Source organism: Uranotaenia lowii, chromosome 3 (assembly GCF_029784155.1).
Source record: "Uranotaenia lowii strain MFRU-FL chromosome 3, ASM2978415v1, whole genome shotgun sequence".
Classification (NCBI taxonomy): Eukaryota; Metazoa; Arthropoda; class Insecta; order Diptera; family Culicidae; genus Uranotaenia; species Uranotaenia lowii.
The window spans coordinates 215715704-215859882 of NC_073693.1; the positions used below are offsets into that span (position 1 = coordinate 215715704).

General features: G+C 37.7%; 2 protein-coding genes and 2 long non-coding RNA genes across 4 annotated transcripts; 2 read left to right on the forward strand and 2 right to left on the reverse strand.

Moving 5' to 3' along the window:
- Positions 1 to 7407: 7407 nt before the first annotated feature.
- On the reverse strand, positions 7408 to 112990 carry LOC129755658 (uncharacterized). The gene is made up of 5 exons (XM_055752272.1): positions 112963 to 112990; positions 111691 to 112025; positions 36682 to 36858; positions 19924 to 20038; positions 7408 to 8426 (listed from the first exon to the last, which is right to left on the reverse strand). Exons 2-5 carry the CDS (start codon positions 111770 to 111772, stop codon positions 8192 to 8194), a joined length of 609 nt encoding a protein of 202 aa, XP_055608247.1. The 5' UTR covers positions 111773 to 112025; positions 112963 to 112990; the 3' UTR covers positions 7408 to 8191.
- Positions 49419 to 50004, forward strand: LOC129755661 (uncharacterized). Its single transcript, XR_008739299.1, has 3 exons — positions 49419 to 49504; positions 49565 to 49690; positions 49889 to 50004. It is a non-coding gene; the product is annotated as an uncharacterized LOC129755661 (long non-coding RNA).
- Positions 55693 to 56405, forward strand: LOC129755660 (uncharacterized). Its single transcript, XR_008739298.1, has 3 exons — positions 55693 to 55782; positions 55843 to 55968; positions 56208 to 56405. It is a non-coding gene; the product is annotated as an uncharacterized LOC129755660 (long non-coding RNA).
- A 20310-nt stretch (positions 112991 to 133300) lies between the features above and the next one.
- LOC129753080 (uncharacterized) lies at positions 133301 to 139069 on the reverse strand. The gene has a single exon (XM_055748882.1). The coding sequence runs from the start codon at positions 139067 to 139069 to the stop codon at positions 133301 to 133303; it is 5769 nt and encodes a 1922-aa protein (XP_055604857.1).
- Positions 139070 to 144179: the final 5110 nt, after the last annotated feature.

Consider the following 144179-nt stretch of genomic DNA (forward strand, 5'->3'; position numbering starts at 1 on the left):
ACGGTTTAGTTAACTTTTAGTGAGTTGACTCTCGGCTTTCAGTCTCATGTTTTTGTAGTCAAAATAACTCTATTTTTACATATCCAACTTTTAGATCTTTATAGGATCTTCATCAGGAACTTAGATTTGTTACAAAATTAAGCTTACGTCTACTGAATCTAAGTGGTTCCTACCGAAAAAGTTGTAGTTCTTTTGCCCGGTTTGATGCGGCGTATCGTTTGCTGCTGTCAGCAAACGACTATTTTAAACTATTGTAAAATGTGATGGTTTTTTTTTTCGTAAGTTATAATTTTATGTTAATTGTTTATGATAAATTAAATCATCTGACATAGATGTCTTAATGATTATCTTAATACTAAGTTTACAGAAATCGTACTGTTAGTCCTTATCAATGGCGTATGATTTTTGACACCCTAGTTCACTATTCACTAACAGGTAGCGCTGATCAAATTGGTTCTTTTTGGTAAAATTTTGTATGAAAAAAAATCTACTTACATTTTTTTATTTTTTTTGGTGAGGGTGGCACACTTTTTGAAGAGTTCTAAAGATTTCCATTAACCTGTCGCATCATTTGCGCTCGGTGTTGATGCCGAATGAGGTGGTGAAAATGGTTGAAATCGCGAAAAATTTTTCGAATTTTTCCCGGTTTGTTTACTTTTTGGACGGTGGCAAAGTTGCCAGTTGTAGTATGTTTAATTTATTTTCGTAAAATTTTTGCCACAATTAATAATTCCTTAAACTATCATTTCTTTAATTCTAAATATTATTATAACTGAATAGAAACTAACAAACGCTTAGAGCTGGAAAACCGAATTTTATCTATATCTAGCATCTACATTGAAAAAATGACAAAATTTTACAACCGAACTGTGTTAAACTTATTGAATTTTCATACAGAGATACGTCGATTTCTAATTTACTAGAAATACTTTCGAAAACAAAGTTTTTCTAATATTGTAAAGAAAAATATCTCAGAAAGATTAAATATTAATCAATTCAAATTAACCAAAAATTTCAGCTTATAGACGAAATAATTGTGATTAATCATTGAAAAGATTTTATTATTTGAAATTAATTCTTATCAAATTAATTTTTTCAATATAGTTTTTGTTTGGCTTTTAAATGACACTTCAACCCAGCTTACATGAAATCGTAGTAGAAATGGTTATCCAAACTTACTTTTAAGACTTATTTGATCACCATCGCAAACATGATAGTAGTGATATTTAGTTTTTGTTGGAAAATTATAGAAATTTTGTCTCTACTTTTGTAGCTATTTGTTAAGTATAGTTTTGTTGTTCCTACGATAAACCTTGTGGGTAAGTGATTGAGAAATCTTATAGAGTTTTTGGATATATTCAGGACAGTGACAAAATCCATAATGTCACATGATTAACCTTTCCAGAACGTATCCAAGCCACACCAACCTGGACATATTGACCAAAAATCTTTGCAAAATCCGCTCATTGGAACTCAAAATTTTCATATTAAAAACCGGGCTAATCAGTCCAAATCCCAATATTTTTATAGAATTTCAGGAATTGCGAAATTTAAACATGAGAAATTATATTTTCTCGAGACACCTGAGTGGCATTGATCTTATTTATAATTTTATAAAATGGTTATAAGTTCAATTTGATTAAGCAAAAATTGTTATTCGACGCAAAAATCATATATCGTTAGTTTTATAGGAACTCGCCAAAATTGTGGATATATCCTGGGTAAAAATCGAGCTTTTTTCCTTTAAATACATACCACCCCCAAACCTCGCTTCCCTAATTTTTTTCTTTCAAAATCCGCGTAAAACCAGCCTATCCGGTATCATTACACTAGATACCATTTCTTTAGAGGAATTATCCCAAAGTAATGTAAAACGAAATGTGGCCCAAGATTTTTAAGGAATTATGAAATTTTCATCAAATTGGCATCCCTGGTAATGTTTTGAATTTTCGTCGCCACGTGGTCGAAAATTGTTGTTTACATAAACACACGCTCCAATTTTCTCACTCATTTTGATTTATTAACTAGTTCTACATTTGACTCACATAATATGTTATTGTAGGAATCATTCATGTAATTTGTAATTTATTAACGCAGTTTGTCGGTTACAATTAACTATTAGTTCAGGTTAAGGAAATCAAAAAATAGTTGGCTAGTTTTTGATTGGTTTGAATCCTGAAACTCAAATGAGTGTTTTATCAGTTCAAATAATACAATCATTCAATAGTTGTTTTTGAATACTGTTTATAACTTACACAGCAAACATCATTTTTGTTTCCTACGACTCAAAACAAATTTTCAAGTGTCTGGTATTCTGAATTCTAATATTTTGGCGCTTGAAAATGCATAAATTCATTAGTTTTTAGTCAATTAATCATTAGTAACCAGTCTTCAAAGAGTAACCCATGTGCGATGTGTAAAGAAGTTCATATACACACTTGTACAGTGCCATCAAAGTACGTGTTGAACTTTCTTATGGGTAAACATAGTTGAACTCAAGTGTAGTGTGCAAGTTGAAGTTCATGTTCAAAAATGTTTGGAACAGTTTGAAATTAATCGCAGCAGTCAAGTTTAGAAGATCAAGTAGGAAGACGGGTGGAAATTTGGTGCTGTTTTTTTTTTATTGATAACGAAAAGTGTTTAAATCCATCAAAAGTTCACCCGGGAAGAGTTTAGATAAAGAATGGTGATTATATAAAATAAAATAAATACCTGAAATTTTATCATTAGCGCTTGCTTCTATTTCTTCATCAGGGCCACGAAAATTTACAAGGGCACATCTATAACCAAGGTAACATATCAAAAACCTGCGTCCTAGGTTGCGGCGGCCTCAGTAATCTCCAGGCAAGAATCCGAAAGATGACGGACAAACGAAATGGCTGTCTTTTCACCGTCTCCGGTGATGAAACAACTATGCATTCGGACCGCTGGATTTGGAAATATTTGAAATTGGCGAACACGGTCAATGCAAACTCAAGCAGAGGAACAAATTGACATCGATATTCTGATTCGCTGCATTTAGAATGTTACCTCAAAGCGATTTTAATGTGTGTCATTTGAGTCTGAGGGAATTCAATGGCATGTAAATGGGAAAGGTTTCAACAGCTTCGCGTTCGCCAATTTTCGCGTTCACTATGTCATCGTCCTGATGATAGCGCAGGCGAGTGCGCTATTTTAGGCGAGATCTGAGTAATCCATAGCTAGCGAGAAAAGTTATCTACTTTTTACACCGATTATTCCACACATAATTAGCGAATATATAGCTGTCAAACTGGAATGAGATTTTAAATAACCATACAAATTCTAAATTATCAGAATTAGAGGATTAAGTAAAACGTGAGTGAAATCAAAATAATTGTGTTTGTTTTGTCTCCAACAGTCATCGATCCAAAGTTCGAACCATCCCCATCGTCGTCTCAAGTCATGAGAAAATCATGATAGGTATGCAGCGCACGTAACCATGACTCAAACTAACACTACTAGAATTTGATTAGATGCTATAATATTTTACCAAAGTTTCATTGTATTAAATAAATTTTACCTAAAAAACTAAGTGGAAGAAAGTTGGCAAGTTGGAGAAATGGCTGCAACTGCACAACAATTCACAAAATCCAACCATGCAACGGAAAATTTCTCAATTATTTGAATTTTTGAATAATTAAATTTATCTATTGACATCCGTGTTCTGATCCTCACACAGAACAATCTATGCCGAATATTCTGATCGAGGAGCTTGAAACTTAATGTTGGGGATGTCGAATACAAAAAGATATCAAATTCATTATTAACATTGCTTTTAATAAATGGTTACATTTGTAACTCAAAAATAAATCTGCAACGATCAGTTATTAAAAACTTATATTTCAATTCCATTCAAAATATTCGTAAACTGCATAATGTGTAAAGTTTTATAAATTTAAGTGTGTGTTTTAGATTAAGAAAAAAAAGTCAGCGTGTATAGTTTTGAGTATACTGAAGTGAGCGTGCACTGAGAGTGGCGACTCCAAGCGGTCGCTAGTTTAGGGCGCTTCCCGACAAGCCTCATTGTTTCACATTTGATCACGAAGGTTACATTCAACCAGGCGTTTAAAGTCAACAGTTGAAACATTAAAATCAAACAGCGTGTAGAAGCGTAAGAAGCTTATTTTTGCGGAACGTAAGGGGTCGTTGTTGCCATAGCGCGTACTTCTTGTTTCCAGAGAAAGCCAGTCACGATGTCGGAGAGCTCTACCTGGTGCATATATATTGCAACGAGATAATATCCAGGAACAGTCGATTTCATTGCGAAGAATCTTTGCCACGAACAGTGATTGACAGATGGTATGACGATTTGACAGCGTCTGAAGTCCAAGCAGGGCACAACGTTGTGCATACGGCGGCAGGTTCAAAAAGTTCTCCCAAGGCAGCTCACGAAGAGCATAACGGACGAATTTACGTTGAATTGCTTCAAAGTGCGCTACCCATACAGCTTCATAAGGCCACCACACCAGGTTTACAGACCTCGTAAGCAGACAGAATCTGTAAATTCTTTACTCAAACGCATGATAAATCCCAGCATTCGGTTGGCCTTTTCAAGTGTGGCACAGTAATGACGCTTGAAGGTCAGATGACTATCCAAAACTGTGCCCAGGTCCTTTATTTGATTTACACGTTCTAAAACTTCGCCTTGTATGTTATAGTCGTACATGAAAGGATTTTTCTTCCGTCCGAATGTTATGATACAGCATTAAGAAATGCTCAAACTAGTAGGTTTCTAGCGCACCAATTTACTACCGTATCGAGAAATTGCTGTAATATGTGACAATCGGATAAACTGTTTATGACCATAAAAACTTTCAAATCGTCTGCTTACAGGAGTACTCCGCATCCAACAAGCAGTAAATTTATGTCGTTGCAGAATAGTGTGAACAACAGCGGGCCTAAGTTACTACCTAGTGGTACTCCTGAAGTTGGGATGAAATCTACAGTTTCAGATGATCCAATTTTAACAGCTAGACGACGATTAGTTAGGTAGCTTCTGATCCATGCACATAGTCTTTCGGATAATCCCAAACGTTGCAACTTTTGAAGCAGAATTACGTGATTAACTGAATCAAATGCAGCAGTAATGTCCGTGTAGATTGCGTCAACTAGCTTGCCACTATCCATATTGGATATACAGAATGATGTGAACACTGTCAAGTTTGACGTTACCGAGCGTTTCGGAAAAAAATCCGTGCTGATTATCTGAGATCCAATTACGACAAGCTGAAAACATGACATCGTTGACAATTCTCTCTGAGACCTTCGAGCAGGCCGCTAGCGATGTGACACCTCGGTAATTGCGCACCTCTTGCTTATCACCTTTTTTGAAGATTGGGCTCATAAAAGAGTTTCTCCACATGGCAGGAAATTGCTCTAGTCCAATGGACTGATTGAAAATATAGGTTAGATGCTTCAATAGTAGAGGGAGGCACTTTTTGAACACGCAAGCAGGTATCCCATCCTGTCCAGCTGAAGTAGATTCCTCGCTTATAACAAACACGTCGAGGTTTAGCACATCCATGGGCAATCGTCTGATGGCTGCGTTAATTTGATCTGCGGTTGGCGATTGTATTGAGAATACACTGGAGAAGTGCTCCGAAAATAAATTACATTTTTCAACAAGTGATACGGCAGTTCTATCGTCTAAATGCAGCTGCGCAGGCAGACCAGATTCCTTTCATTTGGTATTAACAAATTTCCAAAACTTGTTCGGATTGCGGCGAAGCTCACTCTGAGTACGATCCACATAGCGACGGTAGCATAGTCGATTGTAGACCCAGTATTGCCTGGTAGCGTTGTTAAGTTGCAGTTTAATTAACGGACACCTGGAGTTAGTAAATTTTCGCAGCAATTTTTACGAAGCTGTGTGACTTACAGTCAAAAGTTCTTTTTCTGGGCTTTTGTTGATTTTTTGTAACACTTTTTACGAACAAAATACTTCCACTGTGTTCAAAATTTTATGTTGTTTTTAAACTTATAATGGCGTTCGTGGTGTACTCATAGAGTATGGTTGTTGGTATGTAATTTTTTGGTTTCTTTTTTCGTATTTTCCGAGACACTGAAAAATGTTGTGGTATGAAATGTGTATGATGTCTGTGTCTTTTTTAACATTAATAGACGAATTTGTAGTTTTATGTCACAACTTTTTCGGTAAGAATTTTTTAGATTCAATAGACGTAAACTCAATTTTATGATAAATTTCCCTGATGAAGATCCTATAAGGATCGAAACGTTGGATATGTAAAAAATTTATAATTCAGAATTTCGTATTAGGAGTACATATTTCGAAATTTTCTTACCAAATCTCGGATTCTGAACTCTCATTCGGAGTTCTGAAAATCTAAATTGGTTCGGATTTCTGATTCTTAACTTAGAATACTCCGCTCACATTGAATATTGTGTCTGTGAAAAAGTTGTTAAAACCTTTGGTTTTTCAAGTTGTTCAATGCATTTAGAATGATATGCCTTTTACGATTTTTTTAAATTTTACTTCTAGTTAAACTCAATCTTTCACACGATTACACTGCTGGCTGTAGTTTCAATAATTATTTACAGAAATTTCATTTCATTTCATTCAGTTTACTTTCTTTGACATGACCAAAAGTTGATCATGGTGTTATTCTGAGATTTTGAAATCAAATTTGAACGCTTATTTCAAATTCAGTTTTCAAACCATGAACACTAAGTGGTGTTTTTTGTTTCAATCCCGAAGTAAGAGCTAAAAATGAAAAAAAACATATAAAAAATTGAAAGTTTCCCTTTTCTAAGAGTGGGTTTTATGAAAATTAACATAGTTATGATCTTTTCAAGTTTTGTTCCTTTTTCAAACATTTCAATTCTTGCATGAAACGAAATCGACTTGACATCAGTTCTAGAGTTCATCCGAAATGGTTTAATTTCCAAAGAGGTGAAAGAAACAACATTTTTTCCCAACAAATTTCGAAAAACACCAAATTCTTTTTCAACATTTTCTTGGACATATAGGTATATAAATTCATTCCTTCAACTTGCCTGAAAATCCTAGCTTTCCTGATAGACTTCTTTTTTTAAACAATTTTGAAATTTTTTAAAATTTCGAAATGAGTCATATAAAATTTATGTTTTGAAGTTTAATTTTCTGTTCAGAAACTTCAGGACGTAAGAATAATTCCAGTTCAATTTTTTTTAAACATTTGGAGTTCATTATTTTTCTTTGTCCTCTTCATGCATATGTTAAATTTTGTTTTGTATTTTCAACATATTTTTTTTATAAATTAAAATTGTCAAGATGGTTTGAGTTTTCAACTATGAAAACCCAAATGGTTGGTCATTAAACTTAAATAAAATATACCTATCATTTTGGTAAATTATAAAAAAAATGTTTTTCATACTTTAAATACTCAAATACTGCATTCCATCCACGTTTCATCAGGGAGCAGATACAACTACTTTGTTCTATAGATCACCCGTTGTTCTTCACTTTTTACGTTATAATTTACAATGTATTGACTTATTCTTGTTTTTTTCCGTTCCTATTTTGATTTTCATCATTTACCTAGAGATTAACTGTGCTACAAATAAGACTCATTTAAGATTCCTATTACAAGTTTTGATTTCAATGTTATTTTTAACTTTAGTATGAATTTTGGTTTCGGTTTTTTTGATTCTGACGACTGCTTCTCGTAGAGCAGAACATTTTCTCTGTGTTAGTATAAATTCCTTCCAGCATTAGTGCAGTGTACCTTTGTTTTCCGGTTGGTCCGGCGATAAGAACGCCCTTCTTTTTGGGGGGAGGCGTCGCTTAGTGACTATTTAATATATTTTACATCGATCGAAGCTACAAAAGCTGATTTTATGTTTTTTTTTTCTTAAGTTGGGTGAGAGATTTGTGCCGCTATTTTGTACAAACAATGAATGTGGACAATGTTGGGAATCTTCCTCCGGATGACCCGACGCTGAATACCTGATGCCTAATTCTGTGTCTCCTGATCTTATTAATAATTCTCATTTTCCAACCGTGACATCCTGGTCGCACCGGGAAAGATAACCCTCTTTTCTACTACAAACTAGTAAGGTAGGTACCCCACTTCTATATTATAGCGATCTAACTAAACGCTACGATGGTTCACAGTTTTCATAAATTATTCGCCCGATGCGGTTGATTAGGCAGCTAGTTGTTCCCACTTTGTTAGCTTCCGGTAGTGGCGACGTCAAGCTGAAAGGATCGGTGCTGCAAGGACGCCATCGCTCGGCTGCTGCTGTTGCTGTTGGTGAGAGCTTCTGGACGTCTACGGTACAGCACGCAACCCAGAACTGCACCGAGTGCGGTGAGGTAAACCATCAAGGAGCGAACTGGATCCGGTTTGGTGCTTCCGTTGCACGCGTCGGCATCGTTGCAACTCTGCAGGCACCCATGGACGTATCTGTTCGGGATGAGAGAGAAAAAAACCCAGAGATTATAAGACGATAAAATTCATGAGATCGATTATGGTTGATGAGGTTATTAGGAGAATATTACATAGAAATGTCCTTCATAATTCAAATTCATCTCCGAAAAAATGGTTTCTTCATTGCTGTTGAGAGATGTTTTATCTTAAAAAAAAATTAAGATTTGAAAGACATTGCATCTGGATATTTTTTAAACAGAAATTCCCTGTAAACATCGAAATTTATACCACATTGCGAATAAAAGCAATGAGAGAAGAAAAAATGAATTTCCTAATATTTATAGCATATTTAGAATAAAGGGCTTTCGGTAATATGAAAGAATTAAAGGTTTCACATCTTGTCCATTAACCACACGTCCAAAGTTTACCTATTAGTCAGTGTATAGAGTATTCGCTGAGGGTCATTACTTTTATGAAAGAGTCCATCTCAATTTGAAAGACACTGTTCTATATAACAAGGATTTTGCACGTTTTTGTACGGCTTTTTACATGATTTTTCGCAATTAGCACGGGTTTCGCTATTAACACGGATGTCCTTGTCAATTGAAACCACTCAGTAATTAGAAGTAGGGGGTAGCTAAGCTCTGAAACTGGAAATTTGAATCATAAGATCTGATACCAGAGACTTGAGACTTGAGCCATGAGACATGAGACATGAGATAAAAGACATCAGATCTGTGACATGAAATATAAGACGTGAATATAAAGGCGTAGGAACCGGTACCTACCGGACCCGGTAGGAACAAGACGAGAAGGGGCGCAACGAACGAGGTGGTTAGACCAAGTGGAGCGTGATCTGGCGAACGTGGGGTGCCCGAGAAATTGGAGAACGGTTGCCATGGACCGAGTGCTCCCTCCTTACATTTCATTTCTCACCTCCGTCTTCGTTTCTCTTACATCTTAGTTCCCACTTCTCAAACCAAACAGATCATTTTTCACATCTCATTTCTAACTTCTCACTTCTCACGCCTCACGGCTCATGTCTCACGCCTGACATCTAACCTCTCACCTTCTCACCTCATCAGGTTTCACTTTTCGCGTCTCATTTTTCACACCTATCTTCTCGCTTCTCACGTCTCACTTTTCACGTGTCTCTTCTCACGTCTTATGTCTCACTTCTCACGTCAAACAGATCATTTTTCACATCTCATTTCTGATTTCTTACTTCTCACAGCTCATGGCTCATGTCTCAAGCCTAACATCTTACTTCTCACATCTCTTTTTCATTTCTCAAACTTCACTTCTCACGTCTCAATTTTCATGTCTCATTTTTCGTAACTTACGTCTCACTTTTACTTCTCACGTCTCACGTCTCACGCCTCATTTCTCATGTCTCACTTCTCGCGTCTCATTTCACACGTCTTTCGTCTCACTTTTCGTTTTCACGTCTCACTCTTCACATCTCACTTCATACGTGCTACGTCTTACTTCGCACGTCCCGCGTTTTTATCACGAGCCACTTCTGGTTTCTCAAATTTCCTTCATCACATCTCACATCGCACTTCTCTGATCTTACGACTCCATATTACGAGTTCCATGTTTCATGTCTTAACTCCGTTTTTTGTTCAAGAAAGCAGAACAGTGCAGTGGCGACTGATAATTTTGGTTTGTTTATTTTGGCGTCAACCTCGAGAAGAGTCTCGCAACTCCCGACAAATGCTTTTTTGAAAAACTCAATTTCTAGAAGACCTACACAGCAAAAAATGAGGACATTCAATTTGAATCAAATTAATATATCATTACACTGAACGCTATAATGTCATGTAAAAATACATTCTGCCAAAAACAGAGACACACAAATGTCAACAAAGTGTTAAGTCAAGTCGTGCACCAGAGTATTTTATTGAAGCAGTTTTCCCGCTAGTAAATTAATCGATTTTGTTGGTGATTGTTGTCGATTTTGCATGTGATGTAATTTTACAGATTTTTTTCGTGGGGTGAAGTCAAATCTAGGATGGAAAATGATTTATTTCTTTAAAATAATGGAATCATAACGATCATTTGTTACGTTCCTTCGTATCAAATGACACACTAGCCTCAGTGCGTGTTCCACTTACTTATGTTAATAAAATTTCAATTCACAGCTATAATTATGATTTAAAATACGTACCCATCTTAACGTATTCTTTACTATTCCAAATGTATATAATTGGCCTTTTACATTACACTGAGTGGCAAAAACTTCTTGAACTTTTTATGAATACTTTGAAATGAAAATGAGAAATTTTAATACCTTGAACGGTTCTTGTTGTGTTTCTTGTTTGAAATTGTTTGGTTTAACATGTTCATTGTTTTTCACTTTCAAGGCTGGGTTTCTTAAAAACCCTGTTTTAGATATAATTTTTGTTTTGCTGGTGCCTATGTTTTAAAAATGTTAAGAAAAAAAAACAACCTTAACCATATTCCAGGGTAGAACATAATTTTTTTTCCAATTAAGGTAATGTATATTTCCGAAAATTTAGTTCGATTTATTATGATCGGGAATTCCCAGGATTTTTTTTAATAATTTCTTGGGATTTGAGAAATCCCGAAATAGACTCTCTAGGCAAGATTGATGCTCTGTCCCGTATCCACCGGGTATACTACAGTCTCCTTTAGCTTAGTCAGTAATGCGTTGGCCAAGAAAGCCGAATATTGCGTGTTTAAATCCTGCACAGTTCAGTCAGTAAATGTTTATTCGACATTTTCAAAGAAAAAGTATTTTTGATTTTCTTTAACTTCTTTGTCAATCTAACCTTTCCTGATGGATTCATTTCGAATAAAATAAAAAGAATAATACTAAGATCTTTTGTATACTAAGAATCCGTTTGTTTTTGGCAATATTTGATTTTGGCAACATCCGATTTTTGCACATGTGCCATAATCAAACAGTTTTTTGGAACGACATTGCCTTATATTTTCCGTTACATCAGGACTAATATAAATCAGACAGGCACCATAAATACGCTTATACGTTCTGAAATGGTTACAAAATACAACTACAAAACCCCTTTTTTAAATAATTAAGTACTCGAAAATGACAAAATTGATGATAATTTCATATAATCAAAAAACAAACACAATCAAAACACTGGAAATTACAAAAAATAACTTAAAAAAGATAAAAAACGACAAAAAAAAATAGCAAATATGACAAAAAAAAAAAAAACAAATATTGTGAACAAAACAAGACAAGCGCTAATCGCATCAAAAACATGATATACTTAAAATGGACTTAAAATTATGTTAATAATGATTATGAGTTTTTTTTTCGTAAAATAAAACGTCCGATTTTGGCAACACAAAATTATGGAGAGTCTTGCCAAAATCAAACGGGGTCTATATAATCAAATCGAATCAATCAAATTTTAATATAATTCTTTGAAATCTTGGCCTCAGGTTGTGCCGAAAAAATACAAAAAAGCTTAAAAAGCCTTCTATACCTCCATACGCTTTTTTCAGTAACAGGAACATGGCTTCGACGCTGCTCGCCACTTCAGAGTCTTTTCATAACCAACGCCAAAATTTTCATAACTAAGCCACTTCACTACCACAAATATCTCAAGGATCAGGGATCAGTAGAAACATTCTTCGGCAAAAATAAATTCCTGATTATTTTTAAGGTTTTTCATGGAAAAGATCAAACCTGTGTCTCTGGAAGGACCCCTGTGCTGTTTTTTGAGTGTAAAGTGTTACTTCAAGACCAATACTGCTAACCACTCAGCACTGAATCCTCGGTGATGTACTGAAGCCGTTTGGTAGGAAGATTTTTTTTTCGGAATTCAGCAAGAATTCCTTCAAGCGTCTCAAGCACTTCAAGCATCCCCAAAATCGAACGACTCCTAGATCGCGAGAACTGGAGTACTTGGAAGTTTGCGGTGCAAACTCTTTTAGAACTCGAAGAGTTCTGGAGCACCGTCAAGCCGGAGCGCAAGCCGGATGGAACCTACGAAGCCGTCGACGGTGCAAAGAATAGGAAGGCACGAGCGAAGGTGATTTTGCTGATCGATCCCATCAATTATGACTACGTCATGGACGCCAGGACTGCTCGAGAAGTATGGGAGAAATTGGATTCCGCATTCGAGGACCGTGGTCCGGACATAAAGGTTGGTGTGGGTTGGTCTTCTTCAATGATTCACAAAAAAACCGATCTGTCATTCTGCGATTCCATGGCCGACTACGTGAACACCATCATTTCGGCTGGTCATCAACTGAACAATATCGGTTTTCAAATTTCCGAGGAGTGGATTGGTTCCATGCTCCTGGCAGGGCTTCCATCGGAGTACCGTCCCATGATAATGGCCCTGGAGAATTCCGGGCTCACCATCACAATCAAGACAAAGTTGCTGCAAGAGCTCCAAATCCCTACGGTTGATGCGGCGCTTTCATCAAAAAAGCGATACGATGATGGTGGTCCAGGCAGCGGTAGCAGCAAACAGACGAAATCGGTTCCCCCCCAAAGGCCCAAAGTTTCGAAAATGCCACAAGTACGGACATTTAGCGAAGGATTGTAGGAGCACCAAATCGAACAACGTTTTTTTCACTGCTTTCTTCACGCATCAAGCTGTGAAAAACGACGAATTCGATTTTCGACTCTGGAGCGAGTGTCCATATGACGAAATCTCGCGAGTTGCTGGATAACATGAAGCCCTCAAGCGGAACGGTGGTAGCAGCAGACGGAAAAGCATGCAGATCAAAGCAACAGGTTCAGTTGTTTTGCGTCCACATTGCCACGATGACGATACTCTTGTTAGAGAAGTTCAGTATCTACCGGAACTATCAGTCAATTTGCTTTCCGTCAACCAAACCAACCAAAGGCCACCGAATGATTTTTGACAAATCAGGCTGCAAGGTACTGAATCAAGCCGGCGAAGGACTAGCGACAGGAAAACGTTCCAGCGATATTTTCAAACTGGAGCAGTTTGGATGCCTGGTCATCAAAGGATTCTCTCAGCGAAAGGGGGTGGACTACGACGAAACCTACTCATCCGTGGTTCTCCACAGTCCCCTGAGATACCTTTTCGTCTTGGCATTTAAGCACGATCTACACATCGACCAGATGGATGCAATCACCGCGTTCCAACAAGGTTATTTGGAAGAGGAGATCTTCATGGAACAGCCGCCATGCTTCGAAGAACCTGGACGCTCTGGACAGCGACCGCTAGTATGTCGCCTGAAAAAGGCGTCGTGATTTTCGCAAGCGACAAGACCGAAAAAGATTACATCAAAATGAAGCTAAGCAGTACGTTCCGAATAAAGGATTTGGGACCAGTGCGGAACTGCTTGGGCATCCCAGTCACCTGACTGGAGGACACCATCGCGCTGGACCAAGAGGCATTCATCGAGACCGTTCTGGAAAAGTTCCAGATCCAGAATGCCAAGCCGGTAGCTATCCCGTTGAATCCTGGTGTCAAGCTAACCAAGCTGATGTCGAGCGATGGACGTGATGGCGAACGTACACTGTAAATTTTTGCCTCGATTTCCAGCAAAAAAAATTGCTGGAAACGTTCAGCAATCCGAATTTTTGCTGGAAACCAGCAATCGGTTTTCGAATTGCTGGATTTTTCAGCATTCGGTTATGTGCTTGTCATTTTTGCTGAAAAATCAGCAATCGGTTTTCATATTGCTGGACTTTCCAGCAATTGATCTAGTTTGCTGGAAAATCAGCAATCGAGTTTGTTTTTGTTTCGTACGCTGAAGTAAGGTGAGATTCTATTTTACGAATTTAGGTTAAGTTAATATAATTATTTTATTTTCCTCTATATTCTAGCAACCAGGCATCAAGTCAAGGGTAAGTTTTCATTGTACAGGTAGATATTCCATAGAAGATACTAATCAAAACTATTTTTTGCAGGTGGCGGATGATCAACATTTTGGCACAAAGCGGCCACCCCAGAGCCGGTGTTAGAAAGTTGTGAAAAAAAGAAGTTTTTTTTGGAAAATAAATTAATCCCTTATTGCAAATGGGAGAAAATAATTGATTTTATTGCTTATTTTATGCACAGCCAATATTAAACTTTAATTTTGAATTGAAATATAAATTTCATACTAAATACTGCCGGTTGTGTTGAAAGAAATAGCTGGTTTCCAGCAATCTGGATTGCTGATTTTCCAGCAATTTGAATTGCTGGAAACCAGCATTATCGTTTGCTGTTTTTTCCAGCAATTGAAATTGCTGGAAATTTTGCTGGAAAGTCAGCGGGACAAAAACCAGCAAAATTTTGCTGGTTTCCAGCAAAAAAAAATTTGCTGTGTATGGAAAAGGTTCCAAATCAAGAGGCGGTTGGCTGCTTAATGTATTTGGCGCAATGCACCCGACCCGACATCCTTTTTGCGGTCAATAGGTTAGGTCGCTTCAACTAAGTGGTTTCAAGTTATTATTTGTATGTATTGCTCATAACTTTTCAAAATATCTTACAGAAATTGATAATTTAGCTGAAACTTGATTTTTTACAATTCCCCATAACATGAAATATTTCGCAAATAGGTATGTAGAAACATGTCATGAACCAAATGTGATTGAAACTCGCATGCAAGTTTATCTAGAAGAAAAGCTCCCATGTTTTCAAAAGCCTTTTCATATTGAAGACTGTAAATTTGGAGAAGATCGGTGGACTTTGCATTTTCCAAAATTCATTTATTTATATGCACAATTTTTATTTCTTGTTCAGTTTTAGCATATTAGATCAATCATTTGACAATCAAACGCTATAACTGGTGGTTTCCTGATTAATTTTCTAAATTCATAATCTATCTCTCAAAAATACAATCTCTGTGCATCATTGCAATGAAACGCGAGCAATCATAATCCGAATTTTAGCAATAAAGTTTATCAGAAATAACTGTGAACGGGAGGATAAACATTTTAAAACTCGCTAAAGAATGGTTACTCCGGAATAGGACAGTTCTCCGAGAACTGAAAAATATAATAATAACCCTAGTTTGTATGAGTATGTAAGTGATCTGATTCTGTGAACTGCTATGATGTTGAGTTGTGAATTCATATGAGAATGGGCATACACCGGACTAACCATTTAAAAAGAAGTAGCTTCTTACCAAATCTTCTGTGACAGATCCTAGATTCTAGAGATGATGACATAGTGGAATCTTTGTAGTTAAATAATTGTGTTAATTCATTTTGCAACATACAGAATGTAACTGTTCACGAAGAATTGCTTTAAGAATATTATAATCAGAGATGTTAAAATCGCGAGTCTACATACTCGCACTTTGCCCTTCTTTGCAGAACGATTTTATTTCGTTAAACTCAATCTGCAATGATGCTATCTAAAGTTCAACTCGGAAAGCATCAGGAAGTAAGCTTCGGGTAAACTCGGCAGGAGTAAACAGCAATCGGGGGAGAAACATCAGCGAAGCAAAAGAACAGTTCAGCGAATTAAAGAAAAAATCGTTTTCGTTCGGCAGCCGAACACATCAATCGGACAACGCATGGGGGCGTGGCTAAAAGTGATAGATGCAAGGGAACGGGAAACGAGCGAGAGAAGGTTGCGAGGAATGTTAACTCGGTCCGTCGGGCAACGATCGCTCGTGAGCATTCGTGTACGGTAAGCTTCGTTCTGTTGTTTCATTGGTGTGATTTTATTCCTGCGAGGAGGGGAAAACATCAACTCGGAACTGTTCTCTTCGTTTTGTGTGCAATCACGTCATGATTGGAACGAAGATAAAATCAATCTGCACACAACAAGTTAAACTCGGAAAAAATCAGCCGAATGATTCTTTCCGAGGCGAGTTTAAACACCGCTGATTATAATTTAATTTCCTTTATTTTGGTAAAATGAATACTTTAATGTTTAGTAATAATTTATCAACTGAATAGCTAAAAAAATGAAATTAAAAGTGCAAAATTTGAATCTCAAAACAACTATCTACACATGCATTCTTAGAAAATTATGGAATAACCTAATGGGAAATATTTGGTGAGTGATGTTTTAGTACGTTGCCAAAGTGAAACACAATGCATGCTGATAATTTTTCTAGAATGTCCGAACCTGTTAATTCAGGTGGGTGTGTGGGTGGGTGGGCGCCTGTGTTTCAGTGGATGGTGTGAGGAGTTCAACGTTGGTTTCTGGTGTGAGGAGTTGAACGTTGTACATGTATTTGTATCTCCCTTGGGCTGATTGGGATTCACTAGATTATTAAGGTGTATACTATGCATTATTGGCTCGGGCTTGCATGCCAATGTTTAGCGTATGGTTATTGTTCTGACGTGACAGTGACCACTATCCCCATGCTTGGGTATAATAAATAAATATTTATATATATGAATGGATGAGTCTGCGTGCGAGTATTTTCGTAAGAGAGGGAGGGAAGGGGGGGGGGGGGGGTTGTCTGCAGGAACCCAAATCAAAAACATCCTTTAAATAATACCATTTACACTATTTGCCACTCATTATTACCATAGATAGTTCTTTAACTATTACTATTTCAGAGGCAAGATAGAAATTGTACAACAAATTTTCAAAAAGAATCTAGGCCAATTCTTGCTTCAAATAAAATGATTCAAACAACACAATATGATAAGGATTAAAAAAACGTTTAAGCATAACGTATTATAAATATATAAAACAGTTCATTGCACTATCAGATCAGATCGTTTTGAAAATTTGTTAGTACCTCAGGAATAAATGCTAGGATTTCGAAATATTTGATTTTCGTTTGTGGTTGAATGATTTTGTTTTCGATTTTCATTAATGTTCCCTTGAACTTGGCGCTGTTGAAGTTTTATTTTTATAAACATAGGTTTATAATCCTTATTACGTTGTTCATGTTAGTCAGAATTTCTGACCACAAGCCTCATAGTTAGTGCTAAGAGTTTCAGTAGGAAACTTTAGGAGCATAGGAGGTGTAGGACGAAATCATCACCCGCAATGCTGGCCTAGCATCTCCTAGGGTCAACCTTTCCCAACTTTACTAACAATGTTCCAAAACCTCCTCACGTTTATGGATGGGTCGTAGAGATCTCTGCATCTATCTGTAAAGTAAACGTTGACTAACATTCCTTGCCCCTTCCTCACACAGTCCGCAGGGTTCGGCCAGGGCACCATCAACATTCTGTGGGGGCTAGTTTTCCATTTTAAGAGATTTTATAATCTGAGGCAACGAAATGGGAGACCTAGCTTCTATTGGAATTATAAGTCAGGAAATGTTCCACAATCTTGAAAGAGAAGATGTTGCAAATCCGACCGACTGTAATTTCATAAAACGGAGAGTTGTTGCGTAGCGCCAACCGAAGTTTTAGGCGACTGCTCCTGCGAATGCGAATGCGAATGCGAATAGGTTAAGTCGCTTCAACAAAAAACCATCCACTGGGAAGCAGTGAAACACGTTCTGCGGTACCTAAATAACAGTGAAAATGTGGAGCGATGACCAAAAAAAAGGTCATCGCTTTGAGCAAAATTTCAGTTACTTTAACCCTCATCCGCATTAGAGTGTCATTTTGGCACTATTGCAAGTTTGAATGCTTGTAACTTTTTTCAGAAGCTTCAAAAAAGAAAAATTTCTTCAGGGACTCTAAATGAATTCGAAAGTTCTTTAATATTGCATCTTTATTTATGGACGAACCCTGGAAGCCTGGACAAATAAACTCCCTTTTCCGACTTAAAGTGTCATTTTGATACTCCAAAAGTAAAGTCTATTTAATTCGTTTGAATTATTTTGAACTTAATACAAAAATTATATCAATAGAATCCTTGTAATGTCAGTAAAATATGTTTAGAACATTATATATAGCTAAAGCTTATAGTTTTCTCGTTATTCAGCATGAAAGAACAAAAAATCTAAAAACATGCCCAAGGAAAAGTGCTGTAGTTCATATATTACACGTTCAAAAAATATTTGCTTTATGCATATGAAAGCTGAAGTTAATGTCTACATCATGAAGCCAATAATCATGAATAATGATGCGACATTACAAGGTTTCTAGTGATATATGTAAGTTTCATTGTAATCGGTTAGATATAAAAAGAGTTATGACGATTTTAGCTTGGAGTGTCAAATTGACACTCCTAGTGCTGATTAGGGTAATGAAATCTAATGCGGATGAGGGTTAACGTAGCCTGATTTCGCCTGTTTCCTGATTTTTGAAAAAAAATATTGGCAACCCTGCCTTTGGGTAATGTTCGTTTTGTTTTTCTCACATTAATGCCATATTCGTTTTCATCCTGGTGGTGCACCGGTAGTGCACCAAGTGCTGTCAAAGCGTTTTTTTTTTATATGAAGATGACAGCAGTTGGTGCACATCCATCTTTCCACCAGATGAAAACGAATATGGCATAAGTTTGATGTTTGTGGTTGATTTTCCTCAAAATGACAAGTGAAAGCCGCAAATCAGCATTGCGTTTTTTTTAAAGGGGTTGAAGCCTTGAAGCACTGCAAACAAACTGATATACGGCCTACTTCGAAGCTTCATAGCCTTAAGGCTTATCAGTACTCAAGTGCTGTTATTTAACCATTATTTGGCTTATAATAGAGCTTAATGGTTTATTGGGTGAACCACTTCACTACCACAAACTTCTCAAGGAGGGTCAGCAGAAGCATATTTTGGCATGAATAAATAGCTGGAATTTGTTTACGGTTTTTCATGAAAAAGATCAAACCTGTTCATCGGTGACGTACTAAAGCCGAGCACAATGGAGCATTTTGGTTCAGATGTATTCACAGCTTCACTAGGATTGGAGCTTGACGAATTCCGCAAAATCGACCATTGTCATCTGTAAAAAGCTGTTTTTCCGCTTTCGGGACTTTAGGGTCAAAACTACTTGCCTGCCAAACCTAGAGGTATAGCTAGGTATAGCTAAAACAACATCCAATGAAATTCATCTTGTAGGAAAAACTCTCAGCTTCGCAATACGGTACCGGAGATGTCCAATAGAATTGCACTGATAGTGTCATTCGCAACTGATGGAAGGAATGTATTGAGAATGTTTTTTCGTTTAATGTTTCCTCCAACGTTCCATTGAATAATTCTTGAAATTCAGGTTGTTCAATTTGAATTGTTTTTAATCAAGGTTACGGGTTTGAAATTTTTTCAAAAATTTCAGGAACTTTTTTGTCAATGTCACCCTGTATATGGGAATGTTTTCTTGTTCGTCAAGTTATGTCATGAGACGGAATACTATGTAAATAAAATAAAAATGGGAGTGTTTTCTAAACTAGTTTCACTTAACGTAATTTCTTTTGAGATTGGCTAAGTTTTGAAACTTTTGTGTTACCCTTTTAAGTTAAAATAATAAATAATCAGCCAAAAACAATGATATGTTTTTACCAAAATTTCTCTACATTGACTTTTTCAATGGAATTCAATCGAAGGAATGCACTATTAGTTCACCAACTTTAAAGCCCCAAGGTGTGTTGCATCGAAGCGTTTCCCGAATATGCAACCAGACAGTTCATCAAATGAATACGAAATGTCATAAGTTCATCAATAATCAACACCGGGGCACAGAGGCTCGGTTTCCCATTCGCTCAGACTTACCTATCGTCGTAGAAGAACCGGCCGCAGTGGGACATTCGGATGATTTCCGTATCGGTGGTCAGAGTGCCGCTGTCCAGGGCACAGCCTCGAACGGTGATTGTCTCGCCAGTATCATCTGAAATGGAAATGGGAATGAATGAATGAAACAAGACACCGATATCAAACTTGGGTGTAGACTATATGTACGGTTTAGGGTGGAATGAGCAGAACGGGGACATAAAATGGTCAATATAGCACTAGAGAAGTCAATCAAATGCTTCGGCAGAAGTGTTCTGGGAATAGGAAAATGTTTACAAATTGCTGGTTTTTGCTTAGGTCATATTTATGCATGATCCGGTCAATATTGCCAGTGAGTGCATCGGCACTCAAGCTGAGCAATTCTCAGGATGGAGTGCACTAGAAAAGTTCTTGTATCTAATGTATCTTCAATAGACTAGTTCACTTTTCGGCTTTTTTCGCTGATCACAACGCCACTTACAGGGTTTGATCCTCATTCATTTTCAAGAACTCTGGCCGAATTTGAGCTCATTTGAATAAGTTTCCAGCGTGCGCTAGGAGTTTTATTGAAAAAAGTCCATTTTTCTGGAAAATTTTCGTAGATGTGTTCTAGCAAGCTATTGTTAATATAAAATGATAATTTTATAGTGCTCGGTAATTGGTATGATAAGCATTCGTATGGACCTGTTTTAGATAATTGACTAAATCAAACCGAAAAAATTTAAAAATTCATAAACTACCAACTTTTACAGAAAATTTACTTACAAGTTGAGAGCTTAAAATCAGTAGTAAATAGAAAAAAAATATTTTTTATATAAACTTTTCATAAAAAGGTAGCCTTATTTGTAACCTTCAATTTGATGTATAACACTTAATTATCGCAACAGTACAAGCAAAGATATTCAAACATTCACATCACATTCTTTGAATCATAATGTTGTTTCCATTCAAGTTTTAGCATCATGCAACCTGCAAAACGTGGCATCAAGAGGACTTGCTTACAACTTGATCAAAGCGCGCGCTTTTTTAACTCCTGGCCCCGTCATGGGGTACTTGATTAAATAAAATATCCTTTCTTGTGCACAAGTTGGTGTGGAGCAAACTTGAATGAAAAATATTTTTTTATCAAATCAAATTTGTTGCATAGATATTTGAATAACTTTGCTAGCACTTTTGCGCTCATTAAGTGTTATACATCAAATTGAAGGTTACAAAAAAGGCTATCTTTTTATGAAAAATTTATATCGAAAATATTTTTTTTCTATTTACTACTGATTTTAAGCTCTCAACTTGTAAGTAAATTTTCTGTAAAAGTTGGTAGTTCATGAATTTTTAAATTTTTTCGGTTTGATTTAGTCAATTATCTAAAACAGGTCCATACGAATGCTTGTCATATCAATCACCGAGCACTATAAAATTATCATTTTTTATTAACAACAGCTTGCTAGAACACATCTACGGAAATTTTCCAGAAAAATGGACTTTTTTCAATAAAACTCCTAGCGCACGCTGGAAACTTATTCAAATGAGCTCAAATTTGGCCAGAGTACTTGAAAATGAATGAGGATGAAACCCTGTAAGTGGCGTTGTGATCAGCGAAAAAAGCCGAAAAGTGAACTAGTCTAATCTTCAACTACTGTTAATATTTTATTGTGTTATCTTAAAGTCTTAAAATATTTCAATATTACAATGAGAATGTCCATAACATTCAAATTCAATTCTATTATAAGCTTCCTTACTACCCGTTCGGCGTCCAACACTGTTTGTAGACGTTCCGATAGGGACATGAAATATGTATCGGAATTTAAATAGCAAAAACCCGTGTTCAGGCCACTATATCTGTGGCAGCAAGCAACGTCATCATCATCATCATCATCTTCCTCATATTGTGTGCATTTCGGACTAGGGCGAACATTGTCAACATACAGTCTCTGTCAGGCTGACCCGAGACAGGAGCCTCCGTTCATGACTAAAAGGTCAAAAAGGCACTACATGCAAATGTCGGTTAATCCCATTCCATGTTTTTTTCTTCACACTTGCGGTGACGGAGCTGCAGCAGTAGTAGGATGACACAATTGCTGCTAGACAGGAGCTGCTGCCACTACTGTTGAGTTGCTAGGGGACACGAATAGCAGAACATGTCACACTATCATCAACACCCTATACGCCTTGCTACGACCCGATAACTATGTGTGCTGCCCGATGGTTCTATTCCGGTTGGTCGAGAATTGATCGGCACCGGTCCGGTCTCGGCTGCCAGGGCTTGGAAAATATTCATTTTTAAGACCACCACTAGAATGGCGAAATAGGAATAAACTGTTTCACAAATTCTACTAGGTATAGATTATAAAGCAAACTTGGAAGCTTAAGTTCATCTCATTCTTTCAACCAGATTTTGCAAAACAACTTGCGTGGCCAATAGGCAATCAATAAATCTCTCGTTTAAAACCATACAGTTATTTATTGCCTAAGACATAAATGAAATGCGATTATTTGCGTATTTTGTGTTCTAGTCAGAGAAGACTATGCAAATTTGGGTTTCTGATGTACACGGATGTGAAATATATGGTTCGAAAGATCTTGACGAGACTAGAAAAGTTCGTTTTGGACCAAAAAAACCTACCATAGGAGCAAAAGTTATGAAACAATGAAGTTGTTTTCGGTATAAAATGTTGATGTAAGCTTCCGCGGTGTAACCTCCTCCAGCTTGACCGAATCGGCAAATATGTTTGCTGAATTCTTCCAAAGCGTTTACTCTCCACCTAGTAATGGCCCAGACAACAGCTACCTCGCATCGCTCGAGTCTTACGACATAAACTTGCCCTTGCCGTGCTTTTCCGTTCAGGATATCTACGAGAAGCTGACCGCAGTAGACCCAACGAAAGGATCTGGTCCTGACGGCATTCCTCCTGTGGTTCTGAAACATTGCGCCGCATCTGTAGCTGTCCCGATTTGCAGTATTTTAAATCGATCGCTCAACGAAAGGACGTTTCCCAGTGCTTGGAAGGTTGCAGCAATTTCTCCGATTTATAAATCAGGCAATGCCCATCACGTCGAAAACTACCGCCCAATCTCAATCCTGAATTCAATTTCAAAAGTTTTCGAAGTTTTAATGCACGAGCGATTGTATGCTGCCATAAAACCTCTTATCTCAGAGTCTCAGCATGGATTCGTAAAGAAACGGTCTACGGTGACGAATCTGATGTGTTACGTTAGTTTCCTGAGTAATAGTCTGGAGAAAGGTTGTCAAGTGGGTTCAGTCTATATTGACTTTGCAAAAGCGTTTGACCGTGTCCCGCACAGAATTCTCCTTGCAACGATGGATCGTCTAGGGTTTCCAGCTTGGTCACTTGATTTGATTGCCTCTTATCTGTTGCGCCGACAGGCTTTAACGAAAATTAGGAATTCACGATCACGAACTTTCGACACCCCATCTGGAGTACCGCAGGGAAGTCACCTTGGACCCCTTCTGTTCATAGTTTTCGTGAATGACCTATGTAATACTTTTCAATCCGACACTCTACTTTATGCTGATGACTTGAAGCTGTTCAGAAGAATTAGCAGTTCCGTTGACTGTCTTGCCTTATAAAACGACATCGGCAGATTAGAAGACTGGTGCCGCTTAAATGGAATGACGGCAAACGCCAAAAAATGCAAGATAGTCAACTTCACTCGTGCACGTAACACAGTCGACTTCGAATATCAACTCTCGGGTTCGACATTGGAGAATGTCAAATCAATTCTCGACCTGGGAGTGAAAATTGACAACAAACTAACATTCGCTGAACACATCGCGCTCACGTCTGCGAAGGGTTTTGCTGCATTAGGATTCTTGCGTCGTAGCACGAAAGACTTCGACGACGTCTATGCACTGAAAGCAATGTACTGCTCTTCGGTTCGTAGCATTATGGAATACGCCGCTCAGGTATGGGCTCCTACTCAGAGTACACACTGCTACCGACTTGAACGTGTCCAGCGAAGCTTCGTTAGGTACGCTCTCCGGCGACTTCCTTGGAACGAACCACTTCGACTTCCGCCGTACGAGCAAAGGTATGCTCTGATAAGCATTGCTTCTCTCGAAAAGCGTCGTACCGAGCTACAACAAACATTTATTTTTGATGTCTTAACTAATCGTGTTGACTCTGCTTACGTATTGGAACGCGTCAACCTTTACATATCAACGAGGACACTACGACAACGTCCGTTCCTCTGGATACCATTTCACCGTACTGCATATGGCCGAAACCATCCCATAGATAAATGTTGTGAACGTTTCAACTCAGTGTACCATCTTTTTAATTTCGATATGTGTAAACGTAGATTTAAATTAGGATTAAGTAGTATGTCTTAGTTTTAAGTTAGTCTGTATGGTATTCTAACCAAAAATGAATCAAATAAATAAATAATGAGCACTCCTTCGGTATAAAATCAGTGCAAAGCTGACTTCTGAAAAAACATCTGCGGAAATTGGCCCGCCTGCTTGGCGCCCCAGCTGACCAACGAAAACAGTCGAAACAGATTTCGCCGCCTCGAAACGAATGGCCGTACGTAGTACCTATTTCCAGCAAATCTGGAGATCATCGTACAAAACGCAATTACAGATCGACCACGTTTTGATGGACAGCCGAAACTTCTTGGAAATCTTCGACATCAGATCCTGTCGCCACAACATCGAGTCAGACCACTATCTGGAGATAGTGAAGATGCGCCCAAAACTCTCCGTAGTGAACAACATACAAAACCGACGCCCGACTCTGTTTTATAACGCACGACTGAAGCAACCTGAGGTCGTGGTAGACTACGCGCAATCGCTTGAAGCAGCGCTCTGCCGGCAATGACAATGAGCTTGAAGAAGCCCCTTTCGAGGGCTGTTGGGATACCATCAAGACAGCCATCAATAGCGTTGCGGAGAATTTCATCGGGCATGTGGAAAGAACTCGACGGACCGACTGGTTTGCCGATGAGTGTAGGAGGATGATGGACGAAGAGAACGCCTACAGCGGAATAGACAGGGTTTCCGAATTTTAGGGAGAAATGGCGGCACCTGGGGAGGAGAAGCTCAAGGAGCTTCTCGTTTCCAAGAAACATGAAAGTTCTATCAGAAACTCAATCCCGCAAAAGCTTCGTGGCGCAGGCCGAAATGTGCCGGGATAAGGACGGAGGCATCCTGACGTACAATCTTGAGGTGATAAAAAGATGGAACCAGCACTTCGATGAACACCTGAACACCGCACATGCAGGCGGCGTGGCCAACGACGAGGTGGAGCCACTTCCAACGATGAGTGAAGTTAAGGAAGCCATTCACCAACTGAATAGCAACTATTCGACGGGGAAGGATAGCAACTTAACTCTTCAAAATGGGCTCGGACTTCGGGTGACTTTTCGAGATCATTTGAATCACGCAGGGCTATGGTCTATCCTGAATGATGTTCAACGTGGTGCTAGAAGGTGTTATTTGACGAGCGATGGGCGAAATGTGGGGCACGATTTTCAACATTTCCTGTCAATTTATATGCTTCGCCAATCACATCGATATAGTCGACAGATCATATGGGGCGGTTAAGGAGATCTACCGCAAGCTGAAATGCGAAGCAGGAAGGATTGGGTTGGTGATTAATACGTCCAAGTTGAAGAACATGCTGGCCTGCGGATCCGAGACCGACCAAACCCGCTTGTCCAGTAATAATAAGGTCACGATCGACGGCGCACAGTGGGCCAGGAACCACACTTTTGCGGTCAAAATTGACTGCAGACTAGAGGCTTCGTTGTTGCTCATCGGTGTCTTCGACAAAGTTACTCGACTATATTTTCGCTATCTATTGATAGATTTGAATTAGTTCTGTTTTTCTCCGCAAGGTGGCGCCAAAATCTAACTTTTTTCAGAAGCAAGATACAGGCCGCGGCGACGAGCTGGAAATAGTCAAAGGCTTCGTCTATCTCGACTCACTTGTGACCGCAGACTATGACACCAACCATGAGATACGGCAGTGAATGATCAGCGGAAATCGTGCCTTCTATGGATTTTAAAAGCAACTGCGGTCGAGAACACTTAGCCCTTGCACGAAGTGTAACCTGCACATGACGCTCATTAGACCGGTTGTTCTCTACGGGCACGAGACATGAATATTGCTCGGGGAGGACCTGCGTACACTCGGAGTATTCGAACGACGAGTGTTAAGAACCATCTTTGGCGGCGTGCAGGAAAACGGGGTGTGGAGGCGAAGGACGAACCACGAACTCGCGTGACTCTACCGGGCTTTACTGATACGCTGAGCAGGGCATGTTGCGAGAATGCCGGAGAACTGTCCTGCAAAACAGGTGTTCGCTACGAATCCAAAGAGCGAGGTGGTTAGACGAAATGAAATGGAAATGGATCTGGCAAATGTGGAATGCCCTAGGAATTGGAGAACGGTTCAATGGACCGAGTGCATTGGAGGAATATTGTTCATCAGGTAATGTCGTGAGACGGAACACCATGTCAATAGAAATAAAATAATTCTTAAAGAGGCGTGACCGCAAATATCGGAACTACCAGCAGCTACGGAGGAACGGGTTTTTAGTTCCGACTACTTACACAGTGTTTCGGCGTGACCGAGGTCCACACAATAGTACTCAATCCACCGGCGGCGAAGTTCTGGTTGCCATCAGATCCGACCTTTCAGCCATTCCAATCGACGGTAAACCGTTGTCGGGGTTTTATAACTACCCCCTGATCGTGCTAGAAACGCAACCTTCGTAGAGTCCTTTTCCCGAGGCCTTTTCCGATTGTGTTCCCTTACTGTTTCTGAGGACGACATTCTCATTATTGGCGACTTCAACCTGCCCGGACCTAAATGGTGTTCCTCCCAGTGCGGTTTTTTGTTTGCTGATCCAGCGAGATCTTCATTTACTACGCCCTCCGCTTGATTCTCGAGACTCAACTAACTCAGAACAGCAACTCTTCGCAAATTTACAGCGTTGAGAATGATAATGGTCGCCTGCTTGATCTCTGTTTTGTTAATGACGAATGCAATTTGCCACGATTGAACTAGCTCCTGTACCGCTGGTTAAGCTTGTTCCTCATCATCCGGCACTGCTGCTTTCGCTAGAAATTTCTGAAATGGTGACTCCTATCAAGAAGCCTGCATCCTTTTTTCTCGATTGCAAGAACGCTGATTTTGTCGCTATTTAACAAACGCTTGACGTCATCGACTGGGATTCTGAACTCGAGTTTTCCGATCCAAACGCCGCTGCTTTGAAGTTCTCCCATATCATCGACTACATCATCAATCATCACGTACCAAAACGCTCAGCAGCCACTCACCTACGTGCTCCCTGGGTCACGTAAGAGTTGCGACAAATGAAAGCACTCAAGAACAAAGCCCTGCGCTACTACATGAGGCACAAGTCTCTTCACGCCAAAAACCAATATCGCAAACTTAACTCAGCTTATAAAAAATTATGCACGCGTTGGGCTATTTTATCCGGATTCAGCGTGGTTTTAAAACTAGACCCAAATCGTGTTGGCAGTACATTAAGGACCAACGGAAAGAATCCGGCTTACAATCCTACATGTTTTTGGAAGATAAGTCGGCAACTTCGGACCGTTATATTTGTAACCTCTTTGCTGACAATTTCCGTTGCACTTTTAATTGCGGTTCAATACGCTAGGACCAGTTGACTATTGCGGCTAGTAACGTCCCACGTCAGAGTACTTCCTTTCATCTTGAAGGTGACTGCTAAACTGAAAGACAGTCTTTCTGCAGGTCCGGATAGCATACCAGCGACTTTCCTAAAGCAATATATACCTCATATGTTTGCTGACTCCTATAAAACGAATCATCCAAGCATCACGGAATCCACATCCCCTTCCATTTGGTAAGAGGCTGGCCCATAAATAAGGTGACAGGAAGAATATAAACAAACTGTTTGAGCTGGTTGTATTAGATACATTTTTCTCGTTCTGCAAATTTTATTTCTCTAACGAACAACATGATTCATATGCCTAAGCGCTCTACAACAATACACCTGTTGACGTTAACGTCTTCCGTGCAAGACAGCTTTGCCAGAGGATCTCAAACCAACGTCATCTTCACCGACCTGTCTGCGGTTTTCGACAAGGTAAACCACAAAATATCCATAGCCAAACTAGATCGTATTGGTATTTGCGGATCTTTACTGGAATAGTTCCATAGCTACCTGACAGGATGGAAACTTTTTGTACGAACAGGTTTTTCTGGAGTACCTCAAGGGAGCCATCTAGGACCCATAATATTCCTGATCTATGCCGACGATTTAAAATTCAACCCATCAACAGCCCAGAAGATGTCAACGTTTTGCAGAGCCAGTTTAACATCTTCGCCGCCTGGTGTGATGTCAATTGCCTTCCCTTGAATCTCAAGCATATTTATTGTCTCAAGGGTCTTTACTGCAGCTTTACTGGTTCGATCGTGCCTCGTATTGAGGCCATCCAGAGATTGTGGAAGCTTCCTACCGGGAAACGCCTTTTTTTTACAAAGTAGCGGCAGGCAATAATAGATAATTTAATGTGGGAAAAAGTGACGATACTAATTGAACTAACTAACACCATGAATCTCAATGGAAAAAGATATTTTTTGAAGAGTTCCATGTTAAAATGACATTTTACTATTCTTTACAACAACAACCAAACAAATTTATAAAATCTAATTAATAAGATTTAAAATGTTTCACTAAGATTGTACATAAACTATTGCTACAAAAATTAAAAAAAAGGTACTTGAGACTAACTTTGATCGACTGTATTTTCACGACTTAGTTTAGTTTTGAATATTTGGAGTATGTATTTTGTTTTTGAACATGGAACGAGCCTTATTCCCTATCACCAAGCCATGCCCTTGCGAGTTAAGTGACAGGTGCGAAACCGAGGTGAACGACATTTGATTAGCACAAGCGAAAAAACCCACAGTGCCAAGAATCTATGGATGCCCGTTCCATAGAAAGCAGTAGGACCGGACCACGGTCGGAGTAGACAGACCTAATCGGCGTAAAGACAAGTAAGTTGAATTCGATCGACTCCACTGTTGATGCATCAAAGTTATAGCATCATCTTCAGTGTAAAGAAAGACCCATAAAAAATGAGAAAATCTGTCATAAAGGTTCAAATCATTTTTCTTGATGTTGACACGATTTAAAAACTTTTTTATTCGTTCAGGCATGTAGAAAAACGTATTAAGAAACAATCTCCCCAGGCGAGACCTGAATAGGGAGCATACCTTTGCAATATAAGCCTCTGACATAGAAGCCCACGCCTCAGAGATGGAACCCTTCAGAGAATTGATAATTGGGTGAGAGGATACACAGGCCTTTGCTTGAACATAAGCCCATATCAAATCGTAGAGGGAGTTCAAATTCGGACAGGTATGACATGGACTCCATTTTGTTGGAATACAACATTCTTGGGTTCGCCGAAGACTGCTCGAAACCACCTGAATGTTCAAAATGTCTAGAAAACTTTAGTATTCAATCAAGATTTTATGGAAACAGGAGGCATTTTCAATCCATTTGAAGCAAATACCATGACTCCAGTGGGATGCTTGGTAGTCCACTTGGATTTCACGTTCTCTTGAACATCTTAGCCTTCATGGGTAAATTCATGGGTATCGATTCGAAGGAATTGGACATCGGATCAATCGAAACAAGTTTCTCTTCTGAGAACACGACAATCAGCTGCTCCTTCTTCAACTTTGACAGAAATCGCTTCGAGCGCTTCTAGCGGTCATGTCGCAGTGCTTTGAATCGTTTTGTTATCAAATGGCGCTTTGCTTCGTCGAAAATCATTCGACTCGTAGCAACAAGCACCAGGTGTGCAATAACAGTCTGGAGTTAATGCTGAGCGACACTTGATCGAAATGCAGAACGTCAGATATTGAGTTGTTACGAGGAAAGGTTATACCTTGAGTCATCGGAAGGGAGTTCGTCAATGTTTACTTGGTGAGAGTTTATGTATCTATGAGAATAGCTGCGAGTACGATCTCTTATTTTCCTGGTCAGCTTTCAGGCATAGGGGCATTAGACTGAGTCGATTTGGGGTCATTTTGGAATTTCTCAAACCCTGGGGTCTTAAAAGCTTCGTCTTGGTCCAAAACTCATCCATGATTTTTTGCAAAATTTTTAAGTAACGTTTACATGAGTAAATTTGAACTTTTAAGTTTGTATGGGAAAATTGAATATTTAGTATTGAAAAATCAACATCATTTATGTTTTGTCTGTGGAACCGAGCCAGCTGATGGCTTTTGTGCCAATTTATAAAATTCCTGAAGGAAATTTTCCGCTGAACAACTTTGTCGAAGACCGTAACTTCGCATCTTATTAGGAAAGAAAGTTATTAGCTGTTTAACAGGGGCATGTCTTTTCGCATTAATTAACAATAAATTCAATTGACATCACTGCTTGGGCCTCGCAAAGTGTTGCATGGAAAGTCGTCACACAATACCTCGCTAGGCACCCTGCAGGGATGTCAATTGAGTTTATTGTTTATCAGTGCAAAAAGACATATCCCTGTTAAACAGCTAATAACTTTTTTTCTTAATAAGATACGAAGTTACGGTCTTCGACAAAGTTGTTCAACGGAAAATTTCCTTTAGGAATTTTATAAATTGTCACAAAAACCATCAGCTGGCTCGGTACCACAGATGAATCAAAAATGATGTTGATTTTTCAGTACAAAATATTCAATTTTCCCATACAAACCTTAAAGTTCAAATTTACTCATGTAAACGTTACTTAAAAATTTTGCAAAAAATCATGGATGAGTTTTGGACCAAGATGAAGCTTTTTAGACCCCAGGGTTTGAGAAATTCCAAAATGACCCCAAATCGACTCAGTCTAAGGGGCATAGGGGCGTAAAGTCTGTTTCACATAGAATCTAGTCGCATCTTTTCATTTTCTGCAGCGCCTCTAGTTGTCACATCGCGAATCTATTGACAGTGTTTTGATCCGGATGGTTTGTTTACTAAGTGGTGAAAATTTCATCAAGATTGAAGCAGTCAGTCAAAAGTTATCGACGATGGAACGCGAAAGGCGAGAGATAATTCTGCACACTCACGTAGAGAAACCGATCGCGGAATTCCTGAAATATCCATAATCGACTATGAATTCGGTGCTTCAACGTTACCGGGAGACCCTTACGAGCGAAAGAAACCAGGCGAAAAGTGGAACATCTGACCGGAAGCTGCGAGCAAAGGTAATTTGATCAGTTCACAATAATCCTGGAATCTCCTTGCGTGATTTGGCAAAAAAGTTTAAGACGAACCAAGACCAGTACAGCTCGACGAATTTGTTTGCGAGAAGGCTTGCGGTCGTATCATGCAAGCAAACACCCCAACAGGACGCTGAAACAAAACCTGGTTGCCAAAACCAGGGCAAGGAAGTTGTACGAGAAAGTGTTGATCAAGTACGACGGATGGATTTTGATGGACAAATTTTACCTTGCGAAGCGTAAAGGCAATGTTTCGGGTAGATTCAAGTTTGTTTTTGCAGATAAATTTGCTCGTAAGTTGATTATTTGGCAAGGGATCTGTAGTTGTGGGAAGAAGACTAAGATTTTCATCACTGGTGACACAATGAATGGAAATGGTTACAAAGAAGAATGTCTCCAGAAGAGGGTTTTGTTTATTGTTTATTGTTTATTTATTTAATCCATCGGACCGAAAGTCTAAATGAATGTGATGGGAAAAGCACTAGGCAAAAAAACCCATCTAAGAAGATCACATAAACGATATAACAGTTATCAGGAGACAAAACTAGCACTAATGGATTAACAAAAAAGAAGCTAACTTAAAAACGCTGTACAAAACAATAAATAACTTAGCATTGTAGCTCGTAAGCGATTCACAAATGTATCACTGGACAAATTAAAATCAAATTCACTATATACATCATTGAATACTGCACACATGGCACGAATAGGCTCGTTCTGACCATAAACCGTTCGATGAAAACCAAGCCGAAGAAATTCTCGCGTTCTCAGTTGTCTAGGTACCACGTTGAAATCAATTCTTTCAAGGATGTTTGGTGCATCGATAGCACCGAGCAGCAACTTTCCAACAAACGCCGCCTTCAGGAATTCACGTCGGTCAGCGAGGCTGTCCAGTTTAAACCAGGAACATCGTTGGAGATTCTCCCAAAACTGGCCAGGGGTAAATCCGAAGTGCTGAGCGGGTAAATTTCGATTGCACGGATTCGATTCTCCTGATCCAGGTAGCGTGGCTGGGGCACCAGACGACAGCCGCTGATTCAAGGTGCGAGCGCACTAAAGCACAATAAATAGTTCATAGGCAACGTAGATTTGTGAATTCCTTGGTGGTTCGCAGCATAAATCCCAAATTTCTGTTTGCTTTTGCTACAACATGATTCAATTGGTTTTCGAAAGTTATTTTGGAATCCAGAAGCACACCTAAGTCCTTCACAACGGAAACTCGTTCAAGTGCGGTATCATGAAGAGTGTAATTCCAAGTCAGAGGATTCCTTTTCCGTGTAAAGCTTATCACGTTACATTTCGCCACACTGACCGTTAAGCAATTCAAATTACACCACTTAAGAAATTTACTCAACATTTGCTGCAATTCTAAGCAGTCGTTGTAGCTTTCGATTTCCCGATAAATTTTCAGGTCATCAGCATACAACATTCTACACCCCGACGGAAGAGCGTATGTTATGTCGTTGTAGTAGGTGCAGAATAGAAGAGGTCCGATGTTGCTTCCTTGTGGTACTCCTGAGTTATTCTGGAACACATGGGACTCGGCATTTCCGAGACGGACAGTAAGAGAACGATTCGTCAAGAACGATTCAAACCAGAGAATGAGTCCTTCTCCGAGTCCGAGATGTCGTAGTTTTGCGAGGAGCAAACGATTGTCAATACGATCAAAGGCAGCCTTAAGATCAGTATACACTGTGTCAACTTGACCACCTTTTTCCATAGTGCGAATGCAGAATGAAGTGAACTCCAACAAGTTTGTGTTCGTCGAACGTCCCGGGTAAAACCCGTGTTGATCGACAGAAATGTACGACTTAGCGGCATTAAAAAGTCTCTGTGACACCAGGATTTCCATCACCTTAGAACAGGCACAGAGGGAAGTGATTCCCCTGTAATTCGTTATGTCGTGCTTATTACTTTTCTTGTGAACCGGGAACATAAACGACTTCTTCCAAGAACTTGGAAATTACCAGTGCGAATGGACAGGTTGAAGATAGCTGACAGTGGCTTCAACATAGCCTCAACACAATTTTTCAAAATATTAGACGGAATTCCATCAGGTCCTACAGCTGAAGACGGTTTTAGCTTTGATATCGCTGCTTTAACTTCATCCTCCGAGAAAATAATACCCGTTAGATTGAGCATGTTGCTAGGAACGTACCGCAGGGCTCTTGCGATTTTAGTAGACGAGGCATGCGAAGTACCGTCAACTGGGGCAACATGCAACAATTTTCAACTTCAATGGCTTCTAAAATCTTAATGCTTACAGATAATCATACCTCGTGTACTTGAAAAGTTTTAAGGTTGATGGGACACCAAACTGGCGTAGTCAGAAAAATTATTTGTTTTACCAGTTATTTTTAAATTTACAAAAACATGCGATTTTCACCCTACTAAGAAAAAGGGCTAAGTTGCAACAAACTCAGTAATTAATGCAAAATCAAACGAAAACGCTTGAAAATTTATAGTTTTTGATACATTTGTGATGTCATAATGCATAAAGCACCAGTTGCAGTAATTTTTGGTTTTGTTCAAATGAAATTTTACATTTTTTCTGTCAAAAATTTTTTTAAGAAAAAAGTGTTAATCTGCTGCATACATTTAGGGGTAAAAAATACTTCAAAATATTCTTTTAGCTTAAATCATGAAAATATTTCTTAGGATGGATGAAATTTTTTTTTTTTTTTTTTTTTTTTGTTTCGATTATAGTCGTTTTACCATCTTTATGGCATTCGCGACTTTATCAACGTTACAGTTGGCGGATCGTTATTGAAAAACTTATCCGGTACAACTGTGTTCGATGTTTACTCTTGGGCTCGAACTCGTGGACATCGGCTCAGGAGACAACAGACTTGCCAACTGAGCTATATCACAAGCCCAGGATGAAATTATAATGTTAACAAACGCATAATGCACAACAATCACATCCCAGCACATGGAAACGCGATTTATGCCATTTAGTTCTGATTTGCATTTTGTTGCATTTTGCCCCAGACAGCTAACTGAGTAACAAAAATATTTGTTAAAAAAAATTTGGTGATTGTCCGTAAAATATTTATACACCAACAGTGTTGGTATAGGATTATGAAAGCAATATAAAGTTTGTAGGTGATATCATTAAACCAATCCGTCATACCAGGTAAAGTTTTTTACGGCATCGAAAAATGTAAAAATTTGTACATTTATTGCTCGATTTTTTAAATTTTTTATGACAATCAAAAACTATAAAAAACTCTTTCACGATGTTAAAAACTATATCATCATCAATTTGTTATCATTCAATGATAACTTTATTACAGTATAATGAAATAAAAATTGAATTAGTGCTGTAGTATACAAATGTTGCATCTAACCCAGCTTTTGCATGTTGCCCCGTTTGACGGTACTGAAAACGCTGGCGAAATGTTCAGCAAAAAGATTACACGTCTGTTCCAAACTAGACGATTTATGCTCGCCTAAAAACATCTCCGATGGGAACCCGGTTTCCTTTCGCTTCTCCTTGACAAAAGACCAAAAACGTTTCGGGTTGTGCTTCAACATAATTTGCATGCGCTCAACGTGTTGGGAGTATCGGAGTCGATTGTAGCGTTTGTACTCATTGCTTGCAATACCAAACCTGCGTTTATTGAATGGATTTTTATCACGCGACAAGCGTCTTATAGCAGCAGCTCTTCTGCGTTTCAGCGTACGCAAATGTGCATTAGACCAAGGTGGTTTACGTAGAGGACGCTTCAATGGGACGTGATCTCGAAATGACTCGTGTAACGTAGAGGTAAAAAAGTCCACAGCCTGATCTACGTCAGTGACATTCTCGATGAACGACCAATTGGTGCATAACAATATTTGGGATATTTGTGCAAAATCAGCTCTATAAAAATTCAATGAACATGTGTCAGTTGCGCTATCAAACGGTGTGGTTCCAGTGTAGGTTGACGCAATCAATAACGGTGGGTGATGAAGATCTGCTTCTATCAATGGTTCCATGGCGGTCGAAACGCTGCAACTTTCTGCAGCGAATTCATTGATAAAAACCAAGTCAAGGATGCGGCCACGAGAGTTGGTGACAAGGTTCATCTGCCGATTACCCAAAAGATCCATCCCGTCTAATAGAGTGGAAGAGCAAGTTGTAAATGATGAAACCGCGGGGTCTGGATAGGCAAAATTTGCGGAATTTTTTATCCAACTGAGTAGAGGCTGATTATAATCGCCGAGCAGGATGTGCTGATCGTTGGGTCGTAAAGAATCCGCTATCGCGGCCGCTGAGTTCAGATGGGAATCCAAAATTGAAGGATCGCTAGCATCGTCTGGACTGAGGTAAACAACGCCGTTTTGCCATTCATTCGGTCCCACAAAGGTCCGGTGAAGTTCTGGCCGGACCTGGCAAGCTGCCACTACAGCCGGGATGTCGTAGACTGGTATAAGGAGAACAAGATCGATTTGGTTGAAAAAAGTATCAATCCACCAAACTGTCCGGATTTTCATCCCATCGAGAAATATTGGGCAATAGTTGAGGGCAAACCGAAGAAATGTGGCAGAACCTTGAAAAAACCCGCTCAAATGGAAAAGTGGTGGAACAAGATGGCGAATGGGGATACCAGCAGTACTGTGCTGAAAATAATGGGTGGTATCACAAAAAAGTTCGAAAATTCATCCGAAAAGCTGACGAATGATTTTTATGTATTTTTTTTTCCTTAAAGTGCAATAAAAACGCTACAATATGACATTTTTACTTTTGTTGCGGAGAAAAGATCTATTTTATCTGACCAGATTCTATGTGAAACAGACTTTAGTATGATAAGAAGTTCGATAGTTGTGTTTAGGACGCCCAAAATAAAAATATCAGAATAAAGTTCAGATCGTAAACACGACACATTTTGCATCCCTGGATGTGCAACCTGATTGAAGCTGACAGCTGTATGCAAGGGAGAGTAGCATAAGTCATTTTGCCGGCATGTCCTTGTCTGTAAAATCAATGATTCGGCTAACATACTTTCCGGGTTATCTTGTTTTGTTTCCACCATGGTGCTGCTGTTGAGACCGAGTGGACAATAACAACGAAAATGAATAATGATATTTTTGAGTCCGAAATGGTGAACTGGAGAACGAGTAGTTTCATTTGAAAACAATAATCATTATTCATTGTATTATTGGGAAAAGCTTCATTTCGAGTTTCAAGTTAACTTTAGTATTAGGTATAATATCTATTCAATGGAATTTGAACGACAATAATCCCAATAAGAGTTTTTGCAATGCCTAACACGATAAGTTATAGAACACTAATTCTAATCCCGTCTATTTTAATCATGAATGTATTGTTATTGAAATTTAAAAAAAAAGTTCTCTAAAGCTCAACTACACTCACTGAATGGAAAGCTTTGAATTGCCAATTTTCACGCCAATTGTTGGCAACGAATGGTTCGTCCATTGAAAACAAAATTAATCCCCCTGCTCACCGATGCCCATTTACAGTGAACGTTGATTCGGAAGTACTGAATCAGCACGTGTTCGTGTTGGTTGTCCCCAATTCGAGGTAGGTTGGTACTCACCGTAGTAACCGGCTATTTTGATGCAGGATGTGGCCGGAAACAAGCCATCCCGTCCCTTCCGGCCGCCCATGCACGGCGATTCCAGGATGGCCGTCGAAAAGTTGTTGTGGAACGGGTCGTCGCACGCCTTATTCGCACCATTCATCGAGACGCATTTGAAGCAATCAATTCCGTGCACTGAAACGAATAGCAAACGGGAGGAACAATAAGGGCTCTGATTAGCTTTCGAGGTTGCACGATGGACATTTTAGCTGAGTGTTCGATATTTTTTTTGGTTTTCGATGGTTAGGAAAAAAAAATTGTAGATAAAGCAAATATCAACGGTCAGTTGGAAATGTTAAATATATGACCCATTCCAGCATGACGTCACAACGTTTGCAAAACAATTTTTTGGTATATTGTATGTAAGTTTTACAGGTCATATCGCACATTGTTAAAAATTGTACATTATGAGGTCAAAATTCAATTCTCTACAATTTGAAAGCAAAAGTATTTGTATAGAATAAATAGTTAACAAAATATAAGCAAAAGGAATCGTGACGTCACAACGCGCCTCTTTTCCCACTTTTCAGTTTTTTTTACAACGCCGCAATTTTCTGCTCTTCTATTTGATCAAATTTTATGAAAATTTCAGGAAAGTATCGATTCATTACAACCAACAAATACCTGTTTTTGACTTTTTCAAATTTTGATTTCAATTTATATTAGAGCGATTCAGTTTCGTGACGTCACAACGCACCATTTTTTTAAAGCAGGGTTTTGCAAAGCGTTGTGACGTCACGAAATTTGATGGTTAGCTACATGAAATAAATCAAAGTATAATCTTAAAATGAATGCTTGGTTTACTTAAAATGCTTAAAAACTTAATAAATAATGTGATTTAGTGATGAAATCGATCAATTTATTCCCAAAAATTCTCAATCTCAAAGGCCCATATGAGCAGATAAGGTTATTCGAAGTTTTTTTATGCGATCATATGAATATTATTTAGGACAAAACTAAAACTAGGAAATATTTATTCGTAAATGCGTTGAAATGTATTTCGGAATCTTTTTAATCTTTAATTGCAAAGGAAAAGAAAAATAAATGATAATTTCAAAGCCTTCGATCTTTCCATGATAGTTAATCGACACTAGAGTGCCTAAATCAGCCATCTAATGAAAATCTTATAAGTTGCAAGCTTTAATAGATCCTAGGCCTAACACAAAGTCCAGTGCCAAATTTGGGGATTGGCCCACGGAAATAGAGGGCACAATGAGCCTAAAATTTGCATGGAATTAAGAGAAATTGGGTTTGGAAGGACATTAAAACCAAGTTATGCACCAATTTCTGAAGTCCCTATCGGCTGGTTTATTTAAATTATAGTCATTCACAAAACTTTTATTATGACAAATAGTTTATCTCAAGATCCCATTTCGACAATGGTTTAGTTAAAAAGGTTTTTGAGTTTCAAAAATTAGCTTCTGATGGGTCAAATACAAAAAATACATGAATGATCGTCAATCGACGCTAATTTTGAACGTTATAGCTTTTTTTATTATAACTCTAATCGAAACGCGTTCCTCAGATGAAATATTGTCATAATCAAAGCTTTAAAATACACAAATTAAAAGAAAAATTGGTTGATAAAGACCTAAATTATTGACAAAAAACGGTTTTTTTTATCATGCCGAAAAAAATCTACATAATTCCATACAAATTTCAGGTGCGTTGCGCGACCCCTTCCCTTAGAATAATCTGACCCAAATTTGCTAGTACAAATTTGAATTTATTAAATTTTGTAATTCAGTTCAAAGTCTCTTTTGTGAGATTTTATGTGGACACGGGGTTCGATTTAGATTTTCTAGTGACATTCTTTGAAGTGGAAATTTCAATAAAAGCAGTTTTCTATTAAAATAATTTAATTAATTTTATTAATTTATTTTCTATGAAAATCTTATGAATTTTTTTATAAAAAAGTTAATCTATTAAGTTTTCCAGTTTACCAGATTTTTTAAATCTCGTTAAATTTATATCATGGAACTTATTTTGTTTGAACATAATGCCAGAAAGAAATAGAAGCTACTAGCGGTGTTTTTCATTCTAACATATGTAGATATATGAAGAACTTGATCTTTAACAAGATTTTTATTCAAATCACAGATAACTATCTGCTGTATGTTTCACAAATATTCTTTTACAAAATCGATGAGGATTTCATTTGTTTGATAGTTTGTTTATTCTTGAATCAAACGTTTTTAAGCGCTGTTTTAAATGTTTTATTAGAAATGTTTAAAAACAACTAAGTTAATGCAAAAAAATAGTTTCTTGAAAAACTTGATAATAGAATTCGTTTTTTGAAGCACATTGTTGTGTTGAACTTGTATTGAAGAAATACTATCATCGCGTTAAAGTAAAAAGTCTTGAACGTTTTCGAAAAAAAGTAAATAAATTTTCGTGACGTCACAACGCATTCTTTACCCGGGTGCAACTCACAACATTCTAAACCGATTTTCAATCTAAAAATTGCATTAAATTCCACTCAAAAATTTTGAAGAGACCTCCAATTTTCGACAATATGTGAAATTTCAGTAAATCATAAATTTAAAAACAGTAGAATTTTCGTGACGTCACAACGCTTAAAAATAGATACCTTTATCAACGATTCTAGAGCGTAAACTTGCAGTAACTGTTATTTATCTTATATCATGCTTAAAAGATGGCTTTTCTACCGTCATTTTGCAGTTATTTGTTTTGACATAGCTAGATTTTTGACAAAGTTATGTTATAAATAAAGAATATTTGCAAAAATCAATTTAATTTCATACTAAAATTTTTAAATTTCAACGTTAACATACTCAATTCTAGAAAAAGGTAGCTGAAAATCTTTTAATGGAAAATGACACTCAAGAAATAACCTTTCTAACGCTGTGTAATTTATATTTGGATAATGAAGAATAAAAATCGGTTCTCCAATTGAGGGACGCTTAGAATGGGTCATATATAGGGTAGGTGTACCCTCCTCCGTCGTATCCCTCTGATGCGTCGCAATTCAAGAATGCATGTTTTAGAGCCGAAAAATCACTTTCCACTTTAATTGGCTACTTCACATGATAAACTTAAGCTTGTGAATTTATTTTCTATCACAAATTTGTCACTTTTAAAACTATTTCTTAATTTATTTGATATTGAAATCGCGAAGTGAATTGAATTATTTATGCACTCCGCCATATTGTAAAACAAACTTAGTGATCCCCCCAACGTGTTTCTTTATTTTATCGCTTCCTGTCAATGCATATAACGATCAAAATCATAAAGTTCGACAGAAAAGTGTTGAAATAAAATTAGAAAAATGATTTCAAACTAATCTGAACTATATAAATTTGTCAATATTCGATTGAAATCAAATCGCTCGGGCCCCATAATTCGTCGTAATTTTGCGACACACGGAAAATAATAAAAAGGTAAAATTTACCGAGATAGCCAAGGTAAACGATCGTGAAAGCCAAAAAGGTAGCTTCTACCTCTTCGAGGTGAAACTCACCTCACAGCGAGGTAAAATTTACCTGAATCGAGGTTGGAAAAAAGGTACAATTCACCGAGGAAAAAGGTGAATCCAAAAAAGGTAAATCTTACCTCGTAGCGAGGTGAAGTTGACCTGGATTGAGCTGAATAAAAAAGTATAATTCACCTAGAAAAAAAGGTAAAACCAAATAAGGTAAAACTTACCTCGTAGCGAGGTGAAGTTGACCTGGATTGAGCTAAACAAAACGGTACAATTCTTCTTGAAAAAAAAGTGACTATTCGCCGAACCCGTTTATTGAGGTTAAGCTGTTTTGTCATTCAGGAACAAGTTTTGCTTTGTGCATAGGGTAAATGTACCCGACCTTGGCACCTAAGGCATGGTTTGCCCTTTTTTTCGACATTCCTACCTTCCTGTTGAGTGCACCATATAACATCCTTTGAAGAATTTACCTGCTAACTTGCTTAGAGTTCAACAAAAATATGTTTTCTCTATGGAACTTTCATAAATGTGAGTAAAATGCATGCAAAGTACTCACTGCGGTGCTCCAATTACTTGGCCGCCGTACCAATTGTTTGCCGTTTCGATGATCCGATTCTTGGCCACCAGCAAAGTGCAATAGATCTTTACCAACAATACTCAATAGACAGTTAACAGAATCGTTGGCTATTCTGAATATAAGGCCACTGACAGAATGACGTCAGCTGAGCGTAAAGTTCTATGCGACGATGGAAAACCGGGCGCCACTCATACAACAAAAAGGCCTTTGAAAACATTGATGAAATTTGGTTGAAAGGGAAGCACAAAATAAGCTTTCATTTCAAAAAGTCGGAAGTCCAGAAATTCCGCAATGCGATTGCGACACATAGGGTTATTTTCACTACCAAATAACTGTCTTCATATTGTGGAGTTTGGCTTCATAAAGTAAGAAATTGAAAAATTCCTTTAATGGTATTTTAAAATTTTGCCCTTTTGAATTTGTTAGCTGAGATTATGAGCTTCTAGCAAGAGCCATCTCGACTGCCCAGGATTTGTGTCGCAGTGGTTTGACACGCCAAATAGATGTTAGAATGTAAACCTTGCTAAAACATTTTTTTTAATTCGACTCACATCAAATATTTTAAGGAATAATTGGAAAGCAAACGATATTTTCCTGAACTTCCAACTTCTGTTTCCATGAAAAAATTAGAACAAATATCTAAAAAAATTAATCTGAGTAAGTATATGGTTCCCAAGCAATAGAAAACGATTCCAAAGCTCAATTAATTATGTATTTTATATACTAAAGTCATAAATTGCCATCGATCTAACAATTTTTAGATGAGAAAAACATCTTAAGTCTTGTGAGAAGCTTAATTTAATTCAGTTTTTTTTAATATTTCGAACCACTGTGTTCTGTAGGAGACCACGTGGCTTTTGCTCGGCAGACTGAAATGCAAATGCTGTTCGCACGCATACCAATGTACCTTCGATTCATGGATCCCAAATAGCGATTTTTGCATTTTCAATGCACGGATCTGACTTTTAGTTAGTCGAATCACTTATGTTCTCCAACTTATTTCGAAGCTTAAGTTGATAGAAACGGTCTTATCATACAACCCAATTAATATGAAAACATTTGTGCGTAGTTTTAAATGAATTTTAAGGGAAAACATCAGCCCAAAAATACCTCTATAATGAACATGTATTTTTACCAGCTTCCAACACTGGTGGTGTATTTCGATTGAAGTTGCATGCCAAGAAAAGGAACAAAATTAGTTTTAAATTTTTAATCAAAACCTAAATAAATATTCACTCTTTAGTCTTTCTAGTATTTTTTGATTATTTGCCGAGTTTAACTGTGAGCATGAGTATTTATTGCAAATTTTTCAAATGAATGTCTGCGTTTGAAATCGCATGCGAATTTAGCAGTTGCACTAGAAAGGTGAGTTCATCTGATTTTCATACGGTGATTTCCAACATAATTTCTTCGGATGCAGATCGAAAAAAATTAGCTTCTTTATTAAAGTACAAACAATCAAAAAAATTCGGTATGCACAGATTTGAAACAAATTATTCTCTTCGCAATGAAAATATATTCAAAATTTTTTAAGCTCAATTTGGACCTGAAAAACATGAAAAGACATGTTGGCATGCCAAGAAATGGACCATGCCAAAATAGGGCTCACTTACCCTAATATGTGAAAATCGGAATAGAATGGTAAGTGTTTTCTTAGATATCATTTTGTTGTGCTGGTTCTCGTCATAATACATTGCTTTTGTTTCAGATCGACCCATAGAGCTTAAAGGTGTATTCCACGTCATCCTCCAGCCGGAAATGCCTGCCGAACCTGACCGGATTAGCCGAACAGAGGAGGTCATGAATGTACGCAACGCAGGAGTATTCAGCGGCCATGGCGGCTCGGAAGAACGCGAAGCCGAATTACCAGTCCCCATTTATCTCCAATAAATATAATTTTTGATAGAATTTTGTATTTTTTTAATTCTTATTGAAGAAACCAATCAAACCAACCAGCATTTACCTTTTAAATCAGTAAATGGGAAAACGGTATTATTTACTATTTTGCTAGGTGAATGCGAAAAAGGTAAAATATACCTTTTTGCTAGGTGAATTGAAAAAAGGTGTAATTTACTTTTTTGCTAGGTGAATGAAAAAAAGGTAAAATTTACCTCGAAAGAGGGGTGGAAAAAATTCACCTCGCAAAAAGGTAAATTTTACCTTTTTTTTATTTTCCGTGCAGGAATAGGAAACCGTTTTGCAAGAATTGGAACTAGACCGGTTCATTTTTACTATTTTTTGCTGAACACAGTCGGACTCATAGAGAATGAACATAATGAATTTCCAAGTAATCACACCACAATACAGTAGTTTTGTTTATTTTGAAACTAGGAACTTGGTGCGCTGGGAGATAAGTGCAAAAAGTCTATTTATATTGATAAATTACTTGAATGTATTCAGCATTGCTTATAATACATGGTTTCAAATGAACAAAGAATTAATGGATTTTTTAGCTTAGTGGTTGGTGTTTTACAAATTATTTACTAACGGTTTCGTGCATAATTTAATAAACGTTTGAGTGCACGCAAGAATATCTCCAACTTTACACATTTCTAACGTTCAACTCCAATGAAATTGTTTCTTCAAAATTATTTCATTTTTTAATATTTGATTATTTTTGGTTCTATTATCTGATGACTCTAAACCTTTCTCAAGTGTTTGAAACTTGAGATACATCAATTATCTGAAAATTAGACTTTTTAAGCTTCTTGCATTCAAACTGCAATATCGCACTTACGAGCAAACGCTTTGCTCTACTGAATGGTCACTGAGAGATCCTTGAAAACTAAAACTAAAACTTCTCCAGTTTTCAGAAATTCTCTAAATGGGTATCAACTCGAGGAAAAAAAATCAATTCCTGGACCGATAACCTCGATTTCTATTGAATTTTGACGATGCATGGAAAATCGATACAAAAAACTCCCGTTGAAGCTCAAAATGACAAGAGAATTTGGATGAACGGATCATTTTAACTTTGAAATAAGAGTTCATGAGTCTCTGATTTGGATCTCAATACAAGTTTGGATAAAAAAAATCGGTAGATATGATTTTTTGTAAATATAGTCGTTCAAAATTCAACAAAATCAAACCCGCTTATATTCTGATTTCTACCATATAAGTTTTAATACTTGACTCATGTTTGCTGCATTTTTATAAATTCTCAGTGAATTTTCAACAAAAGATGTCGTTTTTGACTTATTACAATTTGAATGAAAAAAGACGAAAAGTTTAATTTCAGTTGGATTACTCTACGTCATTTCCCAAAAATTTGAACCCTAACAACAGAATGTTAGAATATTAAAGCGTCAATTTCCGAAAAAAAAAACATTTTTGCAAAAACTTTTATCGCTCGCAAAAAAACCTGAATAGATGAGCTGAACCAGTCTAATGCGCATTACACGAATCAACGTGGAGTTGCTTTGTGTCGATATCCTTTGCCAGGGTTCTCACATGCATAAGAATACACATGTTGACAAAACTCAAGTGTGATTCTGCCTCTTCTCAAATGTCTTACTATTCAGTCTCATTGCGTAGAAAAACATTAAGTACTATTAAAAATGTTGATGTTCTTTAAATATATGCAGTTACTGTGTAAATTTGTGCCATGTAATTTGTGAAAAATGTCTGTTTGAATGTTATAAAATTTTATTTTACAGACAAATCCTGGATCATGGCAGCCCAGTCCGCTGGAGAGTGTGTTGGTACAAAATACATTTACAGGGTGAATTCAATTTGTAAGGTCTAATATTGTGCTGCCTGCAATTGCCTTAGCCAAGCAATGGTACCTAGCTGCAAAAACGCTACCTTGGGATTTCTTGGCAAGTCCATTTTATTGCGACTTAGATCTCATTCGAACTTTGCAGTTATCCTTCGCGGTTGATCCGTGCGAAGTAAATAATCGCATTTGTATGAACCGCAACCGCAAAATTTCAAATCTATCCCTCATGAGGGAGGAATAGTTTGAGACAATTTCGGTAGAGTTGAATAGAAGGTATAATACTTTGCTGCCTGCAGATGCATTAGCCAAGCAATGGTAGACCTGTTAAGAATAAAGCTATCCTAGTTTCATAGCTTATTGCGACTGGTTACTCGAGAGAACTTCTGCTGTTATCCTGCGCGGTTGATCCGTTCGATGTAAGCTGATGCTAATTGCATGAACCGCAACCGCAAAATTTTAAATGTATTTCTGAAGAGGGTGGAATAAATTGAGACAATTCCGGTCTCCTTGTGCCTTGTACGACGGAATTAGGGACCTGGTACGACAATGGAGGAACTTGAATGAGAAAAATAAATCATTAATTGACACAAAAGTACGTAATGGATTGATTTATTTCCTACATAGTTTCATAAAACAGTATTCGAAATAAAGTTTAATGAATAAATATCAGTTTCAAATCAACATGCAAGGCAATTCCATTGAATTAATGAAAAAAGCTTCCTTAAGCCGTTGTCTTAGGTACACTTACCCTAATACGAGAAAAAATATGAATTCCTTGTTTTATTCGCATCCACCCGTTTTCAAATGAAGCGCTTAAGATCAGAGAAATTGAAGTATCCAAATGATAATGTCGAGTAAAGGCACTTAAAATTTATCTAACTGTACTAGATTTTTCATATATCTACCTAAATAATTTCCCAATTTGAGCAGTTTCAATACAATCGGAAAAGTAAGAAAAAACAATAAAAATTTTGCACATATCTTGAGGTATGGAGAATCGTTAGGTATACTTTTCTCAAAATAAATGACTTTTTCACTCCTGAGGGTCTCAAATGTTAAACTCATGATAAAAAGTTGATGTAACAATTAAAAATCAACTACACCCAACAATCAGATGCTACACCAATAATGAACTTCCTTGGAGGTGGAATTATCGGTACAAAATTCTATGCCAAACCGGCATTAGCAAGCTGGCATTGTCCTCCCGGCGAAACCGCATTGCATACAGGTATGTCTGAAAGAAACCAAATAATACATATCACAAGACAAAGCAGGATGGAAACAATCATCCAGCATTTTTATGAATTATCCAATAGGATGAAAATTTCATAAAATGTTTTTCTTGTTTCGCATGGATGTAGTGGTCATGCATCTTTTTGCTTGGGAGCTCGAGCATTTATACCTGCAGTGTTTTTCCAATCATATCATCTTTGGAACAGTACACTTTTCAGCTCATTTTCGGCACGGAGATTTGCTAAATAGGCATTAGATTTTTGCAACCTCCTCTACGGGTATATAAGCTTAAGACTCAATGAGTTAGATTGAGCAACACTTTCATCAAAATAGTAGTGTTTGATTAGCTTAAACTTCAAAACAGATTTTTTTTTCAAAACGAACACAGACATAAAACATCTCAGTGAAACTTAACGTTTCTTTGACGAGAACTTTTTTTAAGACCAATAAATAAACACAAGTGTACAAAAATTTTACGTTAAAACAAAGACAGTTTCTGTTCCTAACCAATGATTACGCATAACAATGACACTTTTTATATGTAAGGTTCAATCCAGCCACGACTGGAGAGATGAAAAGACAAGTGAAGCGACGCGAGTGTTTTCAACAAAGTTTTAAAATGGATTTAAGCGTGTTCCAGTCGCGTTTAAATATCAATTTCTTGTTTAATCGATAAATGAAATGTTTCTCGTTGTTCTCATTGTGAAATTATAAAATAAAATATCGTGTGATCGGTGCAATTAAGTTTTTTTTTGATTATGTGTTTTTGCATTTTTGTTTTTCTCGGCAGACGCCACGTTTTATTTTGACATTTTATTGGAAAAAAAAATGAAAAGAGATGGCGCTTATAAGAAAAAGTTCGTGTCGTAGCTAGCGAAGGCTCTTCAGTGATCTCATGATGACGTGAATTGGTTCCGGAAAGTTTCACAAAAATTCGTGGAAAAAGTGGCGCTAGTTTATTAAAATTATGTAAGTTCTGCGATAGGCTATCCCCCGCTATTGGACTGATGATTTCTTCCAAACTGGATTTTGAAACACATCTCATGGATGTGTTGAACATCAAAAGATAAGTATTCAGTTTTTTTTTTTTTTTTTTTTTTTTTTTATTACCATAATTATTTATTATCATAATTTGAGCAAAGTACTTTTCTGCAAAACTTTATGTGAAAGCAGAAAATCATTTGCAGTTGACCTAATAACTTTCGGTTCGGATCCTAACTAACAAAATGTAGAGCCTTTTTGAAAGTTCAACCACGTTCAACTACTTTGTTACGTTTTCGTTCAATTTGAATCGAGCAATTCTGTAGCATAGGTGCCAATTTTACACGAAAGTATTCATACATCAAAAAGTTTTCATAAGAAGGTCCAATTTTTTTTTCTCACTTTAAACTATGGTCCGAGAAACTTAAACAAAGTGGTTATGCTGATTGGATACGAAAACTACCGAACATAGAATAACAAAATCTGATTGGAACTACAACAGTCTATTATTATAATAATGTTTTTGATGAAAACTCATAATTTTATTAGCACTGTGGCGCAGATCGTTGAAGCGTAACAACAAGTTGTAGAAAAGATATCGTGAAAAAACTAAAAAGTGAATGAGTTTTTTTTAGAAAACTAATTTAGAGACTCTAAGAAGAAATGCTATTTCCATTATTCAAATTTACCCAAATGACTTTTTTCAGTTTTATCTTGAGAAAAATTGATTGATCTAGAATTGATATAGAAACATTCACTAATTATCTTTTTTGTTTTATTCCTACTCTAGTTAATATGTAAAATCAAAATAGCAAGAACATTCTTCTCTCTGATAGTCAAATTAAAATTTCATTTAGTATTATCGGTGTCAATGTACTTAGTTAGTTTGTGTTGGCAATTATTTAATCCATTATTGTGAAATTGTACATTACCATTACATTTACATACAACGTTATTCACCTTTCTTGTTAAAAATTATAGATTAAAAAAACATGTTTAATCGTATAACATTTTGTGTAATGCTGTTTATAGTAAGTGGAAGATAAAAAAAAGTAGTAGCTAGCTTTTGAACTTATTGAGTAATATTTTCGGTAGCTATACAGCTTTTTTATTATTATTGTGTACCTCCATGCAGGAACATTGTAAATGAACTGGTTTTGAGTGCAGTCGTTTTTAAATTTGCTTGTAGTTAGAGTTTTGTTTTTTTAACGAACTAATAATATTCTTAGGAGGAGTAGGCGTTGACTTGATTGCAACGCATGCGTTTTTTTTCGTCCGTAAAAAATTTCCGCGATTTCGTCTATATAAATTCATATAAAATTTAACTTTCAATTGAAATTCAAGTGAAACTCCAAATAAAGGCAACCATCCGACGGAACTAGAAAAAGAATACATTGTGCGGAAAACGTTTGAGTTGAAATTTTCAGGGGTGTGAAAAGTATTATGGTTTTGGAATCTCATCCGCAAGGCCAAATATCTGACAAATCCCCGAATATTTGTGTTTTACCTGTGAAATAGTGAAAGTGAACAAGTGTTGGGGAAGTTGGGAAATGTTGAAAATATAAAACTTCTATTCGTGTTTCATGTGTTCCCCTTACTGTCTCATCCGTTCCTCTAATCTGCTTGCTGAACGGACCGGAACGGAGCAAAAATCAAATGTTGGCCCCAGCGCTCAACCACACAGGAAACAAAGCTAAGTGATATGTTTTTAATCATTAATAATCTTATTCAGTTTTTTTTTCACACTATATAACTGAGTATTCCAATGAAATCAGTTTGTATCCGTTTGCCGAACAAAACATTTATAGACAAATTGAAAAAATATCACAGAATCTGCTGTTGAGCTATGTTGGTATGCTCGTTCATTCTTTTGCAATCAGGCGAGGAGAAGTCAAGGCTTGCTGAATAATAATTTTATCATGATGAAAGGGAAGAAAATAAAGTTTTCGAAATTAAATGTTTTCCTAATAATTTAATTATTTTTTTCGGTTAGGTCATTGAATTCGACAATTTGTTTCATCTAAGATATTTCAATCAATGTCAGAATCTAAGAATTAACAGTAAATTTATTCAACAAAAGGTATGTATATGAGATTGATGTTTTCATTTAAATTCATAAAATCTTTTGAAAAGTTAATTTTTTTCAAAGGATTTTATGGAGGTTTTTATAACGTGTTTTTTTTTCTGTTCTATCAATGTTTCTTTTCAAGAGCGAGCAATGGCGCTATATCCAAGGTCAATGACCAGAGATAAGGTACACAGAAATTCAAAATTTTACATCACAAGTTTAATAAATTTAAGCAAAGAATTTTAACTTTTGAAAAAAAAACAGCTAAAAATCAAATTCCGCCAAAAATTTTGAATTTCTGTGTGAAATAACCTTATTTCCATCCATTTGAGGAGGAACAACTAAGGACCGGTATCCAGGAGGTAACTTCTTTTAGCAAATAAGCTCCCAACGTAAAAAAAATCTTATCATGGAAACGTATGGTACTGTTGTCCACGTTTCTTCTTCCCTGTGATCCAGTTGTCTCTGCGTCTAATACTGCACAGTGGGCCCGGCCGAGTAAAGATGGGTAGTAAATGTACTTTTACTACTCACCGGGATGCTGACAAGATCTGGCTGTGTATGTATCATAAGCATAAGCATAAGCATAAGCATAAGCGTAAGGTTCAATCCAGCCACATGTGCATTGACTATAATGCGCATTACGTTACCCTCAAATGCATACACATTATCGAAAAATCTACATTGCACAGCTCAGTTTCAATTCCGAATCTTTCAAGTTCAGAGCGTTTGGTGAAAAAAATGACGAACACGTGTTCGCTGGTAAGATGAACTTGTCATACATTGTGGTAGGCACCATCGGAAATGATTCAGCTTTTCTAGGTTTTAATGCTGATTGTAGCGATGTTGAGTTACGTTGCGATGCGTTATCCAGATAAATACACCGTAAATTTCCCCGATGAGTTGTACGATTACGGTGACCCAATTCCGATGCAGTTGCTAGATGAGGTGAGTGAACTTTGAATGTAGCTGCTATTTTTTTTTATATCCCCTCAAGCAAAATAAAAACTGATTTGTTTAAACTTATTATTTACCAACCAATGAGATCTATCATATACAAAACAAATATTAATTTATATATTTTTTTAAACAAATTTCGGTAATAGATTGTTTCTTTCAATTTCATTTGTTGATCCAATTTTACAGGGCTTCATTTTCAACCCGTTATTGACTGAACAGTAAGATGTCAACCCATCCGAAGAATCAAATGGTAATCATATTGATCTCCTGATAAAACATTAAGATGAAATAGAATCGTTTGGAAAGGATGGATGGATGGAAAATCTGTGTAATAAAATGTTTGCACCAAAAACTCACGTATTATTTTGAAGATGACGCTAATGAAATTAGTATTTTTCACAATGTACTTACACTCGGTTTACTTAAAAAAAAACTTGGAAACACAGCGTTAATCTGTTTTGTTGCACAATTCTCAACTATTCGCACCATAGAAGTGACAATAGACCATCGAAAGAGTGCGCCAGGTCAAATACTTGGGAATACAAGTTGACGAGAAGCTGAATTTCATAGCACATACAGTGGTGTTCGAAATAATAGCAGCGGCTCGGAAATTGTTTAAATGATTTAGGCATTTTTCTGTATTGTCACTTTTATTTCAATTCTCTCTTGGTTTAGTAAGCATATTAGTGGTACATTAAAAATACAAAAGATTTAGGATCAGAATATCAATTGCAGGCTGAGAATAATAAAAAAATAATTTTTGCCCTGTTCGAAATAATAGCAGCAAGAAATAAAATATTTTTTAAAAACAAATAATGAATTCATACCAAGTCTTTCTCTATGTGAAAGTCATTTATGACATCAATACTTCGTAGTGTACCCGTTATTTCTGATCACTGCAGCGCAACGGCGTGACATAGAGTCCACAAGCTTTTGGCACCGTATGACAGGTATTTCTGACCATGCACGGCGCACTACAACCCATAGTTGCTCTGCATTTGTCGGTTTTGCCTCGAAAACTGCCTTTTTGATGTCTCCCCACAAATTTTCGATAGGATTGAGGTCCGGCGATTGAGCCGGCCAATCCATCACATCAATGTTATTGTCCCGGAACCACGCTTTTGCTCGTCTGCTGGTATGTTTAGGGTCATTGTCCTGTTGGAAGATCCATTTCAAGGGCATTTCCTCTTCTGCGTATGGTAGCATGATATTCTGCAGAATTTCCACGTAACCAACTGCGTCCATGATACCATCTATACGATGGATGGGCCCAACACCGTGGTACGAAAAACATCCCCACACCATGATTTTGGCACCACCATGTTTAACCGTTTTCACGGTGTACTGGGGTTGGAATTCTGCACCTGGAGGACGTCTGACGAACATTCGCCTACCGCTGGAACCAAACAACTCTACTTTGCTTTCATCAGTCCACAAAATGTTACGCCATTTTTGGATGGGCCAATTGACGTGAGAGTTGGCGAAGTTCAAGCGGTTATGAATATGTCGTGAAGTTAGTAGGGGAACTTTCCTCGGGCTTCTAGCTTGCAATTCAGCTTCAATCAGACGTTTCCTTACTGTTGAAGTACTGATGGGAAGATCCAACTCTTGTTTCAGTGCTCTTGATGAGATGTGTGGTTGCATTTTCACCAACCGAATCATCTTCCGGTCAGTTCGTGAAGCTGTTGCTCGCTTTCTGCCACGAGTTTCACCCTTTTCCTTCCAGTGCAATGCATTGTATACCTTTTTCGCAGAACAGTTAAGTAGTTCCTGAACTTCACGATATGTTTTTCCGCTTGCAATCAGTCGTTTGATGTGATTTCGTTCTTCGATCGTACAATGTTTCGAGCGACCCATTTTGCTGAAATATTGCAGATTTTTGGTAATGTCTAATCAACCAAAACTCATCATGGAACCTTTATGTTTCTTACGACAACAAATTCACATCGAAAATTATGAATTTCTTCAAAACTGCAGCGATTTAGTGCACTTTGTAACCTGTGCTGCTATTTTTTCGAACAGCCCAAAAACGATATGTTTTCAAAATGGCAACCGAATAAAGTAAACAAGTGCGTAGTGCATCGAAATAGTCGAGCGTTGCACTCATCACTCATCAATACACCAACGTGCGTAACATATGTTAGCAGAGGACAACACTCATACAAGTACGCAGTATAATTCGATGCGCTTCACTTGCGCTGCTATTATTTCGAACACCACTGTATATGGCTCTTGCAGGTCTGTTGAGGTCTGTTGGGCACACGTCAATGGTTTTTGAATGAGGAAAAACGAATTTCACTTAATATGTTGTTTTTAACTTAAATGAATGCGTCTTTTTGCTAAAAAAAAGTGCCCACAAGTATATTTCTAATCATTGGCTAACAAGTGGAAACAGTTATGTGAATATTTGATTGAGTTGTTGTGCGGAAACAAGCAAACAAAAATGAAAAGAAAAAATGTCCATTATGTTTTAAAGGCACAATTACAGGTTCCCTCAGATCTTTTCTTGAAGTATTCCGGTGTATCTTTTAGAATTTTAAATCCGGAGGATGATGCTGGGTGTTTTAGTAGCGTAATTTACGAAGAAATTTAGGAATATTGAACTACTTCCTCAGGAAACGGTCGTGTACTATACTGCCGCTGCCCGGCAAGTCTGTCCCATATACAAAAACAACGAACCGAGAAAAACGGCTACAAAGATTTTTATAAACTTTCGTGGATTTCTCGGTTGAAACATTACCTTTTCTACTTCTTTCTTAACAGATACTAAGATAATTGTTGTAGAATTTCGTCCAATGTGTTTTTGATTTGGAAGTTGTTGATGCGGAGGAGAAAATAATGATGGGACAGCCTTACGCAGGGTTGGCATTATTCATCTTCATTAGTCAAATGACTGTGACTGTTGAGCCTCTTGGTCCGTCAAACTCAATTGACTGTCCGACCAGTCGACCAGTCACTTCGTTTGCCAGTCATTCAACCCCCAGTCGTTTGAAGCTAAAAAAATTTCATAGTCAGCATTCACCAATCGCATTCGAACGAAGAACGAAAGAGAAACGAAAAAGAAACGCATTTATTATTATTGTTACTCCTGCCAGCAAACCGAAACGACCGAAGACGAAAAAGAAACGCATTTATTATTATTGTTGCTCCTGCCAGCAAGCTCGTTTTCAGTTTATTATTGCTATAATTGCTCTCTGCCAGCAAGTCGTTCACCCAGAGATGCCAATATGCCTGATTTTCCAGGGATTGCCTGATTTTTTTAGGCTCTGCCTGACAACTTGATAAGCCATTGAATTTCCCTGATTTTTGAAAATATGCCTGATTTTGCCTGATTTTTACGAATGTGATGAAAAATGGGTAGTAAAGAACTGGATTAAGTACCATTGCTGAAGTTGAATAGTGAAAATGTGGCTGAATCAAAGCAATGGAAAGTTCCCTTTTAATTGTTATTTGAAAAAGAGAATTAAAGGGAATTTTGCTATTGCTTTGATTAAGTAAGAATCATTCAACCAAGTAGGTTTACAACACATATTGAAGTGAAAATGTGGAGTGATGACCTAAAAAAAAGGTCACCACTTTGCGCGAAATTTCCGTTACATACGTAGCCTGATTTTGCCTGATTTTTATTTCTCCATTTCCCTGATTTTTGAAATCAAATGTTGGCAACCCTGGTTGTACCTGTCGTCAGCAGCCGATCGAAGTGTGAAGAGATCTGCCAGTCACTCTCATGAGAAATTTGACCATGTGTAGGAGCTTCGCCAGTCGCTGATGGAGAAATGTTGATTGTTGTCGTGCTTTATCCGTCATGCGAGTAGTGAGCAGCGATGGAAAAAAAATCGCTTAAAACGATTGTGAGCAGCGAACGACCAACATACGGACTCGTTCCAATCAGTGATGTCAACCTTCCAGATTTTGTCTGGATCTTCCAGACTTTTTGGACTTTTGCCAGACATTTTTTCAGGATTCCAGACTTCCAGACTTTTAACATTTGTTTCAGACAATTCCAGCCTTTTGGCTTAGGACATCAATTGTTCTAAAAAACTATGAAAATTCAAAATGGTGTCGTGGTATAATATGTCAAAAAACGGTTAGAATTTATGAATTATGAATGCAGTGGTAGAAAGCTATGGACAATGGCAAATTTTTCGAAGTTCTATGTTAAATTGAGAGTCAAACAGAACACGTAACTGATAGTGTCAGAAACAAACGATTAGTGGCTATCTACAACATTGGGATCTGGCGACCAAAATAAAAAAAAGGTCACCACCTTCCCAAAAGTAAGCTATCCAGACTTTTTCAGACATTTCCAGACTTTTTTTTTTCAAAATCTTCCAGACTTTTTTGAAAATCAGTTGGCAACCCTGGTTCCAATTGCTACTGCCTACTGCCCAGTAAGGGCGTCCTCTCAAAAATCGACAGAGCATGCAAAAAATTGAGAGTTGAGTCACCGAACTTAGAATAAACCCAGTATGCGCGTCCTCTCAAAAATCGACAGAGCATGCAAAATATTGAGAGTTGAGTCTCCGAACTTAGAATAAACCCAGTATGCGCGTCCTCTCAAAAATCGACAGAGCATGCAAAATATTGAGAGTTGAGTCTCCGAACTTATAATAAAACGGTTTATTTCGGCGACACTCCAAGAACGCAAATAGCCTCATTCGGTTTGTCCTGCCGAGATTCCTAGAGGCAACGAATACGAATGCGTACATGCGAAATCAGTTTGAATCGTACACTCGTACGGTGCAGTCGACTTCTCTGGCAGACAAACACGCGTCTCGAAGGGAAATTTACGATTCGGATTGTGTTCGTGTGTTTCTCTGGAGGGCGTGTCTTAGATTATTTCGTGTCACTCACCCAAGGCACGCGTATGGTGTGTTCCTCTCTGTCGATTAGATGATGCAAAATCGCAAGAGAGATCCATACGATCCCTCTGTCGATTTGAGTTACCACTCCGCCGATTCATGTTTACTAGGGAAGAGCACACCGTACGCGTGTACGATTCAAAATGATTTCGCATGTACGCATTCGTATTCGTTGCCTCTAGCTATCTCGGCAGGACAAACCGAATGAGAATATTTGCGTTCTTGGAATGTCGTCGAAATTAACCGTTTTATTCTAAGTTCGGTGACTCAACTCTCAAATTTTTGCATGCTCTGTCGATTTTTTAGAGGACGCGCTTACTGGGGCTGTGTATGTAAACCGACCGGCAATAGAAAATAGTTTATAGTTTCCCATTCCCCCCTCATTCTCCTCACATTCTCATCACTTTTCCATCAAAGACAAAGCAGGATGGAAAAACACCGGCCAAACGGCAGACCGCCACTCAGGCGATTTTTTGGAAATCAGCGTTGACAAGAAACTTTAGTTTGCAAACCGACTCAGATGGTGCAGTGCGTATGATATCGGACTGACAAGCCGAGATGAGATGTTGCAGTGAGTTCGAGTCTCATTTTTTTTTTTGGATGAACTATCCAAAAGGCTGAAAATTTCATAAAATGATTCTCGAGTTGCGCATGAATGTAGTTGATCAAGCATCAATTTGCTTAGGAGCTCGAGAAGTGTTTTTGCAATTTTGTCATCTTTGGTACAGTATACTTTTCAGTGCCATTTTGGCGCAGAGATTTGCTGAATTGGCATTAGATTTTTGCTTCCTTTTCTTTAAGTGAATAAGGTTAAGACTCAAAAAGTTAGATAGAGCAACACTTTCATCAAAATAATAGTGTTTAATTAGCTTAAACTTCAAAACAGATTTGTTTAAACGAACCCAGACATAAAACATCTCAGTGAAACTTCACGTTTCTTGGACGAGAACTTTTTTCATGATCAATAAATAAACACAAGTGTACAAATGTTTTACGTTAAAACAAAGACATTATCTGTTCCTAACCAATGATTACGCATAACAATGACACTTTTTATAAGTTCCTATTCAGGCACATGTGTATCGACTATAATGCGCGTTACGTTACACTCAAAAGCATACAAATGATCGAACAATCTGCATTGCACAATTCAGTTTTAATTCCGAATCTTTCAAGTTCAGAGCTTTTGGTGGAAACATGACGAACGCGTATTTGCTGGTAAGATGAACGTGTCATACATTGTGGTAGGCACCATCGGAAACGATTTAACTTTTCTAGGTTTTAATGCTGATTGTTGCGATGTTGAGTTACGTTGTGATGGATTATCCAGATGAATCCACTGTAAATTTCCCCGATCAGTTGTACGATTACGAAGAGCCAATTCCGATGGAGTTGCTAGATGAGGTAAGAAAATTACTTGTTTTTTAGGTTTTGTGCAATGATATTGTTTGCAACTTTGTTGCATACAAGTTTTCGTGAAATTATTCCAATTAATTTGAAAGTGGCATTTTTTTTATTGTTCCCCCCCCTCGCGATGTTCCAACTCCGAGTGACAAAAGAAGGATTTGAAATTTGTTCCGGCCAATTCTGGTTTTGGTAATAGATTTTTTCTGTAAATTTTATTAATTGAATTAATTTTACAGGCATTCATTTTCAACCCATTATTGACTGACCAGTAAGATGCCGATATCAACCCATCCGAGGAATCAAATATGGATATCATACTGATCTCCTGAATCAGGAATCCTGATATAACATTAGGATGAAACAAAATCGTTTGGAAAAGATGGAATTGAAAATCTGTGTCCATAAATAGTAATAAAATGGTTGCATCAAAAACACATGTACATATTGTTTTGAAGATGACGTTAATACAATTGGTTTTTTTTCACAATGTACCTACTTAGGGGAGATGAGGGCATAACGAGCACCCGAGGCATAATGAGAACTACGCTTTTCTACGAAAGTGCGTATTTTCTTAAATAAATTTTCATGAGGATTCGTTTCGTACTTCCTATAGTATTAATTTTTCACAAAAAAAGGAATCTCCTTATCATCTTTACAGAGATATTTAAAAAAACTAGCTAGGTTCTCAAGTTACGAAAATATTATAATTTTTGAGCACCACGAAATAAGCTCTTATGATCTTAAAATAACCTTGATCTATAATGTACGCACTGCAACATGATGTACACATATTATCGAGGCATAATGAGCATTTTCTGCCGTAGAATCTAGCACCGAATTAAAATTGATTTATAGCGCCACACCTTGACTAGTTTTCATCCGACAATTTAGCCTATTGGTAAGGTGTCGCAGAGGTAATCAAAAGACTAGAGTTAGATTTCTGTTCGAGGTGATTTTTTTCCATTCACAATTCATGATCGATTTTTTTATTGTTACATTATACGGCTAGTAGCATCATCCTCCGAACAAAGCACTTAATGTATGAGCGTGCGTGAATTGTTTGTATTCTACAAACAGACCTAGATTATTTTGTTATTGCTTTGTTTGATGAATCTACGACTCACCTGACTTCATCGAATTGAATTCGCTGCTAGATTCCCCGGCAAAAACGCACATCTTGCTCTGATTAATGGTGCTCATACTGCCTCAGGGGGGGTTCTCATTATGCCTCCACAGTGGCTGGTTTTCAGCTTTTGGCAAAATTTTTTAAAATGCATTTTTTAACGTTTTCATCTAGTTTTTCACGTTTCAGCCCGTTAGGGAATAGGCTTTTCAAGTGTCTGAACACGAAACAATAATGTAACCTCCATATTATAGCTATTTTCTATGGTTAAATAACCGTTTTCCTTAAGGTGGCCATTATGCCCCCATCTCCCCTACACTCAGTTTACCAAAAACTTGGAAACACAGCGATTATAATTTTTGCTGTCCCGTTTTTAGCTTTTTGCATTATAGAAGTGATAACAGGCAGATATATGCTCCTTGATTTAAATTTTTAAGCGGTACATTTTATCATGATTTCATCTAAAGGAATGAATCTAATTTGAAACTTCAGAAGATAAATTGCTTGGTTTTTTTTCAGGCATAGATACGCACTAAGGTTCCGCTGAGAGAGCTAATAAAGTGGTTAAAAGGCTTATTAATGTCAATCGAGTGCAAATCCGTCGCAAATTACGTGCACACATTGACATGTCATGATTGGAGTAGGTACTAAACTGTGGGGTGGCTCTTATTTCACAATTTCATTGAAATCAAGCTCCTACACTCCAATCTTGATTCAATCAATGATAACACAATACTGGCAAAGTTTAAGCTTATTCGGATAACTCTAAAGCCTAGTCCACACTAGGCAACATGAACTGCGATTTTTGTAATGAGACGAACTTTGTTGTCTGTTGTTGTTGTTGGAAATCTGAGACGGTCTCAGTGTCTCCCGAAGAAAATGGGAGACGCTGAGACCGTCTCGAGACGAACCGTCTCCTAGTGTGGACTAGGCTTAAGGAGACCCTCAAAGACTTTCAAATGTGTATGTGACTTTCTATGGAAAAGTTAAAAAAATAATTCAGGCTGTGCTGCAGAACCAAACTAACTTTGTGATGTAAAGATTTTGATGCGAGGAACAACTTTATAGAAAGCTAAAAGTCTCTTCAATAATGACAAAAAATGTAAAACACTTCAAATAATTATAACGCACGTGAAAAAAATTTCAGGAATTTCAGGGATTTAAGGCAAGCTTTACTTTTTCAAATACCAACATTAATGGATGTATGTGAAAAAATTCATGATCGAATTTAAAAAACCAACAATATACATTTTGTTGATTGGCTTAAAGCATTATGTGGTTTCGAAATTCCAATTTAGCCAAAAAAATAAAAAACTATTACCAAAAATACACAATATAAAGGGAAATGGATTTCTAACATAGTTTTCTTACTCAAGATTATCACACAAACTCAAAAATTTATAAATGCTACTCATAAAACCAGATAAAAATTCCAATATAAATCAAAAAAAAAGTTTCAATTCATTTATATTTTCTGTTAGTCATTGATAATTTTTTCAAAATAATGTTCCTTATTTGCTTAAAGATAATTTTGAAGCAGCTTATTATTTGAAAACTATTTCCAAAACACAGATTGAAAAAAAAAACTGAATTCCAAAATTCTGTCAGAACAGGTAAAAAATTAACCCTGATAAATTGTTAAGGAAATGATAATAATTATTAATTACCATCATATTAGTGTAAAATTCTACTGCAGTATTTTAAATTTGAAAAAATAAATATCTAAATGCGATTTGAAATAAGAATTTTTCATAAGAAATTTTTTCAAGGTTTATGTTTTTAGAACACAAAAGAAAAAATTTATGTTTGCTTCAGCCTATTTGATGAATGATTAATTATCAAACCTGCATTTAAGAAAAAGTCTGATTATGATTTTGTTTTTAATACTTTATTTAATTAAGATATAATATTTTGATGATGATAATGCATGGTTCTTTTTGATAACATTCAACAGTTTATGAACATTTGACAGAATTTTTTTCAAGTATTATTATATTATATTAAAACGGAAACATAAAAAAACCCTGATTTAATTTTACAAATTTTTTGAAACCTGTAAAACGATTAGATATATGCTTTAAAAATTATCTAAATTCAATTTTTTTTTAAACTTCTTTAAACATTCGTTTAATGAAGAAAGGGACACAAAAAGAAAACTTCTAACACTCTTTTCGCAAAAATTAAAAATCGCTTTAAGTCTTTAGGAAAGTTGATAATTGATTTAAAACTTTAATTTTAAAATGTTATGTTTTTGTGTTAAAGTTTTGTCAAAAAAGTGCAGATTTTTTTTTTTAAATAATTTTAACCTATTTTCAAAAGTTGCTTCAATAACAAAGCCGTATAGAAAAATTGCATATTTCGATTCTGGGCACACAAATTAGTCGAAATAACGTTTCAAATTCAATGTACCTCGGAAAAATGTAAACCATTTAAATATGATGATAAGCATTTAGAAGAATAAGAAACGCAAAATTAAACTGATACTGAAACTGGATTCTGGAAGAATACTTCATATCAGCATAACATTATGCCAATTCTGTCAAAGTATGAAAGTTGATGAGCAATCAAGTGTGCTGTTTTCTCTAAATAGTTAAATTGAGAATATACCATAATCATCATCGTCATCACCATCATCATCATAATATAATTCCTTTATTGAATAAAGTCTGAAAGACAAATTCAAAAACAGTTTTTTTTTTCATTTATCTAGATTTTTAGTTCATCAGTTATTAATAATTGGATTTACTCAAAACTGATTGATTGATTGTTTGATTAAAGAGACTTTAAACATATAAGTTCATTCATCTCTGAGCTCAAAACTGATTCATGTACCCTCATCCGCATTAGACTTCACTACCCTAATCAGCAAATTTGTCAATTTGACACTCCAAGCTAAAATCGTCATAACTCTTCTCATACCTAACCGATTAAAATTAAAATAAAACTTGTATCACAAGAAACCTTGTAATGTCAGTAAAATAAGCTTAGAACATTATATATAGCTAAAGCTTATAGTTTTTTGTTATTCAGCATGAAAGAAAAGAAATCCGAAAAAACATGCCTCAGGAAAAGTGCTGTAGTTCATCTATTACACTTCCAAAAAAATATTTGCCTTATGCATGCTAAAGTTCATGTCTACATCATGAAGCCGAGAAATATTTTTTTAATTTTTTTTAATGAAATGGTCACAAAAAGTTCAAAAAAGTGGTCTGAAAAACCTACTTTTACTTAGATTGCTAGTAGAAACTGTTTGAGCAGTGGCAGAGCTTTTGAAAAAATATCATTACAAATTTTATTCTAATTCTGACATTTTGTTGTCTTTAGATTTTTGAAAAAATCGCGCAAAGTAGTCAACTTTGCAAAATTCCAGTAAATTCAAGCTTTGTTGCATCAAAAATCTAAAGAATTTAAACCGACAATTGGAAGGTTCAGCGCGCACCAGCTGACCAACGAAAACGGCCTCAGACTCATTGATTTCGCCGCCTCCAAACGAATGGCCGTACGTAGTACCTTTTTTCAGCACCGCCTCCCACACAAGTACACCTGGAGATCACCGTACCAAACTCAGATCGACCACGTTTTGATCGACAGCCGGCACTTTTCGGACATCATCGACGTCAGATCCTGTCGGGGCGCCAACATCGAGTCGGACCATTATCTGGTGATGGTGAAGATGGGCCCAAAACTCTCCGTAGTGAACAACACGCGAAACCGGCGCCCGCCTCGGTTAAATATCGCGCGACTGAAGCAACCTGAGGTCGCGGCAGACTACGCGCAATCGGTCGAAGCAGCGCTGCCGGCAGAGGGCGAGCTTGACGAAGCCCCTCTCGAGGACTGTTGGGATACCATCAAAACAGCCATCAACAGTGCGGCGGAGAACGTCATCGGTTATGTGGAGCGATCTCGACGGAACGACTGGTTCGACGAGGAGTGTAGGAGGGTGATGGACGAAGAAAATGCCGCGCGGGCGGCAGTAGTGCAAAGAGGCACCCGTCGAAATGTGGAAAATCACCGACAGCGGAAGAGGCAGCGAGTCCGACTTTTCCAGGAGAAAAAGCGCCGCCTGGAGGAGGAGGAGCTCGAGGAGCTGGAGCAGCTGCATCGTTCCCAAGAAACACGAAAGTTCTATCAGAAACTCAACGCATCCCGCAAAGGCTTCGTGCCGCAAGCCGAAATGTGCCGGGAAAAGGACGGGGGTATCCTGACGGGCAATCGTGAGGTGATCAAAAGGTGGAAGCAGCACTTCGATGAACACCTGAACGGCGCACATGCAGGAGATCAAGTTGGTGGGGAAGGTACATCGCCGGCGTAGCCAACGACGAAGAGGAGCCACTCCCAACGATGAGTGAAGTTAAGGAAGCCATTCGCCAGCTGAATAGAAACAAGTCGGCTGGGAAGGATGGCATCGCAGCTGAACTCATCAAAATGGGCCCGGACAGGTTGGCCGATTGCCTACACCGGTTGATAGTCCGGATCTGGGACATAGAACAGCTACCGGAGGAGTGGAAGGAGGGGGTAATATGCCCCATCTACAAGAAGGGCGACAAATTGGACTGTGAGAACTACCGAGCGATCACTGTCCTCAATGCCGCCTACAAAGTGTTGTCCCGAATCCTACTCCGCCGCCTCACGCCACAAGCAAACAGATTCGTGGGAAGTCATCAGGCCGGCTTCATGGAGGGACGGTTTACGACGGACCAGATATTCACATTACGGCAAATCCTCCAAAAATGCCGTGAACACCAAGTCCCTACGCATCATCTATTCATCGACTTCAAAGCCGCATACGACACGATCGACCGTAACGAGCTATGGAAAATCATGGACGAGAACGGCTTTTCCGGGAAGCTAATCAGACTGATCAAGGCGACGATGGATGGAACGCAGTGCTGTGTGCGGATTTCGGGTGAATTGTCGAGTTCATTCGAATCGCGCAGGGGGCTTCGACAAGGTGATGGTCTATCCTGCATGATGTTCAACGTGGCGCTAGAAGGTGTTATTCGACGAGCGGTGGGCGAAATGCGGGGCACGATTTTCAACAGATCCAGTCAACTTATCTGCTTTGCCGATGACATTGATATAGTCGGCAGATCATCTGCGGCGGTGGAGGAGATCTACCGCAAACTGAAACGCGAAGCAGGAAGGATTGGGTTGATGATTAATACGTCCAAGACGAAGTACATGCTGGCCTGCGGATCCGAGACCGACCGAACCCGCTTGTCCAGTAATAACAAGGTCATGATCGACGGCGACGAGCTGGAGATAGTCGAAGACTTTGTCTATCTCGGCTCCCTGGTGACCGCAGACAATGACACCAGCCGTGAGATCCGGAGGCGAATTATCAGCGGAAGTCGTGCCTACTATGGACTCCACAAGCAACTGCGGTCGAGAAGACTTTGCCCTCGTACGAAGTGTAACCTGTATATGACGCTTATTAGACCGGTTGTTCTCTACGGGCACGAGACATGGATATTGCTCGAGGAGGACCTGCGTACACTCGGAGTATTCGAGCGACGAGTGTTAAGAACCATCTTTGGCGGCGTACAGGAGAACGGAGTGTGGAGGCGAAGGATGAACCACGAGCTCGCGCGACTCTACGGCGAACCCAGTATCCAGAAGGTGGTGAAAGCTGGCCGGATACGCTGGGCTGGACATGTTGCGAGAATGCCGGACGACTGTCCTGCAAAACAGGTGTTCGCTACGAATCCGGTAGGAACAAGACGAGCGGGGGCGCAACGAGCGAGGTGGTTAGACCAAGTGGAGCGTGATCTGGCGAACGTGGGGTGCCCGAGAAATTGGAGAACGGTTGCTATGAACCGAGTGAATTTTAGGAATTATGTTCGTCAAGTTACGTCGTGAGACGGAATACTATGTAAATAAAAATAAATATTAAAATAATATACCTTTTCAGTGAAAGTTTTGTTGATTTAGTAAAAACATTTCGAAATATTGAAAATATTAGGCGAATAGATGAAATCAATAGGGGAAAGTGGGGATACTTGATCCCCTTTTCTTATTTTCATCATATCTTTTTGGAAAAATTTAACAACTCGCACTTTTTAACATTTTCTGACAGCGTTTTACTTCAAGTTTCTATGCTCTAAAAATAAGAACGATATTTGAACCCGTAGATGAACTAGAAGCATTTTCGTGGGAGTAAAAAAATTACGATAATTTTTAAGTTAAGGGAGACTTGATCCTCTATTGAAGGAGACTTGATCCTTTATTAAGGAAGCCCTAATCCTTGGAAAAAAAAATCAAACAAACCCCCAAAATAGAATGTCAATTGACTATTTTGGTCATGTTTGTTCTCATTTCACAATTTATAACTGACAGAAGAAGAAAATTCTATAACTTTCTCCCAACGATAAAGACATTGCATACTAAAAGGCGCTATTTTCTATAATTGAATGATAATTAATCATATTAGCCTTTTTCTTCAAACAGTTGTTAGAAAAAATATTAGTTATTGGATAAATATCAGTAATCTCATAATCAGCAATGATCAAGATCAATTCAGAAGAAGAATATACCGTTTTTAACTCTAGGGATCAATTGAAACCATAATCAGCATTTTGGAAAACTTTTTCTGAAATAAGTTGAGAGTTATCTATTGCTTTGAAAATATAGTAATACGAAGTTTAAATTACGCTTGAACTATTGATATAACAACAGAACAAACATTTTGATTTCAATTTTTACATGTTAGTAAGGAACATTTTAAAGTGATGAAAAAAGATCTTGAAGTCACATTTCGTGAAATTTTTTAAACAAAGTTCAATTACTCATACAATTATTTTGTTAAAAAATTTTGAGCTTTGAGCATTGTTGTTTTGTTCCATTTGGCACATTTTCCTTGAACATTTGATCTTTGTAGGACATTCCAGTTTCGAGATATAGCTAAAGAATCAAATATCCCCAGGGATCAAGTATCCCTACTCTCCCCTAGGTAATGAAAATGAGCGAGTTGAATTTTATTAGAAGCATTTTCGTCACATGTCATCAACTTTAAGGCGTTTTAGGGGCGCCTTACAGTTGTCCAATTAAAATGAAATTTGGCACAGTTCGCTAATTTGAGAAAAAGATCAATACAAGTGAGTGAGAGCAGTGAAAATTTGGCTTTTAAAAATAACATATAACTAAGGGCTACCCTTGTGTACATATAATTTAATTTTTATGCAATAATTTTTGTATATTTAAAACTAGCTGATTCCATACGAACTCCGTTTCGTTTTTAACTTGGAATACGAAATGAACAGGTTATATTAAAGTCAATTGCCAAGCATTTTCCAGATGCACTTACGAATTTATTTTATGAAATAACTAGCTGACCCGGTGTGCTTTGCTACACCTTCCAAAATCAAATGATATTTTCAAAAATTATTCAAATTTGTATGTTTTATTGGCATTATAACATAATTCATAAGCAACCGCTATAAAATGAGAGCTACAGCTGGAGTTTCGAACTGCAACACAAAGATAACTTAAACTAATATTCTGAATCTTGCTCTATAAATTTGTGTAAAAGATCTGATAATTTTGATCTGTCTGGAGGGTCTCAAATTAATCGTACCCAAACAATCTAACTTATAAAATATGATTGTTTTTGCTTGATATTCTCTGGATTTACGCTAAAAACTGATAAGAGAGCCTCCCCTCTCCTTCCCTTCACCCCCTGCTGAATGGAGGTCGTGGTCTTTAATAATCATACCCATTTTTTTCGTGTCCAAAAATCCTCTAATATCAATTATAACTTAATTGGTTGATAAGTTTTTAAGCTTTACAACATAATTTAAAAGGAACCCCCTTCTTTCTTCCCCTCTCTACACTGTAAAGCGTAAGGGTCTATAAGATTCGTAGAAACATATCTCGTAACCAAGTACCTTTCCATGCCATATTTATTTCCATTTGTTGGTTTTGTTTGCATAAATTGAGAACTTATGCTAACAAAAGTGTATTGGGCTCAACTCCCTCCTCCTAGGTACCTACTCACTGAAAGGAGGATAGTGCGTCAGATATTCATAGAATCATAGCAAAATGATTTTCCATGTTAAGTTTTGTCCATTTCTCGGTTTTTATAAAAAAAGAGTTAAATGTAAGCCTTCTCTTCCCTACCTATATTCCCAATTCTATCATCCTACTGAAAGAAAGGAATTGCTTCACAAAGAAAAAGTATTTCTCGTACTCAAATTCTTTTTGATGTCAAATTTAGTTTCATTTGCTCAATTAATTCTCGAATTATGCAAAAAAATTGTGTGGAAGCCCCCCTATATATGTTTCCGCCGAAAAACAGTTGGGGCTTAAATTTATAATAGAAACATTTCTCGTATCCAAAAACCCTCACATGTCAAATATGGTTCAATTTGCTCGATCAACTCTCCAGTTATACTGAAAACTGTAATAGAGACCTCTCCTCCCCCTTTTCATCCACATCTTTGAAGGAGTGAGGGATTTCAAATATTCATAGAAGCATTTCTCGTACCCAAATTTCGTTCCATGCCAAATTTGGTTCCATTTGCTGTTGTAGTTCTTGAGTTATGAAGTAAAAATTGTATGAAACTCCCCTCCTTCTTTCCTTTATCCCCGCTGGAAGAAGGAAGGGGTCTCAAACAATCATTTGAACATGTCACGTTCCCAAATACCCGCCCATGCCAAATTTGGTTCTATTTACTTGATTAGTTTTTGAGTTATGTAAAAAAATATAAAAGAGGCCCCCTCCACCCTTTATATCTCCCTACTGGAAAGAAGGAGGGGTCTCAAATAATAATAGAAATATTTTTCGTATCCAAATACCCTCCCATGCCAAATTTGGTTCCATTTGCTTTAATAGCTTTTGAGTTATGTAAATAAATATGAAAGAGGACCCTCCCCCTTAATACTGGAAAGAGGGAGGGGTCTCAAATAATCATTGAAATATTTTTCGTATCCAAATACCTTCCCGTGCCAAATTTGGTTCCAATATCTTGATTAGTTTTCAAGTATATGAAAAATTGTAAGATAGCCCCCTCCCCCCCTTCCTATCACCCCACTGAGAGGAGGGAGGGGTACCTTATATTCAGAGAAATATTCCTCGTTCCCAAATACCACCCCATGCCAAATTTGATACCATTTGCTTGATGGGTTCTCGAGTTATGCAAAAAATTGTCTTTTGTTTGGGAGGCCCCTCCCCCCCTTCATGAGAGAGGGAGGGGTCTCAAACTATAATAGGAACCTTCCCCTACCTCCAATACCCCCACCTGCCAAGTTTCACGCAAATCGGTTCAGTAGGTTCCGAGCCTATAGGGAACAGACAGACAGACAGACAGACAGACAGACAGAAATTCATTTTTATATACATAGATTACAAAAATATTGGACGATCGCTTTTTCTGTCGTCTGCTACTAAATTTGAAATCACGAATCAATTGACCGTGTCAAAAAACCTCGTGTATAAATTTCGACTCGATCGTTGCATAACAACTCAATTATTGCCAAAAAGTTGAACCTCTTTCGATGCCCTCTTATACAATCTTTGATATCTGAAATCGATTGCCCTTCCCTCCAAACTCCCTTGTGCTAATTTGCAAAGCAATCCATTGCATAATAATGTCAATATTTCTAAAAACAGTGAAAAATCCGATGCATAAAAACGTCAATATAACAAAGATATTTAAAGGTTAATATGGACGACCCCTTTTGCCGGCCCCTTACACTAAATTTGATACCTCAAATCGATTACCCTCCACTCAAAACTATCGTGTACCAATTTTCATCTGAATTCGGAGAATAATAACGTCAATATTGCGAAAACAGCGATCAGTTAATATGGACGACCCCTTTGGCTGACCCCTTACACAAAATTTGACACCTGAAAACTATTGCTCGTCTTCCAAAACACTCATGTGCAATTCTTCAATCCGATGAAAAGTAACGTAAATATCGTGAAAACAATATTTGTCTTGTATGGACGACCCCCTTCAGAAGGGGTCATCCGAAAATCTGACAACATTTTTCATCATTCTTGGTCCTAATGAGCATCCATGCCAAATTTCAGCTCTCAAGCTCCTCAAAAATTATTTCCTGTAAAATTACGCAAATGTCCTGTAACAAAAAGGAGCAGGACATTTATCGTAATTTTACAGGTCGAAAACATGATTACGTGACATTTAATTTTTAGTGTACAACTTTTTTTGCAGAACATTTGCTGTAATAATAAATGAATCTTCGTTAACTTTCAAGGAAAACAATTTAAAATTACTGGTTTTGTTAATTACAGGTGATTTATTTTAAAGGTTGCAGTTTTCAGTGACATGTAATAGTCAATTTTTTTTTTCTGTGTATAGTGGACAAACAAACAAACAAACCCACAAAAATTGCTTTTCATGTATGTATATATATAAATATCTTAGATATTCGAATTTATAATGACTGTTTTTACAGACGTTCAAAGTGAGAGAAACAGTTTCTCAAATAGTTATCTTATTTTAATCGCCGCCGGGATATATTCTTATTTAATTTTTGGCATTTCGTCGAGTTGTGAAAATTCAAGGTAGAATATTTAGAAAGAACATGAAAGTATTATAGGTGGAAAGATCAAAGCTAGAGCGCTTTGGGTAGAAGAAATTGAATAGTTGGTGAAAATGTGAGCAGGGCTTTTGTTTTGTGAACAGCTTTTGAACTACTTGCGTGATTCTTTGCCGCGCGCCGTTTCAATGTTGATAGGAAGCGATGAAGAAACCCATCGCATTCCTACCCACATTGAAACACGGACGGGTCGAACACATGAGATTGTGTCCGACCGGGCAAAAAATCACCCAAGCAGCGCTCACATGTGCTGTTCTATTGCTAAGCCAATTCTATCGATGCGTGCTACTTTTTTAGGTACATCGGATGGTTGCTACTTTTTGTTTCGCATATTATCCATCCGATGCCTTACTTTTTTGTAGTTCTTTCTAAATATTCTACCTTGAATTTTCACAACTCGCCGAAATGCCAAAAATTAAATAAGAGCAAATAGTTTACAAAATTTATAGGTCAAAATCAGAAATGAAAGATATTATGAAAAATAACAAAAACAACTTTGAAGTTTTCAAAAAAATCTCCAACTGTCGAATACTTATGTCCATCAGTGTATGTACAAATTGTGTTACACATTGTGTTCTGGAAACATGTTAAAAGTCAGCGGAACGAACCTGGTCTGCCAAACCAAATGTTTCTGGATGACAATACGGCGAACTCTGATCGTGGAATCTGTGATCTCTTTGCCGATAAATTCTCGTCTATCTATAATACAGCATCGACATCCCCTGAACATCTGGATAGTGCAGTCAGGAATATTGCGCCACTGGGCTTCTCTATAAACAACATTGTGGTTGAGGATGCAGTCATCTCCAAAGCAGCAGCTAAGCTCAAAAATTCTTTCTCCACGGGTCCGGACGGAATACCTGCTACTTTTATCAAACGTTTCATGCCTGTTTTGCTGACTCCTGTTAGGCTTATTTTCCAAGCTTCGCTTGACAGAGCCATCTTCCCCTCACTATGGAAGGAGGCTTACATGTTTCCGGTGTATAAAAAAGGTAACAGGAGAGATGTTAACAACTACCGGGGAATCTCGGCATTATGCGCAGTAGCCAAACTATTCGAATTGGTGGTCTTGGATCCGATTTTCTTGTCCTTTAAGAATATTTTTTCCGACGATCAACACGGATTCTTTCCCAAGCGCTCCACGACAACTAACCTTCTGACGTTTACTTCTTACGTGCATGAATGTTTTGCTGCGAAGTCTCAAACCGACGCTATTTACACCGATTTGTCTGCGGCATTCGACAAAGTCAACCACGATATTGCCATTGGAAAGCTCGAACGCCTGGGTTTCTGTGGAACTCTTCTTGACTGGTTCCGGAGCTACCTATCAGGACGTAAATTAACAGTTCGCACGGAGGACTCTTTCTCTAGACAATTCTCTGCTTCTTCTGGTGTGCCTCAGGGAAGCCATTTAGGGCCGATTATCTTCTTAATCTACTTCAACGATGCGCTCTCACTCCTCGACGGCCCAAAGCTATGCTATGCTGATGACCTAAAACTATTTTACAACATCAACGGCCAGAACGATATTGATTTCCTTCAAAATCAATTTAACCTCTTCGCACACTGGTGTGATATAAACTGCCTGCCTTTGAATCGCAGTAAATGCACAGAGAACAGACGTACAAGCAAGCCCACGAAACTTGTGTAAAAATCCCAACACCCTTTTTGAACAAAATTTTGTTTTTTGGCTACGATTACGCCTTTTCGAAAACTGGGCACTTAAAGTTGATTTGTAACTCTTGAACGGCGCATTAGATGGCACTGTTTGCAGTCAGTTTCTAACTTATTTTTTGGTGATAGCATTTGAAATTTTACACACTTTTTTGACGGTTTTTTGTTCGAGCTTGTACGTCTGTTTTCTGTGGTAAATGTGCAGTCATCAGCTTTTCAAGAAAGCGGCAGCCTTTTTCCGCTGAGTACTTCCTCGGAGATGAGCCAATCGCACGCGTAGAACACATCAATGATCTGGGTGTAATTCTAGACCGGAAGCTGGAATTCAGGACACACACAAACTACGTCGTCGACAAAGCCTCGAGAAGTCTTGGATTCTTATTTCGAGTGTCCAAGGACTTCAAGGATGTGTATTGCCTGAAAAGTTTGTATTGCAGTATTGTTCGCTCTATCCTTGAATATGCATCAGCTGTTTGGTGTCCCTACTACCAGAATGGGGCCGAACGGATCGAGGCTATACAGCGGCGCTTCCTGCGATTCGCCCTTAGACACCTGCCTTGGCAAGACCTGTTTAACTTGCCAAGCTATGAACATCGATGCCGTCTCATAGACATTGACACTCTTCAAGCCCGCAGAAACGCAACACGAGCTTCCTTCGTCGCAGATCTCTTGACATCGCGAATTGACTGCCCCACGCTCCTAGAAGCCATTCCTCTAAGTGTGCGACCCCGTGGACTGAGAAATCAAGATCTTCGATTGTATGTTCCCATCCGTTCGAACAATTATGGAGCTAATAGCGCTATCATTGGTGTAATGAAAACATTCAACCGTTTTTTCTGAGCACTTCGATTTCGACGTTTCGAGAGATGTTTTCCGTACTAGAGTTTTAAGTGTATTGAGAACCCTGTAATTAGACTTAGTACTTTTTTATATTAATTTTAAGTCATCATTAGGACCAATATGTGTTCCGTTGATTTGTAATAAATAATAATAATAATAGTACCACAATAAATAAAATGATTGTCTTGATTTGGTTAACCAGACCCGTTTCGATTTTTAGACTTACAAAAACATTAAATTCACTAAGTCAACTTTATTCCAATTAAATGTTGTGGAAAAAAAGTCCAATTCAATTTTTTCAGAGGAATAGATTTTCCAAAAACTCTAAATAGACCTTCAAGATGAATTATTAAACACAAGTGTCCCCGAACTTTCATCATAGAAAATAAAAGTTTGATGTTAAAACAAAGACAGGTTTTGTTTTTTTTTTTTTTTTCATTTGTTAAGCGATTGTGTATAACAATCACGCTTTTTATTAGTTTTATCGAAACACATGTTGACACAAATGCCCGTTACGTTGAGTTTTGAAGCCTACAAATAATCGAACAATTTTCATTGCGTAAGTCAGTGTCAATTCGGAATCAATCAAGCTCGGAGCATTTGGTGGAAAATATGACGAACACGTGTTTGCTGGTAAGATAAACTTGTTGTCATACATTGAGGTATGCATGCAGGATCGTAAATGATTTTATTTTCTTGTCTAGGTTTTAATGCTTATTGTAGCGGTGTTGAATTACGTTGTGATGGGTTATCCAGATGAATTGTACGAATATGAAGAGCCACAACCGATGTTGTTGATAGATGAGGAAACTTTAAAAGCGGCTGCTAATCTTCTTTAAAAATTATCAATTCAGAAATAAATGAAGCAAAATGAAACCTATTCCATTATTGAAATTTAAACTTTAAAGAAAAATTTTAGATGACATTGAATAATATTCAAGATCAGAAAATGTTTACCGTAATCCGGGGTAAGATTGATCACTTTTTCCAATGTTTCTCGATGATTTTTTTTGTAAAGGGGAATGTGGCATGATTATTCATTTTAAAACCAGAACTGGACTCCTATGAACATAAAACATGGTTAAAGAAATTTATTAGACTTCTTTAAATTCAATTTAAAAATCGATTTCGTCTCTGTTTAGAATTTGATGCTTTGAGGTTACATTGAACAGTCTCTATTTTGCCGTTTTTAACGAGTTTTCTTGATCATAAAGGATACAAAACACTTTCATTATATTTACAAATGCTAGTAAATAATTAATTAACTAAGGTAGTTTGTGTGTTAAAGCCGAACAACAATGAAAATCGAAAGATGGACTATAATGCTGCATAAATTAAGGGGCTAAATTTTTTAACATTACCTACTTATAAAATTTTAACTACAAATCAAAAAATTAAATTTTGCCTCCATTCAATTTTCTAGAACCTCGCACTGTTCCCCTTTAATTTTTTCCTTCAAACCAGGGGTGTTATACTCCTCAAAACAGCACAATGTGTTCTAAAAGCACAATGTGAACGCAAGCTTTCTAGAACTGCGCGCACGGCGATAGAATATCTTCTGCTCGCTCTCTTACTGTGCGCCGATAACTGGATTTTCTGAGAGGTTTCTCACAATGCTGAAAAACACAATGAGCTGATCCACTCTGCTCAATGTGCTGCTCAATGTGAACTCTGGCTTTAGAAATTTGCCAAGCACGCTTCTTCGTTTTATTTTTTCTTCTCATCAGTAGAAAACAAAAACAATCATCGTTCGTCCAGTCCGGCACGAAGACACACCGCCTGCTTGCAAGGAAGAAAATAACTCATAAACAAGCAACAGCAACAACACAAATAAATTCGGTTGGGCTCGGCCTGCCGGCTGCCGAGCAGCGATGTCACGAAAATCTGTTTATAATTCTGTTAAATTGTACACGTATGGACGAAGATCAGACTCATTTATGATACAGATTTTTTTTGTGGCAACGGTGTTCGGCAGCCGGCAGGCCGAGCCCGCCCAAATTTCGGCTTTGTTGTTGCTGTTGCTTGTTTATTGGGAAAGAATTCGCTTTCGTTTGTTGAATTCAGCGTTGTGGTGGTATACTGGTACACATTGTGCAGCTCAATGTGCTGAGGGCTATCGTTGCGTAGCACAGTGATTTGCTTCGATGTGGCACATTGATGGACAGCTAGCTCAGTCAGTGCTCGGTTTTGCTCTCTCAATGTGCTATGGAAAAAATACACATTGAGCTCATTGTGTGAGCGAATGACACCCCTGCTTCAAACTTTACCATTTGATAGGGTTTCTAGCCTTTTGTCCTAGACTGGCTTACTCTTGGAAAATGTCCCTATTTTTAAAATTTCAAAAATCTACCTCAAAAGCAACAATGACTAATCCAGAACTTTAAATTTACTAAGGAAAAAACTTGAACTGTCACATAAATCAACCTGCTGCTTCTAAACGCTTTGATTTCATCAGGAAGGGTGTTGATTGGGAGCCCTCGAAAAAATAGATATTTCAAGATTTTGAAATAACACTTTTACTTACATTTCAATTTTTCAAAAAACAAACCAAGTTCTTCCCAGTTTGAAACTCAACATTTAGGTTTTTAAAAGTGGAAAAAAAGGTTTTTAGATATTTTAACTTTAGACTTAGTTATTGATGATTATGTGGACAAATTTCATGTTGATTAAAGCTATCCCGGTGATCAATGTTACGCCGTTTTACGGCATGCTTTTCTTTTTTTTTTGTTTCAATTATAGCCGTTTTAACATCTTTATGTCATTCGCGACTTATATGAACGATGCAGTTGGTGGACAGTCATTGAAAAACTTATCCATTACAACTGTGATTGATGTTTTACTTTTTACTTTTGGGCTCGAACTCACGAACATCGGCTCAGGAAGCAACTGACTTGCCAACTGAGCTATATTACAAGCCTCAAACCGTATGCTTTTTTATGGAACCGCTTTGTTATCAAAAAAAGGAAAGGTCAATCAGTCTGCTTGTCATTCCAAAAATTTAAGGTGTTCCAAATTGCATGAATTTTGTTGTTTTTCAAATAATTTTGTATAGCCCCCCCCCCGTCTTCAAAAGCAAGAGGCCACTTTTTGCACAATATATCAACTTATTGTGTCAATTCATGCTCGTGAACCAATCCAATTTTCTTAAAAATCATTAAGAAAAACAGTTGTTTGAGTTGTGTCCCACTTTAAGTTTTTCAACATTGATTTAATACTTTTCAAATATTTTTCAATTGTATCCAGTTGTAAACCCAAGTTATGTATGGTTTACTTTTTTATGGAAGTTGGAACTGGCGTATAGTCCAACGAGATCAATCCCTCAGCTAGTCTAATATTATTTAAAGAAATTACGTTTCCTTGTATCAACAATATATCCATAAAACGGAATCATTCAACCGTTATTGTAAACAGATGATTTTTCACTGATTTATAAATATACACAGTTTAAATAAAACAAATAAATTACCATTCACTGGCTGCACTAGGGCACAGTCGATTACCTAGAAAGGTTACAATGAATCGAGTTTCATCCCATTGAAAACAACTGCTTCAACAGGCTTAATCATTGATTGGTTCCATTACAAAAACATTAAATTTTCAGCCTCAATGGAACCGGCAACGATATCGCAGGCAAAACAGCTTCCGCATTTTCTGCATGACTCGAAACATTCCCAATGGAGTCTCCCCCAAAATTTCCACCCAACCACCCACCCGCGCCATAATCGGAACGGCTCAATAAATAGACACCATCAACTGGCTCGACTCATTGGAACGTTTTCCTTGCTGCTTCCTTTTTTTTTGCCGTTCCAGCTCATTGGTCCCTGCCAATAACTAAATTTTGGCTGTGTATATGTTGTAGGTATGTGGGAAATGCCATAAATTACGATTCGAGCGAAGTGAGAGGGCGAAGTTCGGCAGGTGAAGGTTCACTCTCGTGGGTACAGAATGATTAATTAATCCCTTTCGATTATGTTCGAGCGCAAAGTACATTAAAATGCTTTTGCCGCACGGGGAATATTTTATGCATGAAACAATTAACATATCCTGGAATTCGAGGCATGTATGGGGTGTAAAAAATGTTTAAATGTAAACAAACTAAAACGGTTGATGCATTGCGGCCAGGCGAGGAATGGATATTGAATTCTATTTCCGTTATTCAAAAGAACAACAAAAAAGTTCAATCTATCACATGCAATTTGTTAAATTGATCCAATCAAGTGGAATTGCGGAACAGCTGAAGTAATACTGCGACTAGAGGATAGAAACAAATAACCAACTCTGCTGAAGCAACATTTCTCGGAAATCAATCCGGCGAAAAGTGCAACAGAAATTGCTGCTCCGGGTAGCATTAATTATGAGCTACATATTGCACGGAAAGTGTCGCAGAATTGGAAAAGAGGAAAACGGATGACGGAAAAATCGACTCGATACAGAACGACGAAGCCAACAAGTTAGCCGATGACTGACCGAAGGTTCGTATTTCTGTGAGCCACTTTTTTGTAATTGGGAGAACTAAGCAAAATGTACAGAAAAAATACGCCGAAAGATCATAGTATAACTTGGGAGTTGAATGAACATGCATCCAGTAGGGTTTCGTGTTAGTTATAGCAGATGAAATTGGGTGGCATTTTTATTGAGCTGTTTCCCAACTAGAATATTTTCTGTGCACTTCTGTGGGTAAACCTTAAAATCTGAAAGAGCCGTGGACTGTATTTTTGCTCGAATTAGGGGACCGTTCGAAAGTCCGAAAACACAAATCACAGGATGTATTTGGAGGGATTTTACTAGAATAACGAAGCACTTAATTGTTCTCTATTTACAGTTTTATTTAACCTATTTACACTTATAATTAATAGAAGGCAACATAACTTAACGGAGGAAGGAAAACTTTACTTGGAAAGAATTAAAGGAGGAAGGAAAACTTAACTTAGCAGGAACTAACTTCTTTAACACTTGAAAGACCGCGCCAGTCAAAATGACTGGTTGAACACTTTGTTTGTTGAATATCTTTTAAATACCTCGCTATAAAAATTCGCAAAAATACGACTTTTCATGAATTTTGAATCTCTACAAAACTCTGTATTTTTTATTTCACTAGCTCTTTAAATAAGCTAGAAAAATTTCGCCACGGACACTCGGACCGTGACCAGTCAAATTGACTGGTTAAATTCACAACCCTTTAACTCAAACAAGATAAAAAAAATTCGCTTGATTTTGGTTTCATTTGCAATCTACATTCAAGACAATGAGCCTTAATTGATGTATGGTGGACAGAAGATTGTAATTCGTTATGAAATTATTGATTTTCGATGCGAAGTCATAAAAATTTCTAGAAAAAGTTCTCGGATTGACTGCTGCGTGGCGCTTCAAGCACTTGACTCACATTTTTTTTGGACCGTTTTGTTGCTCAACTAAAATCAAACCATCTGTCAAAATTTGGCGAAATTGCATCAAGATTTGTAAAAGTTATGTTACATTTAATATATGTCCATTCGAGTAATTGAGTAATTGCAGGTGATAAATATGTTTTTTACTAAACTAGAATGAGTAAAATATTTATGAATTGTGTACTCATTTATTCAAATTTGAAAACATCAGCTATGAAACTGAATAATTCAAATGATATTTCAACACGGGTGCACGGAATATTTTTGATATGTTGGTTATCCACCATCGGTGTACGGATTCACCGCAGTTTCTGCCTAAGTATGTGTTCACATGCATTCTTAGATTATTAGGTTCGACAAATTTCCAATGCAAGTTTACTTACACGTATTCCGGCAGTCGTGTATATACCTGGTCAGCTGGCAACTGATTGAACATACTTATTATACAGTCAGTTATAAGAGGAAACACATCTTACCTGTCGGCCACTTATGGGATTCGAACCCAAAAGTTTTCTTACTGATATCGGGAATCGAACCCAGTACGCCTGGCATACCAAGACCAGACTCGCGCCAGCTTATCTGCTTGTTAGACCACATCGGCGCTAAGATATTTGAACATGGGTGCACGGAATAGCTGCAAATTCGTCGTTGTAAATTCTATAGAGTGAAATAGTTTTCAACTTGCTTCAGAACACAAAATATTTTTGAGTCAGATATTATAGGTATTTGAAATGCAATATTGACCAATTGAAAAACTATTTACGAAACACAAATCAACGTAAAATTTATCAATGTTGATTCATTATTTTAATTTTCACTGTTTCTGTCGCATGACATAACTTGATGCACATAATTCCTAAAATTCACTCGGTCCATGGTAATCGTTCTCTAATTTCTTGAATGTTGATTCAATTACCATCTTATCAGATAAATTAACGATTGCCAAAACCTGTTTTTAATAACAAATAAAAAAAAATATTTCAGGATATAATTGAAATATTTCTTTTCCAAGAATAAAAAAAAACGGATCAAAAAAGAAAAATCGTTAATCAAATCGTTATGTCTCAACGTGAAAAACATGGTTTCGATTTTGGTTTATTTAAGATTTGTCAAAATGCTTTTTAAAAATTTGCAAAACATCCAATATTTGATGAAAATACAGTGAGTCCGTGCACCCATAATTAAAACCATGCAAATAACACAAATTTCCTTTTAACTCTATAAAAGCCTTTATTCTTTACCTTAAGCATCCAAGAAAGTTGATTTTGGATGAATGGCGGTGAATCCGTGCACATATGGTAAATTGCTCTATTTATAAAAAAAACTATGCTTTAAAACCTACAATATCAGGTAAAATTAATAAGCAACATGTTGAAAAACCTCAGAGGGATGAGTGCTTGAAAATATCTACTATGGCAAAACTGAAGAGAAACCGTGCACCCATATTCAAAACCCATAACCATTAAACATGATTTTCTGATAAGATTGATAATGCGTTTTATTTTTTTGAAAATTATTTGAAATAATCATTTTATGACATACACGCATTCGTCACCTAACTATACCGAAATGAGGTGATTCCGTGCACCCATGGTGAAAACATGTTTCCATTTTATAACAAAAATAATACAAAACAAGAAACAAAATAATATCAGAAGAAAAAAGATCAAAATAATATGTAATAAAAAATTCCCCTTTACCAGTCATATTGACTGGTCACTGTCCGAATAGGTATATTAAATTTGCCGGTCCTTCTAGTGTTAAACGTCTTTGGTCCTTGACATCCCTTCTCTTTTCCAAACTAATCATTGGGGGTGCAGTTTTCTGCAGAATTTTTGACAGGAATAGTTACTTAGAGACTGTAAAAGATCCGGAAACAACCGTAGAGAACCAATTTTCGAAACAAATCTTAACATTCCCGATTTCACAAAGACCACTTGAAAATGATCTACTAGGCTGTAAATGATAAATTTACAGTCTTAACAAGCCATTTTACTAAATTAAACGATGCTTTTTTTTCCAAAGGGTCTCACATTTTTTTTTCAAAGGGCATTTTTAAACGTACACTAAAATTGTTTAAAAAAAAATGCGGTTATGATTATTAAAGAACAATTCATTTTTGATGCATGTGTTTAAGAAGCTCATAAGATTACGATCAAGAAATCAGTAGTAAGCTTAACAAAAGAAGCGATTTTACAATTACTCCAAACGGTAGTACAAAAATATTTGTAAAAACCGCCTTTCGCTTCGCGCTGGAAATCTCCGGTTGCTTGATTGTCCTCGACCGGAAATGGTTGACCTGCTTGCTCGTATCCGCGGACGCTACCTCTCGAGACCGTTGCACCCTTCGAACTGAAGCGGGAAAGTTGTGTGTGTTTGTGTGAGAGCAAATGCAGAAAAGCGTTCGACTTAACGAGGGGTGCTCAAATGTAAATACCAATTTGCGTTTAGAATTAACCACACTTCAAATTAGCCATTACTTACATTCCCCTTCTTCTCCATAAAAAAAAAACAGCAAAAAAGATAAAACTGAATTAGCTCACATGAACTTTTTTCCAGTGTTCTAATCATTTAAATCTGAAACCTATTTTGCTTTGCGGATGAATCTCACATGAAAAGCTTTTTGTTATAAAATGGTTGTGTTGAACCTAAATATCTCTGCCGAGCTAGAATATTTTCTAATGTTCCGCGTTAAATATTTGGATCAGACTTATTCACTCACTGTCACTCAAAGGGAATCATTATTTGACTGAATTAAAATTCCAGAATATCGATATGTATCACGACCATATTGGCCAAGTTACAACGCACAAAACCTTAGGAACTGCTAACATTTATAATTAAGCATTATCATTTAGGATCATTATTATTCCCTCTCTTTTTGAAAAACTTACTTATCATTCCCATTCCTCGTTCTTCAAACGAACAGCCGGCCATTCATGTTCACAATCATTTCCGGCATATCCCGGTCCGCCAGTACAACGCCACTAAGTGCGTTAACGACCGGGCAGTATCCAAATGTGACCGACGCCAAAATCTAATGGGAGTCAAACGACATGCTCCAGAACAACGCTTCCTCAAGATAGACCTGCACTGCACCCGATACCGAAAAAAAACAAGTTTTTCAGAAACCGAATCTCGACTTGAAGAAAAAAATAGATATCCCTTTCCAAGAATCACCGAACAGAACTGGTCTTCAACGTTCAAGATCAACCGCGATGCCATGACTTTCCTCAAAACATAAACAGAAGCTAGCGGACCAGTATCCGTCACCATTTATTTTGCAGGCTCTTCTTTTCAAATTTTGATGAAACACAGTTTTGGGTTCGTTTTGTTAGCTTTATTTAATTTCTTAGCCAAACCGAGTTAAAACTTATCAACGTGTGTACACGGAGAAACGGAACCCAGTAATTGAATATTATACGTTTTACGTGAACAAATATAAACAAACCCTTCAACACTGTTCCTCCACTTCGTCACAAGTGTCCACTAAACGTTCCAGAAAATTCGCAGATGAATCCGTGGTCCCGTTGTAAATATCTTCCAGGGCAGTGGTTCGGTATAGTAGCGGATTTCCAGCAGGACCTCCCAAACACAAAGGGTAGCTTCTCGTGAGAAATGAAGCGATCACTTCTGGCAGATACACGCTCTTTTTTTTAAACTCAAAATTAAGTAGTTTTGGTTCAAAACAGCACTTCGATGGCTTCCCTCAACTTTGAGTTCGACTGGGCAATAGCAAAACTAAGTTCTGATAGGTATACTCAATACTAAGTTCGGCAGCCGAACTCGGATTTATCCTTTTTTTTTTTCGAGGGTAGCTGATTTTCAGGGAATTAAAGGATGATTAAAATTTGTTGTACCCGGATGTTGCTGTTCCGGTACATTGCATTGCAATTACAGAGCGGTGGAAAGTTTTGACATTCCCGGTCAAAGAAAACTTCCGGATGTTACTTCTCACGGGAAGTAAACAACATCCGGAAGTTTCCGGACATTCCAAACCGCTCACCATATGATGACAATGACGGACAGAATTTTACGCTGACACGGTGAACATGCATTCCATTATGAAGTTCCTTCATAGTCCTCCGGTAATTGTTCCGGAACGACATAATATTGCGACGTGTTCGTTGGTTGCTGTTCCGGTTCGGACTGAACTCGCTAAGTGTTTTCAGTCCAACAAAGAGAGTTCAATTTTCAGTTCATAAGGTCGAACTCAACTTTGATCCCTCGCCGAAGGAAAAAAAGGAATCAATTTTGAGTTCGCAGTTCGAACTCCGTTTTGATCCATCGCAAGGAGGAAAAAAGGGTACTTAACTTTAAGTTCATAGAATCGAACTATGTTTTGAACCTCGGTCGTACTTAATTTTGAGTTAAAAAAAAGAGCGTGTAGGACCTTCGATTGCCAATGTTTCGCACAGCTTGTGTTAACTCTTCCGTAGAGATGGTTAATTTGTCACGATTGGTGCGCTTCGCTCAAGGAACTCCTAATCCAGCAATTGTTGCGCGTTGATACCACTTTTGTCGACGTTCCGTTTTGGTTCTTGACAGAAAGACCTGTGTTTCTGGATGATTCCCTCCCCAGCACCTGAGTTTCGGGAATAAGAAAAACCTTTCAAAACATGTCCAAAAAATGCCGCAGTTTTCGGAATAGCTTGGGAGCCATAGTTTCCCCAGAAGAGCACACTACTAGTTACCACATTTAGATGCTAGCTGTACTTCAAAATAATTAGTTGAATCGCGTGTGATACTGGCTGGATTTACTCTAATCGGGATTTTATTTAAGTTATTTAAGTTAGTGAATCTTTCTTCTCTTCTTTTTTTTTATCGAGATATTCGAGATAACGTTGCAGTTCGTGCTTCATTATCTGGTAGCATTCGCCGGACATTGTAATTGTGCTTTATTGTTTGAACGTCAGCCCATCGCTGTTGGCTTTCTTTCTGTGGGCTTTGAAACGCAGCGATTAGTCGTCACTGAATATTAATTGTTTCTAATGAAAAGATGGTAAGCAGCAGCAAACAGCATTCTAAACTTACGTGAAAATATCAAATGTATTTCGCGTTCTTCATATAAGCGTATATCGTTTTCTCGAAGAATTTATACTTACTTTGATTCGATATCCATTCGCTCAAAGCTTTCAAATTTTTCCGTTTAGTATGTACATCCTCCTTTGTTCGTTCGCGTTTATTCCCGATATTTTGCTACGATTTATCCAACGAATTGATTTATAAAAATAAGCATCACACTTAAAATATGGTTTCACAAATACGCGTCGAGTTGCTGATACAAGTAAAAACCTCTTCTAACGTGTAAGCGAATCCTAACTGAGAATTTCTCGCTTTTTTGTGAGAGAGTTCCTACAAAGGCTAATACTTTATTACTTTATTTGAAAGATTAAAACACGAGAGTTGCATGCAATTTCTTTTGCGGCTTGTCGTTGCTATTTTAATTGAATGCGGTGTTCGTTGCTTCCTTTATGTTGAAACGTTAGATTTTAAGAGGAGCTTTCCCTCAAATGGCAGAATCAACTAACGAGTGTGAAGCTTTGCTTACTGCACTGGTGAACGTTTTTTCTGGATGTTCGTGTTACGCTTTCTGGGCATATTTCATTGAGCTCGTGTAGATTTCTAGCACCTTCCTGAATCCAGGTTGAAAAGAGGTGTGGACAATATTACAAATTTCCGGAATTCTGGATCCTCTAAATTGAGTAGTTTTCACCATGTCTTTAATTTCATACCAAGCCATCGAATATGACGAATTTGCTTTCAAACTTTGCAAGCTTGTTAAGCAGCTCATACTGTCCGTAATAATAACAAATTGTCCTATTGGATGTTCCATAGCAATTTGAACTGCCTTTCTAATAGCTAGAAGCTCGGCAGTGTAAATTGAGGCTGCATGGCATAGCTTGTGTGTTGCGAATGGAACATTGAAATTGTTAACGACAGCATAGCCAACATTTGCTAAATCCTTCGAGCCATCGGTTGCCAACAGTAACGTGCCTTGATATTTTTCGTCTAGCAAGTTCAACACTAATTCCCGTACACTTTCCTGGCGGGGCTGGGATATGAGTGCAGACACCGATAGATCTACTGCAACCTCATATTTTCGCACATTTGGCGGAAAAAGGTAACACGGATGGGTTTGTAGGGTATTCTGTAATGGAAAAAAATCGTTTAGTTCACGAATGGCTTGCTGAAATCTAGTATTTGTTGATCCGGGTTCCATAGCAGGTTGAACATAAAGTTCATTCCAGGTTTGTAGATGAGCTCGCTTGTTGATAAACCGCATGACCGCCATTTCTCTCCTGTATTTTAGAGGACTCAATCCAGCTAGGACTTCTAGTGATCCGGTATGTGTAGTTTTGGTTGACCCTAAACATACACGGATACATGCCCATTGGATTCTGTCCAACGTAAGAGTGTCCTGTTGATTCAATTTGGCCATGAACACGGAACCATATTCGATGACTGATCGAGCGCCAGCCTTATAAACCTTGATTAGCGATGAAGGATGAGCACCCCAGGATTGTCCCGAAATGCAACGTAGAAAATTGATGAACGGAGTAACTTTCTTCTTGGTTTTTGATATGTGAAGACTCCATGAGAGATTCCGCGTAAGGTGCATTCCCAACAACTTGAGCGTTCTGGTGTATTGTACAGGTTGCCCATGAATGAAAATATCAGGAGGATGTTCCAGCTGCTGTTTAGAAATTATCAAACACTTGCTCTTATTAGGTGATATTTCAAATCCTAGATCTGTAATGCCTTGAGCTAGAGAGTCCACTGCTTCCTGTAACGCATTACAGCATTCGCTTAAATCTCGACCTCTCATTGCTACAGTTGTGTCGTCAGCGTAGTTGATTTTGATGACACCTTGAGGGATGCTATTTAAAAGTTTGACTAGCATAACATTAAAACAGATGGGGCTTAGTGGTGAACCCTGCGGTAACCCTTTCCACGTGGTTCTCGTTATTGTGTTGAAGTGTTCTAGCTCTGTTGATAAAATCCTTTCCTCAAACAGCATGTAAATGTTGCGAACAATGCACTCAGGAACTTGTAAAGCTCTGAGTTCATTGATGAGAAATTCCACTTGGACATTATCATAAGCACTTTTAATATCTATGCTACAAAGCACGACATGTTCATTGCAGCTTAATGCTCTTGTTGACTCTTCGATCAGGGGAAAAAGGGCATCCATGGTTCCTTTCCCTTTACGGAAACCACATATTTCGAAGGGAAATTTAAGGTTACTTTCTAAGAACCACTCCAGTTTTTCCTTCACCAAGAGCTCAAAAATTTTTCGGAAGCATGACGCGAGAGCAATAGGTCGAACTCCTGACACCGAGTTAATGTCCTGCTCTGGTTTAGGAATAGCAATTATTTTGAATATTTTCCAGGAATTTGGAATGTTTCCGTTAATGAAAATTTCGTTATATATTTCAGCAAGATGACGCAGGGCAGTAAACGGTAATCGATTGATAACTGAATACGAAATTTGGTCAACGCCAGGTGCAGAGTCTTTTCCAGTTTTCAATACAGCTCGTAGGTCTTTGACTTTAAAAGGTGAATCATTCGTTGAATGCTCACCACATTGACAATCCGAAAAAGTAAGTTTTGACTTCCTTGCTGTTTGAGGGGCTAACTTATCCAACAATTCGATTATTACTTTATGCGGTGTTACCTTTGCAGTAGAAGATTCACGGTTCTTAAATCTTTTTGCTAGTCGCCACATAGTTTGCAGTGATGTATCACTGGTGAAGGAGTCACAGAAAGCCTGCCAGCATTGCCTTTTTTTCGCTTGACCATATTTCTGAACGACCGTTCAGCTTCAAAATAGATGTTGTAATTTGTTGCTGTCAAGTTCTGTTTCCACCTACGAAAAGCATTCCTCATATCCCTTTTTGCCTCTGTCAACTCTTCATCCCAGTAAGGCTGAGGAACATTCTTCAGATTCACGCATTGCCTAGATTCAGGAGTAGCATGCATGAGCGCACTCCAAACTTTGTCGAAGAATTGTTCAAAGGTCAAATTGAACTCTAGATTGAACAGAAGATCATCTATTTTGTTGGCAAACAAGTCCCAATCCGTTTTATTAGTGTTTAATCCTGTCCTGTGAGATGTCACGTTCACCATGTTTGCTCCAAAGTAAATTGGAAAGTGATCACTTCCAAACGGGGTTTGTTCTACATTCCAATCGAAGTTCAGACTTAGATTTGATGAGACCAGCGTGATGTCAATAGAGCTCCACGACCGGTTCACATCAAATCTAGTCGGATCGCCATTATTTAGGACCACAAGTTCACTCGATTCCAAAGCTTCAGCGAGATGATTTCCCCGAGTATTATCCGATGAATTTCCCCAAAGTTGATGCTTCGCATTGAAGTCGCCTGCAAGTATGCAAGGCTTTGGAACAGCGGCAAAAAAGTTTTCGAAGCTAGACTTCGTTACCACAGCCTGGTGGTGAATGTACAAGGACACCAGAGTTATAATTCCGAAATTACATCTGACTTGGCATGCCGTATGTTGAATGTCGAAGTTTCCCCGAATAGAAAATGCCGTTGGTTGTAATTCATTTCGAACCGCTAACGCTACACCCATTGAATTTCTTCGATGATCGGAACGAAAAATCGTATGAGATGGAATTTTAAATTTCGTTGTTCGATCCAGGTGCGTTTCACTCAAAAACACAACGTTTGCATTGGATGAATTTATCATATTGGTTATGCTCGGAATTTTGCTTAGAACTCCCCTGCAATTCCATTGCAGACATTGTAGGGGAATCGTTCGGTCAGGTTCATTCGATGTGAGTTGTTATCATAACCTCAGCGTGCTGAGATACGATTTCATTCTATCCGTCACTACATCCGTGATTTTGACTAGAATCTCATCGTTAATCTTTTCAATCATAGAAACATCTTCACAGGAAATTCCAAATACGTCCGCTATTAAATTTAAAGTTGCTTCCGATTCGATTGATGCCTGAATAGACTCGCACACCTTGCTTGAAATGTTTACCTCGAGCCTAGGTAGGGGAATCGTTCGGTCAGGTTCATTCGATGTGAGTTGTTATCATAACCTCAGCGTGCTGAGATACGATTTCATTCTATCCGTCACTACATCCGTGATTTTGACTAGAATCTCATCGTTAATCTTTTCAATCATAGAAACATCTTCACAGGAAATTCCAAATACGTCCGCTATTAAATTTAAAGTTGCTTCCGATTCGATTGATGCCTGAATAGACTCGCACACCTTGCTTGAAATGTTTACCTCGAGCCTAGGTGGCTCGTCATTCTGGTCATCATCTTCCGCATAGCGGCGTTTGGGGCGAGGACCGTGTTGTTGATGAATAGTTGTCCCAGGATTTTCGTGCGATTCAATTTCGTTTTCCGAACCAGATTGACAAAACCAATCAGTCTTACCTTGCGAAAAAGTCATCTGTCTTTGCTGGTCTTTTTGTTTTCGTTGCAGAATTTTCGGGCATGCTCTAAAGTCGTTTGCCCGATGTGGGCCGTTACAATTAACGCACTGGGGCGCGTCAGAATTGCAGATATGTTCGGGGTTACCCGTACCAGTTAGGCATTTGTTGCATCTCCATTGACTTTTGCACTGCTTCTTATGGTGTCCTAGTCGCCAACACTTCCCACACTGGCGCACTGGATAAATATATTGTTTTACTGGATACAATACTTTATTCAGCTCCACATGAGAAGGCAAAATCGATCCACTGAAGGTAAATATGACCGTATATAGAGGAATTTCTTCTTCATCCTGCTTTTTAATGATTCTTCTAAATTCCACAATTTCGGGGTTATTTTGTTGATCCAATTTTCCTTTTTCGTAAGCACGAGCCGTTTGCAATTCGTCATCCATGACATCAGTTTCGATGTATGCCACTCCAAGGCATTCAACCAGACGTTGGGGAATCACAAAACGTATATCACTTATTTGCTTATCCACAAGAGTGTTTGCCGCTTCTATTGTTCTAAACAGAATTTTCAATTTTGTCTTTGACATAGGCATTGCTCGCACGTAATCATCACCAAATTTCTTCATCATCCATTTAGCTATTTTGGCACTCGCCAAGTTTGATCCTGTCGCTGATTCCGCAATAATTATTATTGGTCCAGAATACGAGTTCGGATACTTCCGTATTCGGCGCTCCTTGACAGGCGGTTCAGGATTTTCGCCGTCGGGCATTTTTAATAGCAGGATATGAAAAATAAAAAAGTAATCAGTTTTCTCTCAACGCAACTCTTAACCAGATAGGTGCGATACGTACCAAGGCACCGTGGAATACCTTTAAACGAGCTGGCCGACCAAGAAGCAAAGACTGCGTCCAGACAAGGTATTGCTGATAACTATATCATGACCACACATGAGGTATCATTTCCAAGCAATCTGAGATGTAAACAGCGATGGCAGAGAAGCTGGAATACCGGGTCGAAGGGTCGCTTCTGCCACAGTATCATCGGAAATGTTTCATTACAGCCATGGTTTAGCCAGTGCGATTATAGCAGAAGGCAGGTTGTAATACTATCCAAGCTTATAAGTAATCATTCACGTTTACCAGCACATTAGTATCGAAATCGAATAATCCCGAATAACAGTTGTGAATGCGGCTCGGCGAATGCTGATCCAGATCATTTTATTTTTACCTGTACGAATTATGGAGAAAGGAGATGGACGATATGGAAAATCCTGATGGAGAAAGGTGTTGCACCGGATGTACAAACAATGCTAAAGACACTCAACGTCGACATTCTCAAGGCAGTGGCAAATTTTTTTATAGATTCTAGAATAGATTTATAATATTATATAATTTTATTTTTCATCTTACCACTTGGCCCGCTATGTGAAATAAGTTAAGCCAAAATTGTAATAAAAAAAAAAAAAAAAAATTTCCGGAATTCAAGTTGCAATCATCCTTTGTGCGTGAATCAAACTCAAGCATGGTCTCCATGTGAGTGTGCATATGAACTAGGCAACAAAACCAGACAGCATTCTTGCTTTACTACCTCTTGGCAGTTTTTCGTAAACCTCACTGGTCAGCATTTCGTTTTACTTATAACAGAAGCACCTGTTCGTTATTCGATCTTGTATCTTATTCGATGGTTCTGAGCCTAAAGTAAGGCAGTTCGACGAAGGATAAAAATTCTCTGGTGCTGGAATATGAATCAGCATCCTCAGCAATCTAACTAAGCTTACAAATGTTTAATTGATATATTCTGAGTATTGGCACACATGTAGTGCATTCATGACGCTAGAAATTACTATCTTCGAAAAACCTTCAAGCATTCGTAATTTTTTTAGGTGCATTTATGTTTCTTATTTCTTAAAATTTATTTGCTTACAATCGTTTTTCTCTGAGTAATTCAGAATCCTCAAGCAAACGTTCGGTAAACGAGATTCTGCGTTGCTTAGATGTTGACTTTAAAAATATCCCATCTAAAATTTCTAACATCTTCAACGTTTTTTTCTATACCTGTTTATTGTTTCAGAGGTTTAAACACTTCTCGCTGGCTTTTCTACCGTAAACGATTCTACGCTTAGCCAGTGTCCGAGACGCTAAGAAACTTGATTCAACTCAGCTGACATATTTGCAATTTACAAATTTACAGGCGACCGTATCGTCATCATGAATTCAATGACTTAAGACCTAAAGCGACCGAGCCCTTCTTCCTGAACCCAACTCATTTCTGCTCCGACGCTCTCAATTGATTTCTCTTTATATAAAAGCCAAATCTAGCATACTGCGTTAGAACGAGTTGGCCTATCGCCTTTGCTAAACTAAATATATAGTGTTTTCGTTTATTGGCAGTGGCAACCTAGTTACCCACGAGTTTTGCCCTAACTGCTGTTATTACGTTCGGTTATTAATTCAGAAGTCCACTAGTTTTGCCCGAGATTTGAATCTCAAGCAGGCGGTTGCACCCCGTAAAAATTGTCAGTGTTGGGGGTAAGCATAAGGGTGAGTATAGCAACCATATATTTGCATCGTCCCGGGTAACGATTCTGTTTGTTTATTCAGAAAAAGTTTTGCCCCGCGCGAGTGGAGATAAACGAAAACGGCAATAGTGTTTTATTTCCTCAGCCCGAGTTTATGCTGACCCCCTCGCCTGAGTCAGACCTAGCGAATTCACCTAAGGGAGAGCTGGCGTCTCCGCTCTACTAAGAGCCAAATAACCGATGACATCTCAGCCTAAGCTAGAGCTGGCGTATCCGCCTTAGGGAGAGCTGACGTCCCGCCTACATTATAGCTGACGCCACAGTCTGAGCTTGAGCTGGCCTTTCCGCCTTTGTACGAGCTGGCGTTTCCGCCTAAATTATAGCTGGCGTTTCCGCCTGAGTTTTATCTGGTGTTTCCACCTGAATCGTATCTGGCGTTTCCGCCTGAATCGCAGCTGGCACTTACGCCTGGATCTTAGCTGGCGTTTCCGCCTTTGTACGAGCTGGCGTTTTCGCCTGAGTTAGAGCTGGCGTTTTCGCCTAAATTATAGCTGGCGTTTCCGCCTGAATCGTAGCTGGCCTTTACGCCTGGATCTTAGCTGGCGCTTCCGCCTGAATTGAAGCTGGCGTTTCCGCCTAAACTATAGCTGGCGCTTCCGCCTAAATTAAAGCTGGCGTTTCCGCCTCAACTACAGGTGGCAATTTCGCCGCAACAACAGCTGGCGTTTCCGCCTGAAAATCACTGGTCGCTGGAACTTCTACCTGATTGTGTTTTAAACAAAATTGATTGAACTCTTCAGTGAATGACAACTTAGTTTCACTTTACGCCATATTTGGTGTTCATTCTGAAGCTAGCAAACATTTCTGGCAAAAAAAAGTCGGACAGATTCAACGGATCGCGAGCTTCCGATTTAATTGTTTAAAACAATTTGCCTGTACTGACCTGTTTTTCCTCAAGATTTCCTCTATCCGCCATGCACTGTCTTCGGATGATTTGAAAAATTGTCGCCATTTTTTTTAACGCAACCGGAGATTTCCTTCTTTTTATAAATACAAACGAATTAAACTAAGAATGCTTACTTTCGTCTCCTGGCAGGATCGCCAATGTAAAAACCGCCTTTCGCTTCGCGCTGGAAATCTCCGGTTGCTTGATTGTCCTCGACCGGAAATGGTTGACCTGCTTGCTCGTATCCGCGGACGCTACCTCTCGAGACCGTTGCACCCTTCGAACTGAAGCGGGAAAGTTGTGTGTGTTTGTGTGAGAGCAAATGCAGAAAAGCGTTCGACTTAACGAGGGGTGCTCAAATGTAAATACCAATTTGCGTTTAGAATTAACCACACTTCAAATTAGCCATTACTTACAATATTCGATCTATCTTAATATTCAATGGCACATTATTATTTCTGTCATATTCTTTTTTCTATTTAGAATTCTATAAATCTTCTAGATGCGCTCTTAATAGAATAAGTGAATTTATCGGACATTAGATAGGCTGTTATGAATTATATCCTACTTTTTGGTGCAACGATCATATTTTTTACTTCAAAAATCTCCCACAGGGAATTTCAAACATTACGCGAGTCGAAATATTATTTGAAAAAGATTTGTGAGCCGGTGCAAATAAAATCGGCTTTCGTTCTCTTGAAAAAAAGCAAACCTTTAAAATGCATACAAAAAAATAATTAAAATGTCTTTTTTTAAGTTGAAATAAAAAAGTTTAACCGTTAGGATAGAATCTACAAACAGCCGCTTTCATTTGAAAGTAAAAAATCTGATATTTCTTAAAAACATTTTATTTGGTTGATAAATGCTTTTCACATGTGGTCGATTCCAGCCGATTGCATACACGCTCATTTTTTTTTAACCATTTTTGAATGAAAAATAATCATTTTCTGTGTTTTTCTGCAAAACTGCCAATATGGTTATTTTTCAACAATATTTTATGGTACAATTTTAACCATATTATCAGTTTTCGGGTATTAACCGAAAAAAGGATAAAAATTTAACCTCAATCGAAAAAAAACGGAAAAACATTGTACATTTTCGCCATCGTGCGGTCGTAGCTGCAGTAGAATTTTTCAACAGCAAATTCCGGATTCAACGTGAAGACCAAACTTCTGCATCCATTAACGTACAAGGTAAGTTTTATTTATTAATACTCATCCTTTTTAATGACATTGAACTTTAAAAATCTAAATTCTTTGCAGGATCCGTATTTTCTTCGGAATTTATCGTCCCGTCCTTCCTCGCCAAGGATAAATGGATTGATGCTCTTTTTCGTATGCAGAACAACGAAATGCTGCAAAAAAAAAAATTCAAAAACCCCTCATCCGGGTGGAACAGCACCGGGAAGCACCATTTTTCAATCACCTGCTTATGTTTACCGGATGATGATAAGTGTCTTTATGTGGCCAACCAGCAATGGTATCGTCGTACGATTGGATCTTAGAAAAAGCAAAAGTGTCCACCGATTAATGGCAATTTCCTGTCATTTGAAATATCTGGTAGTGTCGGATGGTATAGCAACGGAACCAAAGTTTTGAACGGAACCACTGGAACCCGCGAACACACTGAGTGGCCCTTCGGAATCGATCACTGGAGTTGTTTTTCAGAAGAATACCCATTAGTTGTATTCCTGCAGCGAATTTCGGAATCACTGTAAGTTAGATTTGCTTCCAAAAAACATTTAGATTAATAGAGATTTTTAAATTTTAGGCTATGGTCACGACGGTCACAGCAATCGATGTACTTTTGAGGGAACGTGCTCCACATCTGGAAATTACTTGAAGAAACGCAGCTCGTTTGCAACTGTCTCCCGACAACGGATAGCATCCGAGTGCGTTCAATTGACTGGCGAAGAGGACTTCCTTACCTGTGGAACCGATGGGCCCCTGTCATTGTAGAGTTCCGATAAAAAGAGGCCCCTGTACACGGTTGGATTGGCTGGCCACATCCGCCAGTAAAACCATTCGAAAATGTAAAAAAAGCCATTCCGAAAAGTTCTATCGGAGCAGAATCGGCAAACAAAGTTTTGCTAGGAAATCTCATTGTAGATTACCGGAAAGCGGAGCGGGACCAGAGGAACCAGAGTAAACATGCATGTTAAACAAACAAGAAATACAATATAAAAAAAATGAAAACTCGTATTTTCTGAATTTTTATGTACAATTTTGAAAATTTCCACATTTGCAATTCTGCTTTCCGAATTACGGTTCAAAAATAACCATTTTCCTACTTCTTGGGTGCTGTCTCTTACGATTGAAAAATAACCATATTTGAACTTCTCCCCTAGAAGTCATTTTATGACTTCTCATGGAGAACTCATAAAATGACATTTCCCGGGAAAAGGTCAAAAATGGTTATTTTTGAATCGTAAATGGTTTAATCATTTCTAGCGTGTAAGCTGGGATACCATGCGTTTGAATTGGAATGATTTTTTCGTTGGTTATAATCTTTTGCTTTTATTTTTAAATGCTATAAATCTGTTTCCTAACTCAATAATTTGTTTGGATGATTTAGAAACTTTTTTTCCATTTATCTTTAAACTCTTCATAGCTACTACCTAAGAATTTCAACTTCGTGTTTCATAATTGACAAAACACTTTCGGTAATTTAAAGATACTAAATTTGTAAAATTAGACCCAGTGGAACCTGAAATTTTTAATGCTGAATTTTGGTGCTTCCCAGCTTAGTTGGATAATATCGGAGCTCCTCCACTTCCTATCTCCCCACTGGAAAGAGGAATGTACTATAACAACCAATGATAGGAGTATTTCTTTTAAATATCTCGCATGCCGAACTTAGTTTATTTTGCTTCATACGTTCTCGAGTTATGCAAATAAAAAGCATGTAGCCCTCAACCCCTTTTCCTTCCCTTCTCCTCAATGGAAGAAGAGGGGCCTCAAATGATCATAGAAACATTTTTTTGTGTCCAATTTTCCTCCCTTGCCATATTTGGTTCCATTTGGTTAATTAGTTTTCGAAATCTTCTTTAAAATGGGATCCCTTTTCCCCCTTTTGATCTTCTCACAAGAGGAAGTTTAAACTATTATATGTACAATTAATTTTCGTATCTTATTGGGTATCAATTTGGAATCCTTTAAGTGTGTTTAAGAGGCGTTATAATATTTAGGATAAAATTTAAATGGCATCTGACGAGATGAACTCTAGAAGAAAGGAAATGATAGATTTGAAATGATAGCTGGAATGCTAAAGCTAGGGCACTTTGAAGCAGAAATCGAACTGCTTCAGAGCACTCTAGCTTTAGCATTCCACCTTTTAATTCAAATATATCATAGTCATTCTTCCTAGAGTTCATCTCACAGAAATGCCATCCAAACATTATTGGGTGTCCCATTTAGTCTAAGTACGATGATATCACAACCCGGCTCATCCCAGATGACGTTTATACAGCTAATTTCTGCTGTGTGTTGTTGTTTACAGTTCAACTTACAACTCTGTGTATTGTTACCTCCAGTTTTTATAATTTTCGTGAAAATCAGAAGCATTTCTCAGGACAAGCGCAGTCTGAAATTTCATTCAGAAGTATGGAGAGGAAAGCAGCTTCGTGTTCATAAAAAAAGTCTGGTCGGAAACTGGGTCCGGTGGATAAAACTTTGGTCCGGAAAGTTATGCGTGCTTACGCTAGTAGAAAGACTGCCTCAATCCGGGATGTCTCTTAAAAAAGTGGGATCTCTTTTTCGCACCATCCATCGTGCCAAGGTAAGATTGGATCTAAAGACAAATACGAAGCAAAAGAGGCCAAAGCAGAGTCGAAAACAAGCTGCTTTCCGAATCGTTCCTGACTACTGACACAATGATTACAGTTGTTTAAGCTTGAGAATGTCCCGTTGCCTGCTCCCCATGATCCACAAGCATGATCACCCAGTTCTACTCTTGCCTGGTTAACTTTTCACAGGACATGACGGTTTGGTATCAATCCAACACCAATCCAACCTTTGGACCCATACCAAATCGCATTTGAGAAAACATATGAAGCCTTCAGATTCTAATAGTTCAATAATTAGATTATTGGCCTACGATTGACTGGAATTTAATTTTTTTTACTGATACACGATGAAAAAAACTTTAGGGAACATTAAAAAGTAAAAAATTGTATTTGCGCCTAAATTGAGTGTATATTGTTCATTTTAAACCATGCTTAGGCATAATGGGACATCCTTCTAATACGTTAAAAAAATCATAACATCTTTTTGCAGCTGGTTTTTTGCAGTGGTCTAAAAGATTTAAACACAAATTTTCTAACGATTTTTTAAAATTTAATGTTTTTTTCTAAGGTCAAACAAAGTATCGCAAAGTGAATGCTTCAAAAGCTAAATATTGATACAAATGAAGATATACAGAAGAGATAAAAAATTTAGCTTCAATTGAGTGCTGTATAAAACTTCACAACCATTCATAAAATCTGATCCACTTCAACAGAACCGTCCATAAAATCTAATCGCGCTTTATAGGACGGTATTTCACCAGTCGTTAAGCTGAGATTGCTAGGAGAGCTTCAACAACTACCTATCTGATTACGGCACTTGGCCATCCATGCCATGATGGTTCTCTTCCGTGTGCTCGTTTGGACGTTGTTGGACGGAAAATGGGCTAATGCAGCTGGAAACCAAAAGCTCAAACCCATCAGCGATTCTGCCAGTTTGGTTTAAAATATGCATCGCCTTTTGCAGTTTCCTCACAGTAGCTGCCCTCGGGTGGAATTGAACAGGACCAACAAAAAGCCAAAGCGGATACTTTGAGTGAGTTTTATTTACTGAAGGACGCATCAAATGGAAATTACAGAATTCATTTAACTCAATAATTATGATACAAAATTTAATAATTTCCTTCTGAAACACAAGACAACCCTTTGGAAGAATAACTCACTTAGCATCTGAAAAAAAAACAAAGCACGTTGGCGAGATCCGGGTTACCCGGTAGCATAAAATATGGAACATCATTAAAGTCCGGAACTTTGTACTCGGAAGCCAGTCCCTGCCCGTTGCAGAGTAGGTATCCTGCAGCCAAACACGAGCACGGTCAGTCCGGTCAAATTCCTGAGGGAGCATGACCCAGACCCAGTGTTCGCTTTTGTTGTTGCCAGTCAGTGAATCCAAAATCTGAACCTGCAGGACCAACCCTAGTGTGCTGCTGCTATCAGACGAGCTTTTTTTTTTTTTTTTTCATGAGCAGGGAAAAGCCCGCGGGAGTGGGAAGTGGGTTAACTCAGCATTGCGAAATCGACCAACCACCATTTGGAGCTTGGGTCCAATGTGTTCATGTCTGCCCAATTTCGGGTGCATGATTGGCACAGAAAATATGCATTACAAGGCTTCACATTTCGGGTGAAGAGTCAGTGACAGCTCAGTTTTCATTACAGGTTGAATTGTTATACTTATGTAACTATGACATACAGTACCGGCCAGGCTCGATTCTGCGTTCGGCCCAATTTTTTTTCGGAACGGATAATGGAATCCGACGAACAATCGAGACAAACATTTATCCACGAAAACCTTTTTTTTTTTTTTTTAATATTTCTGTTTTAAAAAAAGAGTTCAAATGCTTTTTGAAATATTTTTAATTAATGTCTGCGAGCCAGGTTTTGTATGCAGACAAGAATGAACTAATTTTCAAAAGTAAACCTACTTTCGCGTTTGCGACCAAGATTGCCGTAAAAATTTTTGTGTTTTTGAGAAAAGCAAATCTCACTAAACTAAAAATTCTGTGATGGAAAAGGCATCGAATTCGATGAAAAGTACCGTCAACTGGGGCAACATGCAACACTTTTCAACTCCAATGGCTTCCAAAAACTCAAGTCCACAGATAATCATACTCTTCATGGATAAAAAGGTTAAAGGTTAGTTAAACATCAAACTGACGTTGTCAGAAAAATTATTGGTTTCTTCAGTTATTTTTAGTTTTTTAAAGACACAAATTGTCTACAAATTGTCCAAAACGACTCGATTTGATCATCTGGATAATGTTCAGAACCATCGGCTGGTATAAGGAGACAACAAAGATGCTGAATTTGAATAATATGGTTTGGAGATCTTCAACTTAAAAGAAGGCAAAACAGTTGTCCACTACTAGGACGGCTTCTATTGGCTTCTATATTCTATTATTAGGGGAGAATGAGGATACTTGATCCCTGAGGATACTTGAAACTGGAATGTCTTACAAAGATCAAATGTTCTAGAAAAATGTGCCAAAATGAGCATAATAACAATGCTTGTAGTTTAAAAAATTTTGACAAAATAATTGTTTGAAATGAAATGAAATGTTTGTTTATTTAAAGAGGAATTTAACCACGCAGGGTCATTCTTCCTCTAGGTTTCTAGTAAAGTTACAACTCTTCAAATAATTTAGATTTCTTAAGAAACATTATCACTTTTCTTTCCTTTTCTCGATTGTTGGCCAGTATAACTGGAAGATCTCCTACAATCCCGTTCTGTCGTCGAAGCATTTCAAATTTTCTGCAGCTGGTAAATAAGTGTTCAATTGTTAATTCCGTGTTACATACATCGCACAAATTGGAAAAGTTTCGTTCAACAAGATGTTTTTGTGTGAGTCGGCTATGCCCGATCCTGCATCTTGTAAGTAGAACTTGCTCTTTACGATCCGGTCGATCTACCCATGGATCGATGGTGGGTTTAATTTTCCGAAGTCCTTTCAGTGGTCGTTGGTTCCATGTTTCTTGTTGGTTCGCCGTGATAACATTCTTCACCCATCTAACAACATCAGAAGCTGGAATAGGGATATTCCACAACGGACTCTTTCTACCGTTGTTAGCAGTAGCATCAGCTTGCTCATTGCCTCTTATGCCTGAATGACTGGGCACCCATATAAAAGAAATCTGTTTATACCGTGATTCCTTCTCAACGAGCTGTATGAAGGCGTGCTTATTATTCCCTTTTTCGAGCGCTTGTAAGCAACTTGCAGAGTCCGTTATGATTAGTGTTTTACCGTTCGATTTTTCAACGGCGACTACGAGTGCTACAGCTTCAGCTGTGAAGATACTGCATTGAAAAGGTAGTTTACGAGCTATCGAGAAGTTTTTACTAACTATGCCAATACCGACTTCTTCTCCTACTAACGAGCCATCAGTGAATATTTGATAGTGATGGCGGTATTTTTCATCGATCGTTTTCAGGAAAACCGCTTGTGCTTCATCTTTATTGGATCCTGCTCTGAGTTGGTTTTTGATAGTCCAATCAATAGTAGGCTCCGGAATGTTCCATGGCCTTTGCCCGACCCATAACTTTGTGCTGATCTGGGGAAGGACTTGTCCTGTCAGATTCAGAAATTTTGCATGTGCCCTAAGGTATAGATCAAAATTTGGGGTTTCAGTTGTTACTATTAGTGGAGCTTTGCGTCTAAGTTGATGAGAATGTGTGTTGCGTGTCTCTGGTAAACTTGCTGTACTTATTACATCGTTTTGTGACCCATTTATTTTTTGCAGTAAATTGCATGTGATGCTAACAATCCGACTTGTACTTGCATGGTGGAAGTCCATTTTTCCATTTTCGACAGCGAGTGCCATTCTTTCGGATGTTCTGAAAGCTCCAGAAGATATTCGGAGATAATCATTATAGCTGGGTTCCAGGAGATCAAAATTTTCCATACTGTAGAGTTCAATTCCATAAAACATCTTCGATAACACAACCGCGTCACCGATACGAAGGAGTGTATTTCTGGATGCAAATTTAGATATTGCTCTGAGTAAATTCAGACGAGTTTTAAGGGCCTTTTTAGTCTCTTCGACGTGTCGCTTGAAGGTACCCCGTCGATCTAGGAAAACACCAAGAATTTTTAGAGAACGAACGCGGGTTATTATTTCATCATCTAGTAATATCTGAGTTTCATTATCACGATGGTAATGGCGTTTTCTTTTGCAGTAATGCATGACTTTAGTTTTGTCGATAGATATTTTTAGTCCTACTCCCCTGGCCCATTGATTTAAAGTAAGAAGATCATTTTGTAGTTTGTAACGTAACACATTTGTTCTGGGTCCTTTCCGTGCAATGACTAGGTCATCAGCGTATCCAATCAAGTAAGCCCCAGGGAGTGGCAAGATTGAAGTTTGATTCATAATCAAAACGAAGAATGTAACGGATACTACAGAACCTTGAGGGACGCCATTTTGTAGAGTTCGAGATTCAGATAGTTGACCACTTATCGATACACAGAACTCTCTGTCGGAAAGAAAAGAACGGGCGAATTGGAATACACGTTGGCCAAGTTTCGCATCACAGATGGCTTCCAGTATTTTTGATCGCCAAACCTGGTCGTATGCTTTTGTGATATCCAGGGATAGTATTTCACAATGTGTATTTTCTTGCTCGACAGAATTTAAGAAATTTCGAAGTTGGTTAAAATATGTGTTAGTTCCGCGTCCAACGCGAAATCCATGATGCTCTTGATGCAGCGTGGAAGATGATTCAAGAAAGGTAACGATTCTATGGTTTATCATTCGTTCATACACTTTACTCAGGCAGCACAGCAGAGAAATGGGCCTAAAACCGGTAACTCCAGCCTGATCGGCGTTTTGTTTTGGAAGAGGAATCACAATCGCAGTTTTCCATGACTCGGGGAAGAGACCATCACGCCACAGATTGTTAAACGTTTTGAGAAGGATTAATTTAAAGGTTAAAGGGAAGTGTTTAATCATTTGATAGCTGATTTGGTCAAGTCCAACTGAGTTACCAGAGCAGCGACAGATGGCTCTTTGAAGTTCCCAAAATGTGAAATCTTGGTCCATAGACAAATTGACGATGTTCGAATCCCTAGTGTAGTTAGGTTCTCGAGTAGCGGACATTGAAGATTTAGAGAAATAATTTGCAAAATCCTCGGCAATATCGCGTGGATTTTCTTTGAATTGTCCTTCAGAGTTGATGCGCAAAGTCTTGCATGTCCTTTTCCCAGAGATTCTGTTGAAGTTTTGCCACATGCAGGAAACGGGAGTTTGTGGATTGAAATTTGCGGCAAATTTTTCCCACGAGTCGGCCTTTGCTTGCTTGATGATTCTCCTTGTTTCGTTGCGTATCTTCCTGAAGTTATCCATCGCATCCGTTTTCATTTGACTATTTCCTATAATTTTTCTTGCTTTTCGAAGAGCTGTTCTTCGGGCTTTTACAGCTTTTTCAACTTCTGTGTTCCACCAAGCAACACTCTTAGTGCCACAACGTAGACTACTTCGGGGAATAGTGGCAACCGCGGCTTCGAATATGTGGTGTGTAAGTTGCTCTACCGAGAATTCTGTTTCAGGGGATATTTTATCGATCAGCAGTTCTTCGAAACGAGACCAATCAGCATTTTTGTATTGCCAATTAAGTCGTGTGGATAATTTTGGTAATGGGGTGTCCAAAAAAGTGAGGATCGGGAAGTGATCGCTGTTAACAGGATCCGAATCGACTTTCCATGACAGTCTACTGGCCAGGTTGGTTGAGGCGAGTGTGAGATCTATGGCAGATGCTAGACAGCTATGATCGCATATACGGGTTGGTGATCCATCGTTCAGTAAGTTGAGTTGTTCGTCGGTAATCCAATTCAAAACTATTCGGCCTTTTTGGTTGGTTTTCATAGGATCCCAAGCGGTATGGCGAGCGTTGAAATCGCCTGCAATTAAATATGGGGGCTCTAGACCATTTAAAAGAGATGCCAGACCAGCAGAAAGCTCTGCATGTTTAAAAGAATGCTCAATATACACGTTGACAATAGTTAGAGTAACTGGAGATGTGATCCGTATGGCTATGCTTCTAATGTCGGTATGAAGAGGGACCTGTTGGTGTGGAACGCCTTTAAGGATGCCAACTGACACGATTCCATTACTACGGGCTTGTTGATTATCTGTTGAATACCAGGTGTACATATTCCACAGAGAATTGTAGAATCGATTGGTCATAGCTTCCTGGATAGCGATGATAACTGGTAGGTTCGGGGCCAATTTAGAAAGCAGCTCAGGATGTTGTCTCCAGAATCCTCTCGTGTTCCACTGAAACAACAGGAGGCGATAATTGCTTGAAGGTGGTTGTGTTGCGGTTACGTCACCTGGTGAACCCGGCATGGAACCGGGCTCGGGGCTTATCGAATGCGGATTTTCCTGGTAGTAATTCTGTTCCACGGTTGAGTTTGAAGGGTTTTGTTGGCCAGTTATGTTCGTGGGATTATCTGTAGGACCTTGGTTGCTGTGGCAGAAGGATGCAGAACGATAGTTTCTTGAAGTATGTTGTGTATAAGGTACGTCACCTGGAGAACCCGGTGGAATACCGGGTTCGATTCTCGATGTTTGCGTATTACATATAAAGGAATCCACAGTTGGACCTAGTGTTTCAGGTTCAAATCCTGCCATCGATGGTGGTCGTTGTTGTATTTTCCGATGATGGTTGTTGGAACGCTCGGAACTAACCATGTCCCGATAAGGCTCGTTGAAAACGTTGACACCGTTGTTAAGGGGGGTAGAATTAAAGGCTGAGTGATTTGTTGCATAATTAATAAAGGGGGCTACATCACCTGATGAACCCGGTAAAATGCCGGGTTCAGTGTTCGAAGAAAGCATGTTGTTCATTTCAAAGACCGTAGATTGTCCAGTAACGTTGCTAGAGTTGACGATAGTTGAGCTGGGTGTCGAATCACTGAGCGCCGTCGTCATCAGAGAACATGTCCGTGTCTAGGTTCTCTTCATGCTGAGATATTTGGGAGTTTATAATTGATATTTTTGGTCGCGTTTTTGGATTGGTTGGCGAAATTTCGTTTTGCGTAAGATTTCGTTTTCTGCTAACACTTCTCGTATTATATAGAATTTTTCTCGATCCGATTGATATTCCTGGTTCTTCAGTTGTAACCGCTGTGGATTTAGAACCACCGTCTTTTTTAGATGTTCCGGACTGCGATTGTTGATTGCTGGTCATATCGTGTGAATCTTTCCGAGAAATACGCTGATTTGGTTTTTGCGCCGGTTGTGAAGAATCTTGCTGGTCTTTTTGCCTAATTTCCCGCAATTCTTGTCGGAGTTTAGTAAGCTCATCTTGTAATAACGATATGAGTTTATCTTTCTCATTGCTATCATTGTTGGCTTGCGTTATGCGTTGTTGCACTTTACTTGAATAGGTCGGTTTACTCCAAGTTTGGTTTACTTCAGTTCGTGCCTCTTGAAATGTGATGCCTTTGTTGACTTTCAGGCGGATCACTGCTTCTTCCTTTTGGAAGGAGGGACAGTCGCGACTAGTCGGAGAGTGACCTTCCTGTCTACATTGCTTGCAGTACTTTTGGTTATCACAAATTTGTCCTGCAGTGATCGGGTGATCCTTGAAACAAACTGGACAAACCGTGCTGTCACATCTCTTATGGGTGTGACCATAAGATCCACAGCGACGACAGATCATCGGTGAGGGGTAATATGGACGGACTGGGACGCGTAGCAGGCCAAAACGAACGTATTCCGGAAGAACCGTGCTGCAGAAGGTAAGTACGAGAAGTGGTGTCTTTTGTAAGTCCTTTTTATTATCGCGTTTCATTATCCTGCGCACTGCCAAAACACCTTCAGATTCAATTTCAGTGAGAATTTCGTCTTCTTTCATATCTACTGTATCTGGTTGGTAAACAACACCTTGTACTGAGTTTAAGGTTGGATGCAGTACAACTTCAACGGGAGTTTTGTCCAGTAGAGTGGTCATTAGTAGTAGTTTCTGAGATATTTCTGGCGAAGATGTCCTCAAAATATATTGAGCACCTTGACCTTCTTTTATAGCTTCGAGCTGTTTGAGGTTTGTAGATCCAACGGCACGTTCTACCGATTTTCCTATGAGGAATGGGTTTTGAGGTAGAGGAGGTCGTTTGTCGGTAGATTTATCAATGGTCATTCTCAACTGAAGGAATCGGGTGACACCATCATAAGACTTGTTACGCAAAAACTGAGGCAGTCTACTCCGGGTGTTATCAGGAGGGTCCTCCACGGGACCCGGATCACCTCCCGACATAGCGGGACAAGATTTGTTATACAATCACAATAACAGAGGCAATGTTTTTCTGCTCAATTCAAGTGAGGACAGATTTGTAAACAAGTGAGGAAGCCTATCGATGAGTGACCACAGATGAGACGATGAGATGAGATACTCTATCTGTCAAATCCACGTGCGGATGAAATGGGATTATATAAAAATATTCTGCCACAATATTTCGCAAACCCGGATGGATTATATGTAATCCTGATTTCGTCGTAGTAGGCTGGGTAAATGCCAAGCTACAGCGTTAATAATAACGAATTATCAAGCCACTTATTTGAAGAAAAACCGTTTTAACTTTTTCCTTCTACGTCAATGACTACGATACCGAGTGAGAACCCGATAAGAACTGATAATTGTTTGAGTAATTGAACTTTGTTTGAAAAATTTCACAAAATGTAACTTGAAGATCTTTTTTCATCACTTTAAAATGTTCCTTACATGGGAAAATTATGAAAAAAATATTTGATCCAATGTATCAATCGTTCGAGCGTAAAATGAACTTCATAATGCCATATTTTCGAAGCAATGGAAAACTCTCAACTTTTTTCAGAAAAAGTTTTCTAAAATGTTGATTATGGGTACAATTGATCCCCTAGAGTTGGGTACAATTGATCCCCCTTCCAAACGGCATATTCTTCTTCTGAATTGATCGTTATGATTGCTGATTACGAAACTACTAATATTTATCCAAAAACTAATATTTATCCAACAATTGTCTGAAGAAAAGAGCAAACATAATTAATTTTCTCTTAATTTTAAAAAATAGCGCCTTTAAGTATGCAATGTTTTTAGCGTTGAGACAAAGTTCTAGAATGTTCTTCGTATGTCTGCTGTAAATTGTGAAATGAGAAAAAACATGACCAAAATAGTCAATTAACATTCTATCTTGAGGTTTTGTTTGATTTTTATACAAGGATTAGGGCTTCCTGAATAAAAGATCAAGTCTCCTTCAATAGGGGATCAAGTCTCCCCTAACTTCAGAAAAATCGCAATTTTTTTACTCCCACAAAAATGCTTCTAGTTGATCAACGGGTTCAAGTATCGTTCTAAATTTTGGAGCATAGAAACTTGAAGTTACAAGCTGTCCGAAAATGTCAAAGACGGCGAGTTGCTAAACTTTTCCAAAAAGATATGGTGAAAATAAGAAAAGGGGATCAAGTATCCTCACTCTCCCCTATCTATAAGGAAAAAAATCCATTTTGAATTTATTATTTGTTTATTTTTATTTTGTTTTCCATTTTGAACCTAAAAGAATTTATTAAAACCACATCCTAGATGAAGGTTGAATTGAATGAGATAAAAAATAAAATATTCATTTTTATTTAAGAGGCCCAGCCATTCATCAAAGTCAGAGATAAATCTTTTTTATATTCTTATTCTTCCAGTCATCATGGCTATTGAAGTTTAATTTTTTTTTCCTAACGTCATAGTCATATCAAAAAACTGTTTATTTAGTAAATTAAAAGAAATGTTATTTCGATTTATCGGCCTTGTTGGTTAAAATGAGGTTTCTTAAGTCAGAAAATTTCAAGATTATGAAAATGAAAATTCGATCAATGAGAATCAAATTGATGAAATATGATGTAAATGCTTTTATCTACTCAGGCCCGTGCGAAAAAACTGCACAATAAATACAAAAATTTATTTTATTTTTATATACCCATTCATAATAAATAAAAATCAAAGTTTCAAATCAGTGTTTTCCGGTAAGTTACTGAAAAGTACTTCAAAATGTCAATATTTGCAAAATACCAGAAAACAAATGCAAATCAAAATTTAGAATAAAAACTGAATTCAAAGCTTCGGACATAAAAATCATAAAATATACGTGAAATATACACCAGTTTTAAAAACAAATTTAATCCCAATTTTAAAATAAGTTTCAGATCATACCAGAAACAAACCATGATTAAAATAATATTCAATCAAGATTTGAAATGTGAATGTCTTTTTAAACTTGTAAGAAATTGTGTAAAACACACAGATAATGATTAAATTCAATCTGATAAAAATGAAAATGTCAACCAGTGATCAAATGAATAGAAGAAATTCAATTTTTTATGTTTACACTTATTGAAATATATGACAAAAAAGTTCATGTTTGATTGAAGTTCACAATAATAACTTTCTAAATTTAAAATACAAAATATTCAATTCATCATCTCTTACAAATCACAGGTTTAGAAATGGGTGATTTCTTGAATGATCAAATACGAAACTGATAAAAAATAAGGACTTCCAAGAGGTGTTGTAAATATTGAGAGCACAAAGCATTAAATTAAATAGTATTTGCTTATTGAATTTAACTCTTAATGTTACTATTTAGAATCGTTTTTCGAACTTTTCATAAACGATGACCAATTCTAAAAAGATGCTTTAAAATAATAAAAATAAATGAAAAGCATATTAAACTGATGAACAAACACATCTACAAAAAAGTAATAAATGATTCTGAATTTATTTATTACTCTGTTTCAATAAAGAAATAATATTTTGATGATGATGATGATGACGATAAATGATCTAAAAAGTTGAATTCTGCATATAATTTTTTTTTGTTATTCTTAAAAGTTTTGTCAGAAAAGTGTAGAATTTTCTTAAATAATTTTTGCCTATTTTCAAAAGTTTTGGGGCATCAAAGTTAATCAAAAAAATTATGGCCTAAATTCTTGGCTTCTCAGAAAAAGGTGAATTTTGTGGAATTTTTCAAAACCCTTTTGAAAAAAAAAAAGATTTGGTTTCATATAACTTTTTTTTTTAGTCTGCAAAACGATTTATCTATTTTTTGTTTTTCGAAATTTCTATTCAATGAAGTCATTATAGGTTCAAAATCTATTTATTCATATAATTGGGAAAAGTAGACAAACAAAAATATAACTTATTTGGAGATGTCAACGTTTCTTGGGGTCTTGGAGAAAGTGGATTAAAAACTTTATTTTAAATTTTTTGGTACCTTATGTTTTAAGGTTTTGTCAGAAAAGTGCCAGAATTTGCTTAAATAATTTTCACTTATTTTTAAAAATTTCGGTGTACCAGATTGCGGTCTAAAGTTTTTGAACCTCAGAAAAAAAAATGTAAACTTTGTGGCCTTGTGTAATTTATCAAAGTCATTTGAAAGTTGAGTTGAAGAACAAGAAACACAAAATAAAATTGAGGCTGAAATTAGTTTCATGAAAAATATTTCGTAACTGCATAAAATTTGTAATGATATAAACTGAGGCGAGCCAATTTCCTAACATTTTTGGTCACACTCAGTTGGGATCAAGTAATTTCCCGTTACTATGTATTATGGGAAGTAGGCTTACCGTAGGCAAAGCTACGAATAAATGATTCTCAAAACTTTAAATTTTAGTTTGATTTATAATTTTGGCAACATTTTACCCCACATTCCCCTATTACATTGCGATCAGATTTTAATATTCACTTACGGCATCCTCCATGAAAGCGCTGCAGCGCACTATGTGGCCACGGTTCCGCTTCATCCTCTGCCCTGATGCGGACAAACTTTCTTTCGCCGCCTTCGGTGTTGGTTTCGGATCTGCATTCGTCTTCGTTTTGCCCAAGTGGCCTATGCCACAGTTGATTTTTGCCAGCGCACTGATGAATAGCAGCCTGCGCTGCTGATGACGTTCACTGGCCGATGCCAACGCTGATGTTATTCGCGATTTCGAAGCTAATTTTTGACAGATCGTGTGCGTGCAAAGAATGTAAACAAACATTTGGAAATACTAGCTTGTAGTAAAATATTATTTTCTCTGATTTAGTTAGGATATTCAAAAACTGATGGATACAAATTTAAAGTAAAAGGTTCAGAGATTATTGTGAGCTATAGGAACAAAATTGTATGTGCCGTGAAGCATCGCAAGTCGACAACAAAAATGGTCATTTTTTTACTACTCCAAAAACCCTTCTAAGTATTTCACATATTTTTGAATGAAAACTTAAGCCAAATACACATTTTTAATTGCAGTTTGTTAAAAGAGAAGTCAATTAACATTCCTTCAAAATTTGGGAAAAAATCAACAATTGGTAAGTTAGAATTTTTTATTCGAAAAAACATAAATTTTTGCTATTTTTTAATAGGCTTCCTTCTGCACCTGCATACAATCAGGCGTAATAATTTTAAAGCTCGATGGCGGATTTGGATACTTGTGGGTGGAAGAAGTTAAAAAATATATATATATCCTTGAATTACTACACAATTTAAGTTTATTTTGATGCTATTCAATTGACATCGTTCAATGGTTATATCACGTTTTGTACTTTTTTTGGGAAATTTTATTGAAAATTAAATTTATACAAATCGTACAAAATTTCAAGTTGAAGTTTAACATTTTATACTGTCTTAGGCTGAAACTATTTAAATTTTTATATAAAGTATTTATTGAATGTAACAACTAATCAAAATTCAATTGTTACAGTTTAAAGTAACAACGAAAAAATCGTTCATGCATACTAGAGTGCCCCAAATGACCCGACTTTTGAAAAAGTTATGCGCTGCAGGCTAAAATTGATCCTAGGCCTAGTACAAGATCTCATGCCAAATTTTGTCCAGATCGGATCACGGGAAGGGGTCGCTCAACGAGCCTGAAGTTTGTATGGAATTTTGAGAAATTTTGTTCGGATGAAACATGAAAAAACAGTTTTTCATCAATAACTTTGGTTCCCGTCGGCCGATTTCTTTCAAAACGGGGTTTCTTAAAGCCTAAATTATGAAAAATATTTCATCCGAAGACTGCATATCGACAAGAGTTAAGATAAAAAAGTTATTAGGCTTCAAAAAGGGGGTAACTTTTTTCAGGGTGGTATTCCTTACTGTTAATGAGGCGTCAATATGTTCGATCGCCCCGACTCATTAACAGTGATGAATACCATCCTTAAAATAGTTAGCCCATTTTTGAAACCTAATAACTTTTTTATCTTGATAGGCAGATCGATAGGCAGTCTTCGGATAAAATATTTTTAATAATTTAGGCTTTAAGAAAACTCGTTTTTTTAAGAAATCGGCCGACGGGAACCAAAGTTATTGATGAAAAACTGGATTTTCATGTTTTTTCCGAACAAAATGTCTCAAAATCCCATACAAACTTCAGGCTCGTTGAGCGACCCCTTCCCGTGATCCGATCTGGCCCAAATTTGGCATGAGATCTTGTACTAGGCCTAGGATCAATTTTAGCCTGCAGCGCATAACATTTCATAGGTTTTGAATTTCTTATACAAATTTGGGGCAGTGTAATGCATAGAGACCAGCGAGAAGCGCATAAAGTTTAATATAAAGATATAAAATAAAAAATACAGATGATTGGAAAAAATTCAAAAGTTTAGAAAATGGACAAAAAGATTGGTTTACATGTTAGTTTTTTTTCTGACCAACTGACTATTTAAAAATGGAACTATCAGATAGAATTGCCTTTTCTACCAGGCTTATTTATTCTAATTTAATTGTAAACAAACTCCAATTTTTCGATGGAGTGTTTTTTTCATAATCATTTGGATTTATGAAAACTTAACTCGAAGCAATGTAAAGTCGTCTATAATTTATCGTTCACCCGTAATGTTGCTCACGCAACATCGTACTAACCCAGATGGCAGCAGCGCAGCTTCGAAACAGCGGATGGTGCAAACCGGAAAGCAGCTTGTGCTGCTGGAGCTGATGCGTCTGGGCACCACCGTCGTTGCTGCTAGCTGACCTGTTGAGTGAGCGCGGTTTACGCTTCCGTTGAAGTTGTGCGGCCGACCAGGCCACGGTTGCCACAACTGACAGTGCGGCATGGGAAATCCTGCTGAAGTAGTAACCGACCGGTAGCACTTGGGCCACGGAAATGATGGTCGAATCAAAAAAGCACAGTGGATGCTGATGTGGTGAGAAAATTCCTGCTGGAGCTGCTTTAAACCGGAGACCCCAATCACCTTGACTGATGCTGCTGCGAACGCAGCGGATTGCGAGCACCTCGGGGACCGATGTCCCAATTGACTCGATGGACGATGGGATCGAAGACCTGCAGCTGGCACCGCAGGTGGTGATTTTCCTGCCGAAACCGCCTTAAATTGTGCTTTTAAAGCACCGGAATAATCCCAAACAGGACGCTGTAGAATGCTGCAACTGCTGGCGCAGTGTGGACGAAACTGGAGATGATGATATTTGGCTGGTGGCCACCCTTGTGCTGCCACTGGTACAGCCAATTGGCTGCTGAGAAGCTGTCAATTTGTCCTGTGGACGATTCCACGTCGTTTCTACTGGCACTCAGTTTTGGCCACCACTTTGGCCTGTCTGCCGATATTTTCCTTCGGAGGTTCTCTCCGCCGGAAGCAAATCGCCGTGTGGGAGCGATGTGATGATGAAAAACTGGGGTAGAAATAAAAAAGGGCCTTTCTAGACCCCTTTTCTTGCGTCAAATCTTTCCCCGATGCCAATCGTTCCAGACGTGGCGGAGGATTCCTCTTTGGCTTTCCCTATCGGATCGGCGTTGATCCTTGCTCGGCCGTTGGTGGACCTCGGAATCGGAATATAAAATGTGTGGTGTGCTCCTGCGATGTGGATCCGCCTTTTCCGATGCTGTCGCTCTGTTGCGGTTCGAGAGCTTCTTTTTGTCACACTCGAGGGCTATTTATGCCCGAAACTCGGCGCACACGCTTTTTTTTTCGACAGCCAGCACGCTGTCACAACTTTTTCGTTCGTCTCTATTAAATTTTCTCCCGGAACTGGATCTGTCAGACGGGATTTTTTCTTTTTTCGTCCCTGTAGGAATTTGCCGTCTTCTGCTCGAATTCTGTCAAACCGTGCTGGTTTGTGTTCGAATTTTTTCCGATCAGGGATGAGATCGGTTTCTGTTGTACGCTTAATGTAATTTTGTTAAGGGATGGGTTTTATCAAAAATAATGTTGCCATTCGCTCATATCGTATCGAAAGTTTCATGAATAATGTATAGAAAAACTTATATGTAACATATGGTAAATTCATTTCAAGAACCGAAAAGATATCGGACTGGCAAGCCGAGATGAGATGTTGCAGTGAGTTCGTTCTCACTTTAATTTTTTTTTTGGTATTAGTTATTCAATAGGATGAAAATGCCATAAAATGTTTTTCATGTTTCGCTTGAATGTGTGCATCATTTTTCTTGGGAGCTTGAGTCTCTTGACTTGAGTCAAGTAGTGCCTTTCCAATCCGATCATATCATCTTTGATACAGTACACTTTAAGATTTAAGATTAAAATAGGTGTAGGATTTTTGCAACCTCTTCTATGGGTATAAAAGGCATGTGTTGTATCACTTTTTGTATTCAAGATTTATGAAAATTTCGATCTAAAATAATTCAATTTTTCGATACTGGGCAATAAAGATGGAACGCAATTTTGTTGCATGCAAGCTTTTATCCAATTTGTTTCAATTTTTTGAAAATATTCGACTATTTTTAAATATCCTCCCACTTGAGATGTTTCAGCTCAAGTGAAAAATAATTTGTTGCGGTGTTTTGGAAGACATATTTTATTTAGAAATGGGACAGTTTCTTTCGCTGATAGCTCATTTCCCAGTTATTGGACATACCCTATTTTGACAACATTTTGTTGCTTGTAAAAGTACTATCCGACCAAGTGTCCAAGCTATTTACGATGCAAAAGAAAATGAAAAAAATTGTTTTGCACAGTTTCGTTCCGAATTCATCAATATTAAATTAATAGCTGGCAAAACCGTTGATCAATCAAAAATATTCTGTGCGTAAGCAGTGAAAATATGCAAACACTGCCAAAAATGTCCACAAAGTTCGAATCATGCTTTGGAGTGAAGCATATAAACGGCAACTAGGGTCATCATGGAAGTCAAGGCTCATACCAGAACTTTTAATATTGAATGAGCGAAAAATTAAGTGTAGATTGCTGAAATGACCCGCAAATTTTTCACCGATATACTGAAAGAGTTGCCTAGCTTTAAGCCATTCAAACCTAACCCCAAACAATAATTTTTTGCTAGTTTCTAAGCTTGGAAGCTGTATTGCCGCTACCGAGGCAATGAGACAGGTGATTTCTGATGGACGACAAAACTTATGAAAAACCCTATTTCAAACAAATTTTAGCGTTTAAATCCTGTAACATCTCTGATCATGGCAATTTCCCTTGCAAATGGAAGTATGTATATGCTGGTTGTTTTGAAAAAAAAAAAAATGATTTGCCAAGACTCTATTTCTGTGGAAAAAACCAAAAAATTTTGAAACATGAAATCATGATGATGGATTGAAGAAATTCAATAGTAACAATCTTGACTCAGAACTAATGTCAAAACCTCATAAACTCATCCCAGGTTCAGAATTCAGCTACAGTTTTTCAAAATTTGAACCGCCAAAAACCACATCGTCAACAATACAAATCTCTGATGAAGGCTCCAATCAGAGCGAAAACGTAAGGAAATGTATTAAATAAACGAGTCGTACAAAGGCTGAGTTTGTCATCCAACAACCAACGAATTCAGGTTCAAAGTTCAGATTCAGATTAAGTTCGTGAATGGGTTCCACAATCAAAATTATCAAGATTACTATTTCAGTAAGAAATTCAATTAGCAAGAGATCGCAGGCTTACTATTCTGATTGTTAGTGCGATTTTAAAATTTAGCCAAAGTCAGTTCGTTTGCACAATCCGGCTGAAAATGACAAAAGATAGGTAGAATTTGAGTTCATGTTGCAAGTTGTAGCTTTTTAAAAGCTTATTTAAAAAAAACCATCCACAGGAATTTATTTTTAATGAAAAGTCATAACATGTATCTTCTTGTAGAGAAATTGTAGGGAGTTTCATATGTTTTGGCGTATTGTTCAAAATTATTAGTATTGTAGTATTTTTTTTCAAGAACCAAATTTCAAACTATAATCTTTAACTAGGATCGAGTTTACATAAAACCGAAATGAACCGCAAAATTTGAATCTTTTACTTTTACTTTAAATATTGAATTCATTTTTAGATAAAAAAAAAACTCAAAGTAAGTTCAAATCAAATAAGAAAAATTAAGCTGGCCAGATCACTCGGACTTGCCCGGATGAAAAAAAAATGGGAAAGGTTAGGCCCAGTTGCCTAACTTTTGCTGAAAAAAAAAATCTGATTTTGGCTGGATTTATTCACTTTTTTTTGGAAAATCAAATTCATAGTGCATCATTATAATTTCAATTTTTTGCGCCCAAAAATTAAATTTTTCAATCTAGATTTATTTAAATAAACATTTCCGATAATTTTGGATCCTGAATATTACAAAATCTGTTTATATTGTTTGGTGAAAAAATATTGATTCAAATGTTTTTCTTCTTGGAATTTTGTCAAATTTTCCCGGATATTGTCAGGATTTTGGTTTGAAAATTTGGAAATGGAATGCCCGAATTTGGCCAGGTTTTTTAATAAAATAATCCGATACGTGCAGGTGAACTTAAGCTTAGTTCACCAGATTTTGATGCAAATTCTAAGATGAAAGTAAGTTTCCTATTTTGTTACTGAAGGATTTTTTTTAAACAAATCCGTATCATCATTTGAAAGATTTTAGGAGGTATTTTCAAAAGTTTTTAATGAACGTGATAAAATTTTTATTTATGCATTGTTTGAGCAAATATGTCATAGAAAATATTGGACACCCCCCTCACGAGTCAGTTTTTCCTACGTTCAATCTCATGATGGTTTTACTTCGTTTTTGTCAGATTTTCCCGCCAGATATTCCAGAAAAACGTTTTTAATGACACAAAAATCATCAATTTTCGTTAATTTCGAAACAGCTGAATCCACCAAATTGCCCTCAGTTTCTATAATAATAATGTTTCGATTATAGTCGTTTTACCATCTTTATGGCATTCGCGACTTTATCAACGTTCCAGTTGGCGGACAAATATTGAAAAACTCATCCGGTACAACTGTGTTCGATGTTTACTCTTGGGCTCGAACTCGCGGACATCGGCTCAAGAAGCAACAGACTTGCCAACTGAGCTATATCACAAGCCCAACCTCAGTTTCTATCAAATGAGAAGTATTATGCCAAAAAGTAGTGAAAAATTGATAGAGGAGGATGCAGCCACCCAAAATACAGATTTGACGAAGTATAAGTGGGAAAAACTTATCAATAACATGATTGAAAAAAGTGTGCGTCGACTGATGGGAGATACCAAGAATAAAGTAGAAATTATTCTTACAAAAAACGATACAACCACTATTTTTTTCTAATTTTTTCATGAGTTATCATAAAATAACCTTTGATTCCTCCATAGATAGTATTTCGATCAATCGAGTGGTTTTCAAATACACGCATTCGTAACTGTTTCATGTCAGAACAAGTTCACTGGTGTTGGAAAAAGTGGTAGAAATTTTGACACTTTAAGCACCTTTACTTTGCGAAAACATTTCAAGATCTGTGGCCTTCAAGAGTTTCTACAACACGTTTTGTATTCTCGCATGCTGTGATGCAAAAATAGGAATATTTCTATCATGTACGACTGAAAAAGAAACAGCGCTGTAAAAAAATACAACGCCCAAAGATCTTGAAATCATTTTTGCATGGATAAATTTTCAAAATGTCAAAATTTCTACCACTTCTTCCCAACACCAGTGAACTTGATCTTAGTGAACTAAGCTTTATACATAAACTCTTCTGTGGTGATCCTTAAATTTCTTCCCTGAATTCATTTCTCGGTTTATTTTTTCACTAAGACTTTACTTCCACTCGACTTAAAAACCCGCACGCCAACGATGAAAGTAGCCAATAGAATGACGATATTTTCCCGCTTCGTCCGTCGTTTGCTTTCACTCACACTCTACCAATCATCTCTCCAATCTTTTAGTGTTAGTGATCGCTGGCTTTTGCCAATATGATTATCACTCACACATGAACAAGTTTAAGTCCGACAATGATTTACATCTGGCTTAGTCCTTTTTAACAAGACCACACCGACAGTATTTTCTGTGTTGCCAGATAAACGATTTTTTTTTGTGTATGATAACATTATTATTAATAATTTTAAATATATTTCTTTGTTTCAATAAACAAAAAGTACAAATCAATTAGAAGATTTCGGCCATCTTTTTTATTATCATTTATCATTATCGCTATATCTACCACATCTTCGACTAGATCTTTTTTTTCCATTCCTTCCATAGACAATAAGTTACACGAAAAACTTAAGTGTGAATCTTCCGAAACCACCAATTCATTTAATTACTCACCGCATTTAATCGTCAGCATCAGGTAGGTGGTACACATTAGGGCCGCCAGGCAGCTGATGTGTTTTTCCATCCTTCTTAACATGACCGCGCCCCTTTTGCGTTTTGGGCTTTTGGTACAATTTCCTTCTTTTGATTCCTGGAACAACTTTAGTAGCGCTCTGTTGGGGCTTCCACTTTCACTTCACTTCACTTCACTTCCGTGTTCGCATCGACTCTTCTCATTCGAAAGAATGTGGCTGCTGCCTCAAAGACCGCAATAAAATCTCATCGGGATGGGACGTTTTTGCTTCTGTTGCTGCCGGCTGTTCACAATTCTACCGTTCCATGGGGTTGCTCTAGATGGGGGATATTTTTCTAATTAAGATTAGGTATGTTTACACTTCTAAGTTTGGGTTAGTCTCTGGCTTCCGGCCCTAGGGCTTGGCTATAACGGAAGGAAACTTGCTAAGAACACTCTCGTTACTTTAAACCGTAAGGGTAACAGATTTACTGTTGGAAGAATTGGGTGAGATGTTTTGTAGATAAGACTAGATTTGACATTGAATTGGTTGTAGATTTATTGATCTTGATCTTGTAAAAACGTTGAAGAATTAAAAAAAGGTAACTTGTAAAAAAAAGGGCTTTTTTAAATAAAGGGAAAAAATCGTCTCTCTCTAGTATTTTACTACGAATTCTCACTAAACCCTCCCACTAACGGAGTTAATTCATTTGTGCAGCATCTCTTCGTCAAAGATTGCAATCTATGGTCTTCTGTTGTGTTTTTGCTATGTTTCATTCAAAGCAAACTCCGGGCCGGAAGAAGACACAGACTGCCATCTGTTTGGAAGCTGTTTCTCGGCACCTAATCACTGGTTTTATGGAGCACGACTTAATTTATTTTTTTCTTCTGTTAAAAAAAAGTCGGATTAAGACTTCTGGGAAATTCCACGGAGCAAGATTGAGCTTCTCTTCTTCTTTCAACTTGCTTGGAGACCTTTCTTTTTGAAATGATCCGTGTTTCTTAATACACCCTCGTTGGCAATCTGTTTCCTCACTTTCGATTCCGCTTTTATTGCACCATCGTAGCTACAGACCATAGAGAAAAAGCACTTTATTCACGTGTCATAACTTTCCGATTTGAATTTCTCCCTAGCTTGAGTGTCGTCTACTATGAATGGGTAAATTATATGTTTTTTTCTTTGTTGCTTCAAATAAAACATTTCCTATTTATCAACGGGAATACCATGATCCTGTTTCCATCACACAATTATTTTTTTGGCACTGCTCACTCACAATTTGATGAATGACCCCGGCACCTGGATCAATTGCTATTTTCGTTCTGGAAATAGAAATAGAGAAAAAAATTGGTTAAACACTTTATCTACTTAGGATTGGTTTAGTGAAAGTTTGAAGTGGTGTTTATTTTTATTTTATTGGATTAAGTAGTATAATTTTCCAAGGATACGGCATAAACAAAGAAACAAAACTGTAACTCAACAGTCGTTAAATCAATGATTTTTATTCAATCGCCAAGAGTGTTGAGAAATTCGCAGAAAACATGCATATACCCTACCTTCGCCATTTCCACCCTAAGTCTTTTTATCCGGATCAATTGATCGGAAAATCGGATACACATAAGACTGTACTGTCTCCGCGTGTGGTTGGTCTATCGCGTACTCGTAAAGCGATTTATTGGTTAAATGATAAATTGGATAATTTGATTCCAGATTGGGGAGATGATTGATGCGGCGCTATTGGGATTGGGGAGAGTGAATAAAATAGACACGTTTGTTTGATGTACATAAATACATATACCTAAATCGGACTCAACAAACTTCCGTGATCCGTAGGTAGAAACAATACCAATTAAATCAATAAAAGATTGAAACGATTAATGAATTGATTTAATTAGTGATGCATGTTCAGCTTATCTATCATCAATAATTATATTCTCATAGTGTCGAGTTTATCTGTCAATGCAACACAAGCGCTTTAATTTTGACTTCAAAACAAGCAGATAATTAAATTCAATTCAAATCCTGCTGTTCATTTATGTGTTTTAACATCTGTTTTCTGTCGAGGGAAGTTTTTTTTTTATATAGTACCATTTATTTTAAAATTCTCGATAACTCAAGTTTGAATCGGAGTCTATCAAGAATAACATACCACTAAATTGAGTATTGAAGAATATGTAAGAAGATTGAATCCCTTTTTTTTTTTTTTTAATTTTGTGATAGAATAAACATGGAAGCACAGCCGACGATAGAGTTTTTGTGAAATGTACGCGATTATTCATAACTAGCTGATTTTACCCGGCCTTGCTCGGGTCCACAAAAGATATTAATCAAAATGAGTAGTTTGATTTTTCGAAATATTGGAAGCTTTATATTCATCATTTTAAGAAATTGGGCCCATATTTGGCCACGTAAGTTTTGTAAGTCTTTTAGAAGTTTTTATTGAGATTATTCACTGTGTTTATCCATTTCATTTTTTTTAGAAGAAGCTTTTAGTTTTATGGATTATGAATTGAATTTCAAAATAATTTCCTTCTTCTCTATCACAAAAAAACTTTAATCTCTTTTGGAGACTATCCCACTTTTCAAGATGGATGATCTCCCTGTTCAATGGTATATTTAAGTTTTATTTAATTTAAAATTTCTAAAAACACTTCCGAACCTTGGTGAACCATGTTTAAGACATGCTTCCGAAAATCAATCATTTTCACTGAGCCATGCTTGACTACATTCAGAGCCAAAAAAATCAAAGCAGTCAAATTTTCCTTCTTCAACCAAATCATACAAACAATCATGCATGACAACGACGCTTCTGTATTTGAAACACTTTTGCGATACATGATGAGGTAAAAAAGGACGCAGACTATCAGCAACGAACGTCTCGATGCTGATTTCCTTCCCCTAACGGCTTTCAACCTTTAGGATCATAACTGATATGTATCAGTTCTGAGCGATCTATGTAGGCTATCAGATGATTTTTTATTTTTCGTTTTGCCTAGAAGGACAAAATCATGACTAGGTAACCGCAATGAACTGTCCAACATGTGCTGCAGCTTTTTGAACATGTGGTCCTGGTATTTATTCAGATTTTTCCTTTTGAAACATTAATGATCGTCTATCAATAACGAGCATTATCAACAATGATGCGAGGATAGACGTTCGGGAATGATTGAGGGAGCGACGTTCAAAATGTATCACCAAGTATGTCGATCACCGTCGATTAGCCACGTGACGAATAGCAACGGTAGCCTCCGGTGGGGCATGGTATATCTTCTTGTATCAAGTTAGTGTTGATTTTCGACATATATTCAATGAGTACTTTTATCACAGCACTCGGAGGTAGCATCATTCTAGCTAGAAACCATTCCTGATTGCTTTTCTTGAGCGATTTTCCGACCACTGGTTTAAGACTCATTTTTCATGTTTTCAATTGTATGTTTGCTTTTTTAATTTAACACTGTTTTTCTTATATGTTGAAAGTTGCACTAAAAGTTTCTTGGAGTTATCGAAAAGAAATCATCTCTGAACCGAAATAACCATTTAAATGTTATGGAAATGGTCTTATTTGAGTTCCATTAATTATTTTGAAGAGTGATCAATGTTAAAATTCTTTGAAATCATTTGTTTGAACTCGCAGAATGGTAGTGAATGGTAGAATTGAACACATTGATGACCAAAAATAAATCAAAAAGTATAAATAAATTGGCCAATGAATGATGGTATATGGTATGATGGTATAAAACCTCAGATTTTATTATCTAATCAATTTTCTAATCCCCCATTTAGATTCCCCGGCGGCTTCAACATATATGTAACTCTGAATCTAATGATTTTTTCTTCCTCCATAAGGAATCCTAAAAATTTGAAAATGGTTGGTTAAAAGCTGGATTTTATGACAATCGGTTCATTAGTTTTTCAGCATTCAGTCCAAATAGTTATTCAGCTGAAGAAGCCAATTCACTGTTGACTGTTCAGTTCACTGTATATCCTTGTAAACTCTCAAAGCCCCCAGTGGGGCGGTAGGCAGCACATTGAAAATCACTACAATTTAAGTCAATATATTCTTTACAGGATAGTTGTATTTTTCAATACAAAATGTAGGCTCATTTTGGCAGGATTTTACCTTTCAAATCTTTGATGCTCAGCAAGCTTTGATTTGCTTTCCAGTCCACGTGAACTCTTGATGGTCGTTTCTAATGCCCGGCCCATGGTGATGGTGAAAACAACCCCGCCAAAGGGAAAAAATTGGTTCTGAAAAATGGGTGCCATGAGTTTTGGTTTGTGGGAAAAAAACGAAAGTTCTATGGGAGGGTCCCTTTTCCCAAGTGGGAGGGGCTCGAAACTATTACTAAAACCTTCCCATGGTCCAAACACATAACTGTACCAAATTTCAGGCTGATCGGTTAAGCGGTGTGGATTTGTATAAGGTGCATACAAACATATATAGTCCAACTCATCTTTATATATTAGATAATTTATTATTTCCATTCCGTTTATTTTTGTTGTTTATTAACCCTAATCCGCTCTTGAGCGTCAATCCCAAGTAACACACTTTAAGCCAACTAGCATTAGGAAGTTTTCTTATGGTTTTATTATGGCATTTTTGTGCAGCTCGTTTTATGACGGTTTTACTATAGTCATAAAAAATGCTTTTTTTTTTGTTTTGTCCCTTTGTTTTCAGGTAATTTTAAAAACACTATAAAGCTTTTTCTGAATACTATTTAGAGTACATGTAATCTTTTTCAGTCGAGAAATGAGCGTATTCTTCTTTATGTGAAATTTTCCCGAAATTTACTCTTTTTCGATGAGGCTTAATCAGAAAAATGGACTTGTTTGCTTCAGTATACGAAGTGTGTTTACCACGTCTTTTACAAGAAATACGAGAGAAATACAACTTACAAAAACTTTAAATACCTTACCTAAATATCCCGTATTCATGAAGTCATCCTTAAATCGTAATTATCAGGAAGCGCAATAAGTGCCGCACACAGGGGAAAATGCACCTAATAAGCGATCAAAATTATTTGCGGACAAACGGTAAACGGTAGACATTTGATGTCTTCGCAACATTTTTATAATTTTTGTTGATCTATCAAATTTTTGAAAGAAAAAAGTGATTTTTCCACCAGGGAGGGAGATAAAAAAAATTTATTCAAATAATTAGTTTAGAGGCTCGATGTCTTCACAAAAGTTGTAGAACTTATTACTTAAAGCAACTTTGTTGAAGACGCCATAAAGATCGCAAAAAAATCATAAAAGTTACGAGCATTTTAAATATAACGAACATTTTAACAATTAATTTTGAGTTTTTATATAATATCTTTTTTAGTATACGATAAACATACTTGGTATATTTGAAAAAGTTGTTCAAATTGTTGAAACACACAATTTTGTGGAACATATCAAACACAAATTTCAACTAAGAAAGGAGATACACTAAAAAAATATCAAAATATTGCCTTTTTTCAGTAAGTTATAACCTTAAGAGTTCGGACGAGTTCGTATAATTTTTTAAGTGGGTTTAGTTGTTCAAGTTATTGGCTTTCTATTGATATATAAATTTAACATTATTTTTGGATAGATTTTTTGCAAAACAGGGATCAATAGTGCGCTTTTTCCTCTAGAAACTCTTAAAATTCGAAGGAAAAATCCCTCATTTCTTCCTGTTTTTAGAAGAAAAGCTCATTCTTGAATGCTAGTTTGTAAAAAATCTATTCAAAACTAATGTTTTATTTATATTTAAATGGAAAGCCAATTACTTGACCAACAAAACCCACTCAAAAAATTGTACGGACTCTTAAGGTTATAACTTACTGAAAAAAGGCGATATTTTGGATATTTTGCGGTATATCTCCTTTCTTAATTGAAATTTGTATTTGATATGTTCCACAAAATTGTGTGATTCAACAATTTTAACAAGTTTCTTAAATATACCAAGTTTGAAAATCGTATACTTAAAAAGATATTAAATAAAAACTTAAAACTACTTGTTAAAATGCTCGTTATTTTTTAAATGCTCGTAACTTTTATAATTTTCATGCGATCTTTATGGAGTCTTCAACAAAGTTGCTTAAAATCAAGTCCCTGAACTAATTGTTTCAAGAAATAATTTTTTTATCTCCCTTTCAGGTGGAAAAATCACTTTTTTCTTTCAAGAATTTTATAGATCATCTAAGAATATAAAAATGAACTGTTATCAAAGAGCATAAAAGCAATATACTCAAACGTTTCGTAGCGCATAAATCTAATATATTGCTTGTTCAAAGTAAATATACGCGCCTATTTTTTTAAACAAGTATTTCATCAGATTTGGTGTGGTTTATCAGCATATCAATTAAAACTAATTTTCCTTCGAATAATATAAAAAGGAATATTCAGTCCCTGACTTTTCTCTTTTCATTAGTTGAAAAAAAAGTATGAGAAAATTTAAAATTATCATATACGTAGTTCTTTAGCTTTCCAGAAATTGTTCCGAGCGTATTTGGACCGAGAAAATGCGGGCCATAATAACCTGGCAAAATCCGGTCATTAAATTTTGAAATTTTCAGTTAAAAACTGGACAAAATCCGGGCAAATCAGACAAAAATACAGGCTTTTCCTATGAAAATTCAAGAGAAAAAGTGAAAAATGAACACAAACAAAATTATTCTTTACTGAGCCATATTTGCGGTGTTTAATTCAAATTTTACATTTCAAAAATAAATTTTGCATGAGAATTTCGATAAAACAAGCTCAAAAATCATTCCTTGTAAAAAACTTAGTTTTGGCTTAGATTTTGCTTAGATTTTGGATAAATCCGGGCATTTTTTGCGATATCTTGTCAAACATTTCTTGGATATTCGACGAAGATTTAAACAGTTTTCTTCCCGAATCTAAGCTCGTGGTAGATATTTCTGACTTGCTACATTCAACGGAAAATACAATCATGAATGCGTTATTGGATATTGGTCTTCATCAAATAAATAACATCAAAAATCTCAACGAACACCTGTTAGATCTTGCATTCGTAAGCGATCCAACGCATTTCCTGTTGCGCGCAGCTCCTCAACCTTTGATGCGTGAGGATTTACATCACCCCCCGATGGTAGTGTCGTTTTTTCCGACGTGTTTGATGAAACTACGGATAGTGATGACGTCACACATGATTTAAGAAACTGAAACTTTATCGAGCTCAACCTCATTATTCAACAATAAATTGGACCTCTGTATTAGACCCCAGTACACATAATGCAAACTCAGCGCTTTAGTCATTCTACTCACGCCTATCAGTAATTTTAAATCAATATGTGCCATTGCGACCTCGCCTTGTTATTAAAAAATTCGCTTGGTGGAATCGTGAATTGACAACATTAAAAAATCGCGTGAGAAAAGCTAAAAAAAAAGTACACTCGCAATCCAACTGATGTATTGAGGGAATATCTAAGAGCCATTGAGTTACAGTATTTAAAACTTAAAGATATTAGCTACCGACAGCACTTATCTGATCTTCAACGGAAATTTAAAGATGACCCTTCTGCATTTTGGAATTACGTGAAAAGTAAAAAAGGTTATTTGGGGCATCAGTTGAATCTTACTTATCAGAATCGCACTTACAATAACGCCCAAGAAGCAGTTCAACTATGTACTGATTATATTAAATCCAATGTTGTATGCCACAAGGAAGTAAACAACTCCAATCTTCAATAAAATGAGTTCAGTTTCATCCCAAATCATTACAGAATACCAACAGTGTACCCGTAAAAAGAGATCAACACTAACTAGTTTGATGGTGTATGTTCCGTTCATCTTCTATCCGATAAGAAACAAGTCGACGCAATTTATGTGGATTTCGCCAAAGCGTTCGATCGGCTTCCGCACAAACTACACACTACCAAAAAAATCTGTGAAATTACATCATATATGATGTAAAGAAAAAGAAGCATCATATGTGACGGAATATTCAGTGAGAGTTAAATATTACATGTCTGTAAAAAAGAAGACGTGTAAAATTTAACAGACGTGTAATAATCAAACCCGCACTGAATATTCCGTCATACGTAATGTTCCATTTACATTACATCATAAATGATGTAATTTTACAAATTTGTTTAGTTTTGTGATATGAATTAAAAACAAAATATTTATTTTAATAAATTGCTTTATTCTTCATCGCGACATTACTCTTAATTTTTCGCATTACAATTCTATACATATTTTAAAAGAAACTCACCAGAAATTTCTTGTACCAGAGAGTAGATCATAATAATATTTATATGCTGCCGTATGAATCGACCATTCGGATTGGTCTTCAGGATGATATTGCAAGCAGATTGTCATGGCGAACACTAACACCTGAAATTATTAATAAAAAACGTATTAGAGTACTTCTTTTATCATAATAAAGAACAGAATCGATCCGTTTATGAAAACAAACTGAGGTACCTACCAAAATTTCCTCCCACTACTTTAGGAAATGCAAAAATCCAGAGTCCTTCAGCTGGATAATTACTCATTTTGAATATGTACCGCATTGACCGTATCCTGGTAGCCAGCGGCGGCTTTCAAATTTGCCTCAGTGAATGCTTGTCAGAGTCAAAAACTTCCACTTTCTTGTTAGCACTTCCGGAAGAACCGTTGTTTTCACAATTTGTACTTAATGCTACATTCATCTTTGAAGGAAGCTCCTGCTGCCGTTTCAAATGGATCTTCGGAAGATGTCATTCTACCGATTTGAACTGAAAATAAGAAAAGTATTACCCTCCGGTTCTGTAGTCTTCGGTGTATTTCTTACCAGCGCAGGAATGCAAGAGAATCTTTTCTTTCCACGAATCGTTGCTCTCACTTGTTGTTCTCGATTTTCGTCAACACGACCTTGTTTTGCCGCCCGTAGGCAGAACAGATACGATTCGAACAATCGAACTCAGCAGTCTGCATGGACCGGATCGCTTGGCAAGTTCCTACCAGAATCTCTACTTCTCACAGACACGGCACTGCTCAGAGGGTTTAATCTCTGGTGCTCCTGGGAAGAAGTTTTTGGGTGCCTATGAGACGGAATAAACGGTTATTATCAAAGATTTTTAATAATCACTTAAAATTTGATACTTACGACATATTTGGTTTCTTAGCGGTGTGATTTTGTCTGTAATTAATACAGATTACTAACCGCTGCGTAGTTTTTTGTCCGATAGAAATTTTTGTTTTAGTGTGTTGAAATTTTGGAAAACAAAACTTTTGTTTTGTTTTGTTTGTACGGTTTGTACCGTACAAAAGCTATATGTGCCCAGTGCACTGCAGTGATATTCACATAGATTAAATTCAAGCCCTGACTATAGTTGAAATTGCTGAAAACTAAACAAATAAACTTCTGAACGGAATACCGATGCACGACACAGAAACAGTTTTTGACATAACATTTCTTTTTATTCATTTGCGAAATTTTACATGCGGTTAGATTATTCCACCGCGTGTAATTTTATGTAACTTCGTAATTCCATGTTTTTGAGAATTCAGATTTATGTCCATGACATGTAATTTTAAGAAAAATTTTTATTCAGTGCTGTTAATAATTCATATGTTTGGTGCATACGGAAAAAGTCGTAAAATTACATCACATATGATGTAAATAAAAAGAAGCATCATAAATGACGGAATTTTACATTAGGAAATCGTGTTCTGCGTCATGTAATAATTAATGTGATTCAATTTCAGTGCGATTAATGGTTCAATTTATTTTTATTTTGCAAATTTACATTACGAAACCGCATTCTATGTCATGTAATGTTGTGGGTTTTCATTTTCAATGCTTTTAAGGATTCAGATTTTTTTGCTGTGTACTTATCGATAAGCTTGACACTATCGGATTCCCCAAATGGCTGATCATGTGGCTAGAGTCATACCTTCAAGACAGAACCGCATTCGTCAGACAGGGTCACTTCAAATCCACAACTTTCGCCGTTCCTTCTGGAGTTCCCCAAGGAATCCACTTGGGCCCATTGCTATTTAATCTCTATATGAACGACCTTTGCGTACTGATCGGTTCGGAAATAATATTCTACGCCGACGATTTTAAGTTGTATCGCACCATCACAGATTTCACTTCAACAAGACCTCGATAAACTTATGATTTGGTGTCGAGTGAATGCAATGGAGATGAAACTAGGAAAATGTAAAATCTTGATTTTCTCTAGGAGCAGAACAGAGATAACGCATAGTTACCTAGCGGGTGATTTTGTGCTTGAGAAGGTTGAATCTATTCGGGACCTTCTTGGCGTGATTCTGGACAAATCGCTCACGTTTAAGAATCACCTAGCTTTGATCGTGGCTAATCACCGGAAAGGGGTATGAATATCTCTACAATATGAGTATTCGGAGAAAGGTCTCAACTAGCAGGAAAAAAATATTACTTGACACCATCATTTATACTTACAAGATGGCGGCTTTCGCTTTTATTTTAAGAGCAGTAAAATCAATCTCATGAAACATCCACCATACGGGTATTAGGTGAAAGCGCAAAACGAGTAGAAGTCCAATTTTGTTTTGCAACGTCATCTTGGAATTGAAGACTTCCGCTCAACTTGAAATTACTGTAAATTACTGAACATCGCATACAACCCCCATAGTATGGGAATAAGTTGAAAGAGATCAACGAGTAGAAGTCGAATTGCGATATGTGCCGCCATCTTGAAATCCAAGATAGTGGCCTCCGAGTAATTTTAAACATGCAATGAATAACTGAAAAGCGCACGAAACTCTCAAAATATTTGTCAAAAGGACTCAACGAGAACAAGTTGAATTTTGCTATCTGACGCAATTGCGAAATCCAAGAAGGCGGCATCCGCTAAACTTTAAAATGCTGCTAATCACTGAAAATTGTATGAAAGCCCCACAATATAGGTATTGGGTTGAAGAGCTAAACTATTAGAAGTGGAATTTAGCTTTCGGACGCCATTTTGAAATCCAAGATTGCAGCTTTTGCTGAACATTAAAATGATTTCAATCATTGAAAATCACATGAAATTCCCACAATATGGTTATTGGGTGGAAGGACTAAACTAGAAGTCAAACAACGCTATCTGACGCCATCATTGAAACAAGATGGTGGATCTCGCATTTTTTTAAAGCTGTAAATTACTGAAAATCTCATGAAACATCCACAATAAGGAGGGAGGTAAAAGCGGGGAAAGGGATATACGAAATTAAATCGATTTTCGTTGTCCGACGCCATCTTGAAATCCAAGACGGCGACTTCCGCCCGACTGGAAAATACCGTAAATAACTGAAAATCGCATAAAACCCTCACAATATGCTTTGCTGCCAGGAACAGCAATACAATTTTGGAAGCGATCCATCCAATCGTAAATTAGCGCAACGAGTTTTAATTTTATATATGAAAATTTGTATGGTAAAACAAAATTTTGCATTCAAAAATCACCAGAGATGTATTGAAAGTTCCAAAAAATATGACTTTGGATAAAAAAAATTCCTTGATTCTTGCACAACAATTCATGTGAACAAAGCACAAACTCAACTCGCACCCCAGAAAAGAAGGTTATACAGTTGAATGTAAGGCCGATGACATAGTGAGTGCGATGCGATGCGAAACGGCGAATGCGGTTCAATGCGGATAATTTATTGATTTATATAACCTTTTCAAAAACATTCCATGAATTTATGAAAAGCACTTGCAAGCAAATTCTGTCATTTTTAAATGCTTTTCAATAGAATCAGATTTTTTATTTTGAAATGGTTATAATTTTTTTTATGAAATTTTTAGCTGCTTGTCAATTAAGCATAAAATGAAGTTCAAGAAAAGTCAAAACCAAAAATCAAAGACCAAGTTCATTTCAAGCTTATTTGAGTTTTATGGATAATTTAATGAGCAAAAATTTCTTCTACCATACAAATTTCCACACAAAATTGAAACACGTTGCGCTAATTCAGGAATCAATCAAGTCATCTCAAATTTTACACTGATGCTTGGTGTCCAAAAGGCATCAAAAAAACATATGGGAGCAAAAAGTAATTTTTTTTGCAGCGGTCTAATGGGTATCAGTTAGAAGGGATCAATGAGTAGCTGTCGAGTTTCGCTATCGGACGCTATTTTAAAATCATAAGATGGCGGCTTTCGAATAACTTTAAAAATGCTAAAACCTTTGAATATCGCAAGAATCCTCTAAAATATGTTTATTACTTGAATGAGATAAGCAAGAAGAAGTCGATTTTCGCTATCTGCCGCCATCTTAAAATTCAAGATGGCACCTTCCACTGAAATTAAAAATGCTGTAAATAACTGAAATCTCATGAAACCCCCAAAATATGGGTATTGAGTGAAAGGGCTAAAGTAGTAGAAGACGAATTTCTTCATCTTCAAATCTCAGATGGCGGCTTTCGCTTATCTCTAAAATGTTGTCAATGACTGAAAATCGCATTAGACAACCAATACATTTGTTGAAAAGGACCAATGGCTCTAAACAGCTAAAATAAATAATAGAAAATACATCAAGAAGTAAAAAGGTAACAATAAAAAGTACAGCTTGACATAACAAGTGGAAATTAAATACAGCAAGATAAAACTTGATGAAGATCATGATTAAGCCTCTACAATATAAAACGAACTGAAACAACATAAAAAATGATAACACTCGATGAGTGAAAATAAAATTGGATAGAACAAGGGATAATAAGAAAATTGTAAACATAATAAGCTTTAAGAAATAAATGGAAACCTCCATTTTGGATTGACCTGTTTTTTAACGTTTTTTTACCCACTTTTATCTTGTGTTTTAGTTTTTATCTTGTTTAATTTTGTTTTACCATTTGGATTATTTAATTTTTGTTTCCCTAGGTAAGTCTTGCTAGTCTTATTTTATCTTGCTTTGTTTTATTTTATCTTTTTGCGTTTTTTCAATTTTTTTTAATTTGTTTCGTCTACTTACATATTGTTTTGTTATGTTCTATTTTTTTTTGTCTTGTTTACTCTCATTTTTTTAAATTGTTTTTGGTTGTTTCATGCTGTTCCATTTTGTTCGATTTGGTTGAAACCTTTCATTTGGTTTCATGATGTTCTGTTATGCGTTTTCTAGTTTTCTATTTATTTGTATTGTTGTATTCTGTTCTTTTTTTTTGTCACTATGTTTAATTTTTGTTCTATCTGGTTTGTCTTGTTTAACCTTGTTTTACTATATTGTTTCTTGTTTTTTTTTCTCAGGTAAGTCTTTCTATGTTGTTCTATTTTTATCACTATGTTTTTTTTTGTTTTATTTGGTTTGTCTTGTTTTACCTTGTTTTACCTTGTTTTAGTATATTGTTTCTTGTTTTTTCTCAGATTAGTCTTTCTAAATTAAAATTTATTTAATTTTGTCTTGTTTAACCTCCTTCACATTTTTCTTGGTTAATCTGGTTTTGTCTTGTTTTATTTTATTTTCATATTTGATCTTATTCACCCCAATTTTATTTTGTATCGGAAACTGATTAATTTTATTTTGGTAATTCTTGTGTTGTCATTTTTTATCTTGTTTTTTTTTTTCTAATTATTTCGTATTGACTTATCTTGTTTGGTTTCATCAATCATGGTGAATCCTGTATAATCAAGTTTCATTCAATTGCATTTTGATATTACTTGTTTTGTCTAGTCTTGTTTTTATTTTTTTTTATATTTTTGCACCCCTCTGATCCCAAGCGCCTCAATTATAATGTTGCAATTGGAATTTATTGCTTGATTTTCCAAAAGGAATTTAAATGAATCCGGACAAAATCAGTACATTTTTCAACAAAATTTGGGCAGCCGGATCGGGCCAAAGCTTTTCCATTTTTTTTTATTAAATATCCGGGCAGTCCGAGTAAAACCGGGTAACCTGGCCAGCTAAATTTTTATATTTGATTTTAGCTTACAATAATTTTTTTTAAGAAAGCCTTCAATAAAAAAAACTGTTATGAAAATAAATTCAATTTGTTAAAAGTAAAAGTTTAAGATATAAACTTTCCGGTTCAAATCGAATTTATGCAAACTCGATCGTAGTTAAACATTTTCGTTTGAAATTTGGATCTTAAAAAAAAACTGCAAATAAAATGATGTTGAATAACGCGCCGAAACATATGGAATTTTTTGCAATTCATTTAAGAGACGATACATTTTCTTTTATTAAAAATATATTCCTATGGATGGTTTTTAGATAAGATTTTCATAAGACAAAACTCTCAAGATAAACTTAATTTTTGTCATTTTCAGCTGAATTGTGCAAACAAACTGACTTTGGTTAAATGTTAAAATCGAACTAACAATCAGAATCATAAGCCTACGATTTCTTGCAATTTAAATTCCTTACTGAAATAGTCATCTCAATCATTTAATTTAAATTGATGAACTGAATCTGAATCTGAATTTTGAACCTGAATTTGAAATTTCAATCTCTTTTGGAATGTCAATACGTTTAATGAAATGTACATACATAAAATGGTTTCTGTATTTAGAAGTATGAGCTAACTATTGAAATCAGTTTCAGAGCCCTCAATCATAAATCCATGATTATAAACCGGATATTTTGGGTTTCAATGACTATTTTTTATATCAATTATTTATGAATTATTTTTGAAATTTGAAAATTGGATTAGAAATACAATCCAACTTTCAATTTTCATAAAAATAAAAAAATTCGAATGATGAATTCATATCGCCATTTCAAAGCTTTGCTTTGTGTGAGTTTTGCATATGATTTAAATTTTTTTTTTTCATATTCGTATAAATATTAACAAAATGTAAAAAATGCGTATGAGTTCCGAAAATTATGAATCAAATTTTGAAGGAAATGTAAAACCATATTTTAACGGCGATTTTTCAAACACAGCTATTCATTTTAAATTTTCATGATGATTCGAACCGAAAAACAAGCATTCTAAACTGGAAACATAATCCAAATTAGGAAAACACAAATACAATTTCGATTTTAATTATAAGGAACCAGAATTTCTGAAATGAATTAAATTTTATTTATTATTTTGCTCTCAGAAAAAATTACTATCAATAAGTGAGAAAATTCTGAAAATTTGTTGCTGGATTATCAAATTGAGATTAGTTTTCAAGGTTTTACATCAGTTCTTAATCAATTTTGTCACCTTACTCCATCAAAAAAGTTTGATAAAATGATATCTAATTTTGACTGTAAAGTGTCATGAGGAGGCGGGTGGGGAGGGGGGGGGGTTTGTGAGTTGGGTTTGACGTCATTAGCACATTTTTGCATTTTTAGATTGTAAAATTACGAAAAGCGGAATTTTCGACGAATTTTCAAAGGATGCAGTTTTCGAACTTTTTGTCAGTTTTTTTAAATAGTTTCTTTCCCTTTAAATTCAGTTTTTCACTGGATTTTGAGTACGTTAACGCAAGATTTCTGCAATAAATTTGTATTCACCAAAAAAGCCAAATTCGTACCGATTCTAGTGGTGTAATTACATAATGTGATACTTAACAAAAATAAGATGCAAATAGAATGCTTTTTTCTGATGTATTTTTTCCTGCTAACTTACTTATGAATGATTTTTTAAACATATCCAAATTTGGAAGGATAACCCACACTTCCTCCAATCAACTTGTTAGTAAACGTGCCTTCAGAAAAAAAAAATGTTACCTCATTGATTTTTTTGGTAAGATTTTATGAGAATGTCTGCTTATATCTGTCTTCAAATGTGTTCAAATATTGGTTGTAAATTTAGTTCCCAGTGAAGAAGGTCCAATATGATTATGTTTGGTTTATCTATCTATTCCCATCGTCAACAACGGACCCTGTGTGATAAATCTTAATAGATATTTGAACCTCGGTCAGCATGTGTCCCATCCCGAATCTCAATCTTCTTAGTTAGAAAATATGCCCTTCCATCAGTGGGTGAATTAGTCCTGACAGAAATTGATTGGAAGTGTTTTTCCACCAGTCACGTTACATCATTTTCGAGATGAGAAAACAAACTTTGTCGAAATCAGCAAAATTCCTCCACTCTCAACAATCCTCGATAGTGATGATGAACGAGCCAAGACTGGTTCCCTTGCCGGCTCTTGAGTACAAACGGCCAGAAATCCGGCTTCTTCCGCCATAAACACCGGGCTGAGAATTTAACAACCCTTGTGGGCTTGTCATTTTTTTTCTATATTGTTCGAAACTGTGCCTGATCTTTCCGGCTCCATCCTGTGATAGGAGGTACCTACCTACTTGCTTGTGTGTAGAAAAAATTGATTTATTTTCTTCCCGGACTCCCTTCGTCTGATAAGCTCCGGAAGCCGCTTGATGCGGTGTTAAACAGCTTTAAGGCAGGGATTTTCTTGCACTAAATCAAATAATGCAGAGCATATGCAGAGACGCAAAGCCTCGTCGTCGCCCTTCGTTTACTAGAGAAGGTCTTACTAAGAAAACGACGACAAATGAGAAAAAGTGTCGCCAAACAACCCAGGACCAATCTGCCTTCACGAATAAGACTTGACAGCTCTGTATTTGGAGCGGTTTCCTCAAAGGAGCTGTTAGACGCTGATCACTTTAAGAAGACCGAGGTGTAGTATATTTATCATGTTGAGAACATTATTTGAGACAAAGTTGAGAATTTATTAACGTTGATGTTAATGAACATTATTTTGATTTTTATCTGATAAAAATTTGCTCAACTTTTCGGTGGAGTTTTTTTTTTGTAACAAATGTTAGAAATTCAACCAATAATCATAGTTGATACATACATATACCTATCATTTTATCATATTATGTGCCACATGCTACATACGCATCCACACCAGATCACTATGAGACGATGTCACACTCGGCCATTCGCCTGCGCCGCATATCCGGAACCAATGTTTGCGAGTCGTAAAAAGACCCAAAGGAAAATTAGATCAAATATCCTCTAATCGTAAAGCCGACAGCAGCGCCTACAACGATGCGGAACATCACAATCAGCCCACGACATTGTACCACATGCAATGCTGCAGAGACGAGTCTCTCAGGATCTTGATCCGGGAGGAAGAACCGAACCTGGTCCTATCATGCTTGTACGTATAAGTACAGCGTTCCTTGCTGTGGAATCTTGTCAGGAAAATCTTCCTCATCCCGATATATAGTTGTGTGAGGGAAAATTTAGGGGTGGCGAATCTTTATTAGGCTTAGCATTATTCGTGTGTATAAAAATGTCCCAATAATGCTGTTAGCCTCTCCGTTGTAGCTAACAAACAAACACGTCATTGATCTTGGTTTATGTCTGTTTCATGCTTAGTTAGGGATCAGAAATACATACACTTCTATTCGCGAAGGAGTTCAAAGCTGTTTAGTGATTGAATTGATAAAGGATATAAACATTTTGTTTCGTTCCTTCGAAATAACGATATAATGGGAAGGTGTAAAACATCATAATAAGAAGATTTCCTTCATATCTCAGAAAAAGTGATTTTCTATCTCGCACTCCTTCCGCGGGTAACTGTGGACATTTGGCAAACCCCAGCTATCAATTCCATACAGCGACCACTGGCTTTTTGCAAGATGGAAATTTGACCTCAAACCGTCACAGCCGAGTAGCTGATTCCATGAGACTTAAGTCACACCAAACGTATAAGTCAAGATTCGGGCTATACCCGCTATACCGCGTCCTAAAATCGAGTTGCTATTGATTAGTGGTGTTGTAACATGATGGTGTATCTTAAACTATGTTGGCAATTTGCTTCCAATTGGTCGTTTTATTATGTGCATGCTTATTCGCCACCTAGCAGTCTCAAGAAGAACTACTGGATGTGAAAGCTAACTTGTAAGTTCCGCACAAGATCTTATTCAGATTTTCTTGCAAACATTCTCAAGGTCAGGGTCCTCCCAAGTTGTTTTACGGGATTTTATTTTACTTGGATGGATTTTTAATTTTTGGAGGTCATTTATCTCTCTGTCTTGTTCTACGGAAGAAAAGCATAATCCCTTTTAGATCATTACGAATATTGAGAGATGTGATAACCATGACCAGAGTTGCCAATGTGCCTGATTTTTGAAGGCCAAATCTGACAACCTGCTAAGCCTCTGTTTTCCCTGATTTTGGGATTGGCCTGATTTTCCCTGATCGTTGTAAATTTGATGGAAAATGGGTAATATGGAGCTGCTTCAAAGACATTGGTGAAGGTCAAAAGGTGTATTGACGACCATAAAAAAGGTTTTCACTTCGACCAAAATTTCCGTTAAACCATGTATCCTGTTTTTTATCACAGCTTATATGAAATCGTAATAGAAATGATAATCCAAATCGAATATTAAGATATTTTCAATAACCATCGTAAACAGGTTGGTGATTTTCCATCAAAGCCCAGCCTAAAAAAAGTTTAATCGGATAGCAGTTTAGTCAATTTGTAAATATGTTTCCAAAAATTTGAGAAAATGCTCATTCGACATTTTCGGTTTGAACTATCTAAAAGTGAACAAATTTACGATAAATGGGCGGTCCTTCAATTGGCACTCTATCCGGTCTCTGCCTTTCTTCCTTTGACTTGTTCGTAAAAAGAAAATCTCACCTATAGAGCTATAGCGTGGATCATATCAATTGATGAGTTGGCATCGTGGTGAGATATCGCACAGCAAACTCGGAGAACTGGAGTTCAAATCTCGGTCGAGAATTTTTTTTGTTTTACTCAAATTACTTAAAATCGTTTATTTTGATTTTTGTCGGGAAATCGAATCGTCGTCATTGTAGATATATGTTATTTTGGTAAGTTTAATACAATCTACAACTGGGTAAAGATTGTACCCAAATCAGTTTTATGTTATACAAAAAAAAAAGAATCTAAGATACGCACCACATCAAACAAAACCTGGAAATTAAAACAAATTACCAGAAGGTAGTTCCCACTGTTCAATCACGTTGAGTTGGTATTGTTTGCATAGCAAACTCGCATGACTATCAGCTTATGTGTACTCCGTAGTTTAGATCTGTCGAAGTTTCGCAGAAAGACGTCTCTTGCTACTCTATGGACCATGGCAGTTCGGCATAATCCAGGCTAATGAGTCACGAATAGTCGTGGCGTGCTATAATCGACGAAATCTTGCAAATGATGCGCGATCTAATACGAATAGGAAAAGATAATGAACGAAGAGAGAGAGATAGTCTACTAAACATGGCAAGCTAAAGGAAGGTCTTGGGCCTCGTATGACACCACAATTCAAAAACAAAGCGATCTTAGGGCGCGGTATAACCCTAATCTTTACTCATACGTGTGGTGGGACTTAAAAGGTCTTACGTATTCAGCTAAGATCTTTTTTGCAGCAATAGGAAGCGGAGAAACCATCCCATGCCCCCCGTCCATGCCTTGGTGGTTAGAATTCCTTCGAAAGTGGATGCTGCTATGGGCGCGAGTTACTTTGAAGGCATTATCTAATCGGCACACGTCTCGGGATTTTCTGTACCAGTATGAAGTTTCAAAAAGGGAAAAGTAAGAAAGAGGATAAAGGAGAAAGACCAAAAATGAGAAAGATGAAAAAGGAAAAAGGTGAGATGTACAAGTGCATGAACACAGACATACGACATACGAAGCTGAAGTTGGTTTCAGTGGGACGAACCCACTCACGGCAGCAAACACCCGGCTGTTATGGTTTGAAGTCAAGTTTCTATCCTGTTAGAAAAAACTAATAAGTCGATGGTTATCGACGCGCTATCACGACAGCTTCAAACATGCGCACCAAAAATTAAGCGATTTATCACAATTACTCCAAGGTTTTTTATTTCAGCTGCTATATTGAGAATGTGTTATGTCCTCCAACAATAATCTACATGTGCGGCACAATTCTTCTGTTGGACACGAGTAGTACTTCCATCCTGATGCAACTCTTTTACAGACACCGTTGCAAGGTCTTCTACCTGCTCGTTTGTTTCGTCGTTGATCAAGATATCGTCTGCAAATCCGACTTTCTGCGCGCCTGCCGGTAGTTTCAGCGTTTACATCTTATTATACATGGCATTCCAGAGCACAGGTCCTAGGTACCAGGTTCCTTGTGGAACACCCGGTGTGAGAGCAGTAGTAAACCGATTCCGGTTTCGTATGCCAAGCTAAGGTTTTCAAAAATGCTTCCTATTATTTAGCCGAGGGTGTTGGGAACACGCATCCTGTTAAGCGCTTTGGCCCAGCTAGCATTGTTGAATGCGTTCACTGTGGATCTTCCTTTCCGAAAACCGAACTGTCTTCGACGATCCAATTTCTCCTTATGTGCTGTGTTCGGTAGTAACACCAGCTTCGCAGTTTTTCACAGGTTAGGGAAAGATCTTTCGTCTAAACACTTTTGAAACACCATTTTGAATGTATCCGGAATAGTCTGTACCGTCACCTTCACCACTGAATGCGGGATTCCATCCGGGCCTAGTGTCTTATTCACCGCAACTTTCTCAACGATTGTCACAAGTTCTTCGTTCGTTATTGGCTCGATATCGTGGACTCCCGCGTTGTACGGAGATAGCGGCCACCATGCTGCCGGAAAAGATGCGCAACGATCTCCTTCAATTTCTCCAGACACATTTCGGTCAGCGACTCCGAGCCACCGAATCTCGCTAGAGCAACTCTATAGGCCACATGGATTGTCAACTACTCTCAGGCCTACTCTGTAGCAATTCTCTCTCCTTGCTCTTTGATAAGAGCTCGCTTGGCGGTAACCCTGGCTGCTCGATTAACAGCACCTCTCGTTTCTCAATCGGCTTCGTTTTTCGCTCGTTGAGCTCGCTGCCTGGTTTTTTGCCTCGTGACGTAGAGAGCAGTTAAGTCAAACCTATCTGCTACCCAGTTACTACTTCCAGACGGAATTCTATATGATTTTGACAGTAGGTAGCACTACATCGCATTTCTTTTCACCTACCTTTTGTTCTAACTGAAGCTGTGCCGCTGGATTATATCGAACTTTACTGGCTTGCCTTTGCTTTTTTGTGTTCCAGGTATTTCAAACCACCAGTTTCGTGGGCGTTGTCATCCGTATGCTTGAACAGTATGCATTTTGGTAGATTTTTACTATCTCTATTGAAATGTCCTTCTTCACCACATCTCCGACAGCATCAGGCTTCCGATAAGTACTGCATTGCGATGACAGCTTTTTCTTCGCCGAACAAACTGTCTCGGTTTGCCTTGCCACTCGGTTCGCTGCTGTACCGTCGGTGACGAATAAAAACGCTTCGGCTACGTCGCACACGTTCGGGAACGAATACTGTTCGGATTTTGAACGAAACGATTTTTGAAATCTACTATTTTTTGTGTGTAGATCAAACTAAAATACAAATTTTATTGTTACTCATTGTAGGGCTTCAATTTATAAGAAATTACTCACGATAAGTTTCGAACCTCGTGCAGAGTTTTACACTGCCTTTCTGAATCTAGCTTATGAATCTCGCTTAAATCGTATCTCCTACGGAACCAAAACTAGTCAAATCGAGATCTATTTAGATAGGTTTAATTTTACTTACGGTCGATTATACAATATTAACTGTAACTCAATCTGTGATAACTTTCACCTGTGATACTAGATTTAAGCAATAGGATAAGTAGGAACAATTTTTAATTCAATGGCTGCACTTGTTAACTACGCATCAATTTTGCAAATCATTGTACGAATGACAGGAGAAATCTTTAACGTCTCAGCTAAACTTCATTGGCGCCTGCTTGTAAGTTATTCGATAGGTGTTAGCTGCTCGGCGGTTCCCAACAAATCTCCGACCCGTAAACCGACTCCGGAAGCAACTTCCGGTTGATCGGCTTTACATCCACTTATCTCCAGAACTGCCAGCTTCGCCGTTCCGCGCTTCAACCTTCCGCTGTTGGTTTTCACCCATGCTTGACGAATCCTTCCATCACCGGCCATGATCAATTCATCCACTATTCCGCGAATCCAAAGTTTCCGATTGCCACCGTCGACGACGTAAACCAAGTCACCAACTTTCAATGGATCCGATTCGCCAAACCATTTTGTACGTTGATTTAAAGTTGGGACATATTCCTTTATCCATCGCTTCCACATATTGTAAGCCAACAGTTGTGTTCGCTGGAATGAATTTCGAAGTGTTTCGGCTTCGTGAGGAAAGTGTGGAATCGTGCCTGACTCGTTTGGAGATGCGCCCCGGAGAAAGTGGTTCGGACTGAGTGAGAGTTCTTCAGCGATATCTGACGAGACACTAGTCAGTGGACGACTGTTTATCATGTCTTCGGCTTCTACAATCGAGGTTACCAAAATCTCGTCGGTTAGCTTTTTTCCGTCGTCTAATACGAAAAGGGCATCTTTGACGGAACGAACTAATCTTTCCCACGCTCCGCCCATATGGGGCGTAGCTGGGGGGTTAAAACGCCATCCTGTTTGTGCTGTGGTTATCGCATTGGCGCAATCTAGGTTGATCGAATGAAGTTCATTTTTAAGCTCCCGACTGGCGCCTTTGAAGTTCGTGCCGTTGTCGGATAAGAATTCCAGCGGCGGACCCCTGCGTCCGATAAATCGCCGGATGGCCATCAGGCAGGATTCGGTGTTTAAAGTGTGGGCAACTTCAAGATGTATGGCTCTCACAACCATGCAAGTAAAGAGGCAAATCCATCGTTTTTCGCTTCTTCTTCCAACAGTAACTGTAATCGGGCCCAGGTAATCAACTCCTACGTAACTAAACGGGCGAAGAAATGGAGTAACTCGTTGAATAGGAAGTGGGGCCATTCTTGGTGTTACAGGACGGTTTCGGTGCACCTTGCACCAATTGCAATTCGCTGATACTTTCTTGATTTCGGATCCAATGTGCTGAATACAGAAACGTTGACGCAATTCGTTTTTAACAGTGTCGCGATACGCATGACCAAACTTTTCGTGGAAACTTTGGATAATTTTCAATGTTACCGGATGACCTTTCGGCAAAATAATGGGAAATCTCAAATCAAATGGGAGCATATCTGCATTTTCCGTACGTCCCTCAACCCGAATCAAACCACTTTCATCTAGCATTGGTGTGAGTTTAAAAAGGAAACTTGACTTGTCAAGCGTTGACCACTTTTCCGGGGGCAAATTCGAATTTTTCGTCAGGACACGAAGATCATCGGGGAACATGTCTCCCTGGGAGAATTTAAAAAGAAATGTTTCTGCTTGCTGAAGTTCTTCTTTACGTAGGGGAGTCAGTTCAGAACTTACGACATTCGGGATGATTAACTTCACTTGTCTTTCGGTTGCTGTTAATGTTTCGATGCACAATTTTTTGCATTTCCGTTTGCAGTTGGAGATAAATCTTAGTACACTTGCCATCGTTCGTACCAAAACAGACCATTTTGAAATTCTCGTGACATCAATTATCGAGGCAGGTACATGCACGTCGTGCAGTAGGAATTGTGCTCTCATCTCTTCTTTAATGTTGGGTTGAGGGAATTTTTGTTCAGGCCAAGCTTCTTCATTCAGATACAAGAAAGACGGACCTCGAAACCACGAACTATTCGGGTTTAAATAATCAAAATTTGATTTCCACTTTGTTAGTAAATCTGCGACGTTGTACCTGGTCGGAACCCATCTCCACTCTACAAGTTTAGTCGTATTCAATATTTCCCCAATGCGAAATCCGATAAATTGATTGTACTTTCTCTGGTCAGAGCGTATCCACGACAGAACCGTCAGTGAGTCCGTCCAGAAGTAGCGTTTGACTATTTTGAAGCGATGATTTGCCTGCACCGTTTCAGCAACTCGTGCACCAACGACAGCACCCAACAGCTCGAGACGGGGTATCGAAAGTTGTTTCAAAGGAGCTACTTTAGAGCGGCTCATCAACAACGAACAGCGAACTTCACCATTTACTTTAGCTCGAAAGAAAGCAGCACAGCCGTACGCACTTTCGCTAGCATCGGAAAACACATGCAACTCGACATCCTTGCACTGCGTCGAAAGTGCATTGCCAAAATAACAACGAGGAATTTTTAAAGCACTCACCTCGGACAGCAACCTTTTCCATCGCCCCCATTTTTGGAAGGAATCGTCGTCGATTGGATCGTCCCACGTACATCCTGTTCTCCACAAATTTTGTACTAGCAGCTTACCATGAATCGTGAGTGGCGATATCAATCCCAACGGGTCAAACATTGACATCACGCAGCTGAGAATGAGCCTTTTGGATGGTCGTTTATCCTCAAGGATCGTTGGATTCAGTTCAGGTTTACTGACAGTGGAAAAACTGAAGACGTCTTCATCAGGATCCCAAACGACACCTAGCACTCGTTCCGTTTCGTTGAGCTTATCGGCACGGAAGTGAATATTCGAAATTGCACTGGGATATTCAATTCGCTCTAGATACTCTCGGCAATTGGACACAAAATTACGGATTACAAATCCTCCATGCTCATGTATAGCTTTCACTTGCACGGTAAGATTTATAGCTTCCTCGACGGTATCAGTGCTATCATAATAATCGTCCACATAATGTTGTTCCAAGATAGCTTCGGACGCTCTGGGAAATTTATCGGCAAACTTTCTGGCATTTAAGTTTTTTATGAAATGCGCAGAACATGGGGAGCATGTAGCCCCAAAAGTGGCCACGTCCATGACGAACACCTGAGGTGGTTTCGATGGATCTTCACGAAATAAAAATCGCTGTACCTGCCTATCTTGGGGTCGGATTCTCAGTTGATGGTACATCTCGGCTATGTCTCCTCCGAATGCTACAGGCTTTTCACGGAAACGGCTTATTATTCCCGGCAACGAGGCAAGCAAATCCGGCCCAGCTAAAAGTTCCGAATTCAACGATTTTCCGTTCACAGATGCTGCTGCATCCCACACAAGTCGAACCTTAGAAGGCTTGCGTGGGTTGAGAGCGACGTTTAGTGGAAGATACCACACTTGGGATGGGTCGCTGTTTTTAAGTTCCTCCTCAGTCGCGATGTGCGCATATCCTTTCTCCTTGTACTCCTGTATCTGGCGCCGAACATTCTTCTCCATGTCTGGGTTCTTTGATAACTTTTTCTCAAACGCTGCTTCCCGACGAATAGCCATCGGGTAGCTATCGGGAAAGGCTCGGCTGTCTTTTTTCCATAGCAATCCAACCTGATAACGATCTCCCAAAAACTCAGCAGTGGATTCTAAAATGCTAATTGCGCGCAAGTTTTCGGCAGAATCAGGAAATGGGTTGATACCGGATTCTTCTAGAATATACTGTGTGCGCAACAACTCATGTAGCTTATCGTTTTCCATTTCATGCTTATCGACGACATCATGGTAGTTAAATTGAGCTTCGGTGGTAGAATTGAATTTGGTTGGTCCGTATACTGTCCAACCCAATTTGGATTTGACACCGATCGGTTCGCCAGGTTGACCGACTCTCGATTCGATAGGGGCAAAAACATGTATGTTGTCTAACCCGATCATTATGCATGGCTCCTCAAAGCTGTGATCTGCCACTGGCAAATTCCGCAAATGTGCAAATTTCTCTGCTACTTGGTCAAACCGAACATGCTGCTGTGGCAATTGTAAGTCCGGGACAGTGCGTACTCCGACCAGTTTCAATTTTTCAGATGATCCTCGTGCCGAGAGAGAAAGATCAAATTTGCGAGAGCGATCCTCATACCGTTTCACGTTGCCGGTCCAGGAAACGACAAACGGTTCATTTACACCAAGAGCTTGAAGTTCATCAGCAAGTGATTCATCGATGAGCGTAGCAGAAGAGCCTTCGTCCAAAAAGGCTAGAGTGTTCACTTTCTGTTCTCCCACGTACAAGGTGACGGGAACCATCCGAAAAATAACCGATCGTGTGGGTCGGTTGTGAGCGTAACACTCTGCATTTGTCAGCTGAACGGATTCTTCGTTTCTATGCAGAAGGTAGTGATGATTTCCCTTACATCCATCGATATTGCACCGTGCCTTAAAATTGCACCTACTCTTTCCGTGGCTGTTCAGGCATAGCTCGCACAGTTTTAATCTGCGAACCATACCCAGTCGTTCGATAATGGGCAGCTTTTTGAAATCCTCGCAAAATCGTAGCTTATGGTCTGTCCTGCCACAACAGACGCAAGGTTTTGGAGGTTTTTGTCCTTGAGCAGCTGATATCTGGTTGGGAACTATGTTGTGCACGTGTGAAAATTCCTTTTTCTTCCACTTGCTGGATAAGGAATTTTCTCTGCTCTTATTTGAAAATTCTGTTATCTCGGAGACATCTTCAACAATGGAATTCATGAAATCCGTTAAAATTCTGAGAGGCGCTCCGACCTGAACTCGTTTATACCTCACCCATTGTAGCTGGTAATCTTTCGGAAGTTTCTCGATCAGTTCCTGGACTAACATTGGATTGTTCAGATGTTCGTCCAGTTTGGCGGCTTCCAGATGATCGCAGAGTTGCTTAATAGTGATGCCAAAATGTATGAAAGATTCCATACGATCGATTCGTGGCGACGGAGCATGACGTACTTTGGCCAGTAACATTCGTAGCAACCTTTCTGGTTTCCCAAATAAAGTTCGAAGATCTTCGATAACATCTGTCACCGATTCGGGGAGAACTAATCGGGACCTGACGGCCTCGAGTGCTTCACCACGTAAACTATCTTGCAGGCGTTTCAGATTGTCCAAATCGGAAAATCCGCACGCTCGAGTCGTGTTCTCGAAGGTGCTAATAAAAATCGGCCAAATTTCAGGCTCGCCCCTGAAAATTGGTAACTGTTGCGAACCAGCCTGTCGTGCGGCAAGTTGTTCTTTCGTCAGCACAGCGATGTTGTCTCCTGCACTTTTCGGCATTTGCTCTTTCAGGAGTTTAGAAAGAATAGTTTTAATTACGGTCTCGTTGGGATTTTCAACGTTCTTACCGGAAATCTTCAGCTTTTCTAAGAGTTTTTCCAATGCATCCTTCTGGCAAACTTCATGCTCGGGAATTTTCTTTTTGGTTCCGGTGTACTTTGCGGTTTCTTGCTGTTCCTCTAGCCAATCAAAAACTTTCTTGTACGCTTCTGGATCAGACTGTTCCCCGCCGACGGCACCTTCTGCTTCATCTTCGATTCCTGGTAAGTCGTATTCTTCCTTCTCAACCCGGTATTGATTTTGAAGAGCTTTCCGTTTCGCTTGAAATGCCTGTTCTTCGGCGTAACGGCGTTGTAGAACTTCTTCTTCATATTTCAACTGCTGTTCTCGTTGTTCCTGTTCTAATTTACGGGCCTTTTCCTGGAGTAATCGTTCTCGCAACATCCGTTTTTCGGCAAGTGCTCGTTCCATTTCAAGCCGCTTCTCCTGTAGGATCATTTCCTCCTCTAGGGCTTCTTCCTTTGCCGCTTGCTCATCCTCAAGTTCTTGCAAGGCAACATCCAGGGTCAGAGTAGCGCTTCTTGTCGACCCGCCTGTAGTGGATCCAGCCTTCATGGGAGCTTTTCTAGTTCCACGGGTGGTTTTAGGAACTTTCAACGTTGTATCGTCACTCTTCTCATTCTCTATGGTAGATTCGCTGGCAGGCATCTTTTGAGGTTATCCGATATTATCTTTTGATTTTGTTCGGATTTTGAACGAAACGATTTTTGAAATCTACTATTTTTTGTGTGTAGATCAAACTAAAATACAAATTTTATTGTTACTCATTGTAGGGCTTCAATTTATAAGAAATTACTCACGATAAGTTTCGAACCTCGTGCAGAGTTTTACACTGCCTTTCTGAATCTAGCTTATGAATCTCGCTTAAATCGTATCTCCTACGGAACCAAAACTAGTCAAATCGAGATCTATTTAGATAGGTTTAATTTTACTTACGGTCGATTATACAATATTAACTGTAACTCAATCTGTGATAACTTTCACCTGTGATACTAGATTTAAGCAATAGGATAAGTAGGAACAATTTTTAATTCAATGGCTGCACTTGTTAACTACGCATCAATTTTGCAAATCATTGTACGAATGACAGGAGAAATCTTTAACGTCTCAGCTAAACTTCATTGGCGCCTGCTTGTAAGTTATTCGATAGGTGTTAGCTGCTCGGCGGTTCCCAACAAATACTGTATCTGAACAATCGGCTAAAGCTTGCGCTGCCGAAAGTGTTGTGCTTTAAGCTGTAGCGAACCGAACCGACAGTTAGATTTTCATTCTTTCATGCCTCCTGTTTCGCAAATAATTTCATCCTAACTGTCGGCTGTAGGGCGTGACAGTTTTGCGCAGGACTGTCACGGGCGACTGTCATGCCCATACCGTTTCCATGCCCGGTTGTATGCTGCTGATGCTGCTGCTCGGTTCGAATAGACCGAACGAGCAATCTATTCCAACCGAGCAGCAGCATACGACCGAGGCGTAACGCGATGTGTGGTGTCGGTGAAGGTTATGCGAAAATTGTTATAATAATTACCTTCGATAAAAAAAAACCTTAAGAAGACATGAATTCAATCGTACAATTTAATACTTTTTTATTATTTTATTTTTATTTTTTATTTAGAATCATAGCCTTAGAAATATTTCACTCACGGGAGAAGTGGGTTGGGATGGAACACATTTTTTGTGTCGATTCGAAGGGAAATTTGGCCGTTATATTTTTTCTCTAGAATTTGTTTGAGTATAAGAAAAAATGAAAAAAATTGAGAAACAAATTGAAAAAAACTAATATAAAAGGCAAGTGATGGGAACCATGAAACATAAAATAAATAATCGTAGAAATAATCATTTTTGGGTGAAAATCTCGAAGTGAGATCTTGTATTAAATCTCAATCTGAAATTTGAAACTGAAACATAAATCTAAACCTTTTACCTTCAACTAGAAATCTGAATGTAGAATTTTAATCTGATTCTGAATATAAAATCCTTCTCTGAAATCTGAATCTGAAACTGATCTCAAAATTAGAACCTGGAATCTCAATATAAAATTTGAATAAGAATCTGGAATCTCAATCTTAAATTTGAATCTGAAATATAAATCTCAAATTTGAAACTGAAATCTGAATCTGAAATCACAATTTGAAATCTGAATCTGAAATCCGAATCTGAAATTGGAACATGAAATCTGAATCTGAAATCTAAATCTGAAATCTGAATCTGAAATCTGAATCTGAAATCTGAATCTGAAATCTGAATCTGAAATCTGAATCTGAAATCTGAATCTGAAATCTGAATCTGAAATCTGAATCTGAATCTGAAATCTGAATCTGAAATCTGAAATCTGAATCTGAAATCTAAATCTGAAATCTGAATCTGAAATCTGAATCTAAAATCTGAATCTGAAATCTGAATCTGAAATCTGAATCTGAAATCTTAATCTGAAATCTTAATCTGAATCTGAAATCTGAATCTGAAATCTGAAATCTGAATCTGAAATCTTAATCTGAAATCTGAATCTGAAATCTGAAATCTGTATCTAAAATCTGAATCTGGAATCTGAATCTGAAATCTGAATCTGAAATCTGAATCTGAAATCTGAATCTGAAATCTGAATCTGAAATCTGAATCTGAAATCTGTATCTAAAATTTGAATATGAAATCTGGATCTAAAATTTCAATCTAAAATCTAAATTTGAAATCTGAATTTGTATCTGATTCTGAAATCTGAAATCTGATTCTGAAATCTGAGTCTTAAATCTGAATCTGAAATCTGAATCTCATAAATATTTGATCCCTGAATTTAAATCTGAAATCTGAGTCTGCAAAGCTGAATCTGAAATTTAAATCCTAAACTTGAATCTGAAATCCGAATTGGAATTGAAAATCTTGATCTGAAGTATGAATCTGAAATCCGAATTTGTATCTGAAATCTGAAATCACATATTTCAATTTGAAATCTAAAATCTTGAACTTTATTATTAATAAACGACATCCAATATCAGGCTGGAAAACAACACGCATCAATGCGTGTCGACCTACTAATAACGTAAGGATAGCCAGCTAGCTTGAGCTTCAAGCAGAAGTTCGTTAATTCTAAATTAACTCGACCCGAGCGTGAGCCGATGATGATCCAATGCGAATCTCGGCTACAGTCGGACGTAATTAGCAGTACTGTCATGCGAAGTTTAACGCATTGAAAACTGTCACGAAGATTTCCCCAAAACTGTCACGGGACTTTAAAGGCTATCATATCCACGAACAAACTTTCGCATGAGGTAAACCAAGGCGTCGTTGTACATCGCACGACCGCGCCTTTTAAAACTGTCGAGGTAGAAATATTCGGAAAGCTTTCACCGAGGTGGATGTGCGACGTTCGCAAGAATACTGTCGTTCGGCAGTACTTTTCGGATGCCTGGACAGCATAGCGACCGATCGGGTCCCTTGCAGCTACGGGATTGGTGTCCAAAGTCCCAGCTATAAAATCAGCGTTACATCTGCTTCGGTATCCTGGGTGCGGTTCTAAAGTGCCCCATTGACCTTCCAACTCTAACTTTCCCTACCGTCAGTAGCGTATTAGCCGCTGTTGGTGACAAGCGAATCGTTGCGATCCTCATTCCACCGTAAGCCTTTCAGTCTTATGGCTACTGATACGTTGCATCTCGGTACTGGATGTTAAATGTTAATGTTAAGATGTCCACGTCATTTATTCAGTCTGAAAAGCCCAAATCGGCAAAGGCGGTGTATGTCTTTTCAGAGGTGAACTAATCCAAAACCTTGCATTCAATAGCTGCGACCTGCGATAGCACTCGGACAGTCGCATCCTCGCCTATGGTGCTTTCAAAAAGCTCTTTGAAGTCGGCGCTCTTTACCGCTGGGTTTTTCTCTAGCTCGAAGAGCAGTTCGCCTTTTTGGGTGATAATTTGGGCTCCAAGTGTAACTTTCGGAACAAGTCTGCGTACGTTGTGCCTTCTTTCGCTTCCACGATGAGCGCATCACCCCTGGACATCACGCGTTGAGCTTTGATTCTTTTGAAGACGCTTGAGAAGCAACGAAGTTTGCTTCTCCCTGGACTTCTACGCAGCCTCAGCTTTCCGTACTAGCTCCGTTCGTTCTTAAACGACATTCTACAAAAACACCATCAATTTCAGCATCCATGTGTGCACGTTACTGGTGCTCCGCACAAACTCCTTGGTACCTCTCTTCCTATAACTGGGATTAGCTCTTCTTAATGGGAACTACTGAGATTTTCAGTGGACCCATCTGTTTAGGGCTTCTCCCCACCTCCTTGGCAACCTCCTTGCAAATTTTTTTTCTATGTTTCTTTAATACCTTTTTATAAAGTTAAAGGGTCATTAATAAATATTATTATTATTATTATTATTATTTAATACCTTGGTGAGAAGTGGAGACCAAAGGAGTCCTCCTTTCGCAAAAAATTCCGCCTGTGTTCTTCTGCTCTCTCTTTCGTCCGAGCACACGTCAGTTGCTTCGGCGTTCCTAATGTTCTTGGTTCTGTTGTTGTTTGTGTTCATGTTGAGTCAAACGAGTAGCCAGGAGAATATAGGGTCGACTGCGCCAGTGCCCTGCTTTAGCGCAGCAAGGATGGCTACCGTTTGTGATTGACACATTTCCGACCCGCTAGCCTTCAATCTCATCAGCACGATCATTCGCATGGAGGCGTCCCCGCGACCCCATAAATGGTTCATTTTGATTCCGTTGGATCATTTTGTCCAATAAGTTCCATTAGAGTTTTCCAAGTCCGTTGCATATGTCATAAATAAGAGAGAGAGAGAGGGTTGGTTAGTACTGATTTCGTAGACCACATTCGTTGCGTGTGTCTTGGTAATAGAAGAGGGGTTCAAATCTTTAACCCAGCGCATAATCCGGGTCCGTTAGCATGGGTCATTATCATGGGGAAGGGTTTGGGAGGATGGGGGAGTTTGCTGAGTTTTGTTGCCTCTCGTGACATGATCAGTAACGCGCGGGGTAGTATTCTAATGCCGGTACACCACACACCCGATCTCTCATCTCCAGGATTTGCCCGTTGTGTGCCGAGAGCAGCTTATCCTGGACAAGCGTCTGGCACAGCACACGCACGATACTTAACGCAATGATTCGGATGATTCCCGACGAAGACGGCATCCTACACTGATTCGAATGGCTCGCCTGGCGTCGAGAGCCACTCTACCCGCGAGAATGTTCCCCGAACGTGGAATAATCCATGCCCAACAACCTCCATTGCTAAGAACCGCAGTGGAAACCGCGCTACCCAGATACCCCTCTAAGGTGGAGCACCCTACGCACGAATGCGGCGTGCCTACGGCATCCACTACGCAGAAGATGTGTAGCTTCAAACCGTTGGATCGGACGCTCTAATCAGTAGCCCCCGCCGATGGGTCAGTATACTCAGATCTCTCTTTAGATGACAACGCTAGGATTCTTGGCCCCGTGGCGTTTCTGCCCATCCGTCGTGTGTGCGGGGGCTAGGGGGTGGATAGTTTGCTCAGTTGAGTCGCCTTGGTCAGCGGCCCCGAGGTAGTATTCTAAGGCCGCTATCTCACAGCCAAAAACCTGGGCCTTTGTGTAACTTAAACAGACGTTAGGTCTTTGAGTGTTAAAGAATCCACTACACTGGACACTGAGTCAAAGCGTGTTTATCATTTCGAATATCGATGAGTTTTATCTGAAATCATATTTAGAGCTACTCGTGTAAGTAATAATGAAAATGCTATTAAAATATCCTAAACTAATAAAGGAATGACCAAACACG

What these genes read in the sequence shown, in the direction of transcription:
- LOC129755658 (XM_055752272.1), bottom strand. Translation starts at nt 111,772, where the DNA reads ATGTTAAGAAGGATGGAAAAACACATCAGCTGCCTGGCGGCCCTAATG. An exon ending in GATGCTGACGATTAAATGCG is followed by an intron (nt 36,859 to 111,690) that starts GTGAGTAATTAA and finishes TATTCGTTTCAG; the next exon opens with TGCACGGAATTGATTGCTTC. An exon ending in CAAAATAGCCGGTTACTACG is followed by an intron (nt 20,039 to 36,681) that starts GTGAGTACCAAC and finishes TTTCCATTTCAG; the next exon opens with ATGATACTGGCGAGACAATC.
- LOC129753080 (XM_055748882.1), bottom strand. Translation starts at nt 139,069, where the DNA reads ATGCCTGCCAGCGAATCTACCATAGAGAATGAGAAGAGTGACGATACA.